The sequence below is a fragment of the Phacochoerus africanus genome, chromosome 7, assembly GCF_016906955.1.
Source record: "Phacochoerus africanus isolate WHEZ1 chromosome 7, ROS_Pafr_v1, whole genome shotgun sequence".
Lineage (NCBI taxonomy): Eukaryota > Metazoa > Chordata > Mammalia > Artiodactyla > Suidae > Phacochoerus > Phacochoerus africanus.
The window spans coordinates 39,476,872-39,596,963 of NC_062550.1; the positions used below are offsets into that span (position 1 = coordinate 39,476,872).

Here is a 120,092-nt window from a genome sequence, read left to right on the forward strand (position 1 = left end):
AGTGTTAACTTTTCTACTGCAACATTTTCTCTACAGTAGATAATGAACATGGAAAGTTATTACCTGCCACACCCAGAAAGAATCGTATCCTTAAAGCATCTGGTCTTCAGGAGACTGCACATATTTCCAAATGCATTACATTAAGCCAAAAGATAGGCCTGCTAACTAAAATGGTCTTCTTTCTCCCCACTGTACGAGTTCTTATTTTGATTTTGATACTTCCTGGCAGCTGTATCATCTCTTCATTATCAAATACTCAAGAAGAAGATAATATGATTTCCTTAAATTTGAACTTGTGTAGAGCAATGAGAGAAAGATGAGGGATAGGAGGGATAAAGTGTGATAACATTGATAAACAGACAATGGTGGTATTTGGGTACCTCCTCCCAAATGGTAACTATAACTCTGTAGTATATACTCTTCAATCACCTTTTCTCTGTGCATTTATATACATATATATTTACCTATAAAAATACATAATTTTGTGCATTTAAAATTTTTACATAAATTGTATCTTACTATGCATGCGTTTTTTGCAACTTGCTTTTTTTCTTACCAACATGTCTAGGAGCTCTTAATCTCTTACTTATGTCAATATATACAGACTTTTATTTTCTCCCAAATCTCTTTGGGTGTGTTTTGCCTTTTTAAGTAATCTCTGACTATTCATAAAATTTTCGCCAAAGGAATCTGGTCAATTAGATAAATTTCATTGGAATCATAGAATTTAAATGCAAGCCAGTTCTTACCTTAGAACCAGGGTCTCTTTTAAACATGTGAGTTAGGAAATTAGGGGAGTTTCCATCGTCGCTTAGTGGAAACGAATCTGAGTAGTATCCATGAGGACGCAGGTTCGATCCCTGGCTTTGCTCAGTGGGTTAAGGATCTGGCGTTGCCACGAGCTGTGGTGTAGGTTGCAGATGCTGCTCTGATCCTGAGTTGCCGTGGCTGTGGTGTAGGCCTGCTGCTACACCCCCAATTCGACCCCTGGTCTGGGAACCTCCATATGCTGCGAGTGTAGCTCTTAGAAAGACAAAAAAAAAAAAAAAAAATTAAAAAAATGAAATTAGAAAGGCATCTGCCTACAATTCATTTGAAGTATTTTACTTTTGGTCTACTCTTCACTGGTTAATATATAAAATTCAGGAGTTTAGCGATTTTTCTTTCTTCAGAGTAGGTTTTTATTTGAGGGAAGAAAGAAAGGAAAGGTATAGCTGTTAGGGAAGAGGACAGAGTAAACTAAAATGAGTCTTTACACAAGTATGAGCAATTACATTACACAAGACTTAATGCTACCAAAAATTAGAACTTACTTGCTCTGTGCCATTAATATGAAGTTAAGGGAGCTTCCTTGTGGCACATCAGGTTAAAGATCTGTCATTGTCACTGCAGTGGCTTGGATTGTTTCTGTGGCATGAGTTCTGTCTCTGCTCCAGGAACTCGCACGTGCCATGGATGCAGTGAAGAAAAAAAAAAAAATGGAGTTAAAAAATGAAAGTCCCTTTTCAGATCACCCCTGGCACACACCACCATCACCACCACACATTGCTCTTGAGAGATAACCGCTGTTCACAATTTGGTATGTGTCATTATGTCTCATATATAAATGTTTTACTTTATATTTGGCCTTTATAATTTTCAGTTCCCTTAAAGCAATTCCTACCCTATGTCACCTTCTTTCCTCAATCAATTAACTTTGCAAGAGCAAATCAGAATCATAATTTTTTTTTTTTTAAGGGCTGTACCCATAGCATATGAAAGTTCCCAGGCTGAGGTCAAATTGGAACTGTAGCTGCCAACCTATATCACAGCCACAGCAATGTGGGATTCAAGCCATGTCTTTGACCTGCACCACACCTCACAGCAACAGATCCTTAACCCACTGAGTGGGTCTAGGGATGGAACCCGTCTCCTCATGGATGCTAGTCAGATTTGTTACTGCTGAGCCACGACAGGAACTCCAGAATCATACATTTTTAAAGAAAGTAAAATCGGTGGTAGCTCTTGAATTGGAAGTTAACGACCTGACTCTCAAGATGTTTTATGTTCATTGTACTTTAGCTTAAAGAATAACCATAGCATTCTGGGATAGTCATACCAAATGATCGGTTTCTGTCCACTCTGGAAATAGGGCTGGGAAAGAGGGCTGAGCAAGTCCAAGGTCCTTGATAATCCTGTAATTCTGGATTGGGTTCATTCTCTTGGCATGTTTTCCTGCTTGGGGAGCGTTGGAATTTCCCCAACAATTACTTTATGAGTACTTCTCTGCATTGTCAAGCCTAGCGCTTAGCGTGTGAGTGCTGTGAAACAGTTAAATGGGTGTGCTCCACAACAACAAATTTATTCACATTTGTCTCTCAATGAAAAAAATTCAGAAAGCAGGTTAAGTGCAAGTTTACATGATATTGTTAATTGTTTCAGTATGGACTTGAAAAAAAATTACGACACGTTCTGCTTATCATGACTTCTATCAATTTCACTGGGATCACAACAGCAGGAGAACCAGCCTTTCTTTACAGGTAGAGCTTCAAGCTGGGAAACTGATGACCACTGCCTGTAGCCTCAGATGTAAGTAGTTTGTGGATATGAGGACGACCAAACACACATATTCACTTTCTGTATTTGATCACATAGATACATACCAGTCAAACTTTTGAGGTGCAGTAATTAGAATGATAGTAGTTGAAGTTGATAGTGAATTTGAGGTAAAGCTGGACAGAATGATTTTTGAGTCTTGCAAATAATACATTTTCAAACCAGATTAAAATAGAGTAACTTGTTTTCTAGCTTCAAGTGGAAATTAAATGGTCCTCAAGTCCAAATTGCTTCCAAATTTTGTGATAGCAATGAAGAAACAGATGCCTTTTCCTTGTTTACACAGATGCACTTTTTTTTTTTTTGTCTTTTTGCCATTTCTTGGGCCGCTTCCGTGGCATATGGAGGTTCCCAAGCTAGAGGTCTAATCGGAGCTGTAGCTGCCAGCCTACACCACAGCCACAGCAATGCGAGATCCGAGCCACGTCTTCGACCTACACCACAGCTCGTGGCAACGCCGGATCCTTAACCCACTGAGCAAGGGCAGGGACCAAACCCGCAACTTCACGGTTCCTAGTCGGATTCATTAACCACTGCACCACAACGGGAACTCCAGATGCACCTTTTTTTAATCTAAAAAGTGTATTTTAATAAGCAGTTGTATTATTTTCTTTGCCTTTGAGAGATGTTACCTTGTTGCCAGATAGTAACCTAGGACATAGTCCATTTCTGAGTCATAGTAGTCCCATCTGGGGAGTGTAACAGTATGATACATGTATTATATGTATTCCTAAATGCACTTTCCAATTTGGGAGGATGGGCCCCCATTTTCCTACCTGAAATTGAAGACATAGGCTAGAAAGATAGCTTAGTGAAGATTTTCTAACAATCTCGCCAGCGCCTTTTAAGAATATTTTAGCTATTATAGTATATAATTAAACTCATATTATACCTAGGTCCTTTCTTGGCCTTTTAGGAAGAAAAGAGTGAAATGATTTTTTTTTAACTATTCCATGAAACAGTTATAAAGAAGTAACAAATTTATCTGCACTAATTCATAAAAGGTAAAAATGCTTTTAATAATCTAGTTACAGTTTTCAAAGTGTAAAAAGCCCTGTAAAGGAAAACCTATATAGCAAGAATGAGATGTGTTGAGGGCCTTGGCTGTCTCTCGGTTAGCAAAATTACTCCTCTTGTCCAAAAAAAACTATGCAGTATAAGCTCCCTGCATCCCCACAATGAATCCCATATTGATATATATATATATATTTTGTGTGTGTGTGTGTGTGTGTGTGTGTGTCTTTTTTTGCCATTTCTTGGGCCGCTCCCGTGGCATATGGAGGTTCCCAGGCTAGGGGTTGAATCGGAGCTGTAGCCGCAGGCCTACGCCACAGCCACAGCAATGCGGGATCCGAGCCATGTCTGCGACCTACACCAAGCTCACGGCCACACCGGATCCTTAACCCACTGAGCAAGGCCAGGGAACGAACCCAGAACCTCATGGTTCCTAGTCAGATTCGTTAACCACTGCACCACGATGGGAACTCCCCATATTGATATTTTTAAACCTGAAAATGTTCTTTAACTGAAGAAATGACATTGAGTAGTTCCTCCCTGTGAAGATTTTAAGGTCAGCAATAGTGGCACGATAAATTTATTTATGAAGGACATAATCCTGAATGAACTTTATTGGAGATCGTCAGATATGACATTATTAATTTACTGAGAACTTACTTTGGTATGTTGCCTTGTGGTTGATATTTGACAGTTCTAATTCCTCAAAATTTGGTTCACTGCTTTGCCAGAATTACAGTGGTGCTGCTGCCTCTTCCAATCAAAATTTTTAAAAATTACTGACTGGATGTAGAATTTTTTACGTAGTAATCACCATGTATAAGCAGTTCTCATCTATGGAATGTTTAACAGGGTTATGATTCTAAAATATGGGAGGGGGGTAGATTTCCTTAAATGAGGAACTAAGCTGAAGTTCAAGAGTGTGGTATTGTTGAAAAGCTTCATGCAGTGTGGGAAGTGACTTTCATTTGTCCTTTCCTATAGATAGTGAATGCTAGGAACATGGGTGGGTTTAATTAGAGAAATAAAATTTGACAAGATTTGTGATTCAGAATATTAAAAGCCAAGAATGCAAAAATAGCTATTTAAAAACCTACTATCAAAGAATCACATTATTTGTGGTGGTGCCAGAAAGAAAAAGCAGCTCTAAGCCAAGCACTGTTTTTTTTTTTTTTTTAAGCTTATATTTAATAATAAGACATTTGGGGATGTCCCTAGTCTAATAATGACTCATGCTGACATTGTTTAAAATGCTAGTTTTAGCATCATTAGGGGAAGATTCTTTTTCTTGGCCGCACCCGTGGTATGAAGTTCCCAGGCCAGGGATAGAACCCAAGCCATAGCGGTGACAACACTGAATCCTTACCTGCTAGGCCACCAGGGAGCTCCTCATTAGGGAAGATTGAGAGAGATTCTATGACCTTTAGTTGATAAGATTATCTTTTTCAGAATCAGCCATCCCCTGCCTACCAAATGCTGCCTTTCTCTGTGATCATTAAGTTACACAGAAGCATCCTGCTACTTGGTATTTCTATGATGAATTCTAAATTCTTCATATATCACAATTTTTGCTAGTGCTGTCCTTGAATTTCCTTACCATGTTTGCTCTTCGTGTGTGTGTGTGTGTGTGTGTGTGTGTGTGTGTGTGTGTGTGAAGCTGATTATGATATTGCTTGTTTACCTTTTGGAAACGAGAACTTGAGCTATGTTGCACCATTTCTGCCCTAATGGTGAAAATTGGGTAATAGTGCCCCCAAATTCTTAATCTCTGATAAAAAATGTTCTTGATGTATATTAAGTTTTTTATCTTCTTCACCTTTTCAAGGTAATTTAGTGGTTTTTGTTTTCTGGTTACTTTGCAATTGAAAATTGCACATACTGGAGTTCCCATCGTGGCTCAGCTGAAATGAATCTGACTAATATCCGTGAGGATGCAGGTTTGATCCCTGGCCTCAGTCAGTGGGTTAAGGATCTGGCCTTGCCATGAGCTGTGGTGTAGGTCACAGACACAGCTCAGATCCCAGTTGCTGTGGCGTAGCCCGGCAGCTAAAGCTCTGATTCGACACCTAGACTGGGAACCTCCATATGCCACAGGTGCGGCCCCAAAAAGGCCAAAAAAAAAAAAAAGAAAAGAAAATTGAGTGTGCCAGCTACTTATAATTAATTCAATACATTTAGTAGGATATATAAAGCAAATCATTACACTTACCATATTAAATGAATTTTTATGCTATTTTAATGTACATACCAATAAATGCCAAGCAGTGACCCAAGCTGCTGCAGTGACAACATCAGATCCTTAACCTGCTGCACCACAAGAGAAATTTTTTTTTAAATTTTTTTATTTTCCCACTGTACAGCAAGGGGGTCATGTTATCCTTACATGTATACATTACAATTACATTTTTCCCCCACCCTTTGTTCTGTTGCAACATGAGTATCTAGACAAAGTTCTCAATGCTATTTAGCAGGATCTCCTTGTATATCTATTCTAAGTTGTGTCTGATAAGTCCAAGCTCCCGATCCCTCCCACTCCCTCCCCCTCCCATCAGGCAGCCACAAGTCTTTTCTCCAAGTCCATGATTTTCTTTTTTTGAGGAGATGTTCATTTGTGCTGGATATTAGATTCCAGTTATAAGTGATATCATATGGTATTTGTCTTTGTCTTTCTGGCTCATTTCACTCAGTATGAGATTCTCTAGTTCCATCCATGTTGCTGCAAATGGCATGATGTCATTCTTTTTTATGGCTGAGTAGTATTCCATTGTGTATATATACCACATCTTCCTAACCAATCATCTGTCGATGGACATTTGGGTTGTTTCCATGTCCTGGCTATTGTGAATAGTGCTGCAATGAACATGCGGGTGCATGTGTCTCTTTTAAGTAGAGTTTTGTCCGGATAGATGCCCAAGAGTGGGAGAAATTTTTTTTTAATTTACAAGCCTACCTGCGGCATATGGAAGTTCCCAGGCCAGGGGTCAAAACTGGAGCTGCAGCCGCCGGCCTGCACCACAGCCATGGCAACACCAGATCCGAACTGCATCTGTGACCTACACCACAGCTTGTGGCAACACCAGATATTTATCCCACTGAACAAGGTCGGGGATTGAACTCACATCCTCAGGGACACTATGTTGCATTCTTAACCCACTGAGCCACAATTGGAACTCCAGTATTTTCATTTTTTAAAATTATTTATTTATTTTTTATTTTATAATGACTTATTTTTTCCATTATAGCTGGTTTACAGTCTTCTGTCAATTTTCTACTGTAAGGCAAGGTGACCCAGTCATACATACAAGTATACATTCTTTTTTCTCACATTATTATGTCCATCATAAGTGACTAGATAGGAGTTCCCGTCGTGGCTCAGTGGTTAATGAACCTGACTAGGAACCATGAGGTTGAGTGTTCGATCGCTGGCCTCGCTCAGTGGGTTAAGGATCCGGCATTGCCATGAGCTGTGGTGTAGGTCGCAGATGCAGCTAGGATCCTGCTTTGCTGTGGCTCTGGCGTAGGCCGACGGTACAGCTCCGATTCGACCCCTGGCCTGGGAACCTCCATATGCCTCGGGGGTGGCCCAAGAAATGGCAAAGACAAAAAAAAAAAAAAAAGCGACTAGATATAGTTTCCAGTGTTATACAGCAGGATCTCATTGCTTATCCATTCCAAAGGCAACAGTTTGCATCTATTAACACCAAATTCCCAATCCATCCAAGCCCTCCCCGTCCCCCTTGGCAAGGAACGCCACTATTTTAAAATTAAGATATGTATGTTGTTTTTTTAAAGACATAGTGCTATTTCTTATATAGTAGACTATAATACGGTTAAAAATAATTTTTGTATGTACTAGGAAACCAAAAAACTTGTGCGACTGACTTTATTGCCATGTTTGCTTTCTTTCAGTGATGTGAAACAGAGCCTGCAATGTCTCCAAGGTATGCTGTATTTATCCAAATAAGAGATAATTAAAACTAATTATTTTCACTTATTTTATTTGAGTATTGTGGTCAGGATTCATATACTGGTCTTATGAAATTGGTTAGACCTCCAAATCTCAGTTACATGCCTTTTTTAAAAATTAATTTTTTGGAGTATAGTTGACTTACAATGTTGTATTAGTTTCAGGTGTACAGCAAGTGAATCAGTCATGCATATAAATATATCCATTCTTTTTCCCCATATAGGTTATTACAAACTATTGAATATTTTCCTGTGCTATACAGTAGTTTCTTGTTAATCATCTGTTCTACACAGTAGTGTGTATATGTTATTTCCACACTCTCAAATCTTCCTTCCCCACAATGGTATCACCTACGGTAATCATAAGATTGGTTTTGAAATCTGTGGGTTTATTTCCCTTTTATAAATAGGTTCTTTTGTATCATTTTTATTAGTTTCCACATAAAAGTGTTATCATGTGATATTTGTCTTTCTCTGTCTGACTGACTTCATTCAGTATGATAATCTCTATCATTATCTGCCTTTAATGGTCTTTGATGGTAACCTTAAAATACTAGCACATTTGAGGAGTTCCCACTGTGGTACAGTGGTTTAAGGATCTGACTGCAGGAGTTCCCATTGTGGTGCAGCAGAAACGAATCCAACTAAGAACCATGAGGTTGTGGGTTCGATCCCTGCCCTTGCTCAGTGGGTTAAGGATCCGGCGTTGCCTTGAGCTGTGGTGTAGGTCGCAGACTCGGCTTGGATCTCATGTTGTTGTGGCTGTACCTCAACAGCTGTAGCTCCAGTTTGACCCCTAGCCTGGGAACCTCCATATGCCTCGGATGCAACCCTAAAAAAAAAGACCAAAAAAAAAAGGAATCTGACTGCAGTGGCTCCATGATGCACAGGTTCAGTCCCCACCCAGTGCAGTGAGCTAAGGATCTGGTGCTGTGGCTAGGCCTGGGAACCTCTATATGCTGTGGGTATGGCCAAAAAAGAAAAAAAGAAATACTAGCATATTTGAAAATTTATGCCTTATTTTTTGAGAGTTGGGAGTGTGATATGTACACAGTCAATATAAGATCCAAAGGATACAGATCCAATATAAGGTACAGGAAAAATTAGTTATTAAAGCAGTGAAAGAACCTCATCATGGGGTTTGAAAAGAGCATCAGAGTTAGACTGGGGGATAGTGTTCTATAACCCTGTGGGGAAAATCTGCAAATATTTATCCATTTTGCTGGGCAGTTTTAAGAGCTGCTTTTTGTCTGTACTTTCCTGAATTTTTGTCTTATTCCACTGTATTGTACAGTTGTTGCTAGCTTTACTTCACCTTATAAAAGTTTAATTTATAACCTAGAATTTTAACCATATTTGAAAATGGCTGGAAGAAACATTTGCTTTATCAGGTGGAACTTAATGTAGTATTTTTAAGATGGACACACGTCTAATTTATCCTTCTGATATCTAGGTGACTGGTATAGTTTGGAAATATTTTAACAAGATCTCTAACTGTGAAGCAAGAAGATTAACTTCCTTGTATATAGAATTTAATCTTCTATTTCATGCCTGTAAACATCTTTGGTTTGGATCTATTTAATTTTAAGCTTTAATTGCCATTCCCCACTCATGTTATACCTAATGTGTGTAATATTTACTTGAAATCTTACATAGCTTTAGGAAAACTGTTAGGAACAATGAATGAACATTGTCAAGAATGTCAGATTTCCTGTCATGGCTCAGTGGAAATGAATCTGACTGGTATCAGTGAGGATGCGGGTTTGATCCCTAGCTCAGAGGGTTAAGGGTCCAGCTTGCTGCGAGCTGTGGTGTAGGCAAACTCAGCTCGAATCTGGCATTGCTGTGGCTGTGGTGTAGGCCAGTGGCTACAGCTCCGATTTGACCCTCAGTCTGGGAGCTGTAGGTACAGCTATATGCTGTGGGTACAGCCTTAAAAGACAACCAAAAAAAAAAAAAAAAAAGGAAGAACAATGTTTAGGAGCTTCTGCTGTGGTGCAATGGGATCAGCAGCATCTTGGGAGCACTGGGACAATGGTTCCATCCCCATCAGGGCACAGTAGGTTAAGGATCCAGTGTTGCTGCAGTTGCAGTTTAGGGCACAATTGTGGCTCAGATGGTCCCTGGCCTGGGAGCTCCAAAAATGAAAAAAAAAAAATCGTTTAAGCAAACCTGAGAGTAAAAATTTTAGTTTTTGCCTTCAATTTCATATGTAAATACAAGAAAAAAATTTATAAGCTGAAAAGCCTACTTTGCTGCAAAATACATATGTGATACTTTAAAAAGTTATTATGGTAGGATAAAAGAATTAGATGCTGTGAATTGACAGAATTGATAAATTTATTTTTAGAAGAAAATCAGTTTGGGTTTCATTTGTGAGACCTGAAAAAAGTAGTATGAATAATTGAGTCAGACAAATTAGAATTTAGCAGGCACTTTGTTTTTATTTTCATAATAAGGGTCAGTCATAAACTATTTTATGCAGAGCATTTTATTGGTACTCTGAAAGGTATACATAGTGTACTACTATAATTCATATCCTCAAGGAACTTAAAAACCTAGGGGAGAATTATATAACAGATGTGAGAGAATTTAGATGTTAAAAATTGAGGAAGATGTAAAATTAGTATTGTAGAAGCTTAAGAGAGTTAACTGAAAGTATCCTAAAATTAGTAAAGTCAACAGCTATAAAATTAGTCACAGAAATTAAAAGCATTCTCTATATAAAACAACAGGAAGTTCAAAGATATAACTGAATAAAAGTCCCCTTTTAAGGTAAGAACAAAGAAAATGCTTAGGAATAAACAATATGCAAGACTACAAAAAGAAAACTTTATGTCTTTCCTGAAAAGAAAGCTCAAACATATGGAAAGGCCTATCATTTCCTTGGATAGGAACCCTTGACGTCATACATGCCAGTTCTTTGTAAGTTATTCTGTAAACTTAATGCAATCCCAATAAAAATATCAGAACTTTCTAAAACTAGAAAGCTGATTTCAAAGCTGCTATGGAAAAAGAAGCAAGACTAGCCAAGAAAGCTCTGAAAAAGCAATAAGAGCAGACTAGTCTTATGAAATATTAAAACAGAAAACACCAATAATAAAAGGAATTTAGTACTGGCACATGACTGGATAGATCATTAGAACAGAATACAAATGTCAAAATAGACCCAGATATGGGAATTTAGCACAGGACAAAGAACTCTTTTCATTTCAGTGGGGAAGAACATGGCTTAACTGGTTAAAAGGTTTTAGGACACCTTGTAGCTATTTGCAGGAAAAAAAGGGAGATTCATTCCTTATATCAAAATAAAATCTAGTTTTAAATGTGAAAATTGAAATGTTCACAGCATGTGAAGAAATCATGGGAGAATCTTAGAAGGTTTTAGTGTGGTGAAGAATTTTCTAATTTGATATAAAATCCAGAAACAATAAAAAAGATTTTCATTATAAATTTATAATAATTATAAATTATACACTATATAAAATAAATTATTCATGGCAAAAACCACTATAAGTAATGAAAAATGACAAGGGAGTTCCCTGCGTGGCTCAACCGTGGCTCACGGTTAATGAACCTGACTAGGATCCATGACGATGTGGGTTCGATCCCTGGCCTCGCTCAGTGGGTTAAGGATTGGCATTGCCATGAGCTGTGGTGTAGGTCGCAGATGCAGCTCGGCTCTCATGTTGCTGTGGCAGCTGTAGCTCCTATTCAACCCCTAGCCTGGGAACTTCCACATGCTGCGGGTGCGGCCCTATAAAGCCAAAAAAGGAAGGGACAGAGGGAGGAAGGGAGGAAGGAAGAAAGGAAAGAAAGGTGACAAATAGAGAAAAACTATTAATCATGTCACACATTGCTTAATATATAAAAAACTATGATTTAATTAGAAAAAGCTCCAACAGTCCAAAGGGAAAAAGGTCCAAAACCATAAACAGAATTTTCAAAGATAAGGATATAAATGACTCAAGCTGGGGAAAAAAAAGGTTCAGCTTGACTATTAAGAGAACTGCAAAAGAAGTATACTAAGATAGTTTTTTTAGCCTATTTGATCAAAAATATTTTTCTTTCTTTTTTTTTCTTTGTCTTTTTGGCCACAGCCACAGCAATGCGGGGTCTGAGCCGAGTCTACAATCTACACCACAGCTCGCAGCAACACCAGATACTTAACCTGCTGAGCGAGGTCTGGTATCCAACCAGCGACCTCATGGTTCCTAGTCAGATTCGTTAACCACTGCGCGCCAAGACGGGAACTGCTTTTCTTTCTTAATTTTATAGTGATGTTTATTTTTTCATTATAGCTGGTTTACAGTGTTCTGTCAATTTCCTACTGTACAGCAAAGTGACCAAGTCACACATACATATATACATTCTTTTTCCTCACATTATCATTCTCCATCATAAGTGACTAGATATAGTTCCCAGTGCTATACAGCAGAATCTCTTTGCTTATCCATTCCAAAGGCAATAGTTTGGATCTATTAACCCCAGATTCCCAATCCATCCCACTCCCTCCCCATCCCCCTTGGCAACCACAAGTCTGTTCTCCATGTCCATGATTTTCTTTTCCGTGGAAAGATTCATTTGTGCTGTATATTAGATTCCAGATGTAAATGATATCATATGGCATTTGTTTTTATCTTTCTGACTTATTTCACTTAGTATGCGGGTCTCTAGTTCCATCATGTTGCTGCAAATGGCATTTTTGTTCTTTTTTATGGCTGAGTAGTATTCCATTGTGTATATATACCATATCTTCTTAACCCAATCATCTTGTCAATGGACATTTAGGTCGTTTCCATGTCTTGGCAAAAGTATTTTTAAATGTTATAAAACACTTTTATATCCTAGATATTATTGGTCAGAATTGAGAAGTATTTATGCTGGTATGGATGTAAATTGGAACAGCCACTGAGGATGGTGTGCTGTGTATCCTGGATTTTCTCACTCAAACAATTTACCTTCTTAGTCAGAGAAGTTGGGAAATAAAGACATTTCCCAGATTTTTTTGTGCAGCTAGAGTTCTGGAAGCTAATTAGGTTTTCCCAATTAAATGTTCTCTACATGATTTGAAAATAGAAGAGAGGCAAAGACCATCTTCTTGGGGTTCTTGAATGTTGCAAAGTTGTGGGAAACATGTTTCCATGCATTAGTGACTAAGTGTACCTTCTCCAACTTCCTGGATGTGGAGAGGTAGTGATGGTGGCAGCAGCTTCTTCATCTAACACTTTAATCCCTGGATTGTGGTATTCGATCTTTTTGCTCCAGTTTCCCAGGAGTGAGAGGTTGTGGGATGGCCTCTGGCTTCCAGTATGGCTCCAGTATAACCCCAGGGGTAGCTGCCCTAGTGAATTGGTAACATTCTTTCAGGGAGGCTCAACCGAGAGATCTAGACCCTCCTTCATCCCTTCCATTGACTTTGTAGGCACCAAATTCCCTATAAAAAATGTGTTCCTGTATAAAATATCTAGAATGATTTCTGTTTGCTGCATTGAAAGCTGACTGATCACTCTGGTGGTAGCAATGAGAATTAAGTGTTTTTGCTTTTGACCTAGTCTAGGAATATATCCCATAGATATGTTTGTATATGAAGGATATGAGTTTGTACAGGTTTTTAAATGGAGTGTTGGTAAGCTTTCATCAGTAGGGGAACTGTAAAATCAATTATAGTGCATGTATATAGTAGAATTCCAGGTAGCTGTAAAAAAGAATGAGAAAGCTTTGTGTATTTAAAAGAAACAATCGGTAGGGCATGTTACTTGGGAAAAAAAGCCAAGGTGCAGAACTGTGTATACTGTTTTTAAAAAATTATCTCCGTCGTAGTATAGACATGAAGTATACATTTGAAGTGTGCAATTTGACACATTTAATCCATGAAACAGTCATCACAAAAATAATGAACATATCCATCATCCCCACCCAAAGTTCTCTGTAATTCTTTTCCCTACATCTATGCTTTCCTTTCCAGTAGATTAGTTTGAAATTTCTAGAATTTTATATAAATAGAATCATACAGTATGTATTCTTTTGAGTATGGCTTGTTTCACTGTATATAATTATGTTAAGTCTCATCCATGTTGTCATGTTTATTCTTTTTTTTTTTTTTTTGCTGAGTAATACTCCTTTGTATACACATACTACTTTTTCTTTCTTTATTCACTGGTGGCTGGACATTTGGGTTGTTTTCCATTTGTGGCTATTACAAATAAAGCTTTTGTAAACATTTGTGCATAATCTTTGTAAATACTGGTGTTTTCATTTCTCTTGGGGAACTACCTACGGGTAAAATGGCTGGATTATTTGGTAGGTGTATGCTTAACTTTGCAAGAAACTACCAAAGTGTTTTCCAGGGTAGTTGTACCATTTTACATTCCTCCACATTCAGTATGAGAATTTCAGTTCCTCCACATCCTTACCAATTCTTGATATGGTCAGTCTTTTCAAATATAACCATTCTAATAGGTGTGTATAGTACTGTGGTTTTAATTTGTATTTCTCTAGTGACAAATAATGTTGAGTATATTTTGTATGTTTATTTGACTTTTGTATATCTTCTTGGTGATATGTCTGTTCAAATCTTTTGCCCATATTTTACTTATTTATGTAAAAGATGCATTTAATTTTTTAACCTACTGAGCATCATAGCTTAGCCTGGCCTACCTTAAATGTTTTCAAACACTTACATTAGCCTACAGTTGGGCAAAATCATTTAACATAAAGCCTATTTTATAACAGTGTTGAATATCTCATGTAATTTGTTGAATACTGTACTGAAAGTGAAAAGCAATGCTTGTTTGGGTACAGAATGGTTTTTGTAGGTGTATCAGTTGTTTCCCCTCATTGTGTGATTGCGTGCTGACTGGGAGCTGTAGCTCTCTGCCTCTGCCCAGCATCACAAGAGTATGGCATATGGCTAGCCTGCAAGAAGATCACAGTTCAAAATTCGAAGTGTGGTTTCCACTGATGTCTATTATTTTTGCGTCATCATAAGGTTGAAAAATTGTAAGTTGAATTATCCTAAATTGGGGACTGTCTGTATATCAACTATTCCAGAAAGTGAATTAATGAAACTTAAAACTTAGGTATATAAACAGAGCATTTACTAAAAAAACTGAGTATTTTTGCCAAGAAGGACCTTAATAAGGATGGGACATGAAAGATTGCAATGTTGAAAATTAGTAAAGAATAATCATTTAAGAATACTTGAGTGTAGGTAATATTTGCAGTAGACTTTTAAAGAGGAAAAAAAATTTATGGTGAAGTAGATATTTTAAGAAGGTGTATAGAAAGGCATGAAAATGGTAAATGGCAAGCTTTAGCAAGAAAGGGAAATAAGGGAAAGTAAGATGAGGGAGGGCTTTGCTGAAGAATTAAAACTAACAAATGCAGTTTCATATGGTTCAACCAAGTACCCATCCATTCCATATTTATGTTTAGAACATATTTATGTTTAGTTATCATACTCAGCTGACAGATATTTTTAGTGAGTGACTACTCTGCACCAGATCCAGTGCTATGTGTTGCAGGTGTACCCAGCAGTGAACCAAATGGACGTGATTACTGTGTTGATAGAGCTTTTAGTCTAGTGGGCACCTCTGGGCTTCAACAAAATGAGCAGCTTCCGTGTCCCTTTTTGCTTCAAAATTCTGGCTTTGGATCCGGTCTGACACTCTGAAAACTCATAACGTTTTGCCCACCCTTAGACACCTCTATCTCTATAAAAGTTCAAATCATTGCTGGAACCCCTTGACTTCCAGTCTTCCTCTCCTTTCACACTTACCAGTCTAGGGTAGGGATTGAGACTGAACACTCTGAGCCCAGATGCCTGGCTTTGCATTTCTCTGTGTGATTTGGGAAGTTTACTTAGCTTTCTGTGCCCCAGCTTCCTCATTGCTAAAGGAAGTTCAAAGATAGTACACTAAACCAAAGATAGAGGAAGGAAAGAAGTCCAAGGACATAGTTCTCAAGCCTAAGTCCACATTCAAACCACTTGGGGAATTTTTATACTGATACCTGGACTCCAAGCCCAAAAATACTGGGTAGGGCTAGGGACCGAGAACAGACATATTTTGAATTCTCCAGATGACTTTAATGTACAGTCAGGGCTGAGAACCACTGGGATAGGTAATCCTCGAGAAATGGGACAAGGCTACAAGGGAAGAAGAAGGTCTGTTAGGAGAGGCAAGGAGTTCCCATTGTGGCTCAGTGGTTAACGAATCTGACTAGGAGCCATGAGGTTGCAGGTTCCATCCCTGGCCTCACTCAGTGGGTTAAGGATCCTGTGTTGGCTGTGGCTCTGGTGTAGGCCAGTAGCTACAGTGCCGATTAGACCCCTAGCCTGGGAACCTCCATATGCCACGGGTGCGGCCCTAGAAAAGACAAGACAAGACAAAACAAAACAAAACAAAAGCGAGAGGCAAAATGCCAATGGTTGCTTAATGTTTTCTTTAGTAATAATGGGCCATGTAGGAGTTCCCGTCTGGCTCAGTGGTTAGTGATTCTGACTAGGAACCATGAGGTTGCGGATCAATCCCTGGCCTTGCTCAATGGGTTAAGGATCCAGCGTTGACGTGAGCTGTGGTGTAGGTTGCAGATGCAGCTCGGATCCCACGTTGCTGTGGCTCTGGTGTAGGCTGGTGTCTACAGCTCCAATTCAGCCCCTAGCCTAGGAACCTCCATATGCCAAGGGAGCGGCCCAAGAAATGGCAAAAAAAGACAAAAAATAAATAAAAAATAAAACATACTGGGCCATATATTGTCCCTGTTTTTCTTGTGGCTATGATTAATAATTGGACCCAGACATTTGAGGGGACATAAGAGGAAGACCAAATACTTAATGGTTACTTGATGGGCCATGAATAGCAACAAAAATATATATTAAAAAAACCTTCTTCCTTGAAGCTTTCTAAAAGGTTAATTATCAGCCAGTTCTTTCAACCTTTAAATTACTTCCAGAGAATGAATTAAGAGGAGCACGAATCTATTAGGAGATTGTGATACTTACTGTAGATTAATTCTTCTTATTAAACAGTACCTTGTTGTTCATTTTTCACCACAAAGAGGCCAACTTAATCCTTGTTTCAAGCTTGCATACTGAGCAATTCTGGATAATTGCGTGTAGAATGATAACCTTTAAAACAGGCACAACTCAATACAGAGGAAAATTTGTTCCTGGAATGCAATTTCAAATTCGTAAAATGAAACAGTATCTTGAAAAAAGGGAGTATATGAGTTTCCTGGTGTAGTGTTATTATTCCTAGGGGAAATTTCCAACATTCTGTGATTCAATGTAGATTCAAAATATGCTACAGGAGAGTTCTCTGGTGGCTTAGTGGGCTGAGGATCTGGTGTTATCACTGTGGTGGCTCGGGTTCAGTTCCTGCTCAGGGAATTTCCTCATGCCGAGGGCGTGGCCAAAATTTATGCATATGTGTTATAGGCATTACCTGAGACATGTTAACAATGAAACCATATTTGACTTACTAGCAGATAAGTATGGTTAACCAAAGCTTATATAATTTTGGTCATAGGTACCTTGTTTTTGTTATTATTCTGCTTATAAAAATATGTTTCAATGATAGAAAAACTCTCCATATAAAGAAGGATGTTAAAATGCAGTCCTTTCTAAAGAGTAAGCTATTTTCATAAGATACATTGGAAGAGTTTTTTTCCCTTCAGATTAGCTGGTTCTTGTGTGTAAATTTGATGACATGGTTTACCACAAGAATTGACTTTTAAATCTCCAAACAAAAGCATTAAATGAAAGTTGACTTTAACAGAAATGGATATTGTATTATTTCTACCATGAGTGCCTGTACTTTTTACTTTGTAATGATTTGTGTTCCTTGATCCGCTTTATCTCATGCTTGGGTGATTACCAGTATGAAGGGGGGCTAAATGTATTCGCTGTTGGCAATTTAGCAGTAATTGTAATATGCTGTAATCCAAATTACAATCTGTCATTTCCAGTCAAATTGTGAAGCACTGTAATTGTATTTTAGTGTTCCACTGCCATTGGTTATAGCTACCTCATTTGTGTTTTAATATACCATGACGAATTTGTGAATGGAAATACAATCTTATAACAAGGCGGGAAACAAGTATTGTTCTTCCTATTATAACAGCAAGAAAATTATTTCTTGATAAATGAAAAAGAAAAGGATATGGCAAGAAGTAAAGAGGATTCATTTAAGGATGAAAAAGACAAAAATGACTTCAGTTTTCCAGCTGTGCATAAAAATGAATGTGCTGTGGATTTTTGGAAAACATTTTGAAACAAAAATATTACAAAAATATCTTTAAAATTAACATTATTCTTGAAATCTAGTCATGCTGATATGAATTGCTCTAGTTTTATTCATTTGAATTGCCATATAGCATTCTATAGATAGTCTTGCCCTAGTGATCATTCAGGTTGTTTATCAGTTTTTACTACTACAAATAATGCTGCAGTGAACATTCATGTACTGTCTCTTCATACACACGGAGGAGTCGCTAGGGAATATTTTGAGAAGTGGAATTTCTGGGTTGCAGAGTATACACACCTTCTGTTTTACTATTTTACGTGTGTGTGTGTGTGTGTGTGTGTGTGTGTGTGTCTGTGTAGTAACAACATGTAACATGTGATTTACCCTCAAAAAAATTTACAGTATACATTACTCTTGACTGTAAGTACAGTGTTGTATAGCCAGATATCTAGTTTCTCTTGCTTGACTGAAACTTTTTGCCCATTGATTAATAACTCCCTATACACCCCTCCCTCCAGTCCTTGACAATCACCATTTCACTCTTTGAGTCTGTGAATGTATTTTAGATACTCATGTAAGTAGAACTCGTGCGGTATTTATTTCTCTGTGATTGACTTATTTCACTAAGCAAAATGTTCTCAAGGTTCAACCATGTTGTCACATATTTCAGATTTCTTTCTTTTTAAAGGCTGAATGGTATTTGTATGAATTTGCCACATTTTCTTTATTGACTTATCTATTAATAGATATTTAGGTGTTTCTATATCTTGGCTGTTGTGACTAGTGCTGCAATGAACATAGGGGTCCAAAATCTATTCAAGATCCTGATTAAAATTCTTTGGATAAATACCCAGTAGGGGGATTGTTGGATCATACGATGATTCTAATTTCAAATTTTTTGATTACTCTCCATACAGTTTCCGATACCAGCTGCACCATTTGCATTCCCACCAACAGTGTGCAGGAGTTCCAATTTCTCCACATCCTTGCCAATATTTGCTGTCTTTTGCTTCTTTTTATTTTTATAATACCCATCCTGACAAGTAGGAAGTGATATCTTGTTGTGGTTTTGATTTGCATTTCCCTAATGAATAGTAACAATGAGAATTTTTTCATATACTCATTGGTCTTTTGTATGTCTTTATATAACTGTCTATTCACATCTATAGTCTACTTTTTAATCAGGTTAATAGTTTGTTATTTTTTAAACTATTGAGTTCTAGTACTTACATATTTTAGAAATTAACTCCTTTTCAGATATATGATTTACAAATATTTTCTCCCGTCACATAGGCTGTCTTTCACTCTGTTGTTTGCATTGCTGTTCAGAAGAATTTTTTTTGATGTAGTTCCCCTTGTTTGTTTTTGGTTTTGTTGCCTGTTTTTTTTTGTCTTTCTGCCTTTTCTAGGGCCGCTCCCACGGCATATGGAAGTTCCCAGGCTAGGCGTCTAATTGGACCTGTAGCTGCCAGCCTGCGCCACAGCCACAGCAATGCACGAACCAAGCCGGGAGTCTGCAACCTACACAAGATCTACAAGCTCACGACAATGCCAGATCCTTAACCCACTGAGCATGCCAGGGATTGAATCCGCAACCCCATGGTTCCTAGTCGGATTCGTTAACCACTGAGCCACTACGGGAACTCCTTGTTGCCTGTGCTTTTGATGTCATCTATGAGAGCATTGCCAGGACCAGTGTCATGAAGCTCTTCCCCCTATGTGTTCTTTAAAAATTTAGTTTCCGGTCTTTAATGTGTAACGTCTTTAATCCATTTTGAGTTGAATTTTTGTATATGGTGTAAGAAAGACTCAGTTTCATTCTTTTGCATGTGGATATCCAGCTTTTCCATCATCATTTGTTTAAGAATCTATGGTCTCCCCAGTTGTGTATTTTTGGGACCTTGTTGAAAATGAGTTGACCTTATATGTATAGATTTATTTCTGAGCTCTCTATACTGTTTCATTTGTCTATATGCTTATCTTTTATTGTTATTATTATTGTTATTTTGGCTGTACCCATGGCATGTGGAAGTTCCCAGGCCAAGGATCAAACCCAAACCATAACAGTGACCTGAGCCAAAACAGTGGCAATGCTGGTTCCTTAACCTGCTAGGCTCCAGGGAACTCCAATATATGCCTATTTTTATGCCAGTATCACATTGTTTTGGTTACTGTAGCTTTGTAATATATTTTGAAATTGGAAAGTATGAGGCCTCCAGCTTTGTTTTTCTTTCTTAATATTGATCTGGCTATTTGAGGTCTTTTGTGGTTCCACATGAATTTTATTTATTTATTTATTTTGTCTATTTTGGGCTGCACTCATGGCATATGGAAGTTCCTAGTTGAATCAGAGCTGCAGCTGATGGCCGACACCACAGCCACAGCAACACAAGATCTGAGCTTCATCTGTGACTTATACCATGGCTCATGGCAACACCAGATCCTTTAACCCACTTAGTGAGGCCAGGGATTGAACCTGAATCCTCATGGATGCTATTTAGATTCGTCAGTGCTGACACACAAAGGGAACTCCCCATGTGAATTTTAGAATTGTATTCTATTTCTGTTAAAAAACGCCATTGGAATTTTGATAAGGATTGTGCTGTTTCTACAGATAGCTTTGGGCAATATGGGCATTTTAACAATACTAAGTATTTTAATTCATGAACATGGCACGTTTTTCCTTTTGTGACTTGTTTATTTTCTTTCATTAATGTTTTGTGGCTTTCAGTCTGCAAGTCTTTCACATCCTTAGGTTATTCCTAGGTATTTTATTAATTTTGATGCTATTGTAAATGAGATTGTTCTTAACTTTTTTCAGATAGTTTGTTGTTTATAGAAAGCTGATTTTCGTGGGTTCATTTTGTATCCTGTAACATTACTGAATTCATTTAAAAGTTCTCAGTTTTTTAATGGCGTGTTTAGGGTTTTCTTTTTTCTTTTTTTCGTCTTTGGTCTTCATTTTTCAAAGTATAGTTGATTTACAATGTTGTGCCAATTTTAGGGTTTTCTAAATATAAGATTATATTGTAACAGAGACAATTTTACTTTTTCTTTTCCAATTTGCATTTTCTTGCCTACTGTTTTGACTAGAACTTCTAGTACTATGCTGAATAAAAGTGGGCATCCTTGCTTTGTTTCTATATTAGAGGGAAAGCTTTCAATTTTTTGCCATTGAGTGTAATAGTAGCTTGTGGGCTTTTCGTATTTACTATTTAGAAAGCTTTTATTATGTTGAAATAATTTCCTCATTTCTAGTTTGTTGAGCGTTTTTATTATGAAAAGGTACTGAATTTTGTTAAGTGCTTTTTATTCATCAATTGAGACAATCATGTGATTTTTATCCTTTATTCTGTTATTGTAGTGTATAACATTAATTGATTTTCATATATTGAGCCAATGCTTGATCATGGTGTATGATCCTTTTATGTGAGATTGGGTTCTGCTGGAGAGTGCTTTGTTGAGGATTTATTTTTGTGTCTATATTCATTAGAGATATTAGCCTGTAGTTTTCTTTGTCCACTAAATTTTTTTTTGTCTTTTTGTTTTTTCTAGGGCCACTCCTGTGGCATATGGAGGTTCCCAGGCTAGGGATCTAATCGAAGCTGTAGCCGCTGGCCTATGCCAGAGCCACAGCAATGCAGGATCCAAACTGCGTCTGCGACCTACACCACAGCTCACGGCAATGCCAGATCCTTAACCCACTGAGTGAGGCCAGGGATTGAACCCACAACCTCGTGGTTCCTAATCGGATTCGTTAACTGCTGAGCCATGACAGGAACTCCTGTCTACTAAATTTTGAACAATTATATCACAAATTTGCCTGATCCTAATCAGCTCCTTGCCTTGAAAGACTCATTTTAAATCACTTGAACTCAGAATACAAAGTCCTATAAATATTCAATTTACGACTTCCCCCTTCTGACACACTGCTAAGATTCTGTCAGGTAGGTAGGGATCGCCCTTACTGAAGTAACTGCTAGTTACAGCTTTGCTTTAGTAACAGGTCTGGTGATGTTTTGGGGAGTTCAAAAGGATAGATTTCCTCTTTTTTGAAACTGTATATACAAAAGATAAATTCTGGAGTTCCCATCTCAGTGGTAACAAACCCGACTAGTATCCTTGAAGAGGTGGGTTTGATCCCTGGCCTCCACTCAGTGGGCTAAGGATTTGAGGTGCCCTGAGCTGCAGTGTAGGTAAAAGATGTGGCTTGGATCTGGTGGTGCTGTGGCTGTGGTGTAGGCCGGCAGCTGCAGCTCTTATTTGACCCCTAGCCTGGGGGCTTCCATATGCTGCAGGTGCGGCCCTAGAAAGAAAAAAAAAGATTAAAAAAAAGATAAATTCCTAGTGTTCTTTGTTCTTCACCAAAGCAAGTCACAAGGATAGCTCATATTCAGAGGGTTAGGAAATATTATTCTGCCTCTTGATTCAAGGAGCTGTAACGACACCTTGCAAAGATGCATGCATACAGGAAGAGATAGATAAATATAGCTATTTTTGCAATCTACCACTGGAATGGAGAAATCATCTAACTCGGTTCCTGCATTTTACTGTAACCCCTAATTTAGAGACTAGTTGATTTGTCAAAGTTTCCAGAAGAGTTAAGTGGTAGCACTTCTCGTGAATTGGTTCCTAAATGATCTTCTTCAAGGTTTCTCCCAGGTGTACTTGATTCCCATCATTCCTAGCTCAGTGTATTGACATAGTAGGCACTAAGATAATATAAGAGTATTGACTATCTGGAGAACTAAATCAATGATTTGGAAATATTTACTGTGATATCTGACTTCAAGTAAAATATTCTTTTTTTTTTTTTTTTTGTATAGACTAAGGGAGTGAGTGTTTGGGGGCTTGGATTTCTTGATTCTCCTTGTAAAAGAAGATACAGATAGGAGTTCCTGTCATGGCGCCGTGGAAACGAATCTGACTAGGAACCATGAGGTTGCGGGTTTGATCCCTGGCCTCGCTCAGTGGGTTAAGGATCTGGCATTTCCATGAGCTGCAGTATAGGTTGTAGATGTGGCTTGGATCTGGCGTTGCTGTGGCTGTGGTGTAGGCCAGTAGCCGTAGCTCCGATTCAACCCCTAGCCTGAGAACCTCCATATGCTGAGGTTGTGGCACTTAAAAAAAGAAAAAAGATACAGACAGAATCATCAGACATATGTCTTTAAAATATCCTAATTATTTGATAGTTTCAAAAGTAATATACAGCCAGTGTCATGGAGACAGGGGTGGAGGGGGGGCTCACTCTGGGTTTTCCCCATGTTCCAACTCTATGTGAGCCTGGTTCTTAGAGGAAATCAGCAGGAAGATGGGAACCTCCACTCTATGGCTACAGCCTTCAGAAGCTTCACACTCTGGAGTTGGTCCATGCTTGGCCTTGAGCAATTCATCTACATTTCTAGTTTGGATTTCCTACTGGTTTCTATGGAATCTGGTGGCTCTGTCCCAGTTAAGCTGTAAGGTTTCTGACTCAGGAACACAAGTTCAGGAGTTTATATACCACTACATTGTAAGATTAAGGTACTGACAGGCTGAGGGAACAAATTTCAGAAGATTAAATCACTTGCCCAGAGTTATAATGCTGGTAAGGATTTATCCAAGACTGTCCAGATACCACACCCTTTACCACCCTCTACTGCCAACAGAGAATCCAATTTCAATATAAAAACTTCCTGGAGTTCCCTTCATGGTTCAGTGGTTAACGAACCCAACTAGGATCCATGAGGATGTGCAATTGATCCCTGGCCTTGCTCAGTGGGTTAAGGATCCAGCATTGCTGTGAGCTGTGGTGTAGGTCACAGATGAAGCTTGGATCCTGAGTTGCTGTGGCCATGGCATAAATGGGCAGCCTTAGCTCTGATTTGACCCCTAGCCTGGGAACTTCCATATGCCGCAGATGTGTCCCTTAAAAGCAAAAAAAAAAAAAGAAAGAAAGAAAGAAAGAAGATTATATATATATTTCTAACAATGAAAAAAATAAAATTGTGGACAACACAAATTGCTTAAAGTAGCAAGTAGACTTCCTCTTATAGTCACAGGAGTTTGGTGTTTGGTTTAGAAGCTACACTGCAGATTCTTAGGACTTTTTGTTTTTCCTCTCTTACCTTTATGCCTTAGTAGGTAAGGAAATCAAAAAGTTCACTTAAGTAGCTGGCTCCAAAGCATTCTTAAATCCCAATAACAGAATTAGAAGGCATGATTCCTGAATCTATTAGTTTAATTAAATCAAGTTCCATGTATACTGTATGTCCTTCTTAACGTTTAATATTGACTCAAGGTTGGGGCCATGAAACAGGGAGAGTATACTAATTACGCATATATATGCTGTTTGTAGGGGAATATTTGCATATAATACTTTAACAGACGCTTTTGTAGAGAAACATACCCCCTCAAACTGTGGATGGAGTGGTAGACTGCAACAACTGTTATTTTCAAGGGTTCAATTTATGCAGATATTTGAATTTGCTGGTTTTGTTTTCCATTAGCTTCATCAGAGTATAAAAGAGAAATGCTGTAGATTCACACCAATAAAATTTAAATGATTACACTGATACTCCTTTTTTCTCCCCCAATAGCTTATAAATTTCCTGTGTTCGTTCTTCATTTTATAAATAGTTTTTAAAAAGCATTTAACAACATAAAGCTTCAAAACACATTAATGGAGAGAAAAACGTGAGTGGGTAAGCAATGAAGCTGAGAAGGAAACATTTGATGCTGGGTAATATGTGCCTTGATAGGAGAAAATAAGAATACTTCCTCGGGCTTCAACAGTAATTCCATTTCTCAACGGTTAGCTTTGTTATGATTCTGAGATAGATGGAAACATTTTATGAATAATCAGCTGTTTGGGAAGCTATTTTTTTACTATTTGCCTGACAGGTCTTTCACTTCCAAAGCATCATAGCGTCAGAGAAAAAAAATATGGTATGTACAGGCTGTCACTGAGATAGAAACAACTGACGCTCAAAAACTCCCTATATATAAACATGCCTCAGGTTTGAAGTTTTTATTAGTTTTTCAATAGCTCTTTATTGCTTTTGTAGCTCAATTTTACAATTCTATTAGTAGAGACTCTTTTGCCTATCACCACTATGATGAAGAATTGTGGAGAAGCCTTCCAGGAGAAAGATTGATATCCTAGTTGATGCTTAAAGGATGAGAAGCCATTTCCTAGTTGAAATGGGTATGTTTGGGAATAGAAAGCAAGGGCATGCCAGGCTGAAGGGACCTCATCAGCAAAGGAAGAAATAGCATAGCGTTCGGAGAACCACAAGCAGTTTGGGGTCATTAGAGTATAAAGTTCTGCAGAGAATGGTGAAAAATTGTCTGAGGACTTAAGGAAGGATCCTGGATTTCATCCCCTCAATGTCGATGAAAAATTAGCAGATGGTTTATGGGGTTAATGACACTGTGGTTTAGAAAAGAAAAAGGAAAGATTAAGAAGGTCACTGTGCTTCATTGTGGGAGAAAGATTAGCAGGGAATATTTTAGGCAGAGAGTACAAGGAAGTTGCTGCAATCATTCATGAGGGAGATGACAGTGACCTTCCATATAACAGGCAACCAGAGAGCTATTACTTTTCTTTATTTTTATGGCCACACCTGTGGCATATGGAAGTTCCTGGTCTAGGGGTCAAACTGGAGCTGCAGCTGTTGGTCTATGCCACAGTCACGGCAACACCAGATCCTTAATCCACTGAGTGAGGCCAGGGATCAAACCTGCCTCTTCATGGACATTATGTCCGGTTCTTCACTGAGCCACAACGGGAACTTCAAGAGAGCTATTGCTTTTCGATTACACTGAGGGTTGAACAAAATCTTCCATCTCAACTGTACATATAGTATTGCAGATGTACAGACTATCTACCCAATAGCCATTTCCCTCTTTTTCTTTGCTAAGTGTATTCTGGTATGGAGAGCCATATACTTTGGGACCCTACCACATTGCCTGTCCTATACTAATTTAGGAATGAGGATGAGATGCAATTCTAGCCAATAAGATATGAAAGAATAACTCCTGAGATCTTTTCATTAGCCTTAAAAAAGGATCCCATGAAAGAAACTTTCTTCTGGGCCATTGCATGCTTTCGTAGAAGGATATGATTAATGGGGCTGCTGCAGCCATTTTGAAACTGAGTGGACAGTTTTGAATAAAAGCCAGCATTCTGGAAATGAAGGAGCAGAAATATGGCAAGAGAATGGATCTTTGATGACTATGTTGAGGTTAGTTAATCAACCCTGAAACTGCCCTATATTTTGGGGTTTTTTGTTTTTTTTTTTTGTTTTTGTTTTTTTTGCTTCTTAGGGCCACACCTGTGGCATGTGGAAGTTCCCATGCTAGGGGTTGAATTGGAGCTACAGCTGCCGGCCTACACCACAGCCACAGCAACGCTGGATCCAAGCTGCATCTGCGAACTACACCATAGCTCACGGCAACGCCAGATCATTAACCCACTGAGTGAGGCTAGGGATCGAACCCGCAACCTCATGGTTCCTAATCGGATTTGTTTCTGCTGTGCCACAACAGGAACTCTTGAAACTGCCCTATCTTTTAAATTTTTGCTATGTGAGACAAAACAGAAGCAGCTAATTTAATATATTTTTATTTGGATTGTTTGCTACTTGCAGCCAAAGGATTCCTGATATACACATGAAAATATATAACAATTAAAAATATCTAATATACATATAAACTTTGGAAAATTTCAAAAAAAAATGTACAGGGAGTTTCCATACACTTTCACCCAGTTTTTTTCCAATGATAACTTTTTTTTTTTGGCTTTTTAGGGCCTCACCTGTGGCATATGGAGGTTCCCAGGCTAGAGGGAGAATCAGAGTGACAGCTGCCGGCCTACACCACAGCCACAGCAACACAGGATCCGAGCTGTGTCTGCAACCTACACCACAGCTCTTGGTAATGCTGGATCCATACCCACTGAACGAGGCCAGGGATTGAATCTGCAACTTCATGGTTACTAGTTGGATTTGTTTTCGCTGCACCACAGTGGGAACTCCCCAGTGATAACATTTTATATAACTATAGTACAATATTAAAACCAGGAAATTGACTTTGGTATAACCCATAGAATTTACTCAGATTTCAGTGGTTTTACATGCACTTACATTTCATCCGTTGTATGTGTGTGAATAATGAGTATAGTATTACCATTTTATCACGTGTGTTGATTCATGTAACTATCACTATGATCAAGATACAGAGCTGTTCCATCACCAAGAAGTTTCCTTGTGCTATCCCTTTATAAAAGCCACTCCTCCTCCTTTTTCCTTCCTCCCCAATCTCTGACCCCTGGAAATACGAGTCTGTTCTCCATGTCCATAATTTTGTTATTTCAAAAATACTATAAAATTGGAATCATGTACCATGTAACCATTTGTGATATTTTCCCCACTCAGCATAATTCTCTTGACCCATTCAAGCTGCTGCCTGTATCATGAGCTCATTCCTTTTTATTGCTGTGCTGTATCTCATGGTATGGATATGCCGTAGTTTGTTTAATCATTTATCTGTTGGAGTTCCCATCATGGCGCGGCAGAAACGAATCCAACTAGGAACTGTGAAGTTTCGGGTTCAATCCCTGTCCTCGCTCAGTGGGTTAAGGATCCCATGTTGCCGTGAGCTGTGGTGTAGGTCGCAGACGTGGCTTGGATCTGGCCTTGCTGTGGCTCTGGCGTAGGCCTGCGGCTACAGCTCTGATTAAACTCCTAGCCTGGGAACCTCCATATGCTGTTAGTGTGGCTCCGAAAAGACAAAAAGACAAAAAAAAAAATCATTTATCTGTTAAAGGACATGGGGTGTTTCCAGCTTTTACTATTAAAAATAAACATTAATGTACAGGTTTGGGTATGTACATAGTTTATATTTCCTTAGGATAAATGCCCAAGTGTACATATACTTGGTCATGTGGTAAGCGTATGTTTAGTTTTATAAAAAACTGCCAAACTATTTTCCAGAGTGGCTGTACCATTTTATATTCCCACCAGCAATGTGTTAGTGATCTAGCTTCTCCACATCCTTACAAGGATTTGGTGTTACAGCTATTTTTAATTTTAGTCATTCTATTAAGTATGTAGTGATATTTCATTGTAGCTTTAGTTTGCATTTCCCTAATGATTAATGAAGTTGAACATTTTTAGATGCTTATTTTTTGCCACCTTTATATCCTCTTTAGTGAAATGTCTGTTTATATCGGTGATAGGAAGAACATGGCCTTCCAAAGATATTGTGCCAAATCCCCAGAACTTCAAGAACATGTTACTTTACACAGCAACGATTATTTGCTGATATGATTAAAGGTATATACCTTGAGATGGGGAGACTGTCAAGAATTATCCAGATGGGCTTCATCTAATTTCATGAGTCCTTAAGTGGAGAAACTTTCAGAGGGAGATGAGACTAAGGAAGAAAGATCAGAGATGCAGAGATTACACAGAGGTAGAATGTTGCTAGTTCTGAAGATGGAGAGAGAAGTCCAGGAGCCAAGAAATGCCCATGACATCTAGAAGATGGAAAGGCAAGAAAACAGATTTTCCTCTAAGAGCCTCCAGAAAGGGCTGTGGTCAGCCCTGCTGACTCCTTCATCTTAGGCCAATGAGACCTGTGATGTCTAACTGTAAGAAAAAGTGTGTTTTTTCAGCAACTAAGTTTGTGGTAATTTGCTACAACAGCAATAGAAAAATAGGAGTTCCAGCTGTGGCACAGCAGGTTAAGAACCAATATAGTGTCCATAAAGATGTGGGTTCCATCCCTGACCTTGCTCAGTGGGTTACTGGTGTTGCCGCAAACTGCAGCATAGGTCGAAGATGTGGCTTAGATCCAGTGTTGCCATGGCTGTGGTGTAAGCCAGCAGCTGCAACTCCCATTTGATCTCTGGCCTGGGAACTTTCATATGCTGCAGGTGTGGCCATAAAAAGAAAAAAAGGAAGGAAGGAAAAAAAGGAAGGAAATGCAATCTCTTTTGCCCATTTTCTAATTGGATTATTTTTTCTTTAATGTTGAGTTTTGGGAGTTCTCCATATACTCTAGGTATTTGTCCTTTAGGATGCGCGTTTGCAAATATTTTACCCTAATTTGAGCTTGTTTTTTTCATCTTTTACAAGGTGTTTTTTTTAACCATTTAAGAATTTTAATACAGAACAATAACACAGCTTAGAAAAATACAATAATGGGCTCATCAAAAGGAAAAATAGACTCTGCAGGTGTCTGTTTACAGTCCCCTGACTCCAGACATTCTCACCTGGAAAATTCAACATCTGGTGGTCTGCCCTGGAGAGGCTGTGTCCTCAGCACCCCATACCTCATGGAGGAGAGCCTCTCTCCCCTGCTTATGCAGGGTCATCTGCTTAAGTCAGGCCACAGCCATAATCATTCATTCCAGAAGGGACTGTGATTCACATCTGAGCTTCAGAAAATGGTGTTAGTTTAATTTAAAGGGGAGAAGAAAGCAAAATATAATGCTTAGATGCTGACAGTTTCTTCAGACCTCTATTTGCATTCATTTTGCTTTCAGAGCATTTGATTTCTTTTTTCTTTTCTTTTTTTCTTAATGAATTTTACTACATTTATAGTTGTACAACAATCATCACAACCAAAATTTACAGCATTTCCATCCCAAATCCTTTACAAAGAGAGCAAATTTTAAAAATTTTGATGAAGTCCAGTTTATTGATTTTTTTCTTTATGGATTGCGATTTTGATGTCAAGTCTAAGAACTCTTCTTAATCCTAGATCCTGAATTTTCTCTCTTGTTTTTCTAATTATTTAAAAAACTGTGGTAAAAATACATAACATAAAATTGGTCATTTCAGCCATTTTAAAATGTACAATTTAGTGGCCTTAAGTGCATTTACATTTTGTGCAGCCATCACTACCATTCATCTCACCATCCCAAACTGAAACTCCACACCAATTAAACAATGACTCCTATTTTCCCTCACCAGCCTTCAACCCCTAGACTACTAGTCTACCTTCTTATGCTATGACTATTCTTGGTAACTCATATAAGTAGAGTCATACACTATTTGCCATTTTTGTGGCTGGCTCATTTCACTTAGCATAATGCTTTTTTAGGGTTTATCCATGTTGTAGTATTTAATTTAATTTCTTTTTAAGACTGAATGGTATCGCATGTATATACGATATTCTATTTATCCATTTACCTGCTGATGGCTTTGGGGGTTGTTTCAACATTTTGGCTATTGTGAATAATGCTGGTAGACAATACACTGGTATACAAATACCTGTCTCTAAAATCCAGAAGTGAAATTGCTGGATTTTATGGCAATTCTGCTTGCTTTTTTGAGGAACTACCATACTGTTTTCCACAGTGGCTGCATCATTTCATATTCCTAACAGAAATGCCCTCAAGATTCTCTTTTGCATTGTACCCCCGTGTTTGTTTCCTGTTTTTTTAGATTCCATATGTTGCTCTCCTGTAATTAACAGCTTTCGTATCCTGCCACACAGCCTCCACTTGCTTCCTAAGAACGGGTGTGTAAGAGATACAATTTTTTTGAACTTGAGTATCTGAAAATGTATTGTTTTGATCTTACACTCAATTATTTGATTGAGTATAACATTCTAGGTTAAAAATATTTTCAATGTTTATACTCCATTGCCCTAGAGCATCCAGTGCTTTCACTGGCAAGTTCAAAGATATATTTATTCTTTACCCTTTCATGTAACATATTTTTTTTTCTTTTGCTCTGTGCAAGTTTTTACAATCTTCTTTTGATTCCTATTGTTCTGAAATGTCATAATTATGTCCCTTGCTGTTGGTCTTACTCTTCCATTATGCTTGGCACTTGGTAGGCTGATTCGGTTTGAAAATGCACATCTGACATTTCTGGGAAAAATTGTGAATTATTTATTTAGTAATTTCCTCTCCCCATATTCTCTGCTTTCTCTCCTTTATTTGGATTTAGATATCCTGTTGTAATCCACTAATTGTCTTAACTTTTCTCTCTTATTTCCATAGCTTTGTCCTTTTGTTTTACTTTCTGGAACATTTCCTTAGTTTATCTTTCAATCCATTTCTGGAGTTTTTTCATTTATGTTATATTTTTAATTTATAGGAGCTCATTTTGGTTCCCTAAATAGCTCTCTTACATGGCCTTTTATTCCTGTTTCATAGATGTAAAGTCTTCTCTCATCTCTTTAAAGGTAATTAAAACTTTTTTTTTGTTCTCTGCATTGTTTGTCTTAAATTGCTTATTTGTTGGTTTGTTCATTTTGGTCTCTGCCTTTCAGGTTAAAGGTTTTCTTCAAATGTGAAGTGATCCATGATTATGTTCATATTTAAGAGACTGGAACTAAAAGCTGATTGGAAGTTTTAGATATATGAGGGGGTTGCTGATTTTTATTGTTTGCGGTAGAATGATATGGTTGGGTCTTTTTCAATGGTGTCCCAACTATCAGTACTTACAGGTCTTATTTCTTCAGCTGGTTAATTTATCCCATGAGAACTCCTGCAATCTCTTGGTTGTCAGCTATGTTTTCTTCATGGCACTGCCTTGCACAGTTATGCACTAAAAGTTTTTAGTCTGACTTTTATAAGAGTTTAGGCAAGGTAAGGATCAATGAGTGGTGGCAAAATTGGGAGAATCTTAATAAATGATGTGTGACATGGGATAAGCCCTGAAACACTGAGAGGTCAGTCAGAAACTGAAGTGAGAGAGAATCAAACTGAACAGGTAATTAAATGCTGTAGTTTAGCGAGAGAAGTGATCACTTTCAGATGACTGTACAGGTAGCACAGCTGACTAAGGCACACATCTCTAATGAGGTCTCTATTCAGCCATAAAGCAGCTTATGACTGTAGCATATCCCTAAAAGAATTTTTCTGTCACCGAAGCCCCACCTAGATCCAAAGTTTCTTTAAAGGACTTCTTATGATTCTTTTCCACCTCATGACTTTTTTTTTTTTTTTTTCAGAGCCACACCTGTGGCATATGGAAGTTCCCAGACTAGGGGTCAAATGGGAGCTGCAGCTGCAGGCCTATACCACAGACACCACAGACACAGACACAGCAGCGCGGGATCCCAGCTACATCTGCGACCTATGCCGAAGCTTGTGGCAATTTTTTCTCTAACCACACCCTATTACTCTGAGCTGGTGGGAAATTTAATCTGGGTCATTATTAGGGCTCTATACACCACGCCTAGAATTGCATGAAGGTTCTAGGGGATCTTACCTAGTCCTGCATATGCAGGGAAGGCCCTCAAGTCTTCACTCAATGTTAGTTACTGCTAATATACTAATTTCCCCAGCTCATTTATCCTTTGCAGGTGAGCTGCTTTACCAAGCTTGGGCATGGGGGCTTGGCTGTCATTAGAATCTCTGATGCAGCCTCCCTAATAGGACTACACATCCATTCCCATCAAAGGTCTTGCCACCTCCTTCTCCCATCAGGTTCCCAAGATTCACAGAACCAGCAACCCTCCTCTTCTGCTATTTCCTTAGGTTGCCACTAAACGAACCTCAAAAGCCTCTATACTCATGCCACCTCAAAAGCCTCTATACTCATGCCACCGTGTGAAGAGAGAAGTACCTCAAAGGACAAGGTGTTTTGCTACAAAGGGGCCTTTTATTACTCCCTGAGGCAAAGGAAGCCCCAGAGCTTCTGTCAGAGCCATCATGGGTAGTATCCAATAATTTCCTGACATTCTTTTACTGCCCTGAGAACAAAAATAAATTATCTTACTATCTCAACAAATCAATTTACCACATATACTCGTCCCAAGAAATCTTTACAACCACTCCATGGGTAATTCTCGCTTTAATTCCTGAAGCTTGGATGAATTTATAAACTTGTTGCAAGTCACACAGCTATTAAGCAATCGTGTAGGAGCCATGAGATATATGTGTTGGACTCTGGGACAAGGAGGGCATGGTATTATCGCAGTTCCTATCAAAATACCTTGCCCATGGTCGTGCGTGAGTGGCAGTTACCAGACTCAACTTCAGAAACTTCACACAGAGGCGAAAAATTCCTGCGTGTGTGCCTTGGCGACCGGGCTGGGGTCCCTTTAATCTTCACCACAGCCCTATCTCAGGTTTACAGATGAGCTGCCAGAGACTGAAGGCAGAAGTGAACAGCCAGGAGTTCCCGTCGTGGCTCAGTGGTTAATGAATCTGACTAGGAACCATGAGGTTGCAGGTTCAATCCCTGGCCTTGCTCAGTGGGTTAAGGATCCTGCACTGCTGTGAGCTGTGGTGTAGGTTGCAGACGCGGCTCGGATCCCGCATTGCTGTGGTTCTGGCGTAGGCCGGTCCAATTCGACCCCTAGCCTGGGAACCTCCATATGCCACGGGAGCAGCCCTAGAAAAGGCAACAACAACAAAAAAAGACAGAAGTGAAAAGTGTCCACAAAGACCAAATTTCCTGAATCCGAATAGGATGTACTTTCTTCATACCAACGGCTTAGAGCCTTGCCCCCAAGCAAACCCCAATGCAAAAATACTTCAACTTACGTTCCCCGCTCGGAAAATAAATTGGCACATGCGCAGTATACACCAGAGACTCCACCCGAGGCCGCCGAGCCGTACTCAGTACGCTCGCCTCGGGTCTCTCCTCCCACCCCGCCCCTTCACTCCCCGCAGTTCCCGCCACTCCCCGCCCCTTTCCCGCCCGGATATCAGCTTAGTTTTGCCGGATGTTGTTGTGAGTCTGAGAGACACGTGAGGCGCTGCTACGTCATCACAGACACGCGCAGGAAACATGGCGGCGGCGGGTGTTGTGAGCGGGAAGGTAAGTAACGGCCCCGGGGAACAGTCGTGTTTTTCTCCCGGATGGGGCCGTATTGCTGCTTGGAGGCTGGCGGGGAGGGTCGCGAGGGCTTCTCTGTATCAGATCAGACTGTGGAGGATGTAGAAGAGGGCTAGGTGGTGTCAGATGTTTTCTCGAGAATACTCGGTCAGCCCGGGAATTAGAGATCCAGCTCCTGCTCCAAGGCCAGCTAGGCCTTGGCGCTGTTCATGTCTGTTCTGCCCAAGGATGAGGGGCTTTTATTTGTAGTACTTTTCCTAAGGAACGGGTGGTTGTCCTCTTACTCTTTCGTTTTTTTCGACTGGCTCGGTTCTTTCCTGATTGGTTCCTTATGTGTCTACTCCAGCGTTTTTTCTCTCTTCCTTTGAGGCTTTACTCAGACTTGCCTCTGTCTTCCTCTGCCTTACTCTGGTGAAGGCATCTTTGTCCCCTTCAGGAAGAGCTGAAAATAGGTGCTTTGCAGCTGTGCACTTAGGAGACTGTATTGGATCCATTTTACCGGATTGCGGAGTTGGTTGGTCGTTGTGAGCAGCAGCACACATTTCCACGTTCAGGGAGCTGTAGATTTACACCATCCCACGCTTGTCTTTGGAAGGCGTTAGTTAAGATATTTCTTTCCTAGATATCTCTGTGATGCTTCCGTGGGAGGATTTGTGGTGCGGTTTTATGGAGGTGGTCTTTGACCTCCAGGTAGTTTGTTAGGAATTAGGATTAGGTGCGGAGGATATTTTATCGCACAGTGCCTGTCATGTTCCGAGGGCACATCTTAATTCCTGCTAGTTAGCACTATCAGGGCATGCCACTGACAGCATTTCCCATTGCGGGAGTATTTTGTAAACAGTTGAATCGGGTAAGGACTCATCTAACACTAATAGCTTCCTCTGTTCCTTGAGTTGCACTCATTTTCTTTATTTTGCCCTCTCCTCATCCCATTTTGAATTATTTGACAACGTGTGTAGTTTAGTGTCTGGACTGCTAGACTAGGCGGCAGAATAACACATCACAGTTACTCTTAAGTGTGACCTTGGGAAATTGAGCAAGCATGACTTCTCTGTCCTTCATATTCTTTGTCTCCAGAATGGATGTCATGCCAGTCATTATTTCTTGTATTGGAGTTGTTAGGATTACATGAAATAATAAGAGCATTAAAATGAAGATTACATATTTCTACATACTGAGTGTTTTAAATGATGGGCTGGTCATCGTTTTCAGATCTTTGGTTGTCTTGTCAGTTTTACTCTTCAGGATGGATGCTGATCTTCTTGGCTCACTGCATATTTCGAGGTTATACTGTTTGATTTTCTGTCTGGACTGATCCAATCTAGGACTTTCCAAGGAGGGATCCTTTCTGTTTGAACTACACTTCTCTTTTTCAGGTGTGGATTGATTTTTTTTTTTTTTTGGTCCCACCCACAGCATGTGGAAGTTCCTGGGCCAGGGATCATACCCGAGTTGCTGCTTCAGTGACAGTGCAGGATCCTTAACCTGCTGCATGGTGTGAATTGATTTTTTTTTTTTTTTTGTTGTTGTTGTTGTTGTTGTTGTTGCTATTTCTTGGGCCGCTCCCGCAGCATATGGAGGTCCCCAGGCTAGGGGTTGAATCGGAGCTGTAGCTGCCGGCCTACGCCAGAGCCACAGCCTGCAACCTACACCACAGCTCACGGCAACGCCGGATCGTTAACCCACTGAGCAAGGGCAGGGACCGAACCCGCAACCTCATGGTTCCTAGTCGGATTCGTTAACCACTGCGCCAGAACCGGAACTCTTGAATTGATTTTGATAGGTCTCTTGAGATGATGAAGTAGAATTGTGAAATATAAGTTTTTTCACCCTTTGCTTCCATCCACTGCCTTTCATGATCTGACTTCTTAGTCTTTTATTTCTTAACTCTACTTCATCACCTCATCTATTCTCATTGCAAATTTACACCCATTCCCATCACTCCACCTAAACTATTTTTCTATTACCCAAAGCTGCTCCTCTTCCAAGTAGTTCTATGATAACCAGCGAAACCAACTTATTCTTCCCTCAGCAAGTTCAGATCTAGTTTAATGGCATCATCATTCACCTGGTTTCATGTAAGACAAACTTGAAGATGTACATTTCTATAACAATATCTAATCAATAACCAAGTCCTGCCCGTTTTCCCTTAAAGAGGTTTCTTAAATTTGCTGCATCCTCTTCATTCTCAGTGCTTAGATCATGCAGGCAGACATTTAGTCTTGAGTCCTTGGCTGATTTTTCTCCTTGTCTACAGTCTCTTTGTCCACAGTCCCCTCTCTACACAACCACTGGAGTTATTTTCTATTCACAAGTCTGATTGTCTCTTGCTTAAAAAAACAAACAAAAAGCTTGGTTTTGCTCTGTCACCATTAAAATAATACTTAAGGCAATAGTTAACACGTCATGAAAAGCCATGTTGCCTTTCTGGCTTTATCTTATGCTTCCCTATTTCCCAGTCTGGTTTTTTTTGGGAAAAGGGAATAGCAAAGAACACACACATATTTATGAGAGGGAATGTGTGTGTGTTTCTTTGTATTTATTTATCTCCCCTATTCCATTCCAAAGGTTCAGCTAAGACCTAGTGTAACTTAGCAACCTAGGGCGGTGAACGTTCACCAAGGCTCCCAAGAATCATAAGTGGTACTTTAAAAAAATATATAGCCATATACAACTCTGCTCTGTTGAATTAGAACCTCTTGCTGTTGAGATCTAAGATGTACAGTAACTCTTCTACTAAGTCTACTTTGCTTGCTTCGAACTTTTAGTGTAGGAAGTGATTCAGGGAGGAAATTAATCTCTGTGCAGTGCAGAAGCAGTGCCAATGCCAGATCCTTAACCCACAGGAGAACTTCCTAGAACCATATGTTTTAATAGTCAACCAAATGAGGGGAATGAGTGACATTCTTAGGTGATTTTTTTTTTTCTTGGCTGTAATCTTTTTTCCTCCAGTTTTATTGAGAAATGATTGACATACATCACTGTATAAGTTTAAGGTGTACAGTGTGATGGTTTGATTTATATATATTGTGAAATGATTACCACAATAGATTCAGTTAACATCAGTCTTCTTGTCATAGATCCTCTTGTGAATATTGAGGTGAGATATAGGGACACTGCCTGTAAAGGCTATCCTGCTTTAGGATAATTAATGGAATGATTAATCACAGAGACGGCAGAAGAAAAGGGATAGTCTGAAATAGGTTTCACCCTTACACCCAGTATCTCTGATGGTTGCAGCGTACTTTTATTCATTTATTCAACAAATATTTATTAAGCACCTGCTTTCTTCCAGGTACTGTTTTAGGCATTGGGGATGCATCATATAGCCCCTTACCTTGGAAATTACAGACTTTAGTTCTTCAGAAGGAACGCACTCACTAAAACCTACTCCTTTATCTTGTTGAAATAAGAAAGTTTCAAGTCCTTGCAGTGGTGCGATTTTTATTTACTTATTTTTTTTACTTTACTTATTTTTAATTTTTACTTTCTGGTGCTATTTTTATTTATTTCTTTTTCTGGAATTTAAGTATTTTATTGTACTTGGCATTTCTACACATAATGATGTGGATTCAGAGACTGAAAGCATTAAGGGTATGTAATTAAAATTCATGGGCTTAGACATTAGACATAAAATTCATGGGCTTAGACATAAACATAATTTTTAATATTTAGACTTGTCTAACAGATATTCCAGAAAAATAAATTGGAATATAAATACAATGTAAAATCTCCTTTGGATTTCTCCTCTGCCTAAGCGGCATTATATAACATAGACAGTTAATTCCAAAACACTTGTATGTACTTGATAGCCTCAGGAAGATATAATGAAAAAAATCTGAATAAGTGAGGCTAAGAGAACTATGGTACTATGCATAAGGAACAAAAACTTATGAATTTCTCTATTCCTAAGGATTTCTAAAACCTACCTTCCCAATTTCAAGGGCAAATTTACTCAAGAGAAAAATAAACAGGTCAGCTACACAACATTCATAGCTTTATTGATAGGGTATAGCCATTATGCCAGAATCCAGCCATCGATATATGTCATTTCCCATCTAAAATTATATTTATTTATTTATTTTTTTTGTCTTTTTGCCATGTCTTGGGCTGCTCCCCGGGCATATGGAGATTCCCAGGCTAGGGGTCGAATCGGAGCTGTAGCCGCTGGCCTACGCCACAGCCACAGCAATGAGGGATGCGAGCCGTGTCTGCAACCTACACCATAGGTCACGGCAACACTGGGGATCCTTAACCTGTTGAGCAAGGCCAGGGATCAAACAGGCAACCTCATGGTTCCTAGTCAGATTCATTAACCACTGAGCCACGATGGGAACTCCTAAAATTATATTTAACTTTAAATGGAACGTAGTGGCAAAGTGCCAAGAATTCAAGAATAACCTTAAAGTCTTAATTTTATATTTCAAATATATTAATTTTATACTTTAAATATATAAAAAAATAATTCCCTAAATAAAAGCATAACAAAATAACTACACAGAAAAATGAACATTAAAGTCGCCTCACTCTTTATTATGTAGTGAAAAACAAATGTATTTATAACTTAAGCATAGTTCATAAAATCATTATTCATCAAAAATAGAAAGATATTTACAAAGAACATTTAACTTAGATGTTGTAGTTTCTCATAAAATGGCACTTGAAAGATTGACCTATATAAGGAAATAAGAGTCTTGTCAAGAGAGATGGTAAACTGTACATATAAAATATACCACTATGTTGGGAGTTCCAGTCATGGCTCATTGGAAAAGAATCAGACTAGGAACCATGAGGTTGCAAGTTCAATCCCTGCCCTTGCTCCAGTGGGCTAAGGGTCTGGCATTGCTGTGAGCTATGGTGTAGGTCGCAGATGTAGCTCGGATCTGGCATTGCAGTGGCTGTGGTGTAGGCTGGCAGCTGTAGCTCGGATTAGAACCTCTATATGATGTGGGTATGGCCCTAAAAAGCAAAAAAAAAAAAAAAAATATATATATATATATATATATATGTATGTATGTATATATGTATGTGTATACCACTATATTAAAAACTTCATATTGTTCTTTAGGGTAGTCGATAATGATAATCTTTTTTGGGGAAAGGTATTTAGTGTATTCATTCATTCATTCATTCATGCCACCCTGCAGTCTATGAAGTTCCCTGGCCAGGGATCAGATCTGAGCTGAAGTTGGGACGCACGCTGCAGCCATGGCAACACCTGGACCCTTAACCCACTGTGCTGGGCCAGGGATCTAACCTGTGTCCTGGCACTGCAGAGTTGCTGCAGATCCTGTTGAGCCACAGGATTACAAATTTAAAATGCAAATTTTGTATATGAATTCAGTATCTTTAAACCTTACATTGCCACGTAATCATCATCTGTTTTGTGGAAAACAATGAAAATGATGTATTTTTTGAATGTGTACATCAAAACCAAGAGGTTAATTTTTACTTTATCCTGTGTTGGCAACTTTGTATGCATTTTTAGGTTTTGGCTCCCAGAGGGCATTTTTACAAATCTTGAAGCCACACTTCTGTGCAGTTTGCCAGCCTTTTTCTTTTCTGTTATTTTCTCGACTCTGTTCATGTATACTCTCATCCTTCCAATTCCTGTTTACTGGATGTTCCTTATGATTAACTCCCTGAATTGCCACATAAACCCAAAACATTGAATTTAATAATGTATAAGCAGAAACTAATTCCACTTTCCCTTATTCAAGAGGGCCCCACTTCTTCAACAACTCATTTCTAGAAACAGACATTATGGTCTTCAGCATCTTATCCACAGCACCAGTGGAATTCTCAGATGTTGATAAGTACTTGATAGTCTTCATTGATTTCTTCACCTGCCATTATGACCAACTCCCAGGCCTTCCACTCCTGCCTCCAGGAAAATGGTGCTGTTAGTGAATATAGACTTGTAGATGGGCTAATCCTCATGAGAACAGGGCCTGAAATGTTTCTTCTGCATCTGGCATAGAGTCTGGCACATAGTAGGTCTTCAACGAAGAGGAAAGAGCAAGAAAGTAGAAAAGGAGTTCCTGTAATGGCTCATCAGGTTAAGAACCTGATTAGTGTCCGTGAGAATAGAGTTTGATCTCTGGCCTCACTCAGTGAGTCAACGATCCGGCATTGCCACAAGGTGTGGCATAGGTCGAGGATGTGGCTTGGATCTGGTGTTGCTGTGGCTGTATTGTAGGCAGGTACCTGCAGCCCAGATTCAATCCCTAGCCTTGAAACCTCCATATGCTGTGGCTACAGCCCTAAAAAGACAGGGAAAAAAAAAAGAAAGAAAGAAAAAAAATGGGGGGAGGTCTAGAGTGAGAAAGATGAGTTCTCTAATTGTGATGTTTTGGAGTTAAAAAGTCCTATTTTAGTATACTTGTATTTTATTGTAGTTATGTGTTTTTATTGTGGTTGTGTTAGAATTTGGTTCTATTGAAAATAACTTGAAATAACTGGGGAATTCCTTGTTATTTTTTCTTTGAGGTTTTGTTTTGTTTTTTTTTTTTTGGATGGCCATGCCCATGGCATGTGAAAGATCCTGGGCCAGGGCTTGAATCTGTGTCACAGCAGTGACTTGAGCTGCTACAGTGATAACGTTGGATCCTTTACTCACTGAGCTGTAAGGGAACTCCTTTGAGTTTTTTCGAAGGCATTCTTAGTATAATTTATTTTGTAGCTTGAATTTGGCCCTTTCCAATTTCCTTTAGATATGCTTATGGTTTCATGAAACCCTGTGCTTGAGGAAGATTAATATTCTTAATGTGTAATAGTTTCTCCTGGAGAGTTTTCTCCCTCTGTCTCTCTGCCATGCCCATGGCTGTGGAAGTTCCTAGGTCAGGGATCAGTCTCCAGCTACAGGAATAACAAGGATGGGTTCTTAACCTGCTGAGCCACCTGGAAACTCCTGGAGAGTTTACTTAAACTAGATCTTATAACATGGTAGTGATCTTCCCCATGCCTCCCCCCGTGTAAGATACAGTGTATTGTCTTCTGTGTTTTTCTGGCACTCTAACAAACATTTGAGTACTTGCTTTGTACTGAGTTCTTCTGAGTTCGTTCGTTCGTTCTTTCTTTCTTTCCTTCCTTCCTTCCTTCCTTCCTTCCTTCTCTCTCTTTCTCTCTTTTCTCTTTCTTTCTCTCTTTCTTTTCTTTCTTTCTTTCAACAGCCGCATCTGTGACATATGGAGATTTCCAGGCTAGGGGTTGGGGTTGAATGTGGCAACGCTGGATCCTTTAACTTACTTGAGTGAGGCCAGGGATTGAACTAGAATCCTCATGGATACTAGTTGGGTTCTTAACCCCCTGAGCTGCAATGGGAACTGTGAGTTCTTTACTCCTTTTAGGGCTGCATCCGTGGCATATGGAAGTTTCCAGGCTAGGGGTCTAATCAGAGCTGCAGCTGCCAGCCTACACCACAGCAATAGCAATGTGGGATCCGAGCCGCGTCTGCAACCTCCACTGCAGCTCACGGCAATGCTGGATCCCTGGCCCACTGAGGGAGGCCAGGGATCGAACCCGCATTCTCATGGATCCTACTTGGGTTCATTAAATGCTGAGCTACAGTGGGAACTCCTGAGTTCTTTTATTCTTGACCTAGCACAGTAGTTTGCAATTTTAACCAGTCATTTCAATTTGTGATTTAATAAAAACATGACTTTTGGGGGGAGATTTCAAATATTAAGTGTTTGCTTTGATGGGAAATAGCTTCTGAGACTAAATGAAAAATTGTAACCCAGCCTTTTAATTTTCACTTCTTGGTGGAGGGAAATCTGTATAAAATCTATTTACTGTTTCTTGTGTAATCTACAGTGTGTCTGTAGTTGATGTAAAAGAAGTCATTCATTTAATCCTTGTTGTACTTCCCCATACTGCCCTCTTGCCCGACATTGTTTTATATATGAATGCCTTTAAGAAGAAATAATAGTTCTGCTGCCTGACCTTTATTGAGAATTGTACCATTCTCAGTATCTCAGAATTTCTGTGGTTTATTACCCTTAAAACCACCTATGTTCTGCATTTCTTTGAGTTCCTTAGTCTTTACTAATTAACTTGTCCCAAATAAAACTTATTGTTTACTCTCTTCCTTCTGTATTCTCTCTCTTAGTAAAATAACCTCATACACTCAGTTTTGTCCTTGATTCTACTCTCTGCACCTCCCATGCACATCCAATTAGTCACAGAGTCATATCATTTTGACCTTTTAAATATCTTTCTAAGCCATCTGCCTTTCTTCATCTCACTGCCACTGCCTTGGTTCAAGCCACCATGAATCTTTTCTTCCCTGGATTATTGCTGCTCTTCATTCTTGGCTCTGCAGCCAGGGTGTTGGGTTAGAATAGGCAAGACTGACATGGCATTCCCTTGCAAGAAATTTCTAATGGCTTTCCAGTGGCAAAGAATTGTCTTCAGGGTAAATTCCAAATTCCCAAATTCCTGAGCATGGCTTAAAAACCCTTTATGGGAGTTCCTTTCATGGCTCAGTGGTTAACGAACCTGACTAGGAAGCATGAGGATGTGGGTTTGATTCCTGGCCTTGCTCAGTGGGTTAAGGACCCGGAGTTGCCATGAGCTGTGGTGTAGGTTGCAGACGTGGCTCTGATCCTGAGTTGCTGTGGCTGTTGTGTAGGCTGGCGGCTACAGCTCCAATTCGACCTCTAACCTGGGAACTTCCATATGCTGATAATACTTATAGACCTATTGAACCTGCATCCTCATGGATACTAGTTGGGTTTGTAACCTGCTGAGCCACAGTGGGAGCTCTGATAGACGTTTGGGTTTTTTCCACCATTCGCTTTTACAAATATAGATGCTCTGAACATTGATGAACAATTTTTTGTATGAATATATGTTTTCTTTTTTCTTGTGCAAATACCTAGGAGTATAATGGTATTTACCTGGATCATAATGTTAGGCACATGGTTTTTTAGCATTTTTAAGAAACTGCCAGGAGTTCCCATCGTGGCTCAGCGGTTAATGAATCTGACTAGGAACCGTGAGGTTGCAGGTTCGATCCCTGGCATTGCTTAGTGGGTTAAGGGCTCAGCGGGTTAAGGATCCGGCATTGCCATAAGCTATGGTGTAGGTCTTAGACGTGGCTCAGATCTGGCACTGCTGTGGCTCTGGCCTAGGCCTGTGGCTACAGCTCTGATTAGACCCCTAGCCTGGGAGCCTCCATGTGCCGCAGGTGCGGCCATAGAAAAGCCAAAAAAAAAAAAAAAGAAAAAGAAAAAAACTGCCAAACTATTTTCCAAAGTAGGCATACTATTTTACATTCCCATTGGTGGTATATTAAAGTTCCAGTTGCTCCACATCTTTATCAGCATTTGGCGTGTTAGTCATTTTAATTATAGCCATTTTAATAGATGTGTAGTATTTCGTTAAGGTTTCAGTTTGCAGTTCCCTAGTGACTTTTAATGTTGAGCATCTTTTTATGTAATTTTATGTCATCCTTATACTTTTTTCCCCCTTTATATGGCTACACCTGTGGCATATGGAAGTTACCAGGCTAGGGGAGAATTGGAGCTGCATCTGAAGGCCCACACCATAGCAACTCCAGGTCCGAGCCACATCTGTGAACTACACCCCACTTCTGCATTCTCTGTTCTGTTCCATTGGTCTTTGTGTCTGTTTTTGTACCAGTACCACACTGTCTTGATTACTCTAGCTTTGTAATATTGCCTGAAGTCTGAGAGAATTATGTGTCCTACTTAGTTTTTGTTCCTCAGGATTGCTTTGGCAATTCTGGGTCTTTTATGTTTACATGTAAATTTATGGGTTGTTTGTACCATGAAAAATGTCGTGGTAATTTGATAGGGATTGCATTGAATCTGTAGATTGCTTTGGGTAGTATGGCCATTTTAATAGTATTAATTCTTCTAATCCAGGAGCATGGAATATCTTTCCATTTCTTTGAACCCTCTTTAATTTCCTTGATTAATGTTTATGGTTCTCAGCATATAAGTCTTTCACCTGCTTGGTCAGGTTTATTACTAGGTATTTAATTTTTTGGGGGGAGATTTTAAAAGGTATTGTATTTTTATATCCCTTTCCTAATATTTCATTGTTAGTATACAGAAATGCAACCAATTAGTGAATGTTAAACTTGTATCCTGCTACTGTACTGGATTCATTGATGAGTTAGTGTAGCTTTTGTGTGGCATCCTTAGGGTTTTCTATATATAGTATCATGTCTGCATAGACTGACAGTTTCACTTCTTCTCTTTCAATTTGGACACCCTTTATTTTGGTTGTCTGATTGCTATGTTTGTCCAGTCTACCCCTCTACCTCTTGCCTTCCCCAACAATGGCGCCTTGCTTCTCTTGCGGACCCAGACCTCCTCCTAAGTTCCCTTGCCTGTGGTGCTCTGCTCCCTTGATCCCTCAGGCTGTCTCCACACCACCAACCCTAGTCCTCTCCCTGGAATTGACCTCTGGAGCCTGAGTCTCAGCACCCAGCCCCCTTCCGAGTGTCCCAGACTGTGGTGTGCTGGTAGGTGGTACCATTGGTCTGTGAGGCTCTCTCTGCTTTGCCCTCCTTAGTCCAGCTGCTGCACTTTTCTCTGAGGTTTTGAGGTCCCTCCGTTTCTGCTGATTGCCTTGTCAGTTAGGTGGCTTCCTTTCTTCTTTCACAGCTCCCTCTCAGGAGTGCTAGTCCTATCCTGATTCCTTTCTCTTGCTCTCTTTTTCCTTTTGTTCTATCCAGTTATGTGGAGGGTTTCTTGCTCTTTTTAGAGATTTAAGGTCTTTTGCCAGCATTCATTAGATAATTCTGTGTGAATCATTATACTTGTAGGTTTTTGTTTTGTTTTGTTTTGTTTTTTTGGTCTTTTTAGGGCTGTACCCACAGTATATGGAGGTTCCCAGGCTAGAGGTCCAATCATAGCTGTAGCCTCCAGCCTACACCACAGCTACAGCAATGTGGGATCCAAGCCCTGTCTGTGACCTACACTGCAGCTCACGGTAATGCTGGATCCTTAACACACTAAGCAGGGCCAGGGATCAAACCTATGTCCTCATGAATACTAGTTAGATTTGTTTTCACGGAGCCATGACAGGAACTCTTAGATGGTTTTTTTTGATGTATTTGTGGGAGAAGGTGAGCACCACATCTTACTCCTCTGCCAGCTGGCTCCTGCCCAACCATGTATTTCTATATTTGTTTCTAAACCCTTTATTCTGGGCTGTCAATCTATTTGTTTTTCTTTACATCAGTATCATATTTTCTTTTTCTTTTTTCTTTTTTGTCTTTTTAGGGCTGCACCCATGGCATATGGAAGTTCCCAGGCTAGGGGTCCAGATCAAAGTTGTAGCTTCTCGCCTATACCACAGCAAGACCAGATCGCAGGCTAGGGGTCCAGATCAAAGCTGTAGCTGCTCGCCTATACCACAGTAAGACCAGATCGGAGCTGCTTCTGAGACCTAAACCATAGCTCATGGCAGTGCCGGATCTTTGACCCACTGAGTGAAGCCAGGGATTGAACTTGCATTGTCATGGTCATCGATACTAGTCGGGTTTGTTACCGCTCAGCCATGATGGGAACGCCCACATTTTCTTGATTAATGTGGATTTATACTCAATTTTATAGTCAGATATGTTAGTGCTCTATTGTTACTCTTTTAAAGGATGATTTGGAGGTCATTTGAATTTCCAAACACATTTTGGAATCAGCTTGTTAATATCTCCAAAAGAGGCTGCTGGGATTTTGATGGGATTGCAGTTAGTCTAGAGATCATTTTTGGGGAAAGTGGACATCCCAACAGTATTGATTTTTTTGGATCCATCAGTGTGGTGTATATCTAATTTAGGTCTTCTTTCATCTCTCTCAGAAATGTTTTATAATTTTCAATTTAGAAGCCTACTTTATTTTCTGCCAGATTTATACCTGAGTATTTGATAGTTGTTTCTTGTAAATGTTATATTTTTATTTCCTTTAGATTAAAAGGAAATTAATGTTTATTGACATGTGGAGAAGTATAGTTGATTTTTGTATATCAAATCTTGAGTCCTGATCCTCGCTAGATAAATTCACTTAATTTTAGTAGATTTTATGTGGATTCCATTGGATTTTCTACATAGATGCTTATGTTATCTGCAAAAAAAGCTTTACTTCTTTTTTAATCTAGGTGCCATTTATTTTTTCTTTATTGTAGTGTCTAAAACCTCAAGTACAGGGTTGAATAGAAGTGGTAAGAGGAACATCCTTAGCATATTCCTGATCTTAGGAGAAATCATTCAGGCTTTTAAGTATATGATGTCAGCTGTACTATTTCACAGTTAGCCTTTATCAGACTGAGGAAGTTTCCCTTCTATTCCTGATTTGCTGAGTGTGTCAGAAATTGATGTTGGATTTTGTTGAATGCTTTTTCTGCATCCTCTGAGATGATTATATGGTTTTTCTTTTTAAAGATGATGAAATGGTTTTTCTCTTTTAAGTTTCTCACTGTGGTAAATTACAGTGATTGATTTTAAAATATTAAATCAACCCCCACTTGATCATGAAGTATTTTCCTTTTTCCATATTGTTGGGTTCAATTTTTGTTTAAAAATTTTGTACCTAAGTTCATGAGAGATATTGGTCTATAGTTTTATTTTCTTGTTTTTGTCTGATTTTTAGTGTCATGGTAATTCTGGCTTCATAGAATCAATTGGGGATTATTCCTTCAGTTTTCTGAAAGAGTTTAATATTTGGCAAAACTCACTAGTAAAATCATGTGGGTCTGAAATTTTCTTTGTGGGAAGGTAAACTGCAAATTCACTTTCCTTAATTTATATTGGGCTATCAGGTTAACTTTTTCATCTTGCGAATTTTGGTAGCTGTGTCTCTTGAGGAATTTATTTGTTTTGTCTAAGTTGTCAAATTTATTAGTCTAAATTTGTTCATATATCCTTAGTATCTTATTTATTTGTGAAGAGCTGTAGTGATGTTAAAGTTCTAATTCCTAATATTGATAATATTGATAATGTGTATCTCTTGTTTTTTCCTCAACTGTCTGGTTTAGAGTTTTACCAGTTTTATTCTTCTCAAAGAACTAGCTTTTAGTTTCATTGATCTCCTCCACCCCACCCATTTTCACCCTATTTTTATTGATTTTTGACTTTGATTTTTATTTCTTTTTTGCTCACTTTGGGTATAATTTGCATTTCCTTTTTCTAGTTTCTTAAGGTAGAGGGCCTTATTTGAGGTCCTTTTTCTTTTCTAGTAAAGATGTGTAATGCTGTATGTTTCTGACTAGGCACTATTTTAGTGGCGCTGCACAGATTTTTTTAATATGATGTGTTTGCATTTTCATTCAGTTTAAATACTTGCTCTAATTTCCCTTTGATTTTTTTCTTGATCCTTGGGTTATTTAAAAGTATGTTATTGGAGTTCCCTGGTGGCCTAGCAGGTTAAGGATCTGGCATTGTCACTGCTGTGGCTCAGGTCACTGTTGTGGTTCAGGTTCAATCCCTGGCCCGGGAATTTGGTGCAGCCAAAAAAAAAAAAAGAAAAAGTATGTTATTAATTTCCAGGTATATGGGAGTGTTCTGAAGGTATTTCTATTACTGATTTATAATTTAATTCCATTGTGGTCACAGAACTTAGTTCAGTTCTTTTAAGTTTACTCAGATTTGTTTTATGGCCCAGATTTTGATTTGTCTTGGTAAATGGTACATTTGGAAGAATGTCTATTCTGCTCTTGTTGAGTGGGGTACTTTATAAGTGTAAATTGGATGAAGTTGGTAGCGTTATGAAGTCTTTTATATTACGGATTTTCTGTTACTGTTTAATCGGTTATTAAGAGAGGGGTTTGCAGTCTCTGATTCTAATTGTGGATTTGCCTATTCTTGCGGTTCTGTCACTTTATGTTTCTTTTTTTTAGGTCTTTTAGGGCCGCACTTGCAGCATATGGAGGTTCCCAGGCTAGGGACCTACTCAGAGCCATAGCCAGACCCACAGCAACACCAGATCCAAGCCACGTCTGCCACCTACACCACAGCTCACTGCAATGCCAGAACCTTAACCCACTGAATGAGGCCAGGGATCGAACTGGCAGCCTCATGGTTCCTAGAAGGATTCGTTTCTGCTGCAGCACGACGGGAACTCCTTTTTTGGGGTGGGGAGCTGTACCTGTGGCATACAGAAATTCCTGGGCTAGGGGTCGAATCAGAGCTGCAGCTGCCAGCCTGTACTACAGCCACAGCAATACCGGCCGGATCCAAGTCGCATCTGTGACCTGTGCTTCAGCTTGAGGCAACACTGGATCCTTAAAACTCTGAGCCAGGCTGGGGACTGAACCCTTATCCTCCCAGACACTGTGTTGGATTCTTAACCCGCTGAACCACAAAACTCCCTGCATCATATTTTTTTGAAGGTCTGTTTTTAGGTGCATTTTTAGGTCATCTGGGAGCACTAACCATTTTATCATTATGAAATTATTTTTCTACCTGGAATTCTTTTCTGGAATTTACCTTTGCTGATATTAATATAGCCATTCTGGCTTCCTTCTGATTAGTGTTAGCATATGTTTTCATGTTTTTATTTTTGACCTGTTGGTATCCTTACATTTAAAATGCTTTTTTGGGAGTTTCCATCATGGCTCAGAGGTTAATGAACCCAGGTAGTATCCATGAGCATGCAGGTTCGATCCCTGGCCTCACTCAGTGGATTAGGGATCTGGTGTTGCCTCGAGCTGTGGTATAGGTCCCAGAGGCAGCTTGGATCCCACGTTGCTGTGGCTGTGATATAGGCTGGCAGCTGTAGCTCTCATTCGACCCCTAGCTTGGGAACCTCCATTTGCCGTGGGTGTGGCCCTAAAAAGACAAGGAAAAAAAAAGAGCTTTTCTATAGGTAGCATAGAGTTTGGACTTAATTTTCTATTTGCTTTTTTTTTTTTTTTTTTACCTTTTTAGGGCTGTTCCCACAGCATATGGAGGTTCCCAGGCTAGGAGTCTAATTGGAGCTGTAGCCACTGGTCTACACCAGAGCCACAACAAGGGATCCGAGCTGCGTCTGCAGCCTACACCACAGCTCACGGCAACGTTGGATCCTTAACCCGCTGAGCAAGGTCAGGGATTGAACACTCAACCTCATGGTTCCTAGTCAGATTCGTTAACCACTGAGCCACGACAGGAACTCCTGCTTTTTTTCTTTTTTTTAAATTGTCTTTTTGACTTTATTGTTTACTTTATTTAAAAAAATTATTGTAGTTGATTTATGATGTTGGGTTTACTATTCTATTCAATCTGATAATCTCTTTTTAGTTGGAGTCCTTAGATGACCTACATTTAATATGATTATTGATGTGGTTAAGTCACCTTGCTGTTTTATTTGTCCCATTTCTGTTCTGTTTTCTTTTTTTGTGTGTGTGTGTGAACAATTTTTTTTATATTGCTAAATTAGTTTATTACATTTATAGTTGTACAGTGATCATCACAACCCAATTTTATAGCATTTCCATCCAAAACCCCCAGCGCATCCCCCTACCCCCTAACCTGTCTCCTTCGGAAACCATAAGTTTTTCAAAGTCTGCGAGTCAGTGTCTGTTCTGCAAAGAAGTTCATTGTGTCCTTTTCAGATTCCACATGTAAGTGATAGCATTTGCTGTTGGTTTCTCCTTGTCTGACTGACTTCACTTAGCATGATAATTTCTAGGTCCATCCATGTAGCTGAAAATGTTGGTATTTCATTCCTTTTAATGGCTGAGTAATATTCCGTTGTGTATATGTACCACATCTTCTTGATCCACTCCTCTGAGGATGGACATTTAGGTTGTTTCCATGTCTTGGCTATTGAAAATAGTGCTGCAGTGAACATTGGAGAACAAATGTCTTTTTGAGTCCTGCTTTTCACTGGAGAGATGCCCAGGAGTGGGATTGCTGGATCAAATGGTAGTTCTATTTTTAGTTTTCTGAGGCATCTCCATACTGTTTTCCACAGTGGTTGCACCAATTTACAATCCCAACAACAGTGTACTAGGGTTTCTTTTTCTCCACACCCTCTCCAGCACTTATTGTTTGTAGACTTTTTGATGATGGCCATTCTGGCTGGTGTAAGGTGGTACCTTATAGTGGTTTGGATTTGCATTTCTCTAACGATGAGTAATGTTGAACATCTTTTCAAGTGTTTTTTGGCCATCCGTATGTCTTCTTTGGAGAATCGTCTGTTTGGATCTTCTGTCCATTTTTGGATGGGGTTGTTTGTTTTTTGGTATTGAGCTGTAGAAGGTGTTTATAAATTTTGGAGATTAATCCCTCGTCAGTCGATTCATTTGTAAAGATTTTCTCTCATTCTGTGGGTTGTCTTTTCATTTTGTTTAGGGTTTCCTTTGCTGTGCAGAAACTTTTAAGTTTAATTAAGCCCCTTTTGTTTATTTTTACTGTCATTACTCTAAGAGGTGGATCTGAGAAGATGTTGCTGTTGTTTATGTTGGAGAGTGTTTGGCCTGTGTTTTCCTCTGAGAGTTTTATAGTGTCTGGTCTTATATCTAGGTCTTTAATCCATTTTGAGGTTATTTTTGTGTATGGTGTTAGGGAGTGTTCTAATTTCATTCTTTTTCATGTGGCTGTCCAGTTTTCCCAGCACCACTTACTGAAGGGGCTGTCTTTTCTCCATTGTATATTCTTGCCTCTTTTGTCATAGATTAGTTGACTGTTCGTTTTCTTTTTCTGCCTTTTTTATGATTTATCAAGTAGTTTCATCATTCCATGTTTAGTCCTTTGATAACTAATTAACTATAACTGTTATTTTAGTAATTGCTTTAGGGCTGATAGTATACATCTTTAACTTACAGAATTTACCTTCAAGAGTTATTGTACTACTTCAAACAAGGCATAAGAACCTGGAACAGTATACTTTCATTTCTCTTTACCTGCTATTGTGCTATTTTTGTCATTTCACTTTTGCATATGTTACAAATTGCACAAACATATTTACATTTATTTGTCTATTTTTTATGCTTTAAACAGAGGGATTTGGTTAATAAGAAAAAAGTATATTTATTCATGTAGTTACCATTTTGGGTGACTTTGATTTCTCTGTGTATCCATATTTCATCATAGTGTAACTTATTCTGCCTGAAAGACTTATTTTAACATTTTTTGTAGTGTCAATTTGATGGTGATGAATTTTTTTAGCTTTTATATGTCTGAAAAAGTATTTCACCTTCTTTTTTGAATGATATTTTCTCTGGCTATAGAATTGTAGTTTAACAGAATTTTTTTTTTTTTCCAAAACTTTAAAGATGTTGCTCCAGAGAAGGGAGGAAACTTTGGGAGGTTATGGATATATTTGTGGCTCAATAGTGTATACTTATCCTAGACTTTTTAACAAGTTGTATATATTAAATATATATATCTTCTTATATGTTAATAATCTTAACTGAAGTGATTTTTTAAAAAAAATATTGCTCCATTATTTTCTAGTCTCCAATGTTTCTAAAAAGAACTCTGCTATAATTAGTATACTTAATGTTTTGTCCTGACTTATTTTAAAATTTTCTGTGTATTACTGATTTTGTATAATTTGATTACAATGTGCTTTTATATAGTTTTCTTTGTGATTCTTGCTTTCCTTTTTTCAAGTTTATTGGTATTTTTATCAGTGGGTTAATGCCTGATTTCATCAAATTTGGAAAAAACTTCTGCAGTTATTTTTTCAAAAAAAAATTTTTTTTCTGTTTCTCCCCTCCATCAATTCTTTCAGATACTTCAGTTATACATATACTAGACCGCTTAAATTTTCCCTGCAGCTCATTGATAGCTCCGTTAACTTTTTTCTCAGTCTCCCTTCACCCCCCCGCCTTGTGTTTTGTTTTATATAGTTTTTGTTGCTGTTCATTATTTTTCTGCAATATCTAATCTGCCATTATCTAATTCAGTTTGTTTTTCATCTCAGACATTGTAGTTTTCATCTCTAGAAATTCAGTTTGATCTTTATAATATTTTTGATGTCTTCTCTTTGCAAGTTCTAATGTTTCTGTAGTGTCCTGAACATATGGAATTCAGTTATAATAATGTGTTAATATCTTTCTCTACTTCTTTTATTATTTTTGTCATCTTGGGTCATAAATATATAACAGCATGTGAATGTTCCTGGGCCAGGGATCAAACCCAAGCCACAGCAGTGACAACACCAGATCTATGACCCATAACCCACTGAGCCATCAGGGAACTCCTTGGATCATATTTAAATGGTTGATTCTTCCTCCTCATTATCAGTCATATTTTTCTTTTCTTTTCTTTTCTTTTTTTTTTGTCTTTTTGCCATTTCTTGGGCGGCTCCCTCGGCATATGGAGGTTCCCAGGCTAGGGATCGAATCAGAGCCATGGCTGCTGGCCTGTGCCAGAGCCACAGCAGTGCGGGTTCTGAGCCACGTCTGCAACCTACACCGCAGCTCACAGCAACGCTGGATCCTTGCCCAATGAGCAAGGCCAGGGAACAAACCCGCAACCTCATGGTTCCCAGGTTGGACTCGTTAACCACTGAGCCACGATGGGAACTCTCAGGCATATTTTTCTGATTGTTGGCACGTCTGGTAGTTTTTTTTTTTTTAACCAGATGTCACATACTATGAATTTTATCTTTTTGGGTGCTAGATATTTTTGTATTTCTATAAAGTGTTCTCGAGCTTTGTCTTAGCAGGCACTTTGGTGGATACAACTTGATAGATTTGGGTCTGGCTTTTAAACTTTGTTAGATGCGTTTAGCACAGCATTTATTTACTTATTTAGGGTTTTATTTTTATTTATATTGAAGTACAGTTGATATACAATGTTGTATTAGTTTTCAGTGTACAGCAAAGTGATTCAGTTATAAACATATGTACTCTTTTTCATATTATTTTCCATTATGGTTTATTACAAGATATTGTTATAGTTTGCTGTGCTGTAGAGTAAGACCTTGTAGGTATTAGCACAGCATTTAATGTGAGACAGATTTTTGCCCCACTACTGAGGCAAGACTATTTTGAGTATTCTGCTCAGTGCCTTGTGAATTATAGTGTTTTCCCCTGCACTGATGAGAATATCTCTGTGTGAGCTGCAGATGATTTCTTCTAGTAATTTGATGTGGCTTTTCCCCCTCATCCAGCTGATATGCCTGCATTCAGCAGTACTCTGCTGAATACTCGGTGACCTCTGCAGATCTCTTGATTTCTCCCTGTGCACTTCTTTCTTCTATGGTTATCTGTTTTGGCTTTGCCCAGTTTCCGGCTCTCTGCCCTGTTAGGGAGACCGCTGCACACCTTCTGTGCTTTCTGTCCCTTTGCCACAGCTGGGAACTTTCTGGAGATGGTAATCTAGGGGAGTTGTTTGACTCACCTCATTTTCTCCTTATTCTGTAGTCACTGTCCTTTAGTACCTTTTTAATACCATTGTTTCATAGATTTGACCTACCCCCCCAACATGGGAGGGTAAATCCAGTCTCTTGTTACTCCATTTGGGTTGGAAGTGTAAGCTGTTAGGATTTTTTTTTTTCTTCCTGTTTGTGGTAGGATTAATACCTATCTCTTTATACATTTTTTTTCCTCCTCAAGCTCATACTGTTTTACTTTGTTCTGAATTTGTTTATTATAAACTTTTGAGATGGTCTTTTTTTCTTACATAGTTTTTGTAAATAACCGTTTCTTTCTTGCTGGTCTGTGTCCTCTTCTGTCTTGTACTTGCCAAGTATTTAGAGAATGCCAGTAGATATTTGGGTTACTGAGGGTAATCCACACATCCGTGGAGCAGCTTTATACCAGTTTGTAATTTATATTAAGGTATCTTTTTCCTTATTTCATTGGTGGTTTGTATATATACCCTCTATAACAATAGCATTACTCCCCTTGTTCCTGCCACCTCTGTCCCCATTTTTTTTTTGTGGGGGGGGGACAGAGACACTTAGTTATAGTGTCAGTTCCTCAATCTTGTGCTTGATCTGTCCTTTTTCTTTTTCTCAAGACCTGTCCTCCCATTGTTGAATTTATGTCATAATTTTCATCTGGCAGTATCCCTCTGTTATACTTGAGATTTGGTTTAAATTCTGTTTAAGATTTCTCATTTTGTGTTTATCATTAGTAGTTTTTAGCATTTTAGTTGTGAAACAAAACTTACATACAGAAAATCACACTTATATAACTTAATGAGTCACTAGGCAGACATCCTCATAACCACCACTGTGGTCAAGAAATAGACCTTTGCAGCCACTCTGGAGGAAAGCTTTCCATGTACCCTTCTCCCCCTAAGTAACTGGTGTCCTGTTATAGTACTTATATTCTTATATTTCTTTGTTATTACTAGCATTTTTAAAACACTGCCAGCCTTTTTTTTTTTTCCTTTTTTTTTTTAAGTCCTTCTCTATCCTCTAGTTAGTATTACTGGGTACTTCTTTCAGTTTTATTTTTCTCATTGTACCTTTGTCTTTCATGGTATTTGCTTTTTAGGACTGCACCCACGGCTTATGGAAGTTCCCAGGCTAGAGGTCGAAGTGGAGCTACAGCTGCCAGCCTCCATCACAGCCACAGCAACACGGAATCCAAGCCACGTCTGCAACCTGCACCACAGCTCACGGCAATGCCAGATCCCTAACACACTGAGTGAGGCCAGGGATCAAATCCGCATCCTCACGGATACTAGTTAGATTTGTTTCTGCTGTGCCATGATGGGAACTCTCCTTGTTTTTCTTTAGATAGTTCATTCTCTTTACATTTCAACTTAAATTCCTTTTATCGGGGTTCCCGTCGTGGCTCAGAGGTTAACGAATCTGACTAGTATCCATGAGGTTGCAGGTTTGATCCCTGGCCTCGCTCAGTGGGTTAGGGATCCGGCGTTGCCGTTAACTGTGGTGTAGGTTGCAGGCTTGGCTCAGATCCCGAGTTGCTATGGCTCTGGTGTAGGCTGACAGCTACAGCTCTGATTAGACCCCTATCCTGGGAACCTCCATATGCTGTGGGTGCGGCCCTAGAAAAGACAAAAAAGACTAAAAAAAAAAAAAATTCCTTTATCAAACACAGTATTTCTTGATTTTGAAAGATTGGACATACACGAATTAAAAAAAAAAAAAACAAAAAACCCAAACGGTAATACCCCAAACCACCCAAATCCTGATTTTTTTTGTTGGTCTTTAGGGCTGCCGTGCAGCATATGGAGGTTCCCAGGCTAGGGGTCCAATTGGAGCTGTTGCTGCTGGCCTGAACCACAGCCACAGCAGCATGGGATCTGAGCTGCGTCTTCGACCTACACCACAGCTCACGGAAATGCCAGATCCTTAACCCAGTGAGCAAGGCCAGGGATCAAACGTGGGTCCTCGTGAATGCTAGTCAGGTTCGCTAACCACTGAACCACAACGGGAACTCCCCAAATCCTGATTTTTGAGGGCAGCTGTATATACCGTTGTGTATAGTTTTCATATTCAACTTTCTCTGCGAAATGTTCAGAAAAATAAAATGGAAACACACCATTTTAATTTCCATTAGAGATGCACTCCAGACATGCTTTGCCATGTAATTTATTCCCTTGTAAAGTGTCACAAGTTAATAAGTTGTTAAGGTTAGAGAATCTGAAATAGACTTTTGTAATATCTCAGATATATGTGCTGGAAAAATGATAGGCTGTTTTGTTTTTACATTTGGTGCCTCTCTATCCTTAAGGTAGCATTCATGGGAAGTCTTTACTGCCTATTCATTGTCTTGCTATGTGGCATGCCGGTATGGACTTTTATGCAGAAGGAGTTTCAGACGTGTATCTAGTAGTGCAGACTTTTGTTTCATTGTTTTTTTCTTTTAGTTTTCTTTCCTTTCTTCCTTTCTCTCTCTCTCTTTCTCTCTTTCTTTCTCCCTTCCTTCCTCCCTCCCTTCTTTGCTCCCTCCCCCCTTCTTTCTTCCTTTCTCTTTCTCCCATCCTTCCTCCCTCCTTCCTTCCTCTTCTTTCTTTCTTCCTTCCTTCCTTCCTTCCTTCCTTCCTTCCTTCCTTCTCTCTGTCCCTTCCTCTTTTTCTATCTCTTTCTCTCTCTCCCTCTCTCTTCCTTCCTTCCTTCTTTCCTCCCCTTTTTTCCCTTTCTCCATAGGTGCAGCACATAGAAGTTCCTAGGCTAGGAGTGGAATTGGAGCTGCAGCTGCCAGCCTATACCACAGCCACAGCCACGTAGTATCCAAGCCATGTCTGCAGCCTCCACCACAGCTCACGTCAATGCCAGATACTTTAACCCACTGAGCAAGGCCAGGGATCGGACCCTTCTTCTCATGGATACTAGTCCTGGATTCATTACCACTGAGCCACAGTGGGAATTCCCTCACTTAGCTTTCTCTTTGCCAGCTTCCTGACATTTATTTTCATTGACCTTCACCTCCTTAGAATATAAGTTTTTTCGTATCGTTCTTTATGACATATATTTTTTCCTCTTGTGCCTATAAACTCTTCCTCTCCCCTCAAATCTTTTTTTTTTTTTTGTCTTTTTAGGTCCATTCCTGTGGCATATGGAGGTCCCCAGGTTAGGGGTCTTATCGGAGCTGTAGCTGCCAGCCCACACCACAGCAACGCCAGATCTGAGCTGCCTCTGCAACCTACACCACAGCTCGCAGCAACACGGGATCCTCAACGCACTGTGCAAGGCCAGGGATCGAACCTGCAACCTCATGGTTCCTGGTCGGATTTGTTTCTACTGTGCCACAATGGGAACTCCCCCCTCAAATCTTAAGTAGTAGAAAAAAAAACAGGCAATGCTGATATCCTTTCTTTGCTTCCTGTAGCACAGAGGACCTACTCATGTTCACAGATCAGGTAATTGGTGACTGCTTTAGATTGGAATATGAGCTCATAGGATACTGGAACAGTGTTGTCAGTGTCCCTGCATGCTGAACCTTAAGTTGATTGCCTTTTTCATTATGTGCTCTTTGGACAAATAACACTTGTCAGAGCAGACCTGAGTCTCAACCTTAGAGTAAGGAAAGAACCTTGATTAAATCACTTAATTTCCTTGCATATTTTTTGCAATTATAGAGTGGGAATGATGACATCTATCTCTAAACTGAGTTGTGAGGATCAAATGTGATAGTGTAGAAATGTTTTGTAAAGTAGTGCATAATAGAAATACTATATCATCGATAATACCGTTTGAATCTTTTATTTTGCAATAGAGATCATGAATAAAAGCAGAGTAAGGAAATTGGAAGTCTATTTTACTAAAAGTATTATCTTAGATGAAATCCCTGATATCATAATTGTTCCCTATAGCAAAATCATGTTTCATATCAAACAAGCTTGGAGGTAGACTTTCAGATATTAGTCATTAACACAGATAGACATAGGAGGCAGATTGTCCTTTGGCATAATGGTACTCCTCAGGAATCAGTTCATTGTAGAGTATAATGAAGAAATAGCATCATCATTCTTTTGTTATAAGATCAAGTTCTAATGGGACTTAGGCTTTTGTATTTTAAGCTGTTTGAAGTAGTTGATTCAACCGTATTTTATTATATACGTGTACCCACAAACTGGGATAATGAACAGATAAATGTTATAAATAAAACATAAGTAAAATCATTCCCTCAAAACAAGTTGAGTGAAGAGCTATAAAATTAAAATGGCAACTTCTGTCACATTAATTGAAACATGCACTAAAAGACAAAACATTTTAAGAAATTAATATTCCTTTTTTAACATAGGTATATCACATACTGCTTATCGGTTAAAATATTGTATTAGAAATAAACCATTTAAAGACGTGAAGCCTTGGAGTTCCCATTTGACTCCTAAGCTGGGAAATGCTATATACTACGGGTGCGGCCCTAAAAAAGACAAAAAAAAAGGTGTAATACCTCTATTGTTTTACACTAAAGACTTAAGATATCATAGTGAATATTCAATGTAGAAGTCATAATTTCCATTTATTTCAGGACTGTAATTACGTATTGTAATAAATTGTAATCCTCACAAATTCAAACCAAGATGGATATGATTTTATTTTATTCCACTCCATTCTGCTCTGCTGCAGATGCAGAATATGGAATTTTCCAGGCTAGGGGTCGAATGGGAGCTGCAGCTGCCGGCCTATGCCACAGCCACAGCAATGCCAGGTCCAAGCTGCGTCTGTGGCCTACACCACAGCTCACAGCAACACCAGATCCTTAACCCACTGGGCGAGGCCAGGGATTGAACCTGCATTCTCATGGATACTAGTTAGGTTCATTTCTGCTGAACCACGGTGGGAACTCCCCAAGATGCCTTTTGAAAGGGACTGAGCTTCTTGGGTGGAAGGTTTGGGAATTCAGATGCGGAAGAATTTTAAGGGGCTTTGTTTAAAGGACGAATTGTTAAATAGTTAGCTACTATGTTGATTTATAAACACATATAAAAATTGTTTTTAGTCCTTGAAGCAGCATTATTTTATAAATCTAAGTAATTTCAGAAACTGCTTTCCAACTGGGAGTATGGGGTTAGATGCAAACTATAACATTTGGAGTGGATAAGCAATGAGATCCTGCTGTATAGCACAAGGAACTATAACTAGTCACTTGTGATGGAGCATGATGGAGGATAATGTGAGAAAAAGAATGTATATGTGTGGGTGTGTATATATGTATTTATGTACGTATGACTGGGTCACTTTGCTGTATAACAGAAATTGATAGAACATTGTAAATCAACTATAATAGAAAAAATAAAAATCTTAAAAAAAAAAAAGAAACTGCTTTCCTCTATGAAAGCCATATAGAATTTTTCTGGTAGTTTCTTGAGGCAATAACAATTTCATTTAATGGTGAAGGTACCAGGAAATCTGAAACTCACTTCTTCCTTTGATATATTTGTGGTCTTGAGTAAAGTCATTCATCAGCTCTCTGTCTCAGTTTATTCTTCTGTAAAATGGAGATGGAGATAATAAGATCTCTTCTGACTCATTCAGTCTGGTTTTGAAGACTAAATGAGATCAAGATGCTTTGAAAACAAAGTGCTATTCAGTTGAAACTGTTATCATAAAGTTGCCTCATATTTGAAGTAAGTAATATACTAACATGAATGTGGGGTTTTTTTTTTTTTTTTTTTGTCTTCTTAGGGCCGCACCAGCAGCATATGGAAGTTCCTGGGCTGGGGGTCAAATCGGAGCTACAGCTGCCTGACTGCACCATAGCCACAGCCACACCAGATCTGAGCTTCATACCTACACCACAGCTCACGGCAATGGTGTATCCTTAACTACTGAGTGAGGCCAGGGATCGAACCTGTGTCCTCATGGGTACTGGTCGCGTTCGTTACTGCTGAGCCATGACGGGAACTCCTGACTAGTATTTTTGTGTGTGTGTGCTTTTAAGTCTTATAAGACTTCATGAGGTTAGTAGCACATGAAGGTAAATTTATTAATTTTATACTTCCTGCAGAAGTAACTTGTGTTGGTTAATGTCTCACCTTTCAAATCAGAAAGCTGAACGTGGCTACTTTTAAAGACAGTGCATTGCCATGAGCTGTGGTGTAAGTTGCAGACTTGGGTTTGGATCCCTCATTGCTGTGGCTCTGGCATAGGCCGGTGGCTACAGCTCCGATTAGACCCCTAGCCTGGGAACCTCCATATGCCGAGGGAAGTGGCCCTAGAAAACGCAAAAAAAAAAAAAAGACCATAAATAAATAAAGACAGTGCAAGTCTGGGTTTGAAATTTGGATATGTAATGTTTCCCTCAAAAAGTACTAAAAAGTTAAGAACACAGAACATGAGTGTGGGTTTGACTTTTTCAGAAGGTGCTTGGTACTATAATAGTTTTTAGGTGTTTTCCCAGGTAAATTACATAGGAAACTCAACTTTTTTTTAAATGAAAAAGAGAATAAGGCAGCAGTTCACCAACATGTTTGGGAAAGAAAGACCTGCTTAATGTGTTTCAGTTACATGAAGTGTTTCATTTGATTCTTTAGGGTTCATTTATTTCATTGATTCCAGAATCTCTTTAGTATGAATAGTACCACAGAATCTTAGATTGTGCTGTTAATGATATGAAGCTTTTCTTGGCAAATGAGTGTCCCTTTTTCAATTAAGAGGACTATGGAATTCTCAGTTATTCTTATAGCTAAGTCTTAGGTGAAAATATGCTGAAGTGTGGTTTCTGGCTATGTCTGTATTTGTCACAAAACGTTGAGATTTTAAGGGATGTTTTTTTTAACCTTACCATACTTTTGTTTTTTGGCCCCACATATAATTATCTAGTCCAGTTTTGTCGATTGCTAAAACTAAGTCCAGAGAGGTTATAGTTTATACTTATGGAATTCCCTCTTTTTACTTTGCTTATTCAAATTAATTTTTTGATTACTGAGGCTATATATAACTATATTCACTTTGAAATATTCAGGTAAGTTTGGCATTATCATAGAAAGTTACAGTTCCTCTTTCAATCTTTTCCAATCCCATTCTGTCTGTCATAGGTAACCTTTGTTAACATTAAAGTGTGTCCTTCTGCAGCTTGATCTCTGTATTTTATACAGATATAGAGAAACTTTTAAAAGTATGAATGTTATCGTATTATGTACATTTGGAAGTTTTTTCCATGTGTGTTTTCCTGTTTAAATCTACCTCATCTTTAATCCCATACAATGAATATCCCAGGCCATACTTTATAATTTCCTTCTTTGCTGTCATTTAGATTTATACCTTCTCTTTCCTTCTTTCCTACTCTACCACCCACCATATTATAAATAGATATGCATACCTTTGTGCGTATCTGTGAATAATTCTTTATGCCTTAAAATTTTGCATTTCTTTTTTTGTTTTCTTTCTTTGAACCTCATGGTTCGTAGTCGGATTCGTTTCCGCTGTGCCACAACAGGAACTCCTAAAATTTTTCATTTCTATACAAACAACAGAGCATTGTCTCTCACCACTCCCCAACTCATCCTGTCCCCAATCTTTGTCTTCTGCTTAGTGCTAGTCTGGTGTTTAACAATATTTCAGTGAAGGCCATCTTGGGATTTTAAGATCAGAACTGCTCTGGTGATCTTGATTACTGGAAAGACTATTTCTTGACTTAATATAAGGCTATATCCCAAGTGATGGATATAATACAGGAGAGGCAATAAAAGTAATATGGGAGCTTTGTAGTGTGGTGGCTAAGAGATCAGTTCTCTGATATCAGGCTGCTTGGATTTCAAACTCCACACCACTCCTTAACCACCCCTTACTATTCATTTGTATCGTCAGCTTTAGGCAGGCTGTTTTAACTTTTCTTTCAGTTTTCTCGTTCACACAAATGGACTCCTCATCTTAATGATGTACTCTTTATAATGATATAGAATCTATGGTCTAGGGTTATTGTAAGGAATAAGTTATAACATATGGAATTCTTGGTGCCTAAGTGCCAATTAGGTGATGGGGTTCTGGTGGTGTTTGTCTTACATTCTTGGTCCCCATGCTATTCTGAATAGTGATGTGATTATAATAATAAAGGACTGCATAAATATAAAGTACACTGTATTCTAAACTTAGGTCCAAATTACTTAGGTTTCCAAGTGACTATTTTCCTTTTACTAAACTTTCATAATGAAATTTTTTTTTTTTTGTCTTTTTAGGGCCGCACCCGCAGCATATGGAGGTTCCCAGGCTAGGGGTTGAAGCTGAGCTGTGGCCACTGGCCTATGCCACAGCCACAGCAACATGGGATCTAAGTCGGTCTGTGACCTATGCCACAGCTCCTGGCAACACTAGATCCTTAACCCACTGAGTGAGCTCAGGGATCAAACCTGCATCCTCATGCATTCTAGTCAGGTTCATTACCACTGAGCCATGACAGGAACTCCCTGAGTGGTATTTCTAAGTTTTTTTTTTAAGGGCTGCTACTGTGGGATATGGAAGTTGCTGGGCTGGGGTCAGATTGAATCTGTAGCTGCTGGCCTACACCATAGCCTCAGCAATGCTAGATCTGAGCTTTATCTGTGACCTACACCGCAGCTTGCAGCAACACTAGACCCTTAATCCACTGAGCAAGACCAGGGATCGAACCTGAGTCCTCACAGGTTCTTAACCCACTGAGCCACAATGGGAACTCCTAAAATAATATATTATTATTATTATTATTATTATTTTTTTGTCTTTTTGCCTCTTCTAGGGCTGCCCCTGTGCCATATGGAGGTTCCCAGGCTAGGTGTCAAATTGGAGCTGTTGCCTCCAGCCTACATCAGAGCCACAGTAACATGGGATCCAAGCCGCATCTGTGACCTACACCACAGCTCATGGCAACACCAGATCCTTAACACACTGAGCAAGGCCAGGGATTGAACCCGCAACCTCATGGTTCCTAGTTGGGTTTGTTAACCACTGAGCCACGACGAGAACTCCTAAGATAATATATTTTTATATGAAATAAGCAGAAACTTGGTTCAGGCATTATAGGAAAACATCTCTTAATTTTTTTAAAAAACAAATGATGAATAGTGTTGGATAAAAATGATGTGATTAATCTTATTTTTTGCTGTTTTAGATTATATATGAACAGGAAGGGGTCTATATTCACTCATCTTTTGGAAAGGCCAATGACCAGGACAGCTTGATTTCAGGAACATTACGTGTTTTAGAAAAGGTATGTTTCTAGTAAATGACTTTATTTAAATGTTTAAATAAAAATAATTTTAAGTTAATAATTGGGGCATTATCATCAAGTTTGAATTTCACATGCAATATAAAATTTTGTAATCAAGCTGTGGTTGTAAATTTAACATGGAAGTGATACTAGAAATAAAATGCTTTAGATAAGCCAGTAAAATGGCATGAAATATTTTATTTTATTTTGCTTTTTAGGGCCGCACCTGCAGCATATGGAAGTTCTCAGGCTAGGGGTTGAATCGGAGCTGCAGCTGCCAGCCTACACCACAGCCACAGCAATGTAGGATCTGAACCTTATCTGCGACCCACACCCCAGCTCACAGCAACACCGGATCCTTAACCCACTGAGTGAGGCCAGGGATCAAACCGTCATCCTCATGGATACTAGTCAGATTCCTTACCACTGAGCCACAATGGGAACTCCAGTATTTTAAAAAAGTTGTAGTAATATAATTTTTATAATGGAAAGCGGAATTTAGAAATCTACAGTCATTTGTCAAATAGTGGTTTATATATGATATTGCATGTTTAATGTGCTAATAAATTTAAGGTATTGAAATTTTAGGTGTTAAATTCCATTTTGTTTCAGGGAATTAAATATAGGTGACTAAAATATAAGATATTGCTGAATAGTAAATACAGTTAATAATTTCTTTCTCTAGGATGCTGAAGTAATAGTAGACTGGAGACCACTGGATGATGCATTAGATTCTTCTAGTATTCTCCATGCTGGAAAGGTATTTAAGAAAAAAAAAAGTATGACTAAGGGAATGCTATTTGTTAAATAAAAATTTACTGACATATAATTCATATAGCAGAAAATTCACTCTTTTAAAAGTATATAATTCAGTATTCTTAGTGTATTTATAGAGTTGTGCAGCCATCACCAATATTAACTTTTAGAACATTTCTGTTATTTCCAAAAAAGAAACTGTACCTTTTAGCATTCACCCCTCATTCCCACTTAACGCCAGCCTCCTGCACCCATTAATTTTCTTTGTGTCTCAGAGGATTTTCATCTAAATGGAGTCATAATTTATGTAGTCTTTTGTGGCTGGCTTCTTTCATTTAGTATAATATTTTCAAGTTCATCCATGTTATGGCACCTATCAGTGATTTGTATCTTTACTTTTTTCCCCCCTTCTTTTGCTAAATAATATTATGTTTATGGCTATGTACCACTTTTTTTTTTTTGTCTTTTGTCTTTTTGCTATTTCTTGGGCCGCTCCCGCGGCATATGGAAGTTCCCAGGCTAGGGGTCCAATCGGAGCTGTAGCCACTGGCCTATGCCAGAGCCACAGCAATGCAGGATCCGAGCCGTGTCTGCAACCTACACCACAGCTCACAGCAACGCCAGATCCTTAAGCCACTGAGCAAGGGCAGGGACTGAACCCGCAACCTCATGGTTCCTAGTCGGATTCGTTAACTACTGCACCACGACGGGAACTCCTGTACCACATTTTGTTATTCATCAGTAGAGGGACATTTGGGTTGTTTTCACTTTATTATTTATATATTTTTTCTTTTATTTATTGCTTTTGAGGGCCACCCTGGTGGCATAGGGAGGTCCCCAGGCTAGGGGTCGAATCTGAGCTACAGCTGCTGGCCCACACCACCACAACAGCAACACAGGTTCTGAACCATGTCTGCGATCTACACCACAGCTCACACAATGCCACATCCTCGACCCACTGAGCAAGGCAATGGATCAAACCCACAACCTCATGGTTCCTAGTTGGATTCATTTCCACTGTGCAACGACAGGAACACTTGTTTTCACTTTTAAGCTACTATAAATAATGCTGCTGTGAACGTTCGTATGTAAGTTTTTGTGTAGATATTTTTCCTCGAAAATATAGGAATGGAATAATTGGGCTAACTTGTGTTTTACATTTCTAAAAGGTATTGATGCCTCACTATGGAAGGTAGACATTTATCTCTATCTTATTGCTAATTCACCTTGAAACTCTGGCTCAGTTGTCCATATTTCTTCTCAAACTATTTAATCACATAGATGACCTTCTGATTTCATCTTCTTAGAGACATTTCTTCCAGAGCCTTCTTGCAAGTTCCTTTTGAAATGGTTGTTTTCTAGGTTGGCTGTGCATGCAGCCATTATCCTGGGGATTCTTTTTACCTCTTTCCCATGTTTTGATCCCCATTTCCTGGATCCTGTGCTGTTTTCTATTTTGTTTTACTCTCTCGATTCAGTGCAGCTCCTGTGCTTCCTCAGTAAAAGGGTGAATGAGGGCAAAAACATTTTTTTTTCAGACTTTTCTATCCTATTCTGAATTGATAGCTTCGCTGGTATAGAATTACGGTTCAAAAATAAATTTTCCCCCATATTTTTCAAGTTATTGTCTCAGGTTTGACTAATTTCCTTTACCGATGTTAAGTCTACTGCATTCAGATTTCCTGATTCTTTTTGTTTTTTTCTTCTTCAGGAGCTTTTTAGATTGCCTTTTTGTTCCCTAGTGTTCTAGATGTCTTGGAAATATGCCTTTGTAGTCTTTTATCAATTGTGTTCAGTGCTCAGTAAGCTCTTTTAGTGTGAAAAAACTTGTGTCTTTTAGTTTTTAGCAGTGTTCTTGAATTATTTTAGTGGTTATTTCTTCTTCCTCTCTGTTTTCTGTTTTCTTTCTTTCTGGAGACCTTTTCTCTTTCTTTCTTTCTCTAGACCTTCTGGACCGATCCTGTAATATTTTTATACTTAACTTTCCAATTTTCTAATTCTTTGTCTATGAGTGTGTGATTTTATAGGAAATTTCTTTGGTTTTATCTCCCAGTTCTTCTATTGCCTACCTTTTTCATTTTTGCTGAAAAAATGAAAAATTTCTAAGGAATTTTGTTAAGAGTATCCCTCCCTCCCCCCTTTAAAAAAGTAGCATCATGGATGTAATATTCTTCTTTATTTCTGAGTTTAAGGATCACTTTTTAGATGTTTTCATCTCTCTGTGTAGTTCACTTCCTCTAATTGACTTTTCTTCCCACTTATTTCTCTTGGACTTTGACTCATGTAAACACTTGCCTTTGACATTTGGAGATTTTTGTATTGTGGTGCTCATACTTAACAGCAGACACAAAATAGTGATTATATTCTCTCTGTGTATGGGTAGGTGTGTTAATAGTTGTGACTCAGGGTGACCTTGGGGAATCCCTGCTTTTTGAAACCTAGGTCTTTTTCCTTGGGCTAGTCATTTGTCAGAGATGAATCTACAGATTCCAGCTGAGGCTGGGGTTGGGGTTGGATTCCAGTGTTCTGGGAATTGAGTTGTGGGAATCACTTAGCTTATATTTCATTGACAACCCTAATGCCTAGAGAATCTGGACAAACTTTTCTTGTCTTTTGGTAAATTGAGCAAGGGAGAAAAGGGTAAGATATACTGTTCAGTTTTCCTGCCAGTGATATCTGCTGTAACCTACAAACTCACTTTATATAGATGCTGAGAAGACATTATTGATTGAAATGAAATTCAGGATTTAGTCCCTAAATATTTTATATGTTATAATTATTTTAGGACTCCAGTTCAGTTGTAGAGTGGACTCAGGCCCCCAAAGAAAGAGCGCATCGAGGATCAGAACGTCTGAACAGTTATGAAGCAGAGTGGGACATGGTTAATACAGTTTCGTTTAAAAAGAAACCACATACCAATGGAGGTATGAATTAAATCTTTTGAAATCTTTAACTGATTTGCTACAATGTAATATGAACACAAGTGCAGCAAAAATGCTTTAATGTTCCTCATTCAGAAGTTTGATTTGGTCCTTTGATTAATACATATAACTCATTTTATTTATATTCCCTTTTCATATTTTTATTGCTTTGTTGGTCGTGACTTCATATATAAGACTTTAAAAGTACTTGTTTTGTAGCTATGAATGGCAGATAAAAGAAACACTTGAAAAAATTGCTTTGGCTGTCTCTTATGTGCATTTTTCTTAATCCAATAGAATTAAAAAAAAAAAAATGTTATTTCATCCCAAAGCACCAGGGGGAGATGAAGTATACCCTAAACCATACTGTTCTAATTTCACTGTTTATTGGGCTCTTCATGGCAGTCTCCTCTTTATAAATGTTCAGTCACTATTATTTATATATATATAAAGAATATAATATATATAAAATTTGTGTTTGCTGCATGGAGACTGTCTACATGTAGGTAACAAAAAAGACCCAAGCTGGCAACCTGATAGAACACATGTACTACTTCAGATGTGATCTAACTAGCCCATTTGTGATCTCTTAAAATATATAAAACACTGCATAGAGTTAACATTTTTTTTTTCTATTGATTCCTTTGTGTTTTATAACTAAGGATTTTTTTTTTTTTGGCTTTTTTGTCTTTTGGCCTTTTCTAGGGCTACTCCCACAGTATATGGAGGTTCCCAGGCTGGGGGTCTAATTGGAGCTGTAGCTGCTGGCCTACGCCAGAGCCACAGCAATGCAGGATCCTAGCTGCGTCTGCAACCTACACCACAGCTCATGGCAACGCCAGATCCTTAACCCACTGAGCAAGGCCAGGGATCGAACCCGCAACCTCGTGGTTCCTAGTCGGATTCATTAACCACTGAGCCACGATGGGAACTCCTAGGATATTTCATCTTTTAATAATTTTGGCCTGAATTTAGGATTTATCCACATTTACTGGATTTGAAAAGGCTAACCAAAACTTTTTACTAGACTATATAGTGCTACCTTTATATGCTGTTGTTACTAAATAAAATTGATTTTTATTATTTTTAATTTTTTTTTTTTGCTTTTTAGGGCCACACCGTGGCACATGGAAGTTCCCAGGCTAGGGGTTGAATTGGAGCTGCAGCTTAATCCATTGAGCGAGGCCAGGGGTCGAACTTGAATCCTCATAGATACTAGTCAGGTAACTTACCACTGAGCCATGACAGGAATTCCTTAAAATTGATTTTAATTTATGGCCTCCGGAGTCATTCTCATGTATAATAATATACTGTACTATATCATTTTTTGGGAACAATGGCAGTTAAGTAAATAGTAAATCACAAGTTTTCCATTAACAGTTTATGCATAAACTTTTTTTTTTTTTTTTTTTTGGCATTCGCTTTCTATAGGGAATGTTCTTTTCTACTAGAACAATGCCAAAATGTTAAAGAAAGATAAAACCACAGGATTTTAGTATATTTAGCATGTGAGGGATTTTGAACTTCAGGATTGGTTTAGGTGAATTGCTGTTTTTGGTTTGTTGTTGCCTGATAGTATATTGTTGCCCTTGAAAATGAAAAAGGTTACAGAAATGAGCAAAAGGAGTTAATTTTCAGAATTTTATATTTGAAGCGTATCATATTTGAGAAAAGCATAATCTGACAGAGATCTTTTTATATTAATGGTTTTTAACTTTTCCTGCACTTTGAAATCACATGGGGAAGTTATTAGGCTTTTAAAAAAGTACCAATGCCAAGATTTCATCTAGCAAGTTAAATGATACACTGGAGATGGAGCCTGGGGACCTGTATTTTTCAAAAGTTCTCCTGGTGATTTTGGTGTGCGGAGTTGAGAATTTCTGCGTAGCTGTATAGCTTAGCAAAAAACCGCTGACATAAAAATGTCTTAATATGTCTTGGAAATGCATTGTGACTTGTAAAGAACCTTTATTTAGTAATTATTAAAAGTTAAAGAGATATTTTTCTTTTTTTCTCCACTATTTAAAAAATTTTATGATTGTGCATAGCAGCAAGAAATAAATTGAACATTATGGCCCAGTGTACATACACCTGTGCCTATTTAACAAAATGGGGAGTTAATGAAGTACATTTATTCTGTTCAATCTCATCTTGTCCTAGACTGTCTACCTCATTCAGTTATAGTTCATCAAAATGCCTTCCTAAAGAAGATATTTTCTAAGCTTGATGTTTCGGTATTCAAAATTGTGCCATTATTACATTTTTACATTTTTGAAAATAATTTTTTCAAATAAAATTTTTATATGTTACAACTTTCACTGTTTTAAAATCTTTTTTTGTGATTCACAGGGGGAAATTGGGACAAACCTTTAAAAAATTGACTATTGAAGACCTTTTTAACTTGATATTTCTGAAGAAATGTATTTCTGGGGTGTTCCCACTATGGTGCAGTGGGTTAAGAATCTGATCGCAGCAGCTCACAATGCTGTGGCGGTGCTGATTTGATCCCTGGCCTGGTGCAGTGGGTTAAAAAGATCTGGTGTTGCCATACCTGTGGCTTGGATTTCTATGTGCCATGGGTCCAGCCATAGAATGAAAAAAATTTTTTTCTTAAGTCTTTCTTTGTATATACTAGATCATATGTTTTGAAAATTTAACTTCCCAGAACAACAGACTACCTAGATGTTCTGGAAACCCATCCAAATAAAATGTCGTGTCCTTGATGTTAATTCAGTTCAAGACATATGGAGACTTATTGAACTATTTTTTTTGTTGTTTTTAGTTTTCTGCTGTTATGGCCAGTTTGTTGGAGATATTTTTATATGTATTTGGTAACATATTAAGTTTATCAGAACTAATTAGTATTATTTAAAACCTTTCTCTAAAGAGAAAAGGAAGTTTTGACTTAACTCTTGGATTCTGTTTTCCTTGGTAACCATTTCTATTTCTGGTTAGCTACTGGTGGTACACTAAATTGCAAATTACTTTTCTGTTGATTTAGTACTAGGTTATGCATTTATTTAACACATCTTTGAATACCTACTATGTGCTAGTCACTCTTCTAGGCGCTGCAGATACAGTTGTGAACAGAATTAAGTTCTTATTCTCATGAAGCTTATACTCTAGTAAAGGGACTTCTGGGATTGACTTATAATGTTTCTTTAAGTGAAGCTTAAGCTTCAAGTGAAGAAATGTGTGAGGCATTTTTTATTGTATTTAATATGTAATGTATGTCTTTTCCATTAACAAGGCAAAATTTATGTAAAATTTTTACTTTTGAATATGTGCAAACTCCTGATAGTTCACATAGGCTGTGTGTGTATAATATTTTTCATATGATTTTCTTGTATTACTTTGGATTAAATACTTATTGTATAACTTGAGAGTTTAATTAAAAAATTGTCTTTGGTTTTTTTCATGGCTGTTTTGCTGTGGAAATATTTTTAGTCTTTGCAGATAATCTAGTAGTTATGCATTCTTTCTACCTAGTCCAGGTACACTCATATTTAAGTGAATCATAAGGACACTGTAATTCTAAAATTGTTTTCACTTTGATATTAGTTTGTAAGGGTGTCATAAGCTCTATAGTATACATTACATTGAAACATGATGTGTAGTAGTCAAGTGGGCACATGGTACTTAATTTGGTACCAGCCTTAGATAGAAATTCACACATCTGAACTATTATGGAAGTTAGAGCACTGCATAGTTAAGCTACTTTAGTCTTTCTGGACTTTGTTTAAAATAATACTTCTTAAAGTATCCGTGAGAAAGTGGTGGTATCTGCATTCCTTGAAGGTAGAGGTTTTTGTAAGCTGCAGGTTTTTCTGTGTCAGTTTAGGAGATCTTGTTGGAGGTGACAAAGCTGAAGTGTTTTGTAGTGTATGTAGGAAGGTAATGGAAGCTGTAGGTTTTTTTTTGTTTTTTTTTTGTCTTTTTTCCATTTCTTGGGCTGCTCTCATGGCATATGGAGGTTCCCAGGCTAGGGGTCTAATTGGAGCTGTAGCCACTGGCCTAAGCCAGAGCCACAGCAACGCAGGATCCGAGCCTTGTCTGTGACGTATATCACAGCTCACGGCAACGCCGGATCCTTAACCCACAGAGCAAGGCCAGGGATCGAACCCGCAACCTCATGGCTCCTAGTCAGATTTGTTAACCACTGCGCCCCCATGACAGGAACTCCTGGAAGCTGTAGTGTTTTGTAGTGTTATGTAGGAAAGTGGTGGAAGGTGATGTACATGTTGGTCAGTACTGATTGGTTTACTCTTGAAGTTCCCTAAGCCAGTATTTATGGAGTTTATCTTTGTGGAATTGATATTGTTGGCACGGAATTAATGACGATTTTCAATAACAGGACAGTATGACACTTTTTAGGAACAAACACTAGAAAAAAGTTTTTTTTTTAATTTCAGAGTCATGACATGCTTGAGTCTGAGTTTAAAATGTTAAAATGACATATTAATTAATTGATTAATTTATTTGGCTGCATTCATGGCACATGGAAGTTCCTGGGCCAGAGATTGAATCCAAGTTGTGATTGCAACCTATACCACAGCTGCGGCAATGCCAGATCCTTAACCCACTGTGCCGGACCAGGAATTGAACCCATATCTCAATGGTGACCTGAGGAGCTGCAGAGACAATGCCAGATCTGTAACCTGCTGTGCCACATGGGAACTCCTAAAATGGCATAATAAGTTAATTATTAGTGAGACGAAAGTGAACATTTTTCCCCTTGTTCTTTAATTTTTATTTTAAAAGATAATCTTTAAGTTGCTTATTATCAATTATGATACTACTCACAAACCTAGGATTTTAAGATTCTATAAATAGCCCGTACACTAGGAAATGCTTTATTTTACATGGCTGTAATTTGGTTTGAACTGAGGTCTTGATAGAAGGTTGATTTGTTAGGAAGATTGAGTGTATTCATTCTTTTTGAAGCATTCACAACTTAGTTACCTTTTCATCTTCAATTCCTCATTTTCTTTGGGTTTTTGCAAATGTCTGTCTTTATACTCCAATGGTATTTATTTATTTATTTATTTATTTATTTATTTATTTATTTATTTTCAGGGCTGCATTCAACAGCATATGGAAATTCCCAGGCTAGGGATCTAATTGGAACTACATCTGCTGGCCACAAGCATAGCTCAGAGCAGTGCTGGATCCTTAACCCACTGAGCAAGGCCAGGAATTGAACCTGCAACCTCATGGTTCCTAGTCGGGTTTGTTTCTGCTACACCGTGATGGGAATTGCTGTTATTTTTTTTTATGCCAGTATACTTTTACTTTCACCTCAGTGTAGTCCAGTAAAAATAATTTCAAAGGGAGGTGAGGAAATAAAGGTTGTTTTTGTTTTAAATGAATCTTTAAGCACATCATGCCATTCATATTTGAGGGAAGTGGAAAAGATGATTATTTATTGAGTATTTATTGTTTACTTAGCACTGTACTAGTTAGTTGACAAGTATTCTCTCTTTTAATTTTTAGGATAACATTGAGTGGTAAGTATAATTATCTCAGTTTTACAGATGAAGAAATTGAGGCTCAGAGATATTCAGGTATTTGCCCCAGATCATGCAGTTAGTAAGATGGCAGTGCTGTAGCTTGAATCCAGCCTTTCTGCTTCCAAAGCTGTGATCTGTTTGGGCAAAGGTGATATTTTATTTTATTTATTAATTTTTGGGGGGCCGTGCCTGTGCCATATGGAAGTTCCTGGGTCAGGGATTGAACCTCTGCCACAGCAGCGATCCAAGCTGCAGCAATGATGCTGGATCCTTAACCTGCTGCACCACAAGAGAACTCCCCAAAGCTGATATTTTAAACAGGAGTAACATTTTTTCAGTTTGTATGCAGTAAGATAATTATTTTTAAAACTATTAAGAAAGTATATGTTGCCGTTTCTAATACAGGTAGAAGTCATGGTAATATGAGTGCTATTCATTCCCTAGGTTCAACAAATTTCTGTTAGGCAGTCATAAAGATTGCTGTCAGTACCTTTTTAAAAGGTGAACAAAAATATTTTGCCCCACTTTCTTGTTTTTAAGATGCTCCAAGTCATAGAAATGGGAAAAGCAAATGGTCATTCCTGTTCAGTTTGACAGACCTGAAATCAATCAAGCAAAACAAGGAGGGTATGGGCTGGTCGTATTTGGTATTCTGTCTAAAGGATGACGTCATTCTTCCTGCTCTGCACTTTCATCAAGGAGATAGCAAACTACTGATTGACTCTCTTGAAAAATATGTGGTATTGTGTGAGTAAGTATCAAATTATTTTCTACTTACTGAAACTGGATTGTTGTTTTGGTCCCAAGGCAAATGATTTTTACTTGTCATTGGGTATCAGTGACCTATGTGCATATCAGGGCGCAAGCAGCTTTGGTTTTTTTGGAATGTTGACTACTTTGGATGAATAGCAAAATTTTGCCTGTTTTATTAATTTGGATCTGCAGCTTATCACCTTATTACTGTCTTAAAGATAAGGGTGGTCCAGTATTTTTAATACATAGTTAAATGAATGATGACACTTCAGTAATTTGTGAATTATATATTTGCCACATTTACCTTTTATTATGTAGTTTCTGTTAAACATAGGGTTTTATTTGTAATGTTGCAAATTTAAGTCGGGCAAATCTGGGCCTTTAAAATTATTAGAAGTGTGGAAGTCAGTAGCTTTCTCACTTTCCAAAAATCTTGTGTTGTACATGTATACACATACTCTCTTCTTGCTTTTGTTTTTTGTTTTTTATCAAATAGATTTTTGGTATCTTATATTCTGGGCACTATGCTGGTGTTCAGTATTTAGTAATGAACAAAACAGGCGTATTCTTGGATATCTGAGAGTTTATGGTCTTGTGGGGGATGCTGAAACAGTAAATGGCGTTAAAACTCAAGAACAAAGATGGAAGTACAGGGTGCGGAAGTACAGGGTGCTTTAGAACCTTCCAGGAAGGGAGGAACGGGGTACTTCATTCAGACTAGGGTTTGGGTAGGGGTCAGGGAAGACTTTCTGGAGGAGGTGACATCTGGGTTGACGAATGAGTGAACATTAGCATGAAAGGGAAGGAAATATTTAGAGGGAGAGGTGTTTTAGAATATAAACCATGGTGTTATCACAGAACGTGGTAGCACAGGTCTGCGTATTGGGGGAAGGGAGGGCACCAAATTTAAGAATGAACCAAAGAGCTGAGTAAAGGCCAGAGCATGAAGGATCTTGTAAATCATGTTAGCAGGTGTTTGAGTCAACTAGATGAGATTATAGTGGCATGAACTAGGAGAGTGACAGGAAAGACGGAAGTATTGGACGAATATTTAGGGTTAGAGTTTGTGATTGATTGGATGCATGGAGGTAAAAAGAAGGGAGAAGTTGAGTTTTTAGTTTGGGGAACTGTAGGAATGCTAAACTTCATTAATAGTGCCCTCACTTTAACAAAGTGCATAAATATAGATTATATAAAGTTGGGCGTGATCCAGAAGTTGGAAGATACTGACTGTGTGTTTTTTGGCGTGAAATTCTTTCCCTTTACCATGCTGACCACTTCTGGTTGGCACTAGGCATGCTGCTTAATACCAATAACTGTAAGAAAGTAAGATCTGGTTGGTAATATGTAGGTCGTGGATTTTTTTTTTTTCCTGTTTAGGTCTTGGATCTTGAAGTGAGAAACTGTGAATAGACTGCCACTCACAGCGTGGTATTTCTGGAGGAGCTTTGTCGTGATTGGGGCAGAAGGCTTGGCTGTTGAATAGCTGCTATTAAAGACTTAGGGCTTTTAGCATCATAGCAAGCTCAGTATTAATTCGTGTTGCGATGTAACTGTTACAAAAGAGCTCATTCACTCCGAGACTGTTGATTAAAGCATACTATCTAGGAGTTCCCATCGTAACTCAGAGAATGAAGGACTCAGTGTAATCTCTGTGAGGATGTGGGTTTGATCCCGGGCCTTGCTCAGTGGGTTAAAGATTTGCCATTGCCACAAGTGTAGGTCGCAGATGCAGCTCAGATCTGCTGTTGCTGTGGCTGTGGTACAGGCCTGCAGCTGCAGCTCCAATTTGACTCCTATCCCAGGAACGTCTATATGCCATGGTGTGGCTGTAAAAAGAAAAAAAGCATAGTATCGAATGAGGTGGTAGTCCGTCTCTACTCTTTACTGATAGGGATCATATTTTGGAGAACTAGGCTTGGTTTTACATGCTGAATTTTAGAAGTGTTAGACTAAACTATATGACATGGAAAATATGGCCAGTGTAATGAGAGGGATCAAAATAGTGTCATGAAAAACATTAGAAGAGTTTAACATTAGAAGGGAATTTAACTTAAAGAAGAGGAGTTTTGGTGCAACATTAAAATAAAATCTAAACTTCTTACTATGGTCAATAAGGGCCTGCCCTGTCTTAGCTCTGTTCATTCCTTAAACTTCATCTCATGCCATTCTCTTCTGTATTCCAGCCACATGGTTTACTTTCAGTTCCTGAAACACCCTAAATTCTTTCTTGTCTTAGGGGCCCGTATGTATGTGTTTCTTTTGCCTAGATATTCTTCTCGTATCTCTGAGTTCTCAGTTTAATATCACTTCTTTCTTTCTTTCTTTCTTTCTTTCTTTCTTTCTTTCTTTTTTTTCTTCTTTCTTTCTTTCTTTCTTTCTTCTTTCTTTTTCTTTCTTTTTTTTTCTTTTTCTTTCTTCTTTTCTTTCTTCTTCCTTCCTTTCCTTTCTTTCTTTTTTCTTTTTTTCTTTCCCTCCTTTTCTTCTTTCTTTCTTTCTTCTTTCTTTTTCTTTCTTTCTTTCTTTCTTTCTTTCTCTTTCTTTTTTTTTTCTTTCTTTTCTTTCTTTCTTTCTCTTCAGGGCTGCACCCAAGGCATATGGAGGTTCCCAGGCTCGGTTTGAATTGGAGCTATAGCTGCCGGCCTACACCAGAGCCACAGCAACACCAGATCCAAGCCGTGTCTGTGACATATACCATAGCTCATGGCAACGCTAGATCCTTAACCCACTGAGTGATGCCAGGGATTGAACTCGCAACTTCATGGTTCCTAGTCGGATTCATTAACCACTTAGCCATGATGGGAGCTCCCCTGCATCTAATTTACATTTTCTCCTCAATTCCTAGCTGCAGTGCCTGGCACATAGTATTTGTTCAGTAAATCTTGGTTGAATGAATAAATGGCATGGTATTTATTAGTTCTACAAATAATTTCAAAAGGGTTGTTAAAAGGATTAAACTGTGGATTTGTTTTGTGTGACTCCAAAGACAAATTAGAAGGAAATAGTTCGAGAGGTAGAGAGCTTTCTATCCTGGATGGGTTCAAAGATTGAACTAAACAATCACTTAGGTGCACATAAGGGAATGTGTAGTTTAAATATGTGTTGGTGATGTTTTAATGAAGATTGTAAGTGAAACTATGTTTCCTTTTCTATATTTGTAAACAAATGAGAATTAAGTATAAGAATCAGACGGTGATAAAAATATTATTGTCGAGGCTTAGATATGTAGCATCATAATAATTTACCCCAAATTAATATTGAAGACATCCAGTTATCACTGCACAACCACAGGTCTCCTTAGTGAGGCTGGACCACTTATGACATAAATGAGAGCAGACTATAAACCATTGTCTCTGTTGGCATGCAGATCCAGGAGAAAATGAGAGTCTGGAAAGGGTTATGCCAAGCATGCACCTTATCTCAGCAGTTAGATATGTCCCTGTGGAGATTTTATTAGAAGATCATATTTCTACCTGGGAACATGAAACTATGGAAATGGTGTCCCGCTTTCTCTGTTTTTTCATTCAATGAGGTCTTTTTTTTTTTTTTTTCTTTAGGACTTACTATGTCTTAGACACTATACTAAGTGCTGCTGGAAAGGAGCATTTTGTCAAAAAAGATATGGCCTCTGTCGTCATGAATTTTGTACTGTGGTGGGAGAGACAAGCATTGATTATATAAATAAAAATAAGTTTTCAGCTCTAATGGTGCTATGAATAAGAGAGATAGAGATGAGGAGTGCATATAACAGGATAATATGTAAGGTGTGTGTGGGTTAGTAGTAATTGAAACTCTGAGAGAGGATGAGATTAACTAAAGAGAGGATAAAATGGGACAGAATGTGAGCATAAATGATTACTTACAGCCTTTAATGACCTGGTCAGAGAGAAAAACCTAGCAGATGAGTCTGACTCCACATACGTTGTTTTTTTTCCTCTTCTCACTAGGCTTTATCAAATTTATGGTCAACCAAGGATGTAGCTGTTTCTGGGGGAGGAGATAGCTGTGTAAAGTGAGTCCTTCAAAAGTTACATCTCTAATACCAGCTACTTCTCCATTGTGTATTCTCCTGTGGCCAGGGGGGGGCAGTTTATTTTCCCTCTGAGAAGTCTGAGATGTACCTCATATAACTTATCTCCAAGCCCCCTCTGTAGCCTAGGCAGAAAATAGACACTCTATCTTCTCTTTCCTATCATAAATTATGTGTAATTGCATTGTGCTGTGTATCTCACCAGAGATTATGTTCTGAGTCCAAGTGGTAGAATACAGATATTCCAAATAAACAGTTGCCAATATAAAAACAAGACCCAAATTTGTATAAGCCATCTTCCATTATCAGATTCTTAAGGAGATCTTAAAGGTTCTTGTTTTTTATGTTCATTACTTAGAATCCAAATAAGTGGAATTTCCAATTAAGTTAAAGTCTAAAGAATGAAAATTTTCAAATACCCCCAATTTTTTACTCTAGTAGGTGTCATTTCTTGTCTCCGGAGCAGTTATCTTAAACAAAATGACATTTCTAGAGTCATGTTCTTGTCACAGATCATTGTAGAGCCCAGAAGGAAAAAGAGCAGTCCAGGAAAACATTGGTTTCAGCAGCTCACTGGGGTGCTGGCCAGTTTGTGCCAGGGTCATCCTTCTTGTCTTAACATCAATAGAGGCAATCAGACGGTGTTAATCTTTTTTTTTTTTTTTTTCCTCTGATTAACCTACATTGAAGAATGTGGCTTCTGTCTGTAGCTGTGTTGTCCTAATACTCCCCATAATGAATTAAGGGTCTTAACATACAGATGAAAAGAAATTGCAAATGTTGGGCTATGCAGCGTTGAAAGAGCAGTTGAAAGAGCAAGGAAAAGGCTGAGCCAACTATGCATAGTTCCTTCTTACAGTCTCACCAGCTGGATCAGTCAGTGCAAAACAGGCCAACTTCTTGAGGCTTATTATTTCTCAAATGGCTTTCTTATCTACCAGGGAAAACAAATTGTCCTATTCATTGATATTAGTGTTCTTTGACTTAACCACCATTCAAAATATGATATTCAGTTGGATAAAAGAATGAGCCAAAAGTGCATTTTTTTGTTATGTTTCTAGAACCAAGTTGGATGCTAGAATGTGAATGAAAGTTACTGGTTCCATTAAAATTATTTTGTATATTGGGCCATTTGAAAATTAAAACAAATATCCGAGTAGTAAGATATTTCCTTAAAAAGCCAAATCGATTGTGTCATCATATAACACCAACCATTTATGAGATTAAGTTCCAGACCCTCATTTATTCCCTTTGTGAGACACACACATACACACAAACACATATACATACACACATGTATATGTGTGCATATGTATAAATTATATAGGGTAGAGTAACCATATAGTTTTGTTGTAAATATTCCATACTTTTTTGCTATTGACCATTTCTGTTTTATATCTTTTTAAATATTTTTATTTCTTTAGCTTTCCATGTTAGTCTTCTCAGTAGCAATATAAAAGTTACTGCTACATCTCAGTGCACAAACATTCTTCAACTGTTATAATTCCTGGGTTTATTCTGAAGTCTTTGGCAGAGCCTCACTCCAAAGTACTTTCATTTTCAGTGGTTATGTGTCTGTAGTTGTGATGTTAGACTATGGTTTCCTTTAAGCCCTTTAGTAGGATCTAATCATTAAAAGTTCTGTGGTACTGCTGCAGTGAATGAAAGTTTTGAATAACATTTTCATAAGTGGTCAACTTCCAGAATATATAATATAATATTTAATCTATCCAGATTATATCAATGTGGTAACCACCAGGTGGGAATGTAACAATATATTGGAATTTCAGTCTTCCTTTTGGTGAACTCTGCGACATATTATTTGTCCCTCTTACTGGTATACTTTAAAAAATGATTTGTTGATTACTTTAGGGGCAACTAAGACCAAGTCTAAGGTGACTTCCCTCAGCCCCTCATTACCAGGCATTAGGTATAAAAAATGTTATCCTTCCTTTTAAAAAAGTATCTGTGGTTGCTTGTTCATTGAGCAGTCATTTCTTCCCGTCTGCAGTTTTGTGACCTTAGTGTTAGATCTGGAGTCATAATAATTGGCTGAGCATAGATTACTGAAGGTTGCTGGTGTGTTTCCCCTTCAACACAGCCAGTGTTTTGATTTTCATGACCTTTTTTATTTGTAGTTTAAAGAAAAAAATTTGACTTCATTTATTATTAGGAACGAAAAATAATAATCAGTGTGCCAGCAGCGCTGTGTTAGAAAAACATATATTCCTATATTAGTTACTTCTCTTTTTCTGGTACTATGTTTAGAAGTTGATCTATCATTAAGAAATGCCTTATGAGAACCTGTAGGTTGTCATATTAAGGATGACCCCAAAAAATGTTCAGAAAAATGGTGATTAGTAAAAATTGAACATTTAGAAAGTTATTCCTGCTTCAGATGAGCTCAACTCTTTAAAAAAGCCAAGGGGCTAGGAATGTAAATTGGTACTATGGAGAATAGTATGGAGATTCCTTAAAAAACTAAAAATAGAATTATCATATGATCCTGTAGTCCCACTCCTGGGCATATATCCACACAAAACCATTATTTGAGAAGATACCATGCCCCAGTGATCATTGGAGACTTATTTACAATAGATGAGACATGGAAGCAACCTAAATGTCCATTGATAGATGAGTGGATCACACACCACACACACACACACACACACCACACCACACACAACACGCACACAGTATTACTCAGCTATAAAAAAGAATGAAACAGTGCCGTTTGCAGCAGCATTGATAGACCTAGACAGTATCATACTAAGTGAAGTAAGCCAGAGAAAGACAAGTATCCTATTATTTATATGTGGAATCTAAAATATGACACAAATGAATTTATCTGCAAAAGAGAAATAGACTCACAGACACAGAAAACAAACTCATGGTTACCAAAGGGGAAGTGGGGGAGGTAAATTAGAAGGATGCGATTGACATATATATAATACTATATATAAAATAGATAACCAGAAAGGACCTACTGTATAGCACAGAAAACTATATACTCAAGGTTTTGTAATAACCTACAAGGGAAAAGAATCTGAAAAAAGAATATATATATATTGAATATATATATATATATGTGTATATATATATATATGTGTGTATATATATATATATATCAATTGAATCACTTTACTGTACCTGAAACTAACATGACATTGTAAGTTAATCAACTACCAGGGGGGAAAAAAGTCAAGGGGCTTATTAAGCTACAGTTGTCTCTGAAGATTGAGTGCTGTTTCTGACTAAGAAAGAACAAGATCCTGTTTTGGATTTCATATCCCTTCTGCATTGCTATTACATCCTGTTTTGTTAGAATTGAGAAGAGATAAGTGTTATTAAAAGTTGTTATCTCAAGCATTTACAATAAACTAGAAATAGGTAGCAGTAAAATAATGCATTTAATTTTTATTTTTAAACACAAAAGTTGTGGATTTATTACAGCTGGCTTACTAAGATATAAAACTTGTTGAATAGAAAAAAGACTGGATAATTCATTTGATTACTTCGAATTAGATGTCTATTTGGAAAACATTTTATTTATTCTGTAATTGTTAGGAAATGTGGAGAAAAACTTGTGTTCAGAGCCAAATAAGTAAGAACTAAAAACATACTGTTACTTGAACAGTACATACAACCTTGTTGAATAGATTCATATGTGTTTATAATAGTGGTTAGCAGAATTAATGATCTTTAACAAATAATTAATCTATTGTATCTTGTATTTTTAACATTTTATATTGCAATACCACCGAGCTATGGAATGGAGTTGGAAGCCTTTTCAAAATAGGACATTTTCCTATAGTGTACATGTCATGTATACTGATGTATCCTGAAGTATGTTTTGATTTTCTTTATGATAGAAAATACACTCATAATAATAAGAAAAGATATATTTGTAAAGTTTTTCTATTACAGTTTTAAACAAGAGTTTGTTAATTGAGAATTTAATGTTTCATGTAGTTTTGAAACTCACTTGAGATAGTTAGGACTAAGTACTTGCCCATATTGTACTAATGGGAAACAGTTCTAGAACTGGACATTTAAGGTTTTCTTTGTTGTTGTTAGGAAAAATAACTATGCATTAGTAATTATTCATGTAGTAATTGATGCAGTGTGCTCGTATTTTCTACAGATCCTTTTTTTTTTATTATAGATCTGCACAGGACAAAAGAACACTTCTTGTGAATTGTCAGAATAAGAGTCTTTCACAGTCTTTTGAAAATCTTCTTGATGAACCAGCATATGGTTTAATACAAGTATGTTTCTTAAGTCTGTCTTATATTAATCTGTTAATCTACTCCCTATTTTGTATATCTCCTATTTCTTATTTTCTTAGAGGTTATACAGAATGTCTTGTGTGTTGTAAACTTTATGGAACTATTCTCTGTACTTTATAGGAATAACATATATCATATTATTTGTAAGACTTAGAAAATTCCTTTGTTCATAGTTACTCTTAAGGCAATTTTTCCTTTATCATCTGGTTTGAATTTTAATTTTCCATTTAAGTAGGTTCATTTGGGGTCATGATAATATAATTCCTCTTGAAGTATTTGAGTATGTTCTGGCATTTGGCTAAAACATGTGCCCTTAACATAGGGAGAAATAAAGATAATTTATTTTTCACTCAGATTTCTATGTAAGCTAATGAAATGCTTGTTTATTCAATTCATTTATTCACTTTTTCATTCAACAAATATTTGAATGCTTACTTTGTCCCAGATGCTCTCTTCTTGGTTCTGAAGATAAAGAAGATAAAGCGGGAACTTTTTAGGAAGGAAGACAAGAGAGCTAAACACTGATTAAAATAAAAAGTGAGGGAACAGTTTTTCTTGTTGTGAAAATAATTGTTTTATAGCACTATCCAGAAGAAATTACTCTTGTTGTCATGTTCACCAGTTATATAATTAGATTAAAATAGCAGGGAGTTCCCCTTGTGGCCCAGTGATAACAAACCTGACTAGTATCTATAAGGGTGCCGGTTTGATCCCTGCCCTCACTTAGTGGATTAAGTATCTGTCATTGCCATGAGCAATGACGCAAATGTGGCTCGGATTCTGTGTAGCTGTGGCTGTGGCGTAGGCCAGCAGCTACAACTCCAGTTTGACCCCTAGCCTACGAACTTCTATATGCTGCAGGCGTGGCCCTAAAAAGCAAAAAAAAAAAAAAAAAGTCAGCTAATATTTAAATATTGTGAGCATTTAGACTTAACTATCAGATATTTTGTGTTAGAATAGTGTGGTATTGCACACTTTAAGAAATATTTTTTTTTGCGAAGGCAGGACTGCTAGACAGAAGAAAGCTGTTGTGGGCCATTCACCAATGGAAAGTAAGCACTGCATATATTTCTGGTGTATGCAGATTGAATGAAGCCTGCAAATCATTTGTTTATGTGCAATTCAATCAGTAGCATTAGCTTGCCATTTAATGTACTGTTTTAACCAAATGAAAGATTGGCTTAGAAAATTAAAATTTTTCTTTCTAGAAAAAAAAAATTTGTAAAAAATAATCATAGAATACTCTGTTTTAGTTCTGATTTTCCCCCTTTTGCCTGTTATGAGGTAGTTTTATTTTTTATTTGAATTAATGATGCCAATATTTTTCTCTCTACTGTATAGAAAATTAAAAAGGATCCTTATACAGCAACTATGGTAGGATTTTCCAAAGTCACAAACTACATTTTTGATAGTTTGAGAGGCAGTGATCCTTCTGCACATCAACGACCACCTTCAGAGATGGCAGACTTTCTTAGTGATGCTATTCCAGGTTTAAAGATAAATCAACAAGAAGAACCAGGATTCGAAGTCATCACCAGAGTGAGTAGAGTTCATATTAACATAGCTCTTGTATTTAAGCAGGAGAAATACTTTTTAAATGTATACTGAACGCTATAGAAACAAATTCAGTTTGGCATTATCTGCCTCTTTCTCATAATCCTTTTTATAACTTTTTGCTAATATATCTAACAACTGATGCATGTCCTGCTACCAAGTGCTTGGTTTCTTCTTTGTAGCTACTACTTTTCTCTTCATCAGTGTTGGATCTCTTTTCTTTGATTACCTTTTGTTAATAATGAACAGGTTGTTTCATTGAGTGCATAGCAGTGAGTGAATAGTGAGCCTTGCATATTGCCTCTGGTTCTGTTCCTAATTGTAGCGTTTTCTCAGACACTCTTCAGAGGCAGCTAGTCAGGACAGTACACTTGGGCTTTTAGTCTTTCTTTTTTTTTTTTTTAATATTTAAAAAAAATAAATGTTTGTTTTTCTTTTTCTTCTTTGGCTGCCCTGTGGCATCTGGAGTTCCCCAGCCAGGGATCAGATCCGAGCCGCAGTTGCCGCCTACACCGCAGCTTTGGCAACACCAGATCCTTTAACCCACTTTGCTGGGCCAGGGATCGAACCTGTGTTGTGGCAGTGTAGAAATGCTGCTGATCCTATTGTACCACAGCAGGAATTCTGGGCTTTCTTAAGTGAATCTTTTCTTTTTTAAGTAAGATGGATTTTGGCCTTGAATTATGGCAAATCTTTATATATGCTCAACAAGACTTTTGAATTTTGTTACAGTTCTAGGCTGCACATAGTTGAAACATTGTAAGTATCTAAATTGTAGTACTTAATTAAAGGGCTTATCTTGCAAATGACATTTTAAAATTACCGACATCTGTTAATTGAATAAAAAACTTCAGAAAATGCCGAGTGGGGCTAATGAATCATGAATCAATTCTGAAAGCCACAAATTTTATTTTGGAAGAAAAGCTAATTTTAGAATATGATTAATGAGATAATACTCTCTTTTTTAATATAGCGTACCATTTAGTTTGAAGGGTCTCTTTTAGAATTTACATGTTGAATGTTTTGTACCTATTAATTGAAACCCAAAATGGCAAGTGTTTTTCTGTTTCTGAATTTATAACCAAGTTATTTGTATAATTAGTAGGAGGGGAAAATGTATGGAATACTATTGTAGTTTGTAAACCAAACATTGGAAACTAAGGGAGAATATTAGAAATGTTAGAACTTACATCTGAGTAGTAGTATTTTTGTTTTAGTTTCTATATACCTTAATTTCATTTCGCTTGTTAACAGTATACTCCTCATTGCTTATCTCCTTATTTTAGATTGACTTAGGAGAACGACCTGTTGTTCACAGGAGAGAGCCAGTATCACTGGAAGAATGGACTAAGAACATCGATTCTGAAGGAAGAATTTTAAATGTAGATAATATGAAGCAGATGATATTTAGAGGGGTAATTACTTTAGTATTTTAAACTGTTGCTATTCATTCAGGTTTTCTTTCCTTGTTCTTTTTCTTTTGGAGGTGAGAGAGATGAACTTCTTTTCAATGAATGATGCCTTAAAATCTCTATAGGAGAGAATGAGGTTCTTGTGATGTCCTTGAGGTTTGGGTTGTGGTGGGGGTGGTGTACCATTAAGCCTATGGAAAGATATTCTTACTTTCTTGAAGTTCTAGGGGTTATTTGAAGGAGGCATTTGTGTACCCTAGTAGTTGCCATATTTGGAAAGACTAATCAGTTCCACTGTCAGCTCTGTAGTCTACTGTATATAATCTTTGTTGTTAATGCTTGCTAGTCACTGCTTACATCTTCACAATCGAGAAGTCAAAAACAAGAGGTAGTAGTCACTGAATTGAGCTATTTTTATGCACAGGTGTACTTTGGAGATATTGTGTGTTTGATTCCAGACTACTACAGTAAAATGAATATTCCAGATAAATGAGTCAGGAGTTCCCCTGTAGCACAATGGGAGAGGTGGTATCTCTGGAGCACTGGGACGCAGGTTCAGTCCCAGGCCAAGCACAGTGGGTTAAGGATCCAGCATTGCCACAGCTACAGCATGCATCACAGCTGTGGCTAGGATCTAATCCCTGGCTTGGGAACTCCATATGCTGTGGGGCAGCCAAAAAAGAAAAGAAAAAACCAAAAACCAAATAGGCGAGTCACACAAATTTTTTGATTTGCTAGTGCATATAAAAATTGTTTGCACTCTATTAAGTTGATTAAGTGTACATGTCAAGGAAACTGTGCATATTTTAATTTGAAAAAGTACAAAACTGTTTTGAGGGGCATGAGGCATCTGTTTTCCTTCGTGGCCCTGAAATAAACCTTTCTCTGCTCAAAAAACAAAAAAATAAAACAAACAAAACCCCACCAAAAACCACCAATTAAAATAGTAACATCAAAGATCACTGATCACAGATCACTATAACAAATATAGTACTAATGAAAAAACTTGAAATATTGTGAGAATTACCAAAATGTGGCACAGAGACATGAACAAATAAATACTATTGGAAACATGGCACCTATAGGCTTGATACAGGGTTGTCACAAACCTTCAATTTAATAAAAATTGCAATATCTGAGAACCTCAGTAATGAGAATTGCAGTTAATACCAGGTATGCCTGTATAAAACTTTCTTAAATATCGTTTTTTTTTGTTTTTTGTGCAAGTTTTGTGAACTTAAAACTATTGCATTCTTGTTCATGAATGTGATTAATGTGCATGTTTTCTTCAGGGACTTAGTCATGCATTGAGAAAACAAGCATGGAAATTTCTTCTGGGTTATTTTCCGTGGGACAGTACCAAAGAGGAAAGAACTGAATTGCAAAAACAGAAGACGTAAGTAATGGTCTTCTGTGTGCTTATCAAAGAAATCCAAGTGACTCATCCTTATAAATTGGAATAGACTAGGATATGGGGAGATAGTTTTTTGCATGTTTTTCATGTTATGAGCACTACAGTTAATTTCAAACCAGAGGTACTTAGAGAGATCTTATTGTAGTTACGTTGGTGAATGTAGAAAGATGGTAAAAAAAATTCTAGTCCCCTTGTGTAAACATTTTAAGCATGTACTTACAGATTTTTAAATATATTTCATTCATCTTGATTCATTTTTACAATAATGAAATTATGAAAATGGCTCAAAGGGTATATTCTGTTTAGGTTAATTACCTTTAAATTATTTTTCTTGGTGCTCTTATCACACGAACTGGTTTTTGTTTTTGGAAATGTGTTTTTATTTTTAAGTAATTTATCAGACTTGAAAACAAAGACAGACCAACCTTCCAGGTATACCTATTCTCAGTTCTTTGCTCTAACCTTTGATTTAAAGCATTCTCGATTGAAAATATTCAAACTTTCAGACAGTCCTTTATCTTTTCAACACGTTTGCTAGTCCTTCTAAGACATCTTCACATCAACAAGTTTCTTCACATCAGCATCTTCACATCAAGTAAACTGCTTGGAAAATGGAGCTCTTAGGTCTCATTAAAAAAAAAAAAATCTTGTAAGACTTCCCGTTGTGGCTCAGTGGTTAATGAATCTGACTAGGAACCATGAGGTTGCGGGTTCGATCCCTGGCCTTGCTCAGTAGGGTAAGGATCCAGTGTTGCTGTGAGTCGTGGTGTAGGTCACAGACTCGGCTTGGATCTGGCATTGCTGTGTCTCTGGCGTTCCCTAGCCTGGGAACCTCCATATGCTGCGGGAGTGACCTTAGAAAAAGGCAAAAAGACAAAAAAAAATTTTGTAGATTTGTATTTGTTATTCAGAAACGTTAGTGGTTAAAATATTTAATGACTAGAATAATTTTAGGTCTGATACCAAGGATTGAAATAAATGAAGTAAATCCTACCTAAATTATTCTAGTCGTTTAAACAAGTTTATGGCATGTATAAGGTTATTTATTTTTCTTTTGTTTTCACTAGTTTATCATAACTTTAAACATCTCACTATCGTAAACTTACATATCACTAGCATCATAAATGCTTTGATGCATTAATTTTTTTTTAAGTATTCAAATAACTTTTTGGTGTAAAATTGTTTTCTGCAGTGATGAATACTTCAGGATGAAACTACAGTGGAAATCTGTCAGCGAGGAACAAGAGAAGAGAAATTCAAGGTTAAGAGATTATAGAAGTCTTATCGGTAAGTTTTTCTTAATTTTAGAAATGCATGAGAGGGTGTGGAAGTTTTGATAAGATTTAAGGATTGAAGATTCTTATGCTACAGAGTTAGGGCCCAAGGAGAAATCAGAGTCTTGTGGCAAAGATTCTTACTGTGAAAATACCTAGAACCTCTTTGGAGTGTGATTTAGGTACTCTTTCTAGCTGTAAAACCTCTATCTGACTCTAGCCCTCTAAGAAAACTTGATGTTGCTGTGAACTTGGGCCAGCTAATCAAGGTCATAAAAATTTCTCTCAGAGAAGAGAAGGTCAAGATGGCAGAGCATTCAGAATTCACCTTCCCTGAAGAACTCATCAAAAATACATCTATGTGTAGAACAGTTCTCACTGAAAACTAACTGGAGACTGGCAAAAAGACTCCTGTACAGCCAAGGCTCTGAGAAGGATCCACATGATATTGGGTAGGAAGGGAAGAGAAGCATTCAGGTTGGGATCTGTGTCCCTGCGAGGGGACTCAGAGGAAAAGAGAGATTACATGGGTGGAAATCCTCCTTGGGCAGTGAGTGGTTTGAGCCACCCATTGGGCACCCCAGTCCTTGGGTCTGATACAAGGAAGATGAGCCCTTTTGCGTCTTTGGAGGGCTGTGGGATTAACAGGAGGGCTTGGGAAGCCTAGACTCTGCTTTTGAGAAGTGTGGGCATGCTTGCTTGCTTGCTCCTGAGGCACGGCAGAGGAGGTGGATTGAAAACTGCATGAGTGTCTGGTTGGTTTCCTTGACTGTCCCAGCTCACACCCCAGCCTAAATCTAGGAAACACTTCAGCCCCACTTGGGAGATTGGCTGTGAGACATGGAAGTAGCTCAGACTTGGAGTAAGGTGTGAGCAGAGTGGGGGCAGCCATTACTGGCACCTACGACAGGCAACACATCAGAAGCAGTCCAGATCTCTGACCCTTCCTGGCCCACCGTAGCCCATGTCCCCACAAATGTAAAGTGCCCACACCAACTCCTCTTGTTCCAGTACTATTCCCTGCCGGGAGTGGGGAGTGGGAGAAGTGCACACTTAGAGGAAATAGAGCTAGCTGGAACCTGACCCTCAGGACTTATGCTTCAGAAACTTGGGACCTGCCCCTGCCCCTGAAAGTGCAGTGATAGCCACCAAGCATAGAGGAAGCCCCAACTCACACCTAGTGATAGCTTCCAGTATGCCCTGAGGAAAGGTGTGACCTGTGCTCAAGTTAAATACAGCTCTTGTACCAAAGCCGCTGGCACAGACTGACGGTATAGGGATACTCCAAGATAATGACACCCTTAAATTGTTTCTATGAAGTTAGGGGAAAGTTAAGCAAAATGAGAAGGCAGAGGAACTTGTCTCAATTGAAAGAGTAAGAGAAAACTCCTGAAAAAACTAATGAACCAGAAGTAAGCAATTTACCAGATAAAGAATTCAAAGCATAAGTAATAAGGATACAGCTGAATTAGAGGAAATAATAGGTGAATGCAGAATTTTAATACGAAACTAGAAAATATAAAAAAAGGGAATCAGTCAGAACTGAAGAATACAGTGACCAAAATGAAAACACACTAGAAGGAATTAATAGCAAATTGGGTGATAAAGAAGAACACGTAAGTGACCTGGAAGACAGAGAATAATGGCAATCATCTAATCAGAAGAGCAAAAAGAAAAAATTTAAAAATGAGAACAGTTTAAGGGTCACTGGGATAACTTGAAGTGTACCAACATTTGTATTATGGGGATCCCAGAAGGAGAAGAGAGAGAAAGGGGGTTGAAAGTGTGTGACATTTTCACAGAACTGGAATAAATAATTCTAAACTTTATATGGAGCCGGAGAAGACCCCAAATTGTCAAAGCAATCTTGGGTTAAAAAAAAAAAAAGAACAAATCTGAAAGTATTAAGCTCCCTGGCTTCAGACCATACTACATAGTTGCAGTAATCTAAACAGCATAATACTTGCACAAGAAGAGGTACATAGATCAGTGGAACAGAACCGAGAGCCCAGAAATACACTCACACGCTTTTGGTCAATTAACCTGCAAGAAAGGAGACAAGAATATGCAATGGAGAAAAGACAATCTCTTTAATAAATGATTCTGGAAAAACTAGAGAGCTATGTGTAAAAACATTGAAATTAGACAGTTTCCTCCCACCATATAAAAAAATGTACTCAAAATGGATTGAAGACCTGAAACCGTAAAACTCCTAGAAGAGAACATAGGCAGAATAAGAGTACTCTTTGACATAAATCGTAGCAATATTTTTTTGGATCTGCCTCCTAAGGCAAAGGAAACAAAGGCAAAAATAAACAAAAAATGGGACCTAATTAAACTTAAAATCTTTTGCATAGCAAAAGAAATCATTGACAAATGAAAAGACAGCCTAGTGAATAGGAGACAATATTTGTAAGGGATGTGACCAATAAGTGGTTAATATTCCAAAATAAACGGCTCAGAATATTAAACAACCAATTAAAAAATGGGCAGAAGGAGTTCCCATGGTGGCTCAGTGATAATGAACCCAACTAGTATCCATGAGGGTGCAGATTTAATCCTTGGCCTTCCTCAGTGGGTTAAGGATCTGGCCTTGCCATGAACTGTGGTGCAGGTTGCAGACGCCGCTTGGATCCTACATTGCCGTGACTGTGGCATAGGCCAGCAGCAACAGCTCTGATTTGACCCCTTGCCTGGGAACTTCCATATGCAGCAGGTGCGGCCATAAAAAGACAACCCCCCCCCCCAAAAAAAAAAAACCCAGCTTTTACTGAGATAGGAAGCCACTGGAGGATTTTGAACAGAAGAATAACCTGATTTGACTTATTTTAACAAATCGCTCTGGCTACCATCTGGAGAATAGCTATGGAAGGCAAGGTGGAAGTAGAAAGACTGAGGCTGTTGCTATACTTTAGTTGAGAGATGAGGATTTCTTGTTAGCACTTGAATGAGATTTGAATACAGACCTAAAGAAGCAGAGGGTATGTGCTGTACAACCGTCTGGGTGAAGGGTATTCTGGACAAGAGGGTGCCTCAAGACCTCCGTGTGTTTGAAGAAGAGCAAGGAGACCATTGTGACTAGAGTGGAGTGAGACAGGGTGGGGGTTGGAGTGAATGGGGGGGAGATCTCAGTGTTGGTTTCTACCTGTATTTTGGAGGTTTAACAGATGTGTCAGTGTCAGACAAGAGAAACAAAGACTCAAAAGTGACAACAAGGGTTTTAAGATGAGCAACTGGAGGAATAGTGTTGCTTTTTTATTAAGACAGGGAAAACTATGAGAGAAGCAAGTTTGGAAGGGCATATTTGGAATTTAGTTTTGAACATGTTAAGTTTGAGAATGTCTGTTGGGTTTCCATAAATTAATATGTTGAGTAAGAGGTGGATATATAGGGCTGGAATTCAGGGAAGAGTTAAACCTGGGAGTAGAAATTTAGAGATCAACATATAGATGGTAGGAAATTAGATGAAATTGCTAAGGGAGTTAATGCATTTAGAAAGGCAGAGGTCTGATAACTGACTCTTACAAGTAGAAACAATTAGGAAAAATTTGCAAAAGAGACTGAGAAAAGAACCAGAGAAAAAAGAGAAAACATGAGAGTTTGCCCTGAAGTCAAGTGAAGAAAGTTTTTCAAGAACGAGTGACTGAGATGTCAAGTAAGATGAAGACTTGGATTGACTGTGCACAGAATAACAAGGAGGTCACTGAAAATTTTGTTTTATTTTATTTTTGTTTTTGTCTTTTTAGGGCTGCACCTAAGGCATATGGAAGTTTCCAGGCTAGGAGTCAAATCGGAGCTGTTGCTGCTGGCATACACCACAGTCACAGCAACACGGGATCTCAGTGGCGTCTGTGACCTACACCACAGCTCACGGCAAGACAGGTTCCTTAACCCACTGAGCAAGGCCAGGGATCGAACCCATGTCTTGATGGATACTAGTCGGGTTCATTATCCTTGAGCCAAGGGAACTCCTGAAGATTGTGATTAAAAAGGAGTTTTGGTCGAGTGGAGGATGTGGCAGTCTGATTGGAGTGAGTTCAAGAGGGAAATAGGAGGAGAGAACATGGAGATAATGTATACAGCTCTGTAAGTAGTTTTGCTCTAAACAGCTGGAGAGGAAATGGGGCAGTCATTAGAAGAGTGAGGTTAAGAAAGGTTTTTATGATGATGAGAGAAACAGTAGTATGGTTGAATGCTTGGTAGGAATGGTCCAGGAGGAAGAAAAGCTTACAAGACTAGAGAGGGAGATAAGAATTGCTAGAGCACTGTCCTTGAGTAGCCAGCTGGTAGGACATGGGTTTCATGCGCAAGAGAGATTTGGTTGTAGCCACAGTCATGGAAGCTCATGAATAGTGAAGGAGAGAAGGGAGACTGTAAGTGTCCAAATGAAGTAATGTGGTTAAAATAGTGGGGACCTGTGTAAGTTCTCTTTGGATGATTTCCATTTTCTCAGAAATAGTAAGCATGATCCTCAGAGCTAAGTTGTGGGAGAAGACGACATGTTGGAGGCTTTAGGACGGGGGCTGAGATGTGAAAAATTATATGAAAAGAGATAGGGAATGCATGGGGCAGTTAAATCACAGTTGTCAGACTGCATTAGGGTTCACTTGAGGTTAGTGATGGTGAATGTAAAATGAATCAGTCAGCATGGTTCTGCTTTTCTTCCTTTGTTTTTAACTACTTCAAGTTAGAGTTGGATTTAATGACGGCCTTTAAAAAAAATTCAGTGCTTATTTTCTTTCTTTCTTTTTTTCTTTTTCCTTTTTTTTTTGTCTTTTTGCTATTTCTTGGGCCGCTCCCGCGGCATATGGAGATTCCCAGGCTAGGGGTCCAATCGGAGCTGTAGCCACCGGCCTACGCCAGAGCCACAGCAACGCGGGATCCGAGCCGCGTCTGCAACCTACACCACAGCTCACGGCAACGCCGGATCGTTAACCCACTGAGCAAGGGCAGGGATCGAACCCTCAACCTCATGGTTCCTAGTCGGATTCGTTAACCACTGCGCCACGACGGGAACTCCCCCCCCCTTTTTTTTTGTCTTTTTCCATTTTTTTTATTACGCAAATGAATTTATCACATCTGTAGTTGTATAATGATCATAACAATCTGATTTCACAGGATTTCCATCCCACAGCCCAAGCACATCCCCCCACCCCCCAAACTGTCTCCTCCGGAGACCATAAGTTTTTCAATGTCTGTGAGTCAGCATCTGTTCTGCAAAGAAGTTCATTCTGTCCTTTTTTCAGATTCCACATGTCAGTGAAAGTATTTGATGTTGGTGTCTCATTGTGTGGCTGACTTCACTTAGCATGATAGTTTCTAGGTCCATCCATGTTGCTAAAAATGCCAGTATTTCGTTCTTTTTAATGGCTGAGTCATATTCTATCGTGTGTATGTACCACATCTTCTGGATCCACTCCTCTGTCGACGGACATTTAGGTTATTTCCATGTCTTGGCTATTGTAAATAGTGCTGCAGTGAACATCGGAGTACATGTGTCTTTGCAAGTCGTGGTTTTCTCTGGATGGATACCTAGGAGTGGGATTGCTGGATCAAATGGTAGTTCTATGTTTAGTTTTCTGAGGAATCTCCATACTGCTTTCCACAGTGGTTGCATCAGTTTACAATCCCACCAACAGTGTACTAGGGTTTCTTTTTCTCCACACCCTCTCCAGCACTTATTGTTTGTAGACTTTTGGATGATGGCCATTCTGGCTGGTGTGAGGTGGTACCTCAGAGTGGTTTTGATTTGCATCTCTCTAATAATGAGTGCTGTTGAGCATCTTTTCATGTGTTTCTTGGCCATCCGTATGTCTTCTTTGGAGAATTGTCTGTTTAGATCTTCTGCCCATTTTTGCATGGGGTTGTTTGTTTTTTTGGTATGGAGCTGCAGAAGTTGTTTATAATTTTGGAGATGAATCCCTTGTCAGTCGATTCACTTGCAAAGATTTTCTCCCATTCTGTGGGTTGTCTTTTTGTGTTGTTTAGGGTTTCCTTTGCTGTTCAGAAACTTTGAAGTTTGGTTAGATCCCATTTGTTTATTTTTCTTTTTATTGTCAATACTCTGATAGGTGGATCTAAGAAGATGTTGCTGTCATTTATGTCAGAGAGTATTTGGCCTATGTTTTCCTCTAGGAGTTTGATAGTGTCTGGTCTTATATTTAGGTCTTAAATCCATTTGGAGTTTATTTTTGTGTATGGTGTTAGGGAGTGTTCTAATTTCATTCTTTTCCATGTGGCTGTCCAGTTTTCCCAGCACCACTTATTGAACAAGCTGTCCTTTCTCCATTGTATATTCTTGCCTCCTTTGTCATAGATTAGTTGGCTATAGGTGCGTGGGTTTAATTCTGGGCTTTCTATCCTGTTCCACTGATCTATATTTCTGCCTTTGTGCCAGTACCATGCAGTTTTGACGACTGTTGCTTTGTAGTATAGTCTGAAGTCTGGGAGCCTGATTCCTCCATCTCTATTTTTCTTTTTCAGGATGTCTTTGGCTATTCTGGGTCTTTTGTGCTTCTAAACAAAATTTAAAATATTTTGTTCAAGTTCTGTGAACAATGTCCTTGGTAATTTGATAGGGATTGCATTGAATCTGTAGATTGCCTTAGGTAGTATAGTCATTTTGATAATATTAACTCTTCCAATCCATGAGCATGGTATATCTTTCCATATATTTGTGTCATCTTTGATTTCTTTCATCAGTGGCTTGTAGTTTTCAGAGTATAGGTCTTTTGTTTCTTTAGGTAGGTTTACTCCTAGGTATTTTATTCTTTTGGATGCAATGGTAAACGGAATTGCTTCCCTAATTTCCTTTTCTGCTTTTTCATTGTTAGTATATAGAATTATTTTCTTTCTAGAAAAAGTTTCTAGAAATACTTTCGTATCTTTTGGGGCACAGCCCATAGTACATGAAAGTCCTTAGGCTAGGTGTTGAATTGGAGCTGCAGCTGCTGGCTTACACCACAACCACGGCAACGCCAGATCCGAGCTGTGTCTGCGACCTTAACCACAGCTCACAGCAACGCCAGATCCTTAACCCACTGAGTGGGGCTGGGGATCAAACCCAAGTCCTCATTAATACTAGTCAGGTTTATTACCACTGAGTCACAATGGAAGCTCCTCTTATATAATTTTTGATCTCTTTGTTTTCTACCTGGCATGCCATAACCAAATATCTATACAAGAGGAAAGTTCAAGGATACAAATAACTTTTCACTCTGTTTAAAACACCTGTTAAAGCAGATATTCTATATTAGTGTTAGGGCAGTGTAAATTGTGCTTGAGTTAATAAATGTACCTCTTTATCAACTGTGATGTGAGAATGAAACATTTTGATTTTTTTAAATGAAATTTGATACTTATGGCATGATTTTTTGGGGGTATTGCTTTTCCGTATTCGAAAAATGTATCCACAGTTCTATAGATATATGCTTATATTTATAGGGTCAAATGTAGTATATTTTAACAGAAAGCTGGGATATTGTCCTTACGGTTTTTTAAATGCCCTTAGAGAATCTAAATTTGTGTCATCCTTTGTTAGATTCTGTCTTGTTATAAAGTATCCTCATTCCTTCACAACAATTATTGAGAATGTTTTCAAGTTATTCAATTTAATGGGGCAGGGGTAGGGGGAGAGGTCAGTTATAACTTTTAAAGAAAATTGTTACAGAGTAAGTTAATTGCTTTGAATTTCTTTAAATTATTTCTTCCTAATTTACTGAGGGTTTCAAGTTTGGGGAATGCCTTTTTAGTTGTGAAGTCTTTCACCACAAGATGCATCTAGTGGGTATCAGTGTTTGTGAACTGAATTTTCAGTACAACTTGGGATACACTTCTGTGATGTTTCCAAATCTGTTTCTAATGTCATAAAATTTCCAGGAAAATGTGTTTTTTATGTTTTCAAAATTAAAATAAATTGCTTATAATTATATGGAAACTGAATAATGTATGTATGAGAATATGGAAGTAATTTGTCCTAGAGATGATTATGGAACATGACAAAGAAGTTGATAATACTTCTCATAGTGAATGAAGCACTTATGAACGAAACAAATCTCTCTGATTGTGGTTGATTGCATAGTAGTTTTTTCATTACTGTTTTCAAATATTACTGCCCATCACATGCATTCATGAGTAGCATTTTATTGCTTACTCTTGGTTTTAATTAATGAAAAGTATTCCTGGAGTTCCCGTCATGGAGCAGCGGAAACGAATATGATTAGGAACCATGAGATTGCCAGTCCGATCCCTGGCCTCACTCAGTGGGTTAAGGATCCAGCGTTGTCATGAGCTGTGGTGTAGGTCGTGGACGCGGCTTGGATCTGGCATAGCTGTGGCTGTAGTGTAGGCTGGCAGCTGTAGCTCCGATTTGACCCCTAGCCTGGGAACCTCCATATGCTGCAGGTGCGGCCCTAAAAAGAAAAAAGTATTTCCTACTATTAAAGTATTTCTATGTTTAGGTAAAAATTGAAAAAAATATTTAAAAATACATCCAAGAGGAGGTGGACTGACTTTGGAAAAATATTCTAAAATGCTGCTTTATTACATATCTGAAAGTGAAATTTGGTGAATATTTTCATTAAGTAAAAGTTTGGCAAGAGTATAAAATTAATAGCAAGAAAAATAATTTTTTACTTGTGAAATATGAACTTTATAAAAATCTGAGGTTTTCAAATATGTGATGATTTTCTTCCTTAGAAAAAGATGTTAACAGAACAGATCGAACAAACAAGTTTTATGAAGGCCAAGATAATCCAGGATTGATTTTGCTTCATGACATTTTGATGACATACTGTATGTATGATTTTGATTTAGGTGAGTTCTCTTCTAATATCCTAATTTAAAGATATTATATATGTGTATATGTGTTTGTTTATTTATTAACCTGTTAGACATATGTGATAGCTCTGTGGCTTAGTTTTTATAGGGGTTTTTCCACAGGGAATGGAAACTTAAAGGGCTCTTGTTCTCAAATTATGCACCAAGGACAGTGGGTTGTTGCAGCCAACTCATGGAGACACTGTGGGATATTTAAAATATTTGAGGGAAATAGACATCTGTAGCATCCTGCTCTAACTGCCCTGAAGTAATTCAGGGTTTCAACATTAGATTACCAAATTCCTTCTGATGAAATTATATCTTTGCAAAGCAGAGTGTTTGGCCTTGTGGTGATAAGCAAATACTGTGTGAAAATAGATGAGGAGGTGGTATCCAGCTGGATTTGAGATAATATCAATTTGAAAAGTAGTGTTGTGCCCAACAGGTGCTAAGTTCATAGGACATAAATATTTATTAAGTTGTTTGGATCTGTTTAATAAATGAGAATGGTAGTAATTTCTTTGAGCTTAGGAGCACTTTGGAAAAAAATTACTGACCCATTAAGAATACTGTGAACTGAGAAAGGTTGGGAACCTTTTTTTTTGATATATGCTTTCTCCCTTGTGAAGAAAAATACTGATTTTATATCATAGACAACCAGTACACAGAACTATCTAAGACATCTAGAACTTTACTCTTTTTTCTTGGTTAATCTATTTTCTTCCAAGAATGAATTGGAAAGATTGGAGCTGGAGGTGGGAGTGGGGAATTGCATGGGGACGTTATGCTAAGAGATAGAAAACCTAAGGAACCAATATTTTTAAGGGACTAGAGAACTTGAGTTGTTTCTTTAAAGGATCAATAAATTCCCTAATCTTCAACTTTTAAATAAAGATAAAGAATGGGAAAAAAAAATGGAAAAGTTTCTACTGATGTTAGTGACTCCCAACTAGAGGATAGTGAAAGTACATGTTTTCCAGATTACCTTAATAGAGCTTGAGACACCTTTTGAAGAAGGTAATTGGGTCTTTGTGATATTAAACTCAAATGAGCCTTGAATATGGGTGCATTTTCTTTATTGTATCTATGTGAATTCTTCTTGGCTTCTTTTTTTTTCTTTTTTTTTTTTTCAGCTGCACCTGTGGCATATGGAAGTTCCTAGGCTAAGGGTTGAATTGGAACTGCAGCTTCAATCTCAGCCACATTTGTGACCCATGCCATAGCTTAAGGCAACACTGGATCCTTAACCTGCTGAAAGAGGCGAGTGAACCTGCATCCTCATGGACACTATGTTGGGTTCTTAACCCATGAACCATGACGGGAGCTCCCCCTCTTGGCTTTTATGTGTAAGTTAGGGAAGATATAAACTCTTCTGTGGGTCCTGAGGCACCAGCCTCTTTGGTGCCGGTGGTTGAATATTACAGATTTCTCTCTAAAATGTGAAATGTAGCCAGTCCTGTCTATCACATCCATAGTGAACCTCAAATTGGATCATTGGAAACATTGCTTCTCAGGTTACAGAGTGCTGTCATCCTTGATTTTGATTTCAGTTTTATTCTTTTAGCTGCCTTTTGAAGAAGTTGGGGAAGTAATCCCTACTTTATGAGTAGTAAGGTTGTACTGATTTAGAAAGTGACTCAGAATTGCACAGTAGTGAATATTGGACTGGGGGTAGAGACTCAAGTCTTTACTTCAGGTTGGCATTCTTAACTCTACACATTCAGCACCCTGCCCTCTGCCGTTTTAGTTTCTGTTACCACTGTAGGGAATAGGACTGTTGTCCTAGGGCACAATTGCCCTGTGCTCTTAGGTGGTAATTTTGAGATAGGAGTTAATGCATATTCTCAGAAGGAGTTCCTGAATGCTCAGTTTTTTTTCAGGGCATAGTCCCAGGTCAGCTAATTGGATAAATTGCTAATTGCATTTGTCTGTATTAATCTCACATTCTTTCTGGTCAAATACTTAAGTTATTTGAAACATACCCAAGGTTTTTATTAAGAACTCTGTCCTTGTGAGAAGTCAAGGTAGTTTTTCATAAAGCAGTGGACCAAATTTTTTGCTTTTTTTTTTTTTTGCTGTAATTTTGCTGTTATAGGTGAGCCTATCATACTGAGGTTTTTGCTTAGCCCATAGATGAGGGATAGGTATATTTGCATTGAGTATAGTCCCAATAGTGAGGAAGAAGATCAGAAGCAGACAGAAGACAAAAATTACTGAAAGCAGACAGCAACTCAAGGAAGAAGAATTTTTTTTTTTGTCTTTTTGCCATTTCTAGGGCCACTCCTACGGCATATGGAGGTTCCCAGGCTAGGGGTCGAATCGGAGCTGTAGCCTCCGGCCTACGCCAGAGCCACAGCAACTCGGGATCCGAGCCGCGTCTGCAACCTACACCACAGCTCTCGGCAACGCCGGATCGTTAACCCACTGAGCAAGGGCAGGGACCGAACCCTCAACCTCATGGTTCCAAGTCAGATTCGTTAACCACTGCGCCACGACGGGAACTCCGAGGAAGAATAATTTTTAGATAGTGCTAATAATACATGATACCTAAGATGTTTCAGTGTTTTTTTTTTTTTAACAGTGTATGTTCATAATCATGATTCTGAATAAACAATAAAGGGTTAAATTATACTCATGATACTGTATGTAAGAAGGCAGGATGGCAGGAGAGTGTTTAGTTAAAAAATTGATTTCAAACTCTTAGTTTTTTTGAAATTCGATACTTTAATAACACTAATAACTGTATAAGCTTCAGTTAACCTGGAAAGTTGACCTATGTAGAGATTAAAATTTTCATTTCCCTGTAAGAATGTGTACACTAAGTAGGATGATAAGGAGTTCATTACTTTTTTTTTTTTTTTTTGTTTGTCGTTGTTGTTGTTGCTATTTCTTGGGCCGCACTCGCGGCATATGGAGGTTCCCAGGCTAGGGGTTGAATCGGAGCTGTAGCCACCGGCCTACGCCAGAGCCACAGCAACGCGGGATCCGAGCCGCGTCTGCAACCTACACCACAGCTCACGGCAACGCCGGATCGTTAACCCACTGAGCAAGGGCAGGGATCGAATCCGCAACCTCATGGTTCCTAGTCGGATTCGTTAACCACTGCGCCACAACGGGAACTCCAGGAGTTCATTTCTCACACTTCCCCACTGAAGCAGATTTGCTATGTAAGTAATTTGGGGGAACTACTTCAGAAATTGTAGTAGTCCTGATTAAGATGTACATTAGTCAACACTGCTGCAGAATATGGGTGTCACTGAATGCTAATTTATTCACCTTTAATCTTTCTTTAATCAAAAGGAATTTGTACATTAATTCCAGCCCAACTCATGATATACCCCAAAGAACATCATGTATAAAATAAATTGAAAGCAACCAGAATATGAAGATTAATTTGATTACTTGCTTCAGCTAAAACTTGCAGAAGAAATATGGTAGTGATCCCAAATGAAAGCTAAAGACTTAAAGGATTAATTTAGCTTCTTGTAAATTTTTATTCATTATACCTTTATGATGAAGCACTTCTCCTACTCCCCCCCCCCAGAGGAAAGATACTTTGTAGATCTTGAATAGTCTTTTTGAAATATTTCTGTTATAGGCCATATGTAGTCAGACCCAATAAAGTGGTACTCTTTTGCACTTTGTTGAATTTACATCAAATTTCCTTCATGCTTTAATTGGCTTAGCCTTTATATTTGTCATTGCTTTCACTGTCATTGTCCTGTAGGAAAGTTCTGACAATAACAATTTAGTCTTCCTTCTAACTTACTTATTCTTTTCTGAAAAGTGTTTTTATTAGGGAAGGAAGTAAAGAAAGAAAAGGAGATTTCTTATAAGACATTGGCTTACATGAATATGGAGACTGAGAAGGCTCACAGTCTCCATCTAGAAGCTGGAGACTCAAGAAAGCTGGTGGTGTAGTTTATTTTATTTTTTTTTCCAGGGCCATACTGCTGCATATGGAGGTTCCCAGGCTAGGGGTCAAATTAGAGCTACCTACAGCTGCCAGACTGCACCACAGCCACAGCAACATGGGATCTAAGACGCCTCTGTGACCTACACCACAGCTCATGGCAATGCCGGATCTTTAACTCACTGAGCGAGGCCAGGGATCGAACCTGCATCCTCATGGATGCTAGTCAGATTTGTTTCCACTGAGCCATGATGGGAACTCCTGGTGGTGTAGTTTAAAGGCCTGATAGCAGGAGAGCTTTTGATGTTGATGCTACTCCTTCCTGAGTTTTAAGGCCTGGGAAAGAGGAACATTGAGGCAATAGATTGGTGTCTCAGCTCAGCCAACCACGCAGAGAGCAAATTCAGTCTTCTTCCATCTTTTTAATTCTATTCAGGCCTTCAGTGGATTGGATGATGCCCACTTACGTTGTTGAGGGCCATCTGCTTTAATCAGTTCACCAATTCAAGTGCTAATGTCTTCTAGAAACACCTTCACAGATACTCCCAGAGATAATGTTTAACCAGATATCTGGACATCTTGTGGCCCATTCAGGTTGACACACAAAATTAATCATCACAAGTGTACTACTTTAAAAAAAAAGCACGCGCAATACGCTTGTATAAATGCTTACATTTAGATGTGTTGCATGCTATTTTTTTCCTGGCCCTTTTCTCCAAATGTCTTGGTAATTCTGTTGTTTGGTACTCTTAACAATTGGATGCCTGCCCTGGGAACCCAAATGTATTTCTGTGCTGATGTGAGTAGGGACATACTTTTCCGAGTGTAGGCATAGAGAGGTCAGTAAGGATTAGGCACGGTGGTAGATGATAGAGCAGAGGCCAAGAGCAGGTAGAGCTAAACTTTTATATGTAAGGAGATCCTGAGGTGAACTGGGTGTCTTTCTTATACTTTTGAGTTTGTCCTTCCTTCCTTCCTTCCATTTTGTTTCTTTTGGCTTTTTAGGGCTGTACCCTTGGTATATGGAGCTTCCCAGGCTAGGAGTCGAATCAAAGCTGCAGCTGCTGGCCTACACCACAGCCACAGCAACATGAGAACCGAGCCATGTCTGTGACCTAAAGCACAGCTCCCAGCAATGCCAGATCCTTAAACCACTGAGTGAGGCCAGGGATTGGACCTGCAACCTCACAGTTCCTAGTTGGATTCATTTCCGCTGCACCGTGACAGGCACTCCAAATCTGAGTTTTCTTAGGAGACTTTGGCTTACGTGCCTTCCTTGGATCATTTAAAAAATTTTCTTCCAAAATAAGAGTGATTTAAAATCGCATATAATTTCTAGCAGGAAATCTCCTCCTCTTTAAAAATATATACCATTTAGGAGTTCCTGTCATGGCTCAGTGGTTAATGTGGCCCAGTGGTTAACATAGATTTTGGTGAATGATTGAATGTAAGCTTTGGTTCTGCAGATGAAAGACTGTGTTTTCCCAAGCTACTGTTGGGAAGAAATCTCCATATAACTAACAAATGTACAAAAGTTAACAAAGTTGAATGATAATATGGATATGAAAATGCTTAGTATGTGCTCTTGTCCCTTTGTTGGTTCAGTAATTTGTATCTGAAGTCTGAAATCTAATTGTAAAACAGTTAAGAAAATTCAGGAATTTATAAGATGGAACTAAAAAAAACAAGCTTGACATGGTCAGATGGTTAAACTGATTGGATTAAATCCATCTGCTAGCATTGGCTGGGTATAGAGTAATAGCAAAAGAAAAAAAAAGAACATAAATATGACCATTTAAAAGAGGTAATTTTGTTGTGACTCCTTTTGTGTAGGTTACCAATGAGTGGTCTGATTGTTCAAGCCAGTTGGACCCTAAATAACTAAAAGTTGTTATTTACTTGTTATTTACTTGCCATACATGGCAGTATGGCATTGTTGACCACTCTGGTCTTGCAACTTTCTTCCCCTTGACATACAATACTCTTCTCTCTTGCTTTTTTCCCCTTATCTCTTGACTGTTCCTTCACAAATCTTCTTTGAGCAAGTACTCTTACATTTAATGTTCCCCTGGATTTTCTCTTTACCCCTCTTTCTTTCTCATAATGCTTTTGCATATTATTTCTTAATAATATTACCCACTCTTGATAGTGATATCTACACTAAGACACATACTAGCAGTTATATATCTGATTGTCATCTCAGTCTGAAACAGCTCATCTTTCTCACCTGATTTCTTCTTTCTTGTTTACAAACATCAGTATCTACCAGTTTTTGGAACCAACAGAAAGAGGTAATTTTAAGTAGAATGGTAGCGATATACACAGAAGGATACATGAAGCTTGGGTTTTTAGAGGCATGATTAGTTTTCCTCTGTTCTTCATAGGATATGTGCAAGGAATGAGTGACTTACTTTCCCCTGTTTTATATGTGATGGAAAATGAAGTGGATGCCTTTTGGTGCTTTGCTTCCTACATGGACCAAATGGTAAGAACAGAGGTTTCTTCCTTTAATCAAACTAATTTTGAAAATTTTAGTTGTATAATCTTATTATACAAGATTGATATTTAGCTAATATATGGTAGAACTTAAAAAATTGCTCTATCTTATTTGTTCATTCTTTCCTTTTTTTAAATAGCCTTTTGAAGAGGCTTGGAAATACCGGTACGGTTTTTATACAAAAAGTAGATAGTAAGTGCCTGTAGAAAGGAATAATCAGAATTTAATATCAGTAAATGCTTATGGTCTGCAGAAGAGCCATGAGTCATTAAAGAATATTGATGGAATGGAAAAATTCAGTTCTTGTGAAGTAGTTGAACTTTCATATCATGTGTTTCAGAGATAAAGCTTAGTCATGCCAAGTAATATCCTTACCTTTTGTGAACATTTTGGATTTTGTCATTATAGTGACTGATTTTTCTCCAGATCTGTTTGAACTATTTGTAACGCTGACACCTTCTTAGTTTTTTCAGAAGCATGGGATTATTAGAGTTGAACTGTGTCTATATATACATATTATTACAAAGAACATTTTATCTGTTATCATTGATAAATCAGACAGTAGTACAGAGAGAGTATTAACAGGGAAATAAAATAGAACAGTCTTCTGAAGTAATTTATTAGAAAGAGGGAAAAAAAGGAGAGGGGCTATAAGCAGATAAAGGCATATGAAATCCAAAGACCTGACTACATAGGTCACTGTACTTTTCCAAAATAAAATTAATATACTTGATACTGGGCCTTGATGGTCAGATATTGAAATGGCTTGATTGCAAGGGGGTAAAGATTTTGAATATAAAATCATATAAAATGTCTCCTGATAATATAGAGTCTGGGATGCAGATGTGAAATTTGGAAGTGGTAGCCTTCTCTTTTTTTGATTACTTCCATTCTTCCCTTCTTGCTTGCCTGTTTTTCTTTACCCTTCCAATTTGTCTCAATTTTATCTTATTTCCTCAAATCTCTTATCCATGGTTCCAACTCATCCTCACTTCTCTTAGTTCTTTTCTGTACTTGATAAGAGTTGATATTTTAAAAAACCCCTTTCTTTACTATTAAAGTAATAAATATTCAAATTATATAGTCCTTTACCATGAATTAATGTTTTTGGAATATTTGGAAAGATTATTAATTACAGTTATTTGGTAATATCATAGTTTGTCATCCTTACCTTTTTGATTGATTGATTTTACCTGCCTTCTTAGTTCCAATTACTCCCAAGTGCTCTAGAAACCTGAGGCATTTGTTATAAAGGTCTGTACAATTGATACTAATTGTATCAAAACTATTGTCTGCTTTCCTTGTGTTTTTGTTGTTTACCCTTTTTCACTAGAGCTAGTGTGTTCCTTGATAAAAGGGATCATGTCTTTGTTTAACTAGTTCTCTGATATGCTTCCAGTATTTTCCTGATGCCTGAGCAGGAGTTTTTGTTCAACAGATTTTTGTAGAATAAACACATGGATATTTCCCCAGTGCTTAGTTTAGATCTCTACTTATAGTTATTGCAAGTACTAGCACTAACGTACTGCATTTTTTTAAACAATAATAATTTTCATAAAAACTGAGCTATTATCAGCATGTTCAAATATATTGGCTTATGATTCCAAATACACACATACATGCATATGTGTGCATGTAGTTAGGTCTCAAAAGTAAAGTCTACTTTTTGAATATCTGTAATATATACTTCACAGTCTGTCATTTTTGTGTATGAAGGTTCACGGTCTTTGTTCTGTCTTTTTCACAGTGAATGTTCTCTATTTGCATTTTCCATTGAGAATGGTCTGGGGATTTTTCTAGTCTTTATTCTAAAAAGATCTCTTAATATAGTCTACTAACTTCTTTTGTTTCGTAATATTTGAACAAAAGGGCAATATGTTACAGTCAAAATAATCTGCATGGTTATTTTTCACTGCGTTGCTATTGTTTTGGTGTCCTTAAATCTGTGCTGCTGTTTGACTCCTTTTTGTTTTACAACTTTATTTCATGTATGTTTTTACTGTGTTGTCAGGCTGAATCCAGTGTCTATTTACTTCTGTTGATATTTACACATATCTAGTGTAGGTCTCTGCATATTACGGAAATATTTGCAAAATGATCTAATGAACTTTCTTATAGCCACCGTTCATTTTGCCGTATAGTTGAGTGCTTCCTGTCCCTCTCACCCCCTTCCATATATATATGCACACACACACACACACCTATGTATATGTACCTATACATATATGTATCCATGCATAAATATGTACATGTATATGTGTATGCACACTTGTATTTATTTAGTTACACTTGAAGCCCTTTGTATATCCCTTGTTGATCTCATTTCTCTTTTCCCAGGAATAGTTACTTTTCTTGAGTTGGCTTCTGTCATTTTGGATTGCTTCTTTTTATAACGCTATGGTGGATAGCAGTGGTTATGCCATATTAGTACTTCCAGACTAGGTATATCTTTTGGCTGTGTCACAAGAAAAATTATGCTCTAGAGTTAATTCTGCCTTTCACTTACCAGTTCCATGTGGGAAATGTGAAGAAACTGTATCCCTGGGCTGTGTCAGTCTGTTGAAGTAGTTCTTTAAATCATTAAGGAGAAACCAGTTTATGGAGAATCAGTAGCCCTTCATTTTTTCTCTGCTACCAAGAATGAATGGTTTCTAATCTGATAGATACTTCTCATAAAGTGCCACTATTGTCTCTAAAACTAAAAAAGAAGTGTGAGGGAGGGGATGTTGTTCTTAGGCTTTTCACAAAGATTAGGGTAGTAGATCACCCTGGAGGGGTTCGGACATCTGGATTAAAGGGATCAGAGTCATCTAAAGGCTTTCATTTATTTTGGTGTACCTTCCATTCCCCAAACCTTGACCGAAGTATTGGGTGGGATTGTACTCAACTTCAGGGTTTATTTAATACATACAAACCATGGCAGTTCTCAAACTTAATGATCTAAGGACACCTTAACACTCTTAAATATTACTGAGAATTCCAAGATTATGTGGGTTATTTTGTATTGATATTTTTGAAAAATTAATACTGAGAAATTTAGAAATATTTACTAATTCATTAAAAAATAAAAATAAATGTATTACACATTAACGTACATACATTTTTTTAATGAAAAGTAACTTTTCCAAAATAAAATTTACTGAGAAGAGGAATTATCTTATTTTATTTTACTTTATTTTTGTCTTTTTAGGGCCGCGCTTGCAGCATATGGAGGGGTCTAATTGGAGCTGTAGCCACCAGCCTACGCCACAGCTACAGCAGTGCCAGATCTGAGCCGTGTCTGTGATCTACACCACAGCTCATGGCAATGCTGGATCCTTTACCCACTGAGCGAGGCCAGGAATTGAATCCACAACCTCATGTTTGCTGGTTGCGCCACGATGGGAACTCCCAGGGATTATTTTACATTTTGTATTTTCCTTTATGCTTGGTTTAGTTGTGTAGTTTAACAGAAGACAGCTGACTTTCTTTTCTGCTCCTGTACGCACTCTATTGCTGTATCACACATCATAAAACTTTTACACTTAGAGGAGAAATTAAAGTACAAAATGCATAGATTGTTTCAGCATTGACATTAAAATGGTTTTAACTTCATAGATTCCCTAAAATGTCATCTAATCTAAAAAAAAATCATCAAATCTAAAAAAATAAATTTTATTTCATATATTAATTTGAAGAAATATTTAACGATGGAAGTGATTTGATAAAAATTTATTTCCCAAATGTGTCTGCCTTTCACCAGGATTCTTATTTGACATAAGAAATAAGTATATCAGTCAGTCTATAGCTGCTGTCTCTGCATTGTTCTTTACCTAAATAAATGGAGGGAAAAAAATAATCCTTAGTTTGAGACCAGAGATTCTCTTTCCCTCTTTTAATGTTGCTTTGGCATTTTAATTAGTTGTGATTTTTAAACATAGCCATGTGGTGTAAGTCCAGCATTTGTCCTTATATTCATGGCGTAGTCATCAGTGATTATATACTCTAAAGTATTTGTTAAATGTTAATTGTGTGACAACATTTACTTCCTTTTAAAGCATCAAAATTTTGAAGAACAAATGCAAGGCATGAAGACTCAGCTAATTCAGCTAAGTACCTTACTTCGATTGTTGGATAGTGGATTTTGCAGCTACTTAGGTAAGTTTCATGAACCAAAACTGTACCCAGCAAGTTGTAGGGTGTAATACTCTGAAAAAAAATAAATGAAGAACTCTTTTAAAGACATATATACTCTGCCAGTGTTGAGAATTCCTCTGAGGAATATGGGTGTGGGACCAAACTATCCTTGTTTAATTCTGCCTTAAAATAGTTTACTCATAAAATGAATTACAGTCAATCCTCAGTGTTTGCAGGGGATTGATTCCAGGACACCCCACTCCTCCACCATCCCCATATTTATTAAAGGGATACTCAAGTCCCTTACATAAAGTGGCATATTTGCATATAACCTGTGCACATCCTCCTGTATACTTAAGGTCATCCCTAGATTACTTATTACACCTAATAATATAATTGCTGTGTTAACAACTTTTTGCTATGTAAATGCTATGTGAATAGTTGCTGGGCTTGGCAAATTCAAGCTTTGTTTTTGGAACTTTCTGGAATACCCCCCACCCGCCAATACTTTCCATCCACAGTTAGTTGAATCTGCAGTTGTAAAACCTGCGCATGTAGAGGGTTGACTCTATTTGTGGTTTTCTTTTAAAGAAGTTAGCCTGCAAATTTGAATTGTTTCCTTAAATTAGTAGAAGGCAATTACATTTATAGGATTTTTAATAGCCTAAGATAGAGAATTCTGAGTTTGAAATAGGTCACTGTATTCTGAGATAATTAGCATAATAGTAAGCCATATATATATATATATTTCTTTCTATATAGAATCCCAGGATTCTGGATACCTTTATTTTTGCTTCAGATGGCTTTTAATCAGATTTAAAAGGGAATTTAGTTTTCTAGATATTCTTCGATTATGGGAGGTAAGTTCTTAAATTATTATAAAAATATAATATTTATTATGAAAAAAATATTTTCTATCTATAGAGTATAAATGTGATTGCAATATCCTGACTGAAATTTCTAAAGCAGTTATGTTCCAAAGTTTTGATGGTCTGTGGTCTCTTCTTAAAAATTGATTTTGGGAGTTCCCATTGTGGCTCAGCAGGTTATGAACCCAACTAGTGTCCATGAGGATGCTTGTTCAATCCCTGGCCTCACTCAGTGGGTTAAGGATCTGGCATTGCTGGGAGCTGTGGTGTAGGTTGCAGATGAAGCTCAGATCTGGCTTTGCTGTGGCTGTGGTGTAGGCTGACAGCTACAGTTCTGATTCTGATTCAACCCCTAGCCTGGGAACTTCTATGTACCACAGGTGCAGCCCTAAAAAGCAAAAAAAAAAAAAAAAAAGATCTTGAACTGAATGTCTAGTCTTTGGAGCTTTTTTTTGTATAAATAAATTCTTGCGATATATGGGGCCAGTAGGTTTCCCAGAACCTGTTCTCTAGATCATTTGTGCCTGTGTTCTGTGCCTTGGGAGATTTGACTTTATATGAGGCTCTGTCACATTCTTATATAGATTTGTATAGAGTTAAGGGAGTTTTGACAGGCTGATCAATAATTGAGATAGTACTGTATTTGTAGTCTTAAATATTGGGAAGGAACAAACTTGTGTTTCGCTTTTTTTTTTTTTGAAAGCAATTTAAGTTAGAACGAAATACTAAGAATAATATAACAGAGGTCCCGCTATGTTTAACATATTTAAACATTTTGTTGTATTTACTTATAGTATTTTCCTTCCAAAAATTTTTTTAAGCTGTAGCTCACATCTTTAATCATCCCCCCAAGCTCCATTTCTCTCTTCCCCACTCTATAGGATATTCATGATCATAATTTTAGTGTATATCCTTTTATTCCATTTTGCACCCAGGGCAACTCTTGATGAGAAACAGAAAACTACTGTTTTCTTCTCACATATCTGTTATTTATTTTATTTTTTTTGTCTTTTCAGGGCCATACCCATGGCATATGGAGGTTTCCAGGCTAGGGGTCTAATTGGAGCTACAGCTTCCAGCCTTCACCAGAGACACAGCAATGCCAGATCTGAGCTGCATCTTCAACCTACACCACAGCTCATGGCAATGCTGGATCCTTAACCCACTGAGCAAGGCCAGGGATCGAACCCGCAACCTCATGGTTCCTAGTCGGATTTGTTTCCTCTGCCCCATGATGGGAATTCCTTTTAATTGTTAAATTAACAGAATAGTTAGCAGATGGATGTGCTTTTGAAGTAGAATATTGGTTAAATGACTGATTGCTACCTTATCTTTTCGCTGGTTGATTGATTTCCTTTTTAGGACACACTTGCAGCATATGGAAGTTCCTGAGCTAGGGGTTGAATCAGCTGCACCTGCTGGCCTATGCCACAGCCATAGCAACACCAGATCCTTAACCCACTGAGTGAGGCCAGGGATCGAACCCTCATGCTCACAAAGACTAGTTGGATTCTTAACCCACTGAGCCACAATGGGAACTCCTACCTTATCTTTATAAAGATGACAGAAAATTTCCCAAAGAAAGAAAGGGGTAAATAATATCTTTGGATGATAAATAGACTTATATTTAATGGAACCCCTGTGCCCTCTGAGGTGTTTACACTTTTGGCGACTGTGCTACCATTAGAGAAGGTAATGTACTGATTGAAGGATCATTGCTTTAGAGAGTATCAGTTCCTTTGTTTGAAATTAGAAACTCACATATTCTTGACCTAGAATCATGGTTTAGAGTTTATCAGTTGTGTTAAATTAGTATTGCAACTTTTTTAACAAATTACTGCAGAGCTGAAATAACTCCTTAATTTGTGTTTTCCAAATAAATTGGAATTTTTAATGACATCTTTGAGGTTAATTGCATTGTAATTCAACTTTCAAAAGCTGGTTTTAGTCTGAAAATGATTCAATTTGATTTACTTTTGGTGAAAGAAAAAATATTTCAGATTTGCCTTAATAGTATTGTTTACTTGGGTCTTTTGCTCTTTCTAGAAAAGATATTATTAGGTAAATTAACCAGGGGTAATTAAGACCTTAAATTTTAGGGCATTACTTACACTTAGGGAGAAGTGCAGCTATTAATCAAATGTTTTATACATTTGGGTATAAATTTTGAGTGCCTGATTCAGTTTTTGTCACAATCTGGAATACTGAGTTATATAATGTAATATAGTGCTTAGAAGGTAGAGCTACTTCTGGTGCTTTTGATTCCATTCAGTGTGTAATTGAGTCTTTATTTCCAGGATTTAGTTCTGCCCCCGCCCGCCGCCAATCAGAGACTGAAGATAATTTAGAAGTGAAAAACTGAAGGTTCAGAAAAATATTGAAAATACCTCTAACCCTTACACCTTAACCTCATAGCTGTGGCTCCTTTGTTAATACCATTTATCATATTAGTTAGGTTCAGTGTTATTGTAGTTACCTAAAAAGCCACATATGGAATTCTTCATTTTCACATAATGTTAAACTTGATGTTAGTTACATTGTAGGTAAAGGTAAGACTTGCCTTCCCCAAAGCTTATTTGAGTGTGGGAGTTCCCCGGTGGCTCAGCAGGTTAAGGACCTGGCATTGTCTCTGCTGTGGCATGGGTTGGATCCCTGGCCTGAGAACTTCCCTGTACCACAGGTACAGCCAAAAAAATAAATAAATAAAAAGGTGTTGGAGTTCCTGTTGTGGCTCAGCAGAAACGAATCTGATTAGGAACCATGAGGTTGCTGGTTCGATCCCTGGCCTCGCTCAGTGGGTTAAGGATCTGGTGTTGCTATGAGCTGTGGTATAGGTCACAGACTAGGCTCAGATCTTGTGTTGCTGTGGCTGTGGTGTAGGCCGGCGGCTACAGCTTTGATTCGATCCCTAGCCTGGGAACCTTCATATGCTGCAAATGCAGCCCTAAAAAGAAAAAAAAAAAATGTGGACTATCCTATGTAGGTAACGTCTGCTTTTCATAGAAGTCATTCAGAGTTCAGCATTGTATCTATGAGTAAAATATTTTTAGAATTTATATTGTTGATTAAATAGGTGTTCTATTTTTTTTATAGGTAATGTGGACTGAACTACCATGTAAAAATTTCCATCTTCTTCTCTGTTGTGCTATTCTGGAATCAGAAAAGCAGCAAATAATGGAAAAGCACTATGGCTTTAATGAAATACTTAAGGTAGTTATTCCTTTAATTTTAGATTTTAATATTTTGGTTCTTTTTCCTTTTTGGTGCTGCTCATGTACAAAATATTTCCTTGAAGCATTATCAAATCCTTTGTGTAACTTAAGTTTTATCAATAACAATTAGTACTAGGGCTGACTCTGAGAATGACAGTTCAACAAGTACACAATGGCCAGTTATTTTTCCTAGTTAATTAGGAAGAAAAGGAAATTCAGCAAATGCTCTTCTATATAGTTTGGTTTTCTAAAAAAAATAATTGTCTTTTCCTTGTGACTTTGAGATAGTAGACTTGGGACAGCTACTGGATTTAATGTTCCATAAGCTTATTAGCTATTCTTTAGCTTTAAAACTTGAAATGATCTAAGGAAAGATACATTAAATTTCCTGTTTACTTGTAGTATAGGAGTATTTTTATTTTATTTGCAGCATTTTGTCTACAGTGTAATACAGCTGGTAATAAATTATATAGTAGAATATAATGATGTTTCAGCTTCAGTTATTTTATTGATTTATTTTAGCATATCAATGAATTGTCCATGAAAATTGATGTGGAAGATGTACTATGCAAGGCAGAAGCAATTTCTCTACAGATGGTCAAATGCAAGGTATACAGTGTTTTAAGTAATTGCAGAATTTTTTGTTTGTATGTTTTTGGGTGGATTGAGGTCCAGAAAGAATAAAATTTTTCACTTTAGAAGTAAAATAGAGGGCAGCAAGTTGAAGGCAGACACAAAGCATTGGCTAGCTTTTGCGTACCATTGTAGATTTATAGCACTTAGTTGAAAACAATTGATTAGTTATGCTAAGACAGGAAACATATAATTAGACAAAATGACAAAAGTAATGAAAACACTTTTGCAACAACTGAGAAGGCTGTAGGATTTAACTGACATAGATATTTTACCCATTAGTGAATACAGAATAGGACCGCATATGAAATATGTAGTGTCTCTATGTAAAGACAGGTGTCAGTCAGAGATAATTTAATGAACATTATTGGTTGATGTCATTACATTTGCTTCAGTCAAGCTCTTAACTATCTCTAAAAACAAAACCAATTTGATATATTCTGAATTTAAACTAAACTAGAGTATTATACTTTTGATGTATTTTGGTTTTTGTATTTTTAATAAGAATTCTTATTTGATCTTTGTGTCATTTGTTCATGGTTTCAAATACATATTTTGGTTCAGTCCTACAAATACTTATTTTGTTTAAAACCTGCCAATGAGATACTTCTTATGTTTAAGGAACTTCCATGTATTGAGAGAGAAAGGAGAAGAAAATAAATGCAAAATGTTAGAAAGCAATATGCTTGTTGTAGTGGGAGTGGTGGGGTGGGGTAGAGAGTAACTAATGCAGAATAGATCAGAAAACCACGTAATAAAAAGAGTGGTTAGGATTTCATTTGGCCTGAAGAAGGAAATTTGAGAGGGTGCATAACAATTTCACTGTTAGAACACATGCTCAAATGTAGAAGTGTTAATTTGTGATTACTTTTCTTCCGTGGTGAACAGTGGTTTGCGTTTGGTTTTTCTTATTCAGGAGCTGCCACAAGCAGTTTGTGAGATCCTGGGGCTTCAGGACAGTGAAGTTACAACACCAGATTCAGACATTGGTGAAGATGAAAATGTTGGCATGACTAGTTGTCCTACATCTTCATTTCACAGTAACTCCTTGCCTGTACTTGCTGCCAGTGAAGCCAGAGATGACAACCCACCAGAGATATCAGTGTCCCCAAATGTCAGCAGATTAACACCTGCATGATCATTCTTCTTGCTTAAGGAACAGATACTTTGTTGCAGCTTTTTTTCAAGTACTTGAAAGGTGGAAATTTAAATTCTTGGTATTGATCATGCTTCAAGGTTTATGGAAAGAAAGTGTACTGATGTTCTTGCATTAAAGCTTTACAAAGATTTAAACTAATTATTTTTGTAGTTACTTCTACCAAATAGCCTTTCCTTTTCAGTAACATTCCTTAGTATTTTTATAGCTAAGTACATTTTATTTTCTTGCTGATGAACTGGAATTGGATAAATATTACAAGTGGATGAGTTGGAAATTATGCACTTTGAAAACATTCACTTTGTTTACTCCAAGTTTAGTAGGTTTGGATTCCATTAAATGTTGAGCCTTTCTATAGCATTCTAAGCTGAGAAGTCAGTTGTTACCCAGTGATGAAATGAAAGAATTTGTTTTTCTCTACTGTTTACAACAATACTCAGCTTAAATATTTGTGCTGGTTGAATGTGATTTAAATTGGACATTTTCATCGATGCAATTTAATGTGTAGATAAAGAGCTATTTCAACCATAATAAGTGGATTGGCAGTATATTTTTTACATTGAACTTTTCTTCACTTGTATATAAAGACTGTATAAGTACTTATTTATGAGTATAAGAAAGGATAGGCATATTTTCTTTAACTGAGTAACTTGACTATTGATTTGTATAACCTGATTTCAAAAAGTTAATACATAGCTTCAATATGAGATCTTTTTCAAAACTATTTTCTTAAGCAAACATTTCTTTCATGAGACTACATTCAGCCCTATACCTGGTGTAATTTTCAAGTTAATTGCTTGTAGCCTCACTTTACTAATAATGTTTATTATCTTTCCTAATAATGTATTAACTGATTAATCAGGTCTTTAAATTTTTATGAAATACACTTTACAAAAAGCTTATGTTAAAAACCTCAGTATACTATCATGATTCTCAAAGTAATACCTTTTTGTATATGAATGAAGCTGTTGTTTTTACCATGCAGTGTTGCATGATTTTAAGTTATGTGTAATTAACATAACTGATTCCGTTTTAATTGTAATTTGTTAACTTCTGTACATATCATTAAAATAAATTTGAAGTTAAAGTAGTGTTTTCAGTTAAATTACACTTAGAAATAATCGGCTAGTTCTTCATGAGAAGAAAAAAATCCAAAGGACCCCAGTACATCCTATTATATTTTTATGTGATTGAAATAATCATTTGAATGAATTGTGGAAATGAGCAAGAAACATGACCCTTTATATAACTGAAAAAATTTTCATTAGCTTAAAATTGGGCATAGTGTTACTTTGAAGGATATAATTACCTGAAGCAGTAAAGCAACTTTCTACAATTGACATTAATAATGTAAAATAAAGGTTAATGTAGTTATAAAATGGCCCAGTAGATAGATTTTTTTTTTTTGCCAGAAAGCTAGGGAACCAAATGAACTTTTTTCCTACTTGAGCATTAACTGACAATCATAACAGTAGAACCATTAGATTTTAGTTTTTAATAACATATGTGTTTTATCTTTCATCAGTTAATAATGAGTAAGCCTATTCAGAAAAAAAAAAGTAAACTGATCAAAAAGCCGGCATCTCCAGTCTTTCATTTCCTGCTGTTCAGGAAATTGCTGAGAACATCTTGATGTCCTTCTTGTTCTTCCTGGTCAGAGGCTTTGGGGGAGTTTTCTACTACGTAATATAATACTACTTCAGAGTTTTAAAATATCTAAATACATTTAGGAAGTTGAACTTCTGTCAAGTTTTATTATTAAAGCTACTTGTTAAAAACATTTTTACTAAACAGTCTGAATTTCTATTTAGCCCCCCCCCCCTTTTTTTTGCTTTTTAGGGCTGCACGTGTGGCATTAAGTTCCCGGACTAGGGGTTGAATCAGAGCTAGAGCTGCTGGCCTGCGCCACAGCAGTGCCAGATCCTTAACCCACTGAGCAAGGCCAGGGATTGAACCCACATCCTCATGGATACTAGTCAGGTTCGTAGCGCACCGGGCCTCAACAGGAACTTCTGTTTAGCCCATTTTTTATATGGAAGTGATAATAATATGGTACTAAGTTTTAATCAGAGTCCTCAAAATCCAGTTAGCAAATACTGTGGAAACTTGAGCTGTTGATGTTGCTAAAATAGTTCAGGGAGTTCCCCTCATAGCTCAGTGGTTAACGAATCTGACTAAGAATCCTGAAGTTGTGGGTTCAGTCCCTGGCTTCAGTGAGTTAAGGGTCCGGTGTTGCTGTGAGCTGTGTGTGGTGTAGGTTGAAGACGTGGCTTGGATCTGGCATTTCTGTGGCTGTGGTGTAGGCCGGCGGTACAGCTCCGATGAGACCCCCAGCCTGGGAACCTCCACATGCCGAGAGAGTGGCCCAAGAAAAGGCAAAAAGGCAAAAAAAAAATCAGGTAAATAGTCTAACTTTTTAAAGATTTTAATTCATTTTTCACAAGATGCTCTGTCCATACCAGTAAATGTAAAATATTTTGTGCTATATGATGTGATATTTAAAGTTAAAATTCAAGTAATTTAGTTACAGAAATATTTTCAGTTCTTATAAGGGTTGTGGGAAACCTTTTTGCAGTGAAGATCATTCCTGTTTTGATTGTTTCATATATTTAGTATTCTTCATCTATGATGTTGGAAACTTTAGTCTTGGTGATAACTAGCTTTTTTGAGTAAGTAGAACAGTCTTTGGGATAATGATTCTTGTTGAACCTGGTGTTTCCAAAGGTTCTTATGGATGCCAACTGATTCTTATGAGAAATTGATATAGTTATGCCCATTATTAAAGATAGTTTGAAAAAAGTAACCAGAATGTTTATTGAAGAACCTAGAACTTCACTTGACTTTGTGTGCAACTATGTAATAAGGTAATGTTGTTACAGCTTGGATTTCTTTACTTGAGGTTTCAGAAGATGCATGAACTTTTTATTGTATTTGAAGTCTTATGTGCATACATGCATATTTTGGTGGAGAGGTAATAAATTTTCTCAAAATTTTTTCTGATTCCCCCCCATATTGGGAACCATTGTTATAAATTATATAATGTGAGAACAGTAATGTGATCTGACCCATGCTAATGATTTTATGTGCTGAACCTCCATTAATTAAAATAACTTCAGAGGGCTCATTTCCAAATCTTCCATCTATATTGTCAAAGTACATGTCCAGGCTCTACTTCAGATCTACAGAATCAGAATCTTTGGAAGTGAGGTCAAGGAATCTGCATCTTAATAAGCATCCAGGTGGTTCCTGAGCCCCCCTGAAGTTAGATAACTGCTATTAAATATTGTATTTCATAGTTCAACATTTTGCTTTATGGTCAGGTAAACAAGTCCCTAAGTTTTTAAAAAGTAGTTCGTAGATTTTCCAAGGTGGATTTTCCCTTGTTCTGGTCACCATTTTTAGTAAAATGCGATAACAGTCATCTTAGCCTATTTTAGGTAGGTTCTCCCTCTTTTTTTTTTTTTCTTCTTGGTCTTTTTAGGGCCGGACCTGCGGCACGTGGAGGTTCCCAGACTAGGGGTCGAATCCAAGCTGGAGCTGCTGGCCTATGCCACGATCATAGCAACGCCAGATCCGAGCCGTATCCGTGACCTGCTGGCTTATGCCACAGCTCATGGCAACACTGGATCCTTAACCCACTGAGTGTGGCCAGGGATCAAACCTGCAACCTCATGGTTGCTGGTGGGATTTGTTTCCACTGTGCCACAGTGGGAACTCTTCCCCCTCTGTTCTTATATTTTGAAGACAAACTTTCAGTGTCACTTTCTTTCTGGACATGGAGCAGTATTAAATTTGAAGTAAACCTGAAAGGTTTCCATCAGTATTTAATGTCATTATCCAGTAGTGGACATCTGTACTTACTTATACTTTCAATGTAAATACTGACATTGAATGATGCCCTGTATTTGGTCTGTTCTCCCTTTGGGACCTTATAATATGGGAGTTTTAAGTTGTAGATTTTTGAGGATTGTTCTGATTATCAAGTATTTTTCTCACTGTTTTATAAATAGACTCCTGTTTTTCATGCTATCTACCTTGACTTAGGGAAAACAAGTGTGTTGTCCTTACACCAAGGGTGGGCAGGAGAGGGCAGTGAGATGGGACTGTGGATATCCAAAGCATCCGTTTAGCCCATGGAAACTACATTGTTACAAACTAAAGAAAAACTGATTGTAATCAAATGAATTGTCTCTTTCTAAGAACTGTCAGGAATCAGAAATACATTTTCCTAATGTAGTACAGGTTCTTCAGTTAGAATTGGAACGTTCGAATAATTGGTACAGATATTCACAAATATCTGTAGGGTGTATTGTTCCTTACATGCAAAAGTAGAATGAAAAGAACAAATTCCAGGCACAGGCGCAGCACTAAGAAACAACAAAAAAAAGTGATAGACATAAAAGTTACTAAAATAACCACACACACACACACACACACACACACACACACACACACACAACTAGAGCTCTTTTAAAGTTGCTTTAGATGTTACATGGCCTGATTGTACATTTTCTTTTTTTTCCTTTTTAGGGCTGCACCCATGGCATATGGAGGTTCCCAAGCTAGGGGTTAAATCAGTGCTGCAGCTGCTGGCCTACACCACAACCACAGCAATGTCAGATCCGAGTCGAGTCTGCAACCTACACCACAGCTCACTGCAAGGCCAGGGATGGAACCTGCATCCTTATGGATCCTAGTCAGATTCGTTTCCACTGTGCCACAACGGGAACTCCCCTGATTGTACATTTTCTTTTCCATGGATGTCACAGGCTCACTTTGCAAAGCAAACTGTTTTTCAATCGAGAAACCATCAAGGTATTTCTGAGTGCTTAGTATTTACGTTGCATGCCACTATCCCTGTGCAGCATTTGTCAAAATTTCCTTCCTTTTTATAGCTGAATTTATATACCATGTAAATATATACTATGTATATCACACACAGACCATGTTTTGTTTATCCCTCCATTCACTGAGAGATGTGTTGCTTCAACCTTCTGGCTATTGTGAAAATAGCACTGCTCTTAACATGGGTGCAAAAATATCTCTGGAGTCCCTGCTATCAGGGGACTCAAAGATATTTATAAATAATATATCTTTTTTGGACCTCCCTCTATCCTGTATGTATCCAGAAGTGGGATTGCTGGATCATACTGTAATTCTGCTTTTACTTTTTTCCACAGCTGTACCATTTTACATTTCCCTAGAGAGTGCAGAAGGGTTCCAGTCTCTCTAGGGAGGGTTTTTATATGTTTTCTTTTATTTGGAGAGTTCATGTCCTGCATCAGGTAACTACTGAATTACTCTCAAATTTCTATTCCCAGGTCTATTTCCCAAATTTCAATCTCATTTATAATTGCTTGCTATTTAAAGTCAATATATGGTACTGCGGTCAACTCAAATCCACTTCTCTAAAACTCTTTTTTCCCCAAAATGTATTTCTCCTTTGGAAGTAGTGGAAATAGCACTATTTGCACCTACTGAAGCTTGATAGTTGAGTCTTTTTCTTACATCGCACGCCACCTTCTGTTTTAAGTAATATTTCGGCTCTTGCCCTACCCGGGCTATCCGTGAGCTCTGCACCTTTGAGCTCTGACTCCTCCTCCTGCTCAGCTGCGCTTGCGCAGGGCTCCGCCCAGGCAAGATGGCGGTATAACCTCAGGACCCCGAGCGTGATGCGCCCCTGGCAGCACCTAGCCGCAGAGGCCAATTCCTTGACTTGCTGCACGGGTCTGGTGGGCCTAGAGGTGTATGAGAAGTCAGTGCAGGTGCCCTGTGGACATGTCTTTTCCTCTGCACGCCTGCAGAAATCTCTGAAGCTGAAGAAGCCTTTCTGTGGGATGTGTGGCTCTGGCACCTGGCGTCAGAGCCGTGGAGCTCCAGCAGCAGGTTGAGGGCACAGCGACTTACTGCCGTGACTGATGTAAAAATCTCCTATCTAAGATCTGGGTGCACGTGTTCCAGATAGCTGAATTACATCGTGGAAGGTGTGAAGGCCACCACCAAGGATGGGTCCCTTCAGCCAAGGAATGTCCCAAACCGTTATGCGTTTCCTTGTCCTTAAGTGTCCTGAGAAGAATTTTGATCAAGGTCTTGAACACTGCCAGCTATCCCTTAGCATGAACACGAGATCTGCAGTCTGTCCAGTACGTGCGTGCCTGAACGCCCTGGGGAGACCCCAGCTACCTGCAGCACCAACTTCATAGAGCATATCCAGCGCGGCACCAGTTTTTACAGGACACTTTCTTGAATTATGACTGATGAAGAGGACACGATGAACCAGGTGGTGGAGCGCTCCCCTGTAGGCTCATGTTCCTGAGCTTCCGTTTCGTGTTAAGCATGAAACATGTGACTCATCCACCTAAAATGTACGACACACCTGGAAGTGAGCCATGGTATTAGGACAGGGTCACTTGTGACAGGGAAACAGGTCCACCGATCAAAGCCCTCTTTCCTTTGGGCTCTTCCCTTACTGTTCACCTTGTTTGTCACATATCTGGTCTTTTACTGCTCTTCAGCCATTTTCTGGAACTTCTGCCTCCTCTTTGGAAGGGAACCCAGCCCCGCCACCTGTCCTTCTTGCTTCATGTTTGCTCCTCCTGAACAGTGTTGATCTCTGAGGTATTCTGAGCCAGCCAGCACTTTTTCTGGGTCATGAATAGCACAAATGAGACGTGTGTCCTCTTGTTGTCCCGAGGTGTGTGAACTTTGGCAACAATGTATCTGATTATTGAGGAGCCCCTTCTGTGCTAAGTTCCTATTTTTTTTTTCATTCTTTTTTTCTCACATTACGTGTTCCATCATAATTGACTAGACAAGAGTTCCCAGTGCCACACAGCAAGATCCCATTGCTAATCCATCCCGAAGGCAACATTCTGCATCTGTTTACCCCAAGCTCCCAGTCCCTCCCTCTCCCTCCCCTTACCCCTTGGCAACCACAAATCTATTCTCCAAGTCCATTATTGTCTTTTCTGTGGAAAGGTTCCTTTGTGCCATATATTAGATTCCAGATATAAGTGATATCTAAGTTCCTATTAGTTGGTCTTTGGCAGCAGCTGCCAGAAGTCAGAGTTACCTCATGTTTTATGAGTCCTGTTGGGGGTGAATGTCCTGGGTTTAACATGGTCTGGAAGTTTTGGTGAGTGACATTTTCCTACCATTCTTTCACACCCTTAGGATTAACTGGTTCAGTCTTAAATGCCTGCATGGTACTTTTTTTTTTTTTCCTTCTTTTTACATCCTCACCTGTGGCATGTGGAAGACCCCAGTTCAGGGGTCTAATTGGAGCTGCACCTTCTGCCTGTGCCACTGCTCTGGCAGCACCAGGTCTGAGCTGCATTTGTGACCTACAGCACAGCTTGCAGCAATGCAGATGCTTAATCCACTGAGCCAGGCCAGGGATGGAAACCTGCACCCTCACAGAGACAACATTGGGTCCCTAACCCGCTGAGCCACAAGGGGAACTCCTGTATGGTACCTTTTAAGGATCAGGCATAATCACATATTTTTAGTAAAAATAAGTGTTTCTAGGTTAGGAAAGTTAAACTTCATTTATCCGTAAGAGGGGAGAAGTGTCAGCTAAGTGAGGTGGAAAGGTCATAGCTTTTGGGTGTGATTTTCAAACTAATGAAGTATTTTCAAATGACTCGGTCATGTTTACCTTGCTCTTTGGGAGCCTGCTTATATTCTTGTCCTTGAAACACCCAAAAGAAGTCCTCAAAAGAATAAGAGGCTTGGGGGAGTTTCCACTGTGGCTCAGAGGGTTAAGAAGCTGACTAGTAACCATGAGGATGTGGGTTCTTGGCCTTGCTCAGTGGGTTAAAGGTCATAGACACAGCTCAGACTCTGGATTGCTGTGACTGCGGTGTAGGCCTACAGCTGCAGCTCTGATTCAGCCTCAAGCCTAGGGACCTCCATATGCCACAGGTGGGGCTGTAAAAAGAAAAAAAAAAAAAAAGAAGCTTGGGGGCTCCACTGGATACTAGTTCTTTCATCTCTTATTTAGTAAATTAAATTGAGTGTTGCTTTTCTGTCACAATGGTTTCCTTATAAAACTGGCTTCAACATGTAAATCAGTGGGTGAAGTCCTGCCTTCTAAAGCAGAGAGGTTATGAGAAACCTGACATCACCGCCTGCTGTCTCTCTGACAAGACACGCTATTCAAAAGGCACAGCGCAACTCTTGTGAGCAGTTGGTAATGCAAACTGTCTACTGGAAATTTGCTTTGGTAACAGCTTGGGAAGCTTGAAATTCAACAGGTTTTATGAATATTAATAAATACAAGGCTAAGGGATTTATAATCTATAAGAGCAGAGCCTCAGATTGACCCAAAGGCATCTGTTTTTAGGTTCATTTTCCCATCAAACCTCTTGTTTAAATATGGACATTTTTTTCCTGGTCAGTGGCTGAGGTTTCAGATGACAAGACACGGTTTAGACCTATGCACTGTTGCCGTGGGCCTCTTCCTACCTGCTACTGAGAGTGCAGGTGCCTGGGAACCAGCAAAGACAGGGTCCTTTGAAGGAAAAGTAATTTCTTCTAATATGCTGTTACATGGAAGGGACCATATGTTATGGTCAGTTTCTTCACTGTAATTTCTGGGAAAAGTTTGCTCAGAAATCCCTGAATTGAGATCATCTTGGTCTAAGTTTAGAGGGAAATTTGACGAGACCTTCGTTTGAGGGAACTGAAGATAGTGATCTCACTGGTAGTACCAAGAAACTGATTTCCTTGTGTTAAGTGCACTTCCTGTATTTCTAATAAGATGACTTTCCAGAAAGTGACATTTATTATGTTCTGGCTTTTGAAAGGTGAAATATAAATAGATTTCATAATTTATCCAAAAAG

The 120,092-nt window shown here is 38.1% G+C and overlaps 1 protein-coding gene and 2 pseudogenes across 2 annotated transcripts; 2 read left to right on the top strand and 1 right to left on the bottom strand.

The window, feature by feature from the left end:
• Positions 1-33,485: 33,485 nt before the first annotated feature.
• TBC1D15 (TBC1 domain family member 15) lies at positions 33,486-112,335 on the top strand. Of its 2 annotated transcripts, XM_047787206.1 has the most exons (18): positions 33,486-33,592; positions 62,024-62,122; positions 62,808-62,882; positions 65,664-65,802; positions 71,850-72,060; positions 80,258-80,360; positions 81,383-81,433; positions 81,723-81,920; positions 83,222-83,350; positions 84,640-84,743; positions 85,954-86,048; positions 94,733-94,849; positions 101,150-101,250; positions 105,300-105,399; positions 106,141-106,238; positions 109,341-109,457; positions 109,982-110,068; positions 111,009-112,335. In XM_047787206.1, the coding sequence occupies exons 1-18, from the start codon at positions 33,563-33,565 to the stop codon at positions 111,228-111,230; spliced, it is 2,076 nt and encodes a 691-aa protein (XP_047643162.1). In that variant the 5' UTR covers positions 33,486-33,562; the 3' UTR covers positions 111,231-112,335. The 2 variants fall into 2 exon arrangements, with proteins under 2 accessions (XP_047643162.1, XP_047643163.1); XM_047787207.1 differs by lacking the exon at positions 81,383-81,433.
• Positions 39,052-39,463, bottom strand: LOC125131092 (nuclear nucleic acid-binding protein C1D-like; annotated as a pseudogene).
• Positions 112,336-116,889: 4,554 nt separating the features above from the next.
• LOC125130397 (E3 ubiquitin-protein ligase RNF114-like) lies at positions 116,890-117,564 on the top strand (annotated as a pseudogene).
• The last annotated feature ends 2,528 nt before the right edge of the window (positions 117,565-120,092 follow it).

Excerpts from the sequence above, each read along its gene's own strand:
- TBC1D15 (XM_047787206.1), top strand. The coding sequence starts at position 33,563 with ATGGCGGCGGCGGGTGTTGTGAGCGGGAAG. Across the intron at positions 62,123-62,807 it reads CATTACGTGTTTTAGAAAAG|GATGCTGAAGTAATAGTAGA; the intron begins GTATGTTTCTAG and ends TTCTTTCTCTAG. Across the intron at positions 84,744-85,953 it reads GAATTGCAAAAACAGAAGAC|TGATGAATACTTCAGGATGA; the intron begins GTAAGTAATGGT and ends TGTTTTCTGCAG.